The following is a 121,827-nucleotide window of genomic DNA, read 5'->3' as shown; positions in this document are numbered from 1 at the left end:
CAGTTGTGAACAGATATCTTAGCTTGACTGTGGCTGTATTTTGTTGTTAATATAAAAATAAATATTGACAAGCATAACTTATCATTAAGTACAACAGCTAAAATCATCATTGTGTTGTAGAATAATAGATTATAAGCTACAACAGCTAAAATACTAATTGTGTTCTAGAATAACAGTTAATAACTACAACAGCTAAAATAATAATTGTGTCGAAGAATGACAGTTAATAACTACAACAGCTAAAATAATAATTGTGTCGAAGAATGACAGCTTATAACTACAACAGCTAAAATCATTTCTTGTGTTTGAATAACCTACAACTGCTAAAATCTCTTCACGGTAAAACTACCAAGCAATATCTAGCTTAAAAGAATACAAAAGAGGAAATTTAGTATTAAAGTGTGTAACTTGGTCACCTATAGCTTCCATCTGCATCATCTGAATCACTTCCAAAAGCTGTGGTTTCTGTAAAATCAGGAACATTTTTACCAGATTATGGCATCACTACTGAAAAAATTATGTGGTTTGAATAGTATAGAGTTGGAAAACCTCTTTTGTATTCCTTTAATATTGAATGTCATATATTACAAAGGTATAGGAAATAAACAAGTTAATTTGAATAAAACATCTGAAACGATTCTAATCCATAATGTCAGTATACAGATCTTTATTTACCTACCCACTAACATAGCATAGACTTTTTAAAATACTTAAAAAATAGCAATCTACAGGAATATAAATGCTACCTCTTAGAATGGTCATAAAATTTTAATTCCCAAACTTGTTATATATCTATATTGAAATTTGGTTGTAAAACTATGACCAATGGTTTCATTCAAAGCTTTCATTCAAATTAACTGCCCTACAAACTAGACATTATAACATAGTGTTTATATACAATATATACATAACAATATAAAAATATATCTATTTACATCTTATACAATATTATATCTACATGTAAGCTAATAATGTCTTCAATTCTCTAGGAAATAACCACAGACTTCAATAGAATCAATACCAATTATTCTAATTTTAATTTTTGGATTATTTATAGTTTGAATCTATTCAGATTAACTCCAATTTTATACATCTGAATATTAACTGAATTTTAGATGAAAAAAAAAACCAAAAGAACAGAATGACATATTCTGAACTCTCAAGTTTTCAAATGTCACATAAAATCGATTCTGAATTCTTATACCTCAGTTTCTATGAGATTGTTGACTATATAAACTAAACTCAGAATAACACCTGATAAATTATTATGACTCTTGACAAGTTAAGTAAGTGAGTAACTAAGTATGACTATGGACTAACTATATTTTGTTCCCTGATTATAATTTATTCACCCGATCCAGTAGCATTTTTACGTCTAGCTGCCAACATATCATAGAATGGATTATCATTAATACTTAATCTGAAACATGAAACAACAGTATATCAATACATAAGCATATATAAACTTTCAAAAATATGAAAATATCAAGTAACACAAAGCAGTCAAGTCAGTGTGTCAGCAGCAAATAGATATTTACAGGTGATTAAAATGAAATGTGGTTGTTAAGTTCATTGTGAACATTTTTGGGCTTGTAAAGATGTCCAACATTCAGGATTCAAAATTCCTATAGAAACATAAGAGGTCTACGTTTCTTCAAAAATTTTATATAAGTTTGAAAAATACAATACAAACAAATTTGATTGTGATTTCTTGTAAAATTGGACCCTGATCTTCAACAAAATATAGTTTGAGTACTCATTTTGAACATCTAGATCATGCTAGTTGGTTTGCTGTACCAGTTTGAATTCAATAGACAATTTGAAATTGGAGCAAGGTAAACACTTATATAAGCCATTAGAAAAGTTACTAGTTGGTTTGCTGTACCAGTTTGAATTCAATAGACAATTTGAAATTGGAGCAAGGTAAACACTTATATAAGCCATGAGAAATGTTACTAGTTGATGAACTGTACCAGCTTGAATTCAGCAGTAATTTGAAGTGACAGTACGGTCTTATATCAATCAGTATATAAGCCATGAGACTAAGTTACTTACTTGATACATTTAATCCATTCTTCTTTTTCAGCAGTATTACCAGCTGACATTCTATATACATTGTGTCGTCCTGTAATATTAATAGTCATTGGAATTAATTGAGTCATGACAAGCACTGTGTCTTGATTTAAAAATTAGGTTCAAAAGACTTAAAGCAGACTTGCTCTTAGCACAATATGCTAAGTCATCTTCGCTCATAATTCCAGTCGACCCAGATGTAAATGGATATGGATAATCTGGGATAGATCAATGCAAAGAGGTTTGGCCAAAGACCAACTGGTAGAATGGATCCTTAGGAATATGTTTTGGATTGATCTATACAAATTGCAATTGACTGTGGACTTTCAGCATTGACAAATCCATATCTAATATAAAAATAACACCAGCAAAGTTCAAATAATCCAAATAACATTGAAATACCAGCATAATGTAAATATAGAATAACCCATACATACCTTCAACAACTTTTCCATCACCATCTACTTTACAAGCTTTAATAATATCATTACCACCAGAATATAACTCAAAACAATTGGGTTTATGAGCTTTTTCTTGTGACACCTCTCTTACACATATATTCTCCAATGGGATAATACCTTTTGGTTCTTTATCCTGTAATTACAATATTGTACATTAGAATATAGTAAAATCTGTATCTCATTGAGGGGCAATAACTCTAACAGACACAAAATGTTGAAAATCAAACTCACTCAAATTTTGGCCTATGACATTTTTGTAAGTCATTGCAGTAACTGAGAATTGTGAAAATCACGCACATCTCTCGAATATTCAGAATGGTCAGTACATCAAATAATGGTATAAAAGCCTCTGATCGATTCAAGCTTTCATAATAAATCAAATCAGAAAAGGGAGACAACTTACCGTAGTATATTGAAAGTAATATAAACAGTTATCATTTAATATAAACCATCTTCTTTTCCAGTTTTTATATCGCCCTCCTGTAATAGATTAAACACATTGTCATTGATATCAATACCTTAGAGCAGGTGCCCCTTTTATATAACCACCTTATAAAGACTTTACAAGTAGACAAAATATACTGAAAACTTTAATACAAAAACTAAAATCTATGATCATTATATCACATTATTATATAATAATCAATAAAAAATATCACTGACCATAAAAAATAAAAATAAACCAAATTTTGTATTATCTAAGGGTAATTTGAACAAATTAAAACAACGAAAAAACCCATCAACAACTGAATATTAACGATAACTAATGAATGATAGAATGGGAGATTGTTAATGTATAATATATTGAAACAGAAATGGAACCTATTTCCTACAGAACCCAAAACAGCAGAAGCCAATACTGTACAACAGAGTTACAAAATAAAAACAATGTAAATAGTAAACAGGACAATTTACCAGTGGAGATATAACTTACTTAATTTAACAACGCCTAATCAGAGAAATAATAATAATCATATATTCTACTCATTACCTTAACTTGATTAGGGGGATATCAAACTCAACCTATAGATGGTGGACTTGTTTCTATATGTTAAAAGCAATATTCTTTGACAGCAAACATGCTATCATGAAAGTTCTGCTTGCACTCTGCAGCTTCACAGAAACCGTCAAAAATTGACCAATTCTTTTGCAAGAAATCATGGTTCTTTTTGATACAACATTAGTGACAACCAACCTTCTATGCACTAGGGGGTTTAGTTTTGTTTATCAAAAAATCTCAGGTAAAAGGACAATTTTAACAAGGTGAAAAAAGGTCAAACAAGAGTAACAAAGTGAACTAATTAGATTTTGCCCCATCAGAATAAATCTATTTTCAAACTCCTGGCTGTATATTATGAATGAAACACTTATAAAAAATTTATGCAAAGAAGAAGAGAAAATGACAGCAAGAAAAGTTTATCAGTAACATTAATCTAGCCACAGTAGAAGATATCAGACTTAGAAAGAAATATCAACAATAAAGAAAGAATTAAACTATTGTACTAACCTTGTTTCCACAGCCATCCTTCTTTAACAGGATTAAAGAAAGTGTGCATCAAATCATTACCATCATCTTCTGGTATTTTAAACGGTTCATTTTTAATACTTTCATACAAATTCTACAAAATACAACAGTTAAAAGATGAATAAAGTCAGATTGTGAACTAAAAATTCAAAAAAAATTCCTTTCAATGTGTTGCTATTGGTATCAAAAGAGTTTTTCAGCATATCTGTTTCAGACAATTCTTTAAGCCCTTTTCCAATATCCTATCCAAAATCTATCCTTCCTGTGACCTAAGAAATCTTGACCAGACTGATACCTTACTATTTAGTTCAATGGTATTTTCAATAGTGACTCCATAATCTACGGCACACTCCACACAAAAACCTATTATAGGAAATTGCTTACCCTATGTAACACCATACTTACAACAAAATTAATCTTAATATTTCTTGTGGAATTCAGCCATGGTCTTTTAAAGAAATACCTGAAGATCTGAGGTCAGTATTAAATCTATGTAACTTACCACAAGTAATTGTTCAGGTAAATCTCCACCATCATTAATACCTCTATTCATTGATATAAATCTCTCAGCTGTTGGTTTATCTTTCACACTGGGATTATGTAAACTTGTATTTAACATAATGATAGCAAATGATAATACATAACATGTATCTACAAATATAAAAATTCAGTAAGTCATTTTACGTGTGAAATTAAGAATCGAAATGCTAAATTATTGTAATTTATAAGGGCTTACCAAATACTAATGTAGATGGGCTGGGAGGTGGATTATCCTTGTAAATACGCAATCGTACAATGATCATTGATGGGATGATGGATAATTAGATAGATCAGAGAAAATCTGTGGTGCAGATGAATTGGGGAAATAGATGAGCCTTGTGTAAATCAACTGGTATCAAATCAAAAGATTTGGATCTTACTTTTTCTACACTTTTATTGTGAATAATCCTAAAAATTCTATCAAGTTTAAACTGTACCTGTATTAGTAAAAACATCTGAGTTCAATTCACAATATCTCTGGGCAAAACATTCCATCATTCTATCAATTTTCTGGGCTTCACCAGGCAATCGGAAACTCCACAGAAATTGTCTGAAATCAAAAATATCAATGTATATTTACGAGATGGATGTCAAATTCAACATCTCATTTATTGTAAGAAGATGTTTCCAGGTTAATTCAAAACTGCCTTGATATACGTCCAACTGTTCTGCATCTATTTGGGCAAACCTTGGACGGGCAACACTGTGTCCAGGGATCCATATTTATTCAGAGCTAGTAGCTAATTTACACCTAAAGCTTGATAATGAAGGTACAGAATATGCAAGTTTTGAAAGATGTCTAATCCAATTTTTATAATGTATAAGAATATAAGGAACCATTGTATATAACACTGATTGATATTAAACTAAAGTTACCTCAAGGCCTGCACCAATATCATACCACGGAACTCATGAAGATTAACAAACGCCTTCAATACATCCATATTAAAATCATTCCTGAAAATATATAAAGATTACGTGAGCAAAATATATAAATTTGTGGTTCTATTTAGCAGTGTCTTATAGAAAAAAAGCAATTAGAAGTTGTCTTATTCTACAGATACAGTTGTATTTATAATTGATTTATGTATCTATGAACTTCAGATTCAGATTCAGATTCAGATATGTTGCATTGTTTGTAGGTAAGAGTGGTTGTAACAACAACATATAATTGAAGTTACGAAAGCACAGGTCGTGTTCTTAGGGGTTGTGGATATTTGATTCTTGGAGACATCTTGTGTCTCACTTAAGAGATATGCTCACCCTTCAATAATACAGTGGTGTTAGTAGGAATTCTAGAGTAGGGGGGGCACAGTAGGGATCACAGAATTGTCAAGGGAGACCCACAGGCAATTTCTTTCTCTACATTATATAATAACAAATTTGAAAGTGGGGGTCAGAGTTCACATTGTTAATAACATAAATTTATTAAAAAATTCTACCTTATTTTTTTGGGGGATTTTGTTTGTTTATTATGTTAAGTTTCCTGGACCGATTCATTGAAAATGCTTTGTTTTAATGTGTACATGTACAATACATTGCATTGTTTGTTTGTTGAACAATGACAATTCTTTAAAGGTTAATTAAGTTAACCTTTCTTTAGGACAAACTTCCTCATTTAAACCATTTATACCCTCATTATTGTATTATAATAATAAATATTGTTGTCCTGGATACGCTAATTAATTTGTGTTTTGAGGCAGTTTTGTCTAAAATTGCAATGAACTTTATTATTATCAAAAATAACTGCAAAATACTCATAGAAATACAAACAGTGAGGCTTTGGTTCGTAAACCTTAAAAAGATTTTAGTTCCTAGCAAAAGGCTTTATAACAAAACATTACCCAGTCTTTTGGTTCCTACTGAACAAAATACTCTTCTCTGTAACCATAAGCAATTGGCATGTCATAACAATGGGCAACTCAAGTGAATATGCTTTTAGAAAACTTTTTTTTAAATGAGAACAACTGAAGACCTAGCTTGTTTACAATCAGACTACAGTTAGACAACATCACTAGTTATATCTTACCACATGTTAGCCATATGTTACTTCCTGTTTGTTCCTCCTGTCAAAATTCATTAGTGAATTGTTAATATTGTCTATAATATGTTTCAGAACCTATACTAGTATACTCTAACTGACAATGTTGTTTTACATATATTGTTAATACCACTGACAGACTCAAGCACTTGTTTTTTCCTTAAATATTATCATAGACCAAGCCTTGGGGTTTATAAATAAATGAAACCTCAGAAACAGCATAGAATAAATCCATTATATAGATTAAACTGTGATTTATTCAGTCTAACTTTACATGGTTTGAAGCCAAACATCACAATTTATTCATCTAATATCACATATTACCATTTATATCAATTCATATGAATCAGTATCAGTTTAAGATTATCAACTTTACCAATTGGTGGTCTCTCTGAACATACTTCTTCAACTGATGATAAATTTCGATACATTATTGGACCGAATTACCATAATCTTCTAAAGTTCACTATTACCCAATGTGATTCTATTTATTTATTAGGGAAAAAAACAGTTTATTACGCAATTCTCAATCCTACTCATGAGAAAATATCCTGGTCTTTAATCTGTATGTTTTTGTGGACTGTTTTTTATTCCGAACATGCAGAGTCTATTATAAAAATGTAATTCTCGTAACATTAACATTAATCTGTATTTCATCAATAAACAACTTATTAAATATAGACATTAGAATAAAAACATAGTTTAATTCTAATCTTTATTGATAAACTTTCACTGAGCTAAACTGACACTAATCTCTCTCAGTAGCTGGGAAAGTCTTAACTTAATCATCAAATTTTATGTTGTAAGCCCTTCCTACCCCCGCTAAATTAGATTTAAAACTTGTCTGAATTTGATCTAGGAATAATGGACAATAATGCTTGTTTGTCAACAAAATTTGAAAGCTAAAAGCTATGAGCTATGAGTTTCTTGAAACCTGAAAATTTTGTTTCTTGTATTATCATGAACCATTATTGCTCTATCATCAAATCCCTCTCAAATGGTAGTAAATAAGCTCAGTTGGTAGTAATTAGGGTAACCAGTACTTTCATAGACTAGGTGTTGACTTGTAAAACTTCCATGATTTTCTTGTGTTTCAAGTGAGTGTTCTAAGTCTTAAAAACTCTCAGAAACAGGGCATTGTAGAAACACTTAAAATCCATCAAGAATTGTGCCTTCTAGAGTGTTTACATATGAGCAAATGTGGACAGACCAGATAGATATTGTGGACAACAATATACGCTCCACATTTCATATGACTGTATAAAAACATTCAGAAACAGAGTACAGTGCTAATAACACTTATTGAAACACAGCTGTGCCAATCTGGAAGTTCTAACACTCATTTGACTAATTACTAATGAGATAATATGATATTTGTATGATTCAGCAGATAGAAGATATGACATGTGGTTCTATTCAGTGTTTGCCAACAATCCTCCTTTATCATATAACTCATTAAAACATTAATTACATTGATAACAACCTTTATTAAAGGGATATCATCATGTAAATTCATTAAACAATCTGATCAGCTGTTGAACATATTTCCAAGAATTACAGTGAAGGTTTGGGAAACTAGATTTTGTCATCAAATCTTACATTGACTGTAAATTAGAATGTGCAAATTGATGCCCAATCTACATAAAAAGTTCTGAAAGAGCCATGAATATCTGTAAGTTTCTATTAGCAGGTAAATCACATGACCGAATCCCTTAAAATATTCTTTATGAATTATATCAGATAAGATATTAGGCAAACTGACAGTCAAGTCTTTGAGGTACTTGAATTCAAAAGTACATGTACATATTATTGATAATAGATACAAAAAGAGCTAATGTTGTATCTACTGGGTTTGTCATTAGGTCTTTTCTTTCTTATTTCCTTAGCACTCTGTCACCAGCAACAAACAGCCTGATCTAAGTAAGCTATAGCTTAACAATCACAAGGTAAAAAGACTAAATACTGCATAATTCAGGAGCACCAGACTTTCATATAAATGACTGACAATCTCATTTTCAAGTGTTTAAAAAGAAAGAACTAATTTTTATAAAGATAACTACTAAGCATCACAAAGATCTTTTCTACCAGCTGGTCTTTGGTCAAACCTCTTAGCATTGATCTTTTCAGGAAGATCTGTACCCATCTACAGCTGGGTTTACAGGAATAACGTAGTTTAAGATCACCAGCCTTCCACACGCCGGCTGAGATTAGAACCCAAAACCATCAAACCAACTGTGCTACATAACCCCTGTTTACGTCACACAGCAACCTGTATAAACAATTCTTCATGGTATAGTTGTTTAATATAATAATAATGTAATATATTATTAATAATAAGTGAAGAATAATTATGTAAATATTAAAAGTTTGTGTTGATTATAACTAACAGGTGTTAGAGTAATATGATTTATTCATGCAAATCTAATAATCATGATTCATTACTTTTTTACAATCTGTAATAAATACATAACTGTTTTAACCATCTAGAGCAGATCAAATTTTTTTTTCGACTGTAGGCGAGTATAGATATCTATGCATATCAAGGAACCATCAAAACAACATATCTTTCCTTTTACTCATAACTTCATGACTTCTTCAGATATGATAAGTGATAATTCAACAAACATTATTTCCTATTACAACTTTTACAGTATATCATTCTGTTTAACACAATTTCTAAACTCTACTGTGTTAAGTTATGGTCACAGAGCAACACATAATCATTCTTTCTGGAACGCCTCATGCCACTCTGCATCTGAGTTTTTAAACTCTTCATTCCTTTCATAAAATCAAAATAGCTATATGTTTATGTGTGTATGTTTGCAATTTTCATAGCATACTTCAAATAACTCAAAATATTTGTAGAAATGTTTGTATGAGCCAAATATGTGCCAAAGAGAGCATAGAAAAATAAAGATATGTATTACTATAAAGATATGAATGGAATAACTCTGAGTTAAGAAATATGATCTGTAAGTTTCACCAATATTTATTATTATAGAATAATTGTATAAACTATATTATGGTAATTGTAGAGTTCCTATTTCATCCCAGTTTAAATGATGGTAATGTATGTCAAACACATGTTAGGTTAAATATACCCTTCTTAATTTCACAATGTTCCTGTTTTTCTAAAATCAGTAGGGATATTTTTGCGCTTTATGTGAATAAAAATGTGAGCCTTGTTCCTGTTAGTTTTGTATTATAGCTCTCAAGGTCTTCCAGTTTTCCAACAGTTATCATATAATCTAACCAAACCAAACCAACCAATACCATTCGACTACCAATCAACAAGAATTACCATGATCAGAACGAGTTTGGTAGAATGAAGGAGATCGAGTAACTCACGCCACACCATCCAGGGCCAAGTTTCACTGCCATGTCATTCGATTCGACCAGATTTTAAGAAGTATCAACAACCAAACCAACTACACAGAATCATCCAATTTGAACCAATCCAACTACCAACCAACCAACCTTAACCATCAAGCTATCAGTGTCCCTGATACACAAAAAATGTTTAGAAACCTTACTTTTAAAGCATATTGAGTTCTGTATAGTTGGATATCAATTGCTTATATCCTTGAATCCATCTTGATATAAACCAAATTAACATAACAATGAGAAAAATATCAGAAAAACAACAGAGCTTCCTTATAATCAATTCCAAAAAGACTTGAAGTAAAATCAACAATGGAAATTAGATGTGAAGAAATCATTGTAGGAAATCTAAAGAATTATTCTTGACCTTCAGCTTTCAAACTGTTTTCGATTAAGACTATCCAAATGAAGGAAGTCATTGGCGGCATAATTTCCTGTTAATTATTAGAAAGATAGAATCATCAAGATCACCTTCCCACAGATCTGAGTCTAAGACTCTTTTATTTAAGCCTTACTTTTTTAATACCTGATCTATATCTTTGACATACAATGAATGTTCTTTTAAGCTTCTTTTCTGTTAAAAATCATCTATAGAAATCATCTATTCAAAAATATTCACCACCTTCCCATAATACCAGTCTTAGACTCTTTCATTTTAGCTACCTCATTTAGTGACATTCAATACTGATCTACATCTTGGCTAAGGAAACACATGATTTCAATAGATGATAGACGGTTGCAAATTGTCACTCCATTTCATGATATTACAACATAGATATTTGATCTATATCATTATTATAATTATAATCATGGCTGCTTCTAACTGGTTCTTTAATGGCATACTTTCCTGCTTAAGATCAAGCTATTCAGACCACCTATTTCATGAAATCATGACAGTCGTGTAATCTGAAATGTTCATGGCATCAGAGAGAATTATCTAAGAATTTCTCAAAGAAAATTTCCCATGATCTACGAAGATGCTATGAGACAAGGATACTAACAGCGGGAGATGTTTTTATTTTATTCATTATGTTAGTCTAGCAGTAAATTTACCATGAAATTAAACTGATACTAAGCATCCTTTTTTTTCTAATTTCTCAATTGACAATTTCAGCTCTATTTTTTCTAGATTTGATCTAATCTTGGGCTTTTTTCCTTATTAACTGTTATAAAAGTGTGTCTAGCTAAGTGAAAGGGATAGTTATTTTAAGAGGCAATCTGATTGATGCAAAGGATAACTACAATTCATCGATACTCATACAAAGACTAGGAAAACTCTTAACAATCCCTTTAACTGACCAGACCAACATTGTACCAGATTAAAAGTGTAAATGTTACCACTACAGCTACTTTGTTTACACAATAACTAGAGACTGTGAGGTTTTAGATCATAACACTAACCATTCAAAATCCACAAATAAACAACAATTTACTGAATTCCCCAAATTCTGAGCTTTTGTAGGAAATGATGTGGCCAAGACCAGCCAATTGGGTCAACCTTTGTAAAGATATGAATTTCAAAGAAAATACTGTTTCTTGCTACCCATATCTCTTGAACCATTTGATTAAATGGTTGGGGGTAACATTTGTTAATTTCAGACATTCAAAATGAGGCATATCAACTTTACTCGTATAGAACATGTTGTACCTCTCAGAAAATATGTATATCCACTAATTTGAAAACATGATACTGAAAGTTCATCATGGTTCTGACCAATTGGTAATTCTTTCAGTCTAAATGACTTTCTTAATGAGCTATATCATGCTTGCTCTGCAAGGCTATCATTTAACTTAATTGCGTCTGTTATGGATCTTAATATCCTTGTGTGGAATGTATGGGTATGAATGCTTTCCAATGGCTAACACTCACGAAAGAAATTGAAGTGAACGACAGAAAAACACAGACTGAGTGATGTCGTTAAAATGAAGCAATAAATTGGTTAAAAGACTTACTTTTCTCCTAGGTAATCCCCAATGGCTGTTTTATTAAGACCTTCACCTTGAAATAGGAATTGTGCCACATCCTCAGGTATATTTTGTAATAAACCATGTTCAAGCAGATACTGGATTCCCTGAAATATACAAAATATACACATTTAAATCATATATCAAATTTGGTGCAAATCTGTTTGCTATGTGTCCAATAATTTGGAATTTAACTGAAACATCATAATTTTTCTACAGTAAGTGCTCAATGAATTTGTTTGTGGGAGTCAGTTTGCTGTTTCCAGCACCTTTGCAATCTGTCCCCTAAGCCCTTGAAAGCCTTGAAGATAAAAATACACCCATGGGTAGAGCTACAAAAGCAGATCTTTGTTCATACTATTTGTAGTATATCAATATACATTCAGGAATTAGTTTATAATCAATGAAACAACATAAACTGAAGTAGGTTTATCCACCATTATTGGCAGTTATCTCCTACAAATCCAACAGCTTTAATAAGATACAATTTAATCTCAGTTTATCATGTTATAGATTATTCTCAATGTGCTGGCCTGATATTAAAGGCCAAGGTCATTCTTTAGTACCATCATAACAGTCTGAAGATCTTCTGGGAGAGGAAACTTTCCAATAAAAACAACATCATCTTAAACCCACTGGGAAACTGTTTATTTTCTACTCTTATATCCAACTGTGTACCACACACAATTCCTAATAGAAATTGGCTCTATAAAAAAGGATTACTTTTCAAGTACCAGCAACATAGACCCTCACCTAACCTTTCAATTAACTACATAATAAAGAACTATCAGAAGCTGTATACAGAACTATCAGAGGCCATATATAGAACTAGCAGAAATGAAATGAATGGAGTTTTACATCCTACTTTTCTGCACCTTGCGAGCTAATGAAGATGGGCAACGCCATGCAGAGTGCAATGAGGTAAATTTTGCCATGACAGCGGCATTTGCCTTTTCGATTTCCAACTGATGAAGGATCTTTAACGTGCTCAGCCTGTAGCACACATAGTCTCAGACTACTAGTAATCGACCCACAGCCAGATACTAGGCATGATAATTTCAAACTATAAGCAATGAACACCTATGGCTATCTAATTAGGAAGAGCTTATTTTATTTCAACCAGATGTACCAAATCATGTACTCATTAAAATCCGACTTACAAGATACGACATAAAATCTGCAAATTTGCACCATTGTCAAATGAAAAGGTCATTCAGAAAACAAACCTATGATTTGAGACAGAAGATGTGAGGGACAACTGTCTCTCAAGAATTTTTTGATCTGATCTGTTTTGTTCAAAGATCAATAAAAACTTGAGATCAATTGACAGCTTTTGTCATATATAAACTTCATGTACCACAGAAAACATAGGAAATTTTACATCTGATATTTACATGTAAGGACTGATATTGTCTGTTATTTGGTATAAACTGTTTTAGTACAGTTAATTAGACCAGTAAAGTAGACCTATGTTATAAAGTAAGTAAATAGAGAATATAATGATGATGAATGAGAAGAGGTTGGTTGTTGATCATTAGTTAGTCTACAGTACCTACCATATATTGCTACCCACGTCATAACTTAATTACTACACTTCTACCAGGTTCAATACGATCAAACTTATTATCTTTTAATCATAACAGCATACAGGTTTAATGCAGGACAATTTTGATAAAAAACAAATCTAAAAATTTTCATTTGTCATTTCACTTCACTTGCTATCCATGATCTGATTAAATAGTTATAAATCTCCTGTTCAGGGCGACATGATATCAAACCAATCCAATGCTCTGTTCAATAAAAGATTTCTTTTCTATATGAGAGGAATTTAGGATATTCATTATTAAAATATTACTATAATTGATATCTTGAGACTCAAAATCTAACTGAACACGATTCAAAAAGGAATTTTGTCAGATCAAGGAATACAATTGTAGTAGACTGAACAAAAAACACAAATCATAACATCAAGAGCTGTACATAGAGCAGATTGGATGTAAGATGGAGTGAGCCAAAGTGACTCAAATACATACTCATATTTCAAAAGAAATGACACGCCTTATTATCAACATGGTTGTTTCAAAACCTTTAAATTGCACTGTTTTTATCATAAATCTGTACTTTGCAACTTAAGCCAGTACTTTTATGAGAAAATGTTCTCTTCACCATCTTATACTAAAATTTGCAGGAACTGTATCTTTAAGCCATATGGAAGTGTTATAGGGTAAAGTAATAAGCATATAATTAGCAGAGTCAATGTTTATCTTCTACTAATAAAAACAACCTATCAATATACACTCCACCTGGAACTTCAAGAGCCCATAACTACTGTTATTAGCCACACAATAATTAAAGAGACCATATTTACTGTTATTTTCCACATAATAAATCAACTAATGAAGTTTGAAAACCATGTGTAAAGTTGATGTATAACAGCAAACCGTTCAAATGACCTGCATTAACCCACATCTTGTAGACAAACAATTTTACACTACATCAACACAACAGAAGGCTTTGGTGCATTTCTAGATCACAGATAAAAAGCTTCTTCTTTCTGTCAATATTCCTGACATGAAAAGGAGTTTTACTTCCAACTGCTATGAACCTGATGGATGGTTTCATATTTGAAATTTAGCAGATGATTTCCTTTCATAACCATGAACTATTTTCTGCAGAAAACTATCAATCCTGGATCTTATTATCAGCAACATTATCAGTCCCATAATTGTAAACAATAGGTTAAAAAACACTGATAGGTTGATATTTCTGCAGTGGTGATATTTACTGTCAGATTTTTAAGAAGTTAACTACATGCAAGAGGCAAAAGTTTCTGATTTCATTCTTGTAGTTCAATGGAATTGCATCCTTTCAAGCTTTGAAGTGTTACCATGAGACTGGTTTAGAAGACAAAACCATAACAACTTTCAACCCAGGGCAGTCTAGTTACATTCAGTTCAATCTTATCTCCTTTTTAGATGTACTAAACATCACCTTTATATAGTGTTTAATGGAGCATCTGATATTATCATCAGTTATAAATAATAAACATAACAATTTAACATATAAACAACCAGATATCAACACCTGTATTCTAACCTTTTATATTGGATACTCTTCACAAGATCAGGGCAATCAGAGCACTTGAAAAGTCATCTCTTTGATCAACTATGTACCGTGATATCCCCCAAAATTATAGTTTATATAAATATACAGGAGCTTTTTTTAAATGAGCCAAAAAAGACCTGAAGTGTATTTCAATTGGCCTGTAGTACATTCTTAATTTTGCTTCCCACCCCACCCCATTTTTGACCACTTACATCTAACTTCAATGCTTGTTTTACTCATATATCAGTTTTAATTACTACAGAGCTCATTCATTCTAATGCACAAAAATATAGATTTGATTTAATGACTACAATGTCAGATTCAAATACATCATACCAGGCAATTTGATCATGTAAAATATTTCATAGGTAAGCTTATCCTTTGATCAGAATAATTGTAAGTTTATAAGTTTAAATCATGCATATGTTCTACTGTCAAAAGAATACAAATCTTTTTTAAGAAATATAAAAGCAACCTGATGAATTGAACCAAATTTGGATCTGGTAGACAAAAAAGTTTCTTGAAAATCATGACAATACAATGAAACAAGGTCAGTTCCTTCCTAAATTCATAAACAAAATTTATTATAAAATTCACAGAACAGCTGAGCTCATTCAGTTTTTCTGCTGATTCAGATGTACTTAAGTTATTGAAAGCTTTGTGAAATATGTGTTTGAAATTTGTAATAGAGTCGCAGTGAGGGGTAAGAATAAACGATGCCATATGTTATATAATAGAAGACATGACCTACAGATGTATATTGTTTATGTCTCCGGTATAAAGACCTTGCTAGAGGAAATAGTCAGAAGTCATCATTCTTATATAATAAAGGTTAAATCAGAAATATTGCTGATCGCCATATTGAATACAGTTCTATCACTTCCTTCCTGTTCAAACTATTATCTTATGTAAAGCCAAAATAACGTTCAATGTATGGCTTCCTGTAATATATAATCTTTTAAACAAATTGGAAAAATCTCACAAGTGCAAAAAGCTATTTCATAGTCAATTTTGGCTTTTACACAATGAGTGAGATAAAAAAGAGAAGAACAGTTACAAAGTTTGTTTCCTTTTACAAAAATTCTTGTCATATTTGTAATAAACATGAACTATAAGATCTGTGAACATGTTAATATTTTGAAAAGGATTTCAAAAATATCTTGATCGACTATATCTCTTTATATCAATTCATTTTGATTTCCAGAGCAATATTTTTTTCAACTACCTTTCTACTACTAGGAAGATACAATAATGCTACAAGTATCAACATCTCACACAAAGAATGGCACCATAGTAAATGTACAGCCTTTAGATCTAGAAATATACCTGTACACAAGTTTCTTTTAAGAATGGGAGGTATTCTGTTGAAACGTCTTCAAGACAGTACATAGACCAGTCAAAGAAGTGCAGCCTTAAGTTGTATATGAAACATTTTTTATCTTTGTCTTTGAAGATGTGCTAAAAGAAACTAGGATATGTCAAGGATGACAGGGAAGAAAAATACCTGGGTTGCCAACATAATGATGAAGATGTTATGTCTATAGACTGTATGACAACTGGTACATTGTGTTTTATCATTCCTGTACCACACAGACTCACAATCTAGACTTAAAGGCATTGTCTACATCAAACAAAAACTTCAGGTAAAATTTGAGGAAAACAAAGTCTGAATTTTCTACAGTCTGACAACCAAAAATAGTTAGTTGTGGACAGATCTCGGCCAGATGTAAGTCAGAAATGGTTGAATTCTTGTTAGAAATGAGAAATACTATTCAATATATTTACTCAATAAGTCCAAATTAAAAATTAAATTAAAATTCAAGATTCCAGATCTTTAAGTCTGTCAAACAATCTCCCAAAGAAGGTTGATTTTCAGATCTGCATTTGTTGATAATAAAACTTGGGGTTATTTTCAGACATTCAGCTGATAATTATTTAAAATGCTAGTAACATGGGTTCAATGAGAGTCAGAAAGAAACTCCAAGCCAACAAGTCTTGAGAAAGCTATCAGAGACTGGGTAAGAGTACACCAGTTTCAGACAAAATTCTCTTAAAAGAAATGCACTTGTAGTTATATAAAGAAATATGATATAAGAGAAATAAGCTATGGTTGGTGGGAATATTAATAATATCAAAGAGCTAGAAGGTATATTATATCATACATAAATAACCTTGTATCTAATATCTAGTACATCTATAATCCCTGCCTTTCTTCCTTCCTGCTGTACAGACTGGAATTTTTTTAATCTCCACCCTCTATATTCAAACATTCTGATATAAAAATCTTTTAACAATTCTGATGATTGGACCCAAAAAAGAAATATTGATGAATATATATATATTTCTTGATTACTTATAACGTCATTTTCAGAGACTGATTAGGGCCCTGAATTAGAACTATCCAAATTCACATTACTTCAAAAATATCTTGTCTTTTCTACCATGTCTCAAAACAAAACAACTAGTATTTTTAACTTTCAAACACAGTTAAGTCTGGACACAAATGGATTTGAAGGCTCAAAGTTAAAAATTCCTAAACTAAAGCATGATTGATCTCCGAAAATAGCGAAACCTGGCCTTTAAAAGGAAATAAATATAGTATATCAGTGTTACCTAATTACACTATTAACATGTACTGTAATAAGTTTAATCTTATATTTGCCTGGTGCACTATAAATATAATACCTCAAGGGACATTTTTCATAATAACATTGTCATAATAATTCCATTCAGAACATGTTCATTAAACTGATACGTTGTTTTGGAACCACAAAATCTGGCCGAGATCAATATGGTTTAAAAACTGGCAGTGATTAAGAAATCCTGACGCAGTAATTTGACAAGAGGAGATCATAATAAAGCAATTTAAAATACTGAGAGAAGACTAATTACATGGTCTAGAATGGAAGGAAGTAAGATAACACAATAACACCACTGGAATAACAAATGTTAAAATAATAGAGGTGTTCTCACTTAGTAGTACTCAGGGTAATCAATGTAATAAGCGATGTAGTGGTCAAATTATCATCTCAGAGGGTTGAATAGAAATATTTTCAGATCAGCAAAAAACAATAGATTGAATTAAATCACCTACTGAAGAAACTAGATTTGAATTCAATCTGAATACATATTCATTCAATGAGCAGTTTTCTAGAAATGTGACTAAGGTAAACAGTGGTATAAAATCAGAGTAATAGGATACAGTAGTCTAATAATCATCCAACTATACTCTTATACTCTATACAATTTTCTGATTGTAAATGTTACAATAGATTGAATTAAATCACCTAATGAAGAAACTAGATTTGAATTCAATCAGAATACAGCTCCATTCAGTGAGCAGTTTTCAAGATGTGATTTGGGATTAAAGTCATATAGAAGTCTAGTGATATATCATAGTAAAGGACTGAACAATTTTAACTTCCATTAGCAACAATCTTCTAACATTAAAATACCAATCTAACCAAAAAAAAGTTACAACTGCTGAATAAATCTCAACATTTTCCAAACTTTGATCAAGATTAACAGAACCAGTAATAAATCTTGAAACCAACCAAAATCATTTCAGCAGATTATATCAAAGTCCTTTCAACTGAATTAGAGATGAACTCTCAGATTTTCATTCTGAGTAGAAACTGGGCAATACCATTATTTAGAGGAATATGTAGCTTTAAAATGAAGGAGATATAACTTGAATTAATTGATTGATTTAAGAATGATTGAAGTACTGTCCAGACTAATCCAATAAAAGATGAAGATCATTCAGACTAACCTCTATAGAACACTAATGAGCATCTTCACCAACAAAATCTATATTCTGCACAAATTTTGTGATTTAGTACTAGAGTCATTGCAAGGTCATGTTTTTTATCTTTGACCTAAACTTCATAAGTAACATAATCAGGTTATTTGATTAAATTGAATAATGATACCAGGATATGCCAATTTAGATCTCAATCTTTAATAAACTTCATAAGTAAAATAATCACTACCTAGTCAATTTGAATAATTATATGCCTATTTAGATCTTTATCCTTTACTTTATATGTAACGAGACAGTTAATTGGTCAATCTTATGGTTGGTTGGTAGATGACAAGTGAACGATCTCTTCCAGCTGATGCTGATATCACAAACTAGGTAGTTTTTTGGGTCAAACTCATGGAGTGGTATAGTCATGATGAGAACATTGGCTGTTGCAGCAAAGACTCATGAAACCTGTGCAGTGGCAAAGCTCTGACAAGACTGAAGACTAATTAGAGGTTTTAGTAATATTGTTCACCTATTTGACCCCAGGTGACCTTTAATTACCATCTGAGTACCATCTCTAGACTACCAGCTTGAAGTCATCAGGGTATCTTTTTCTATCTTTAACTTTCTCACTGATCATTATCAGGTTTTCAGCAACATTCTCTCAAAGTTAATATTTCAAACTGATACAACTCTTACTCAGTACCTTACTACGTGGTAGAACCATAAAATATAACTCTCCATACATACCATGTGAAAAGTCTAGCTTGTTTTGTCCTATTTATTTATCATGGCAACTATTTGGGAATGTAATTTTTTTTTATCAATTTAACTTGATAATGAATAATAATTAGCACAAAAATATTGAATTGAAAACTAGCTTGAGACATGATAATGCCAAGATCAAATGAAAAGTATAAAAAATTTCACCTGAACAAACATGTACTGACTAACCATGTATCTTGTAACCTTCCTTCAGTAATCTTATCTAATAATAACTATCCCACATGCTAATTACTATAATAGACATAGCATGATAAGATGGTACATCATAAGTTCTTATAGACAAGACAAGCCTTCCTGTATACTAAAAAAATCAACTAAATTTTGGTAAAATTTCAAGAAAAATCTCCTAAACATTGTTGGCTATTACCAAGTTCTTGACTCTTATATCCAGATTCAGGCTTGATAATCAATATCCATCAAAGCTGAGGACAGTTCTTTAATATGAAAAGTGCCATAACTGAAGTTTTTATCTTATGTCTAATTTCTAACATGTATAATTATATTACATAGTAACTGGTAGAACCAAGACAAAACCTTAAAAAAGTTGTATCAGTTGTGTGTTCTAAATCTCAAAACCTATCATAACATTTGTATAAAGTTGTATCATTAGCGTATATTGATATAGACAGCCAAGATTCTTAGTGATAAAATATTGACAGATGATGAAAGGGGTAAAATTTAATCAATCAATCCAGATTGACTAAGATTGACCTATGGTCACCTATTATAGGGTGGACCAGTAACTTGATCCAATTAATCACCTTTATTATTACTTTCTCTCATCTTATTAACTTATACTTTATCAAAGAGATACAGTCCTATTATTACTTGCCACGGTTGTTAAACATTATCAAAGAGATACAGTCCTATTATTACTTGCCACGGTTGTTAAACATTATCAAAGAGATACAGTCCTATTATTACTTGCCACGGTTGTTATACATTATCAAAGAGATACAGTCCTATTATTACTTGCCACGGTTGTTATACATAATCAAAGAGATACAGTCCTATTATTACTTGCCACGGTTGTTATACATTATCAAAGAGATACAGTCCTATTATTACTTGCCACGGTTGTTATACATAATCAAAGAGATACAGTCCTATTATTACTTGCCACGGTTGTTATACATTATCAAAGAGATACAGTCCTATTATTACTTGCCACGTTTGTTATACATTATCAAAGAGATACAGTCCTATTATTACTTGCCACGTTTGTTATACATTATCAAAGAGATACAGTCCTATTATTACTTGCCACGTTTGTTATACATTATCAAAGAGATACAGTCCTATTATTACTTGCCACGGTTGTTATACATAATCAAAGAGATACAGTCCTATTATTACTTGCCACGGTTGTTATACATTATCAAAGAGATACAGTCCTATTATTACTTGCCACGTTTGTTATACATTATCAAAGAGATACAGTCCTATTATTACTTGCCACGTTTGTTATACATTATCAAAGAGATACAGTCCTATTATTACTTGCCACGTTTGTTATACATTATCAAAGAGATACAGTCCTATTATTACTTGCCACGTTTGTTATACATTATCAAAGAGATACAGTCCTATTATTACTTGCCACGGTTGTTAAACATTATCAAAGAGATACAGTCCTATTATTACTTGCCATGGTTGTTAAACATTATCAAAGAGATACAGTCCTATTATTACTTGCTACGGTTGTTATACATTATCAAAGAGATACAGTCCTATTATTACTTGCTACGGTTGTTATACATTATCAAAGAGATACAGTCCTATTATTACTTGCCATGGTTGTTAAACATTATCAAAGAGATACAGTCCTATTATTACTTGCCACGTTTGTTATACATTATCAAAGAGATACAGTCCTATTATTACTTGCCACGGTTGTTATACATTATCAAAGAGATACAGTCCTATTATTACTTGCCATGGTTGTTATACATTATCAAAGAGATACAGTCCTATTATTACTTGCTACGGTTGTTATACATTATCAAAGAGATACAGTCCTATTATTACTTGCCACGTTTGTTATACATTATCAAAGAGATACAGTCCTATTATTACTTGCCATGGTTGTTATACATTATCAAAGTGATACAGTCCTATTATTACTTGCCACGGTTGTTATACTTTATCAAAGAGATACAGTCCTATTATTACATGCCACGGCTGTTAAAATCCAGTATATCAAAGGGATATATCCTATATTATTCACTATACCTGGAACCACTGTTGGAACCTGGAACCTTCAAGCTTTCTTTTACGACTTTAAAAAAGAAAATCAACATACAGTTTGTCTACGATATAAGGAAAACATACTGCTTAGTTGGCAAAAGGAACAACTGTTGGATTTTGAGACTTTTCCTGAAGTAAGGTTTTTTTTTTAAAAAAAGTCATGCTTATAACTAGAATGAAGCTCTGTCAGCTGGTAAAGAGGAAAATTAGACAACACTATCACTTTAACTCATCAAATATTAACATTCTTTCTTCCCTTCTTATTAACTTATACAAACAATATCATCTTGATAACATTCGCATCTACCCAAGATAACACAGAGACAATTTTCTTCAGATTAATATATAATGGACTGAACAACGACATACTCAAGAACTTGATTTTTGTGAATTGATAATTTATATGAAAGAAGTTCTCTTCTTGTGACCTTGGCCAGTGCTTCTATAACTCCCAACCAAAAAATGTGACATAAATTTTGATAATGCACAAGTTTATATTCAGATAGAAAATAGTCAAGCCTATCTTTAAATTCCAAAGATTTTGTGTCAGCTGCCAGGCAAATTTACTTTTATAATTGGACAATGTAATACAAATGTGATCAAGAAGCAGCTGATTTCTTATCCTTTCTTATACCAGTACATAAAGTAATCCATATATAGCTGAAAAGAAACCAGATCTAAATGCCTCTGGAAATTATTTAGCTCATGAGACAAAACTGTACATAGCAAAAGTAGAACTTGTAGTCTTGCAACATCTATACTAAACGTTTGGTGACTGCTTACAAATGGAATAAAAATCTGAGTAATGTTTTTGTCAATGGTAGATTAGATCCCCTTTCATTTACTCCCTGAAACAATTGCTTTGCATTTCTGAATTATTAGTTTATCTTGTAAATCTCTCCAGAAGTATGTAATTTCCTATCCTACTTGTGACCTAGGCAAGTGCATCTTTAAGAAAGTATCTCTTATACCAAAATTCTATTGCAAAACATTTTTGATTTGAGCTGTTTCATAATTTACAGAATCTAGTTTGATGTAAGTGGTTTAAAAACAAAATGTAATTGAAATTAAGAAAGCACAGGGGGAGTGGAAAATTCAGTAACATCAGTTAGGTTTGATCATTTGGTTTCAACTCGAATCAAAGGTGTTTATTATAAGAAATGAAAAGGTGGAATATTTTGATTATAGTATGTAAGTTGTAAGATCTTTACTCTATATAATAACAGATGGTATAGAATATAGCAGACATTAATTACATTACTAACTCTCTATACCTCATATACTACCATCTCTACTCTATATACCACATCATATATATACTCACTAAGTATATTTTGACATGTAAAATTCTCTAAATTATTTTACTACTGCCAAATTCTCATGTAGCTGTCTTATACATTACTTCCAGTGGCCATGAGAAACTGATTTTGCTTATATCTGCAGATTATTTGGCTCATTAAGAACTAAAAACATGGTAGTGTTGAGAGAAAACATACAACAGTGTCCAATTTATGACCTACTTTTTGCATAATAGTCAAGATAAGGATCTAGAGCTGACTGTGGACGGTCTAGGATATACAGAGTATGCATTGAGGGAAATTTTGCTTAAACAGCCTATTATCCTTATCATTTCCAGTTCCCTAATGGTGAGATCAGTTATATTGGCAGTGTGCATCACACATTTATTGCCCAATCTTAAATATCAATATCCATGCTTTTATCATGTCAGCCCCTTTAAGGAACCCATCAATCCTATTTCAGAGAATGTTAGAATACAAGCTGTATATACCTTTTTGGGATCCATATTGAATTTCTTCTTTCCGATTGAAATCTGCTTGGCTTTTGGGTCTGGTTTGCTGAAAAAAAAAAAAAACAATTCAATACCATGAACAGCATAGAAAAAAAAAACAACATTTAAACCTATCACCAATCTGAGACTAACTTTTTTCTTTTCACGTCTTGCGTGTCATGATTTTTGTAACTGTAAAATATTTTCATTCTTGGTTTCTCACTCCTATTCAGTGAGTTACTTATTTTCTTTGAGTCAATTCCTAAAATAGGACACTAACTTTCCCTCCGCCGCTTCTTAATTTTTCTTGTGAAATTATTTCAATTATTTAAGTACAAAATATCAAAGCCTGAATGTCAAGTCAGTATAATGCCATCTCTATAAAGTTGTTTTTCTGGGTCTTTTTTGTCTTCAGGAGATTCTGCAGGATTGACATTTCAAAAGAGCAACTTTTTCTGTTTGCTTACATAACCTTTGGCTAAAGAAACATCATAAATGATAAATTTGAATTAAAGCAGAATAAAATGTATCAATATCAAAGTGGGTTCAAAGTTAACAGAATTTCTTTAAGATTTCAACTATTACATCTTCAAGTTTTTATCACAGCAATTATAAAAGTAAATACGCAAGTTCAGAAGTTAAAATTAGCAGTAAGAAGTCTGTAAGAGCTATACTAACAAGAAGCCAATTTGGAGAAAAAATATCTCCAAGATAAATGAGACCATTTCCGTTCTTTTATCTTGAAGAGTTCAGAATATACGTCATAGCTCCAGATTAACGTTACAAAGTTTACTATAGAAAATTGGCTTATAATCTGCCTAAAATATCAAATGTTTAAAGAAATCTGATAAGAAGAACTCATCAAGTCGACTTGGAGAGTAAATTTAGATCTGATATAGGCCAGGTGATTCAATACTTAGATAAATTTCAGTACTAAAACTATAAAATAAAGTACCAATTAAATATTTTATTTCATCTTTTCTTTAAAAACTGTGTTGTAAGCCACAATTATGGACTGTTGCCATGACTTATAGTAGAAATTTGTCTAAAAAAAATCTCATCTCTTTCAAATTTTCCTATAATCCCATCAAAACTGCAATCTCTTTTGCGTTCACGAAAATTATCATGTGGGCACATAAAAAGAACCAGTATAAAAAGTCCTCTTAAATTAATCTAAGACTAGAGAAAGTGGTTGATTTGTAAATTTCAGAGGGTACAAATGTTCAAGAATGATAGTTTGCATAAATAAACCAAGTAGTAACGTCAACGATCCGAACTGCAAAACAAAATCAGAAATCCAAAACAACATTTTGACGATATATTGATAGCAGCAAATAAACTTTTCATATGAGCAAGGAAGTATATGAATCATAAGTGAGTCAATATTTCATAATGAAAAGTGGTATCAGGTGTCTGGGAGAGCAAGCATACCCTGCCTGACGCCACACCGGTCATAGCTGCTCAACATACAAAACAAATAGGAATGCAACAAAAAAAAGAAATGGTGACTTGACTGACGAATTTGTCTTCAGTTGGGTGACATAAACCAGTTTGAATCCCAAATTTTAACAATAGGAGGCTCAAAATGGTGCTATAGAAAAGAATTAAGACTACTGTTACATAAAATATTCATGATAGTACACCTATAATCTAGTAAGCTATCTCATTTATTCCATACCATGTTTTTTATAGTAGATAGTGTTTTTTATTGTCTCTTGCCTTTCATCACTACCTGGTACAACCAAGATACTCTTACTCTTCCCTTTCACACTTTTATTCTTCAGATGTTTCAATAGAAACATAAATAGGGTTAAATGTCATTGCCAAACAGTGTGGTCTAGTTTTCCACATGAATAGATTAGACAAAATACATGATCATATTACTGTATGTATAGAATGAAAATTTGATACAGGTATTTACAAACTGTATCAATTTTACCCTTTTGTACAAGGGTGAAAAAATTATATCCCCTAAATGGCTGAATATACCGGTACTTCTTTGTAAAGGTTTAATGGTCCACCTAAAAGCAGATAATCATTATTCCAGGGTAAGATTGTTCATTTCTTCAGAGGAGATGTTTCTCGTCTATGTATGTGCCCTTAGCATACTTATCATAAATAAATTTTACTTGCACCATTCTGATTTCCCTTTCAATATCTTTGGTTCTTGAAATTTAAGAACTGTACTTGATTATGAGGTCACTATTATTTGGAATGAACTGAATTTGCGATAGCTTCTAATAGAATAACATTGATATAAACTCACAAATATAAGATAGAAATCAGAATGGTGAAAATACTCATTAAAACATTTAAAAATCATCCTTGAATCCCTACAACAAGAACTAAAGACCACAGTTTGAAACCTCATTATCTTTATTAAGTAATGCAGATCAAAGGCTTAATGTCTTTCTGAATTGAACATTTAAAAAATATTTTTTATGTCGAGTGTTTTTTCTTATTATGGGGAGTTTTTATTATCTAGCTTGTGTTTTTGGTAAATTCATCATGACATTTTATAAGCATGGTATCACAAGTTAAAATCTTAGAATTGTTGTAATGGATACAAAATGCCATGAAGATAGAAATCTGAGAACAGCATACCACCCCTGGGAGAATTTACCAATATTGTTCAACCTATCTTATACCTCCTGACTTAATCCATTTATTTTACATGTTTACTATCAAAAATATTGATAATAGAAAATACCAGGAATCAATCTATGCCAATATATTTCTTTCAACTTATTGGATACTTTACAAAGTACCATACAAACCTTAGAGAGATTATAGAAAAGTTTTCTAAGTGTATCAGAGACTCTGACAGCAATGATTCCAATGTTAGTAAACAGGCATATGGTTTTTGCAATTCAACTTTAAAATGTGATTTATGACGTCATTATCTAACAAGCTGCTAATAATAGTTATTAAGAGCCATTGCGATAATGACGTCATAAAAGTTCAGTTTTAGTGGAATTGCAGTAACCGCAGATGTCTGACTGAAAATCAAAAAGGTGTATATTGCTATGTGTGTCCCCAATATACATAGTTTAAAAAACCTGTTAAGCTTATTGACATTTGTTGTAGATAACTTTTTTAGTTAAATAGTAACTATTACTACGAGAGACCTTTTTCATTAAAGCAAGGAAATTTTTAGCAAGAAATGAAAACACATTCAGATGACCATGATTGAATACCTCTCTTGCATAAACGAGAGCTTTAAGTGCTGTGCTAACCGATACTAGATCTGAATGCTGCAAGATTTGGACTAACATTACAAAAAGTCTTTTTCTTTAGAGCTATGCAAGGATATGTTAAGTGTTTGCAAGAAATAGACACCATAAGGTGACTAGGAGATTAAATGTTACTCGGTTCATTAATAATTACCTCATTTTTTATCCTATTCATTGTCTACTACACAACAAATAAATATCACTAATAAATCACAGCTAGTATTCCACACTTTATACATAGAGTACAGTCACTAATTATATTCCATAAATTGTGACAACACTTCAGGATTTTACTGTAAGTTGATTTCAGCAATATTCCACTACACTAATCCAGTATTTCCTTTAGACCTCGGAAATTCTAATCAAGAAACAGAGCTGGAGTTCAGAATTTCTACAGCAATAACCCAGTCTGTTGGGAAGTCAACTATAATTCTCCAAAAAAAGTACTGTATCAATTCTTTAAAAAACCTACGATGCTAATCCAGACAAGGGAATTCTGACAGAAACTTGCTCAGGTCTTCTAAAACGTTTATAAAAATTCTGAATATTGGCTTATCAATTTACCACAATAATCCACCAGATCTGTAGAGAAGTCTGAAAGCACCTGCCAATTTACCACAATAATCCAAGAAATGGACTGAGATCAGAGAAACTTAAGACAGAAATCCTTTTACTACTCCATTTCACCTTTACTATAAAGTCCAGTGTGGTATCCAAATAACAATATCAAGATTTATTACAATAGGTATTGATAAACTTTTAGTCCATTATACACTGTCTTTACCTCCTATTACAAAACTCTTTTACATATATTCACAATGGGTCTTATAATACCCACTATATAACATATCTCTCTCAGGTCCACGTTACACAGTCATATTTAAACTACATGGAATTCTTCATTGACAGAATGATAGTAAAAAGAAACTCTAACCCTGCCTGCCACTCTAGAAGCATAAATGTCAAGATAAAACACACATAAGTTCAACTTCTAGCTAGCAACCCACCATTGATAAAGTCAAGTGAAATGAAATCCTATACTCTCTATTATAAGCATGTTTTATACATACACTAACTACTGTAAATACTTTTATGGATTAACCTTTTCACTACTTCCATATACTTTATAGAGACTATATCTTAAATATCATCTATTTAATATTAATTCCAAGATTTTCATTAATTACTTTTAATCCAAATTCAAATCCCAATATTTTGAAAATAGAAGAAATCACTAGTAATTCAATAACTAACTTCCGTAAAACAATATAGAATTAAATATGGTACTTCATACACTAAGTAAGTCTTAATGGAATAAAGTCATCATTAAATGAATCATAAATATACATATTTCATCATAGATAATATCAAACTTCACTCATTGGCTGGTTACAAACTCTCTCAATATACTTCACTGTTCCTGCTACTCTAGACCATGTTACTATTTTTAGAATCAGCCAGGAGTGTCAGTTCATCATGTTAAAAGTGAGAAAAAGGTGATTCCTAGTTTTTTAGATCAAAGATATTACACCTGTGTTGAGATCTTTAATCTTACAAACAAATTTCATCTACACCTTCCTCAAGATGTTTAGTTCTCATAATAGTCCCAAGTCCAAAGTCAAATAAATCAATATCTAAATTATTATTTGATTCTAAACAACAACAGATGTGACACAATAAAGTCAGAATAAATAGAAGAAAATATCAAAACAACTTAATAGGTTCTTACCACTCTTAAATTGATGCTAACTGTTTATCAACTAGGTTTTAAATAAAAGAAAATTAAGTTGAATACTCTGTTTTTCACAATATACCATAATTATCACCTTCAAATGATATTCAACAATTTTCTATTTTAAAATTCGTTATATTAAATGTTTCAATAATATGAAAGAAAGAGAAACTAAGTACATAAGCATATGAGTCGAGCTCACAGAACTGGTAATAAAAGATAATGGAAACAACCCAAAATATCAAATCTTAGATTACATTTACTTGTTATAGATCATTTCACTTACAAGTGCTCAATACTACATTTTTGAGACTGACAAGTAACAACGTGTATCATATAATTCATCATGGCAAATCAAACCTAATTGAATAAAGGGTTCAAGAAAAGACTAATTAATATCCTAGAATTCCAAATCATTGAAAAAAGTTTACAGATCATCTTGTGACTTTAAATCAAGCACTCACTATGCATTAATTACTTAATCCGTTTATATTATCAAAGCAGTGCATAGAATCTATGTATTTAGAATTGTAATTTTCCATACTTTTTAAGGGAATTAAATAGCAATAAGTCTGAAACCTCTCTTAAAATAATAACCAACAGAACCAGAACTATAATACCTCCAGGCAATTATACAAACTACACAAATGTTCAAAGAGAATTAAACAGAAACTAAATCAGATTAAAAATATCACATTTCAATCGAACATTCAGATCAGCTCTTGCAGAAAAAGGGCAAACTGACCTTGTCTTTCATTATGTCAACATGATATTCCAATAATCATTTTGTAACGTTAATGGTTCTATTCAATAATATGAGTGAAGTGTGAAGTGTAAATGAAAAGACAAAATGTCAAAAGACAAGAAATGTCATTGCTTATTCAATAATTCTGTGGTCATGTAGGATTAACACTGTGTTTCTTGTCACCAGTACTATATTGTACAAAATACAATCTTTGGGCAAAGAATTCGATGACAATGGTTCATATACATTATTTTGTCCATTGAATAACCCTTTGATGAGGAAAAATTCCAAAAAGGAACAGTTATATGCAGTTTTGTAAAGGTAATCCATTCACTCCTAAATAATATATATTTTTTCAGGATGAGAGTTGACAGAAGAAGAATTGAAGAAATCAGGTTTTGTATGTCCTAGATTTTTGTAATGTAATTTGTAGTATCTAACATTTAATCCTTCTTAAATTTCAAAATCTTCTGGCAATGGTGACATCATGAATTTGTACATAATTATGGTTATTTGGCCAGCAGGAATTTACACTTTAAATGTACAAGAACTATTCTCATAAAACAATGGTGTACTAATCAAATGAAAGCATGTGTAAAGAACTTTATAATGTCAATGATGGTTGTCAAATATAACAGGGTCACTATTTCTAATCATGTCAGCAATTATGAAATATATAAATAAACTTACTTTTCATCTTCTATGTCCATAGCCTCCAATTCAGATGTCACCTCTTCAATCTCACGACGAAGTTCCTAGATAAATAGATAGAAAATTCCACGTTTAATTAACTCAATCTCAATTTCAATACTTTAGTAACAGAAAAATGCCCAATTAAGTCTAAATATTGAATATATTGTTTTCAAGTCAGACTAATATTAATGGTCAGACTTTGAATTCAATGAGTGTTCTTAATACAAAAGACAAAGGAAGATTCACATTGAAGTCTATCAAGATATGAAAATATTTAATATTGCTTTTCATGTCTTGTAGTTCATATGTCTCAGAATGAAAATTAAGGACAAAGGTAGCATACCTGAATCTCATCTATAAGCTGTTTCTTTTTATCTCTTATACTGTTTAGTAAGGTCCTTTCATTTGAAGGAAGATCTGAAAAAATAAGGAGAAAGAGATGAATTTTAGTTCATGAAAATTAACTACGGTACCAGCTATTGATTTAATATCCTTCTTGAATCCTCTTCATTCCTTAATTCTCTGGAAAGGAATAGGAAGAACGTTGACACTTGGTTAATTATCAAAAGCAAAAACAAAAGAAGTTTCTTTCCTAGATCTTAATAACATATTATCTCTAAGCTTATGCTCTCAACGTTTAATACTAGGCTGCCTATTGTCATTAACGATTAACGAGGAGTGGACATTGGCTGCACTATATGAGACTATCAGATCATCTGATAAGGGATAGTTTGTTCACCAAAAAAAGTAGAACTTTTGTATATGTTGAAATTTGAGGAAAAATGTGACTGAAAGTGTAGTCAACAACAATTTGAAGTTTAGGTTTACAATTAGATCAGGGGATTGTATTTTGCACCACTGGCTTTCAGTGCACTGAATTGATTGAATCAAAAAGAGAGCCTGTCCGCCTTGGTTTGGGAAAACTAAACTGGCGAATCTTGATTGAAGGGATATCAAAACGACATACTAATTAACTCTATGACATGCTATAATAGGTTACACAAGGTAACTATGTAGCACTTCCTATAAATCTGAAATGGGTGTTGTCATAACTTTTTGTTTTCATTTTGAAGGCCTAAATTTTTTTTCTATTTTGGCTGATAAATATTTCTGTGTACCTTCTTCATTGAAACCACCATCTTGATTAGTTTCCACCATGGTGGCACTCATTTCTCGCCAATCTACTAAATTGTTAAGATTGTTTTTGAATAGCTAGCGATCAAATTCTGTCTTCTCTCACCAACTTCCTCTTCTAGCAAAGTCAGCCATTATTAATTTCTCGCGAAATCTCGTTCAAACGAGAACAGGTGCATTGGTCAAAAAAAGTGAATAGATCTCAAGATGTTTTTGTCTCTTGTTTAATGAACAGATCTAAACAAAGCCAAAAACAGTATTAATATTCTTCGCAATTCAAGAAGTTGTCGATCAACAAAGCTCTGAATGATCTTGGAGCGGAGTGACGAATAAAGACACGCCTACTTTTACTCCACAATAATAATATGGGCTGACTAAGACTGGAAAGCAGAGTATGTTTGTTAGTCAGAAATTGGACTTTCCGACTTCTTATCATCACCGATTGATGTTGAAAGGTTATGGTTATATCTTTTAATGTCATGTATGTCTTATTCCTTACCTCCGTCCACTCTGTTGGCTTTCTCCATTCTTTGTATTTATATCTTGAGTTCTTGTAACAATGTATTTTGACAGGTCTTTGATTCCTTAAATGCCTAGTTTAGTTTAGCATTATATTCATAGAATTTTCAGATCCAGTTGTGCTTGTCCTCCCAATGATTTGCATACATTTTTTCAAATATCCTATTTCAATTGTTCACCTGTATGACATTGAATTTTGAATGTCAATGCTCTCTTGTAGACATTGCTTTGTATCACAGTCTTCACTGTGAAATCAGTTTCCAGTTTCTGCAATTGCACTTTTGGTGTTACGCAATATGTCCATCTACTCCAATTTTATACTTCCCAATTCTTACTACACAAATGTGAAGCGTACACAACAAGATTTTCTGTTTTTATGGCTAAAATAACGAAATTCTTCACAGTGGCTTCTTAGTTGAATGGCATTCAGTACATTTTTATCATAGGTTTAAAATGTCATGGTTAAAAATATATCTACAAACACATACAACACCTGTAAGCGTATTGTCTTCGTATTTTACAAGTCCCATGATGTCAGACATTTTGCATCAGTAGATCTTCTCAGAGTTGGTAAAATGTTTAGTTTTTTGTTGAATTTTCAATCCATCCACATAATATTTAAATATTTGAAACAGATTTAGATCTATAGTTTGTTGAACTTGATTTGATGTATTACAATTGAGTAACTATTCTGTATTGAGAGTTATCATACACTGTAGAATTGTAAGGTGAAACTTTTCATATGGCATGAGTTTTTTCTCGATAAGAATTCTTTGGCATTTTATTAAAAACACATGATTTATGTGCAGCTCTGTCTATCTTTTTGTGAATTTTACATTTGTCTGCAAAGGGGAAACTAACATGCCGTAGCCTTAGATCTTCATTCTTTTTTTTATTTCTATAATTTATTCTTTTCTTTTTAATTGAATATCACTTGAATTGAAGAACTATTATTTAAAGTGATATTATGGAGGTTTTCTAAACTTTTTATGTGTATTCGGGGCACTGATGGACTGCACCGTTCAAATTTTCAGTCAGACATCTGTGGGCCTTGCAATTCCTATAAAACTAAGCCCTTTATGGCATTGCTATTACAAGGGCCAAGATATTATTGATAAGGAGCCTAAGCAATATTGACCTCATATTGTTAAATGATTACAGGGATGACAATTATCTGATAGGCAATTGAAATGACCTCGATACACATAAGAAAGCTAAAAACATCTATCAGCTCCTTAAATTATTCTTAAGTTTGTAGATGAACATATGTTGCCTTTTTTGCTTGAATGTATTAAAGTTATATAATTTTTATTCAAACATTTTTGATGATTTTTTCAGGCCTTCTAATTTGAAGATAGTTGAAAATTTAGAGATAAAATGATAGAAGTATTAACCTAGCAATCATGATAATTTTATTGATAGCTGTGTCTGTTGTACTGACCTGCTCTCTAGTGGTGGCCATCTTGGGATGTATTCAATGCTTTGTTGGTAAAAAGGCAAGGGGTTTTTCGGTAAGTTCTAAGCTGTTGTAGCCTACATATTGTAAATGTGTCAATTATTACAATTTTAACGAACTGATTTCATTTGATTATTAGTTTACTAATCCTGAAACCAAGACAATATGTGGTTAGATTGTTAAGAGAAATGCAATGCAGCTATTTTAGTATATCAATGAAAATGTAACTTTAATTTTTCAGAATTTCCAAAATCCAGATGAAGAAGCTCCATCAACGTCAAGGGAAAATGCTGGATTTTCATTAGAGCCTTCTGATATAGCTTCAGCTGAATCACAAGATAGTGAATTGGCTTCAGTGTTAATAGAACCACTGCCTGATATCTTGTCTAAAACTGTCTCTACATCAGCTCTAAGACCTAGAATACGGTGTAATGATAAACTAAAACGAGATTCCTCTGTGAGACTGATCAGTAAGTTTTACATGATTTCTTTGCCAATGATTGCAAAGAATGATGAAAAATTAATCCGTTTAGCAAGGATGAAATCAACAGGAATAATTAATAACAGTACTTCCAGTATCATCTGAGGAAGCCATAATCTAGTACTCTTAATGGCTGAATTATGCATAGCTGTATTTGTGAAATTTGAAATATTAGAGTTACAACCTAATGACTTTTCAGTACCTAAAGATAAACTTTCATTTGATTTACCTTTTTAGCTGTTCATCATCCCTTTCCTAGAGTTCAGTTAACATATCTGAAAGAAATAGGTTCAACTTGGTTTGGCCAGGTAATTAATGTATTTAGTTAATATACTTTCATGCATGTTAAAGAGATCTTGCCTGATTAAATTCTTACTACCTTTGACTACCAGTATGACTTTGCAAAATAAAATTTCTGCTTCAAGTTCATTAAAATTTAATCATAAACAAATTTTCAATTGATTGGTTTGATTGATTGAAACTAAAGTGATGATATTGATTAAACGAAAATGCCACTCTATCTGTCATTTGCATTAATGAGATTTTCTTTCAGTGTAGTTTAACAGAAATTTGCTTTTCACTTTAAAAAGTGTTACAGGAAGCCAAATTTAAGCTCAATAATTGTAAAGTCCCTTTAAAACAGACATGTAGACTATATAGAAAGTAATGCTGAAATAACTGATAAAAACATAATGAGTATAGTCTTACTGAAGATATCTTGGCATATGTTCTAAGAGTAGGGCGTTATTAAGAATAATTAAATATTGATAAGAACCATGGTATATTGAAAGATATCTATTATATCTATTATTATTACAGGTAATTGAATCAGATGCCGAGAGAATTATAACAGGTGTATCAAGAAATAGAGTTATTGTGAAGGTTCTCAGTGATAACGCTACTAACGTTGAACAGAAGCAATTCCTGGAGGATGTGGCATCGTTTCGAGAATTAGATCATACTAATATTATCAGATTGTTAGGCCAGTGTACAGAAACTACACCATTGTTGATGATTCTGGAGTTTGCTCCCTTGGTATGTTTGAATTTTGCTTCATAATAATGTAAAAAGGTCACCTTGATGCATTTTGATCCAGCAAAATACTACTCATGTCAGTACGGAATCAGTATATTTGAATCAATTCTTTCCAGATGTGCCTTAAAAATATTGAAAGGACTTAAGTTGTAAATGTTCAACTGCATTAGAAAAAAAAAATTTGCTTCTGCTTGAAAATGCTGTTCGAGAAAACTGTTCATTTTTATTTCTATAATCTACTGCTTTCATTTAGAAGTATTGCTAATATTAATGACCTATTAATGAAAATTGTGTTTATTTCTAGGGTGATCTTAAAGCTTATTTAAGAAATCATAAAGTTGGTACACCATTATTTAATGAGAAGAATTTACAGTTGAAGTTTGCTTTAGATGTTGCTAGTGGTTTGGCTTGTTTACATAAACATAATTATATACACAAGTGAGTTATTTATAAGTCTAGTTTAGTGCATACATATATTATATATTCTTTAAAAATTAATGTGAAAATTTTATTTGATTTTGAGGTTGAATAAGTAATTTGTACACTTTGTGGATACAAAATTAAAATTTGATGTCCAAAGATCAGTTTTGAAGTTTAGAGCAATTTTCTTCACCAATTGTTGAAAGGCGAAGTTTTGGTGCTTCCTTCACAGTACGTTCTGGGTCGTCAACTTCAACTTTCTGAAAATATAAGGCTACTCAGTACTCATGTGACTGGTATATAGTTGGTGGACAGGAATTATAATTATATCCCTGTAAATTACATTGAAATTATTATATTCCAGTGATTTAGCTACTAGAACATGTTTAGTAACTGGAGATCAAACTGTTAAAATAGGTGATTATGGTATCTGTGAAGAGAGATATAAGGTATATCACTTTCTCTCTATATAAGATTTTTGACATAGTAGAGATATGACAGGCAAATTGAAAATAACTGGTCTGTGTCATACATTTAAATGATAGAAGCATATAATATTCAAAAATTATTCATAAGATAAAACAAGAAATGTTTATAAACTTGATAGAGATCTTTGTTGACTTGCAAATAACAATAAAAGATCTATATACAGCATTGTCATGCTATATATCATACTCACAATAATTGCTAAATGTCATTTAAAGACTTTAATGAAAGATCTAATGAGAGATATACATGTAATTCATTTTGTACTTATCATAGCAATGTCAAAATAGTGAATAAAAGTGAAAAATATAAACAAGACCTGATTAGAGTTAACCTAAATTTCATGAATGTAATGATTTATTGCAGACTGATTATTTTAACAATGGTCAAGAATTGTTACCATTAAGATGGATGGCACCAGAGACTTTGGAATTACAAGATATCACCTGGCAAATCACAGAAATTACACAAGCTAGTAATATCTGGTAAGGATTAATTTATGTCTTTTCAAAACTCTAATAATTTTGACTGGAAATGGTTAATTGAATTTCTTCAGCTTTCTAATTTCTAAAGCAAGAAATACAAAGAATGTTGAATTCAGTTGCATAGAAGTAGTTGAATTTGGTTGAAGAGCTGAAAAATATGTCATTGAAAACTGGATATAAAGATGAAATAGATTCAATGTGCTAATGGATATATTGTAATTAGTATCACATTCAGAGAGTTCATATAAGTACATAATAACATTTGTGTGAAACCTTTCATTGAGTTCACATACATGTAGCTATCTATTAACATTAATTTGAAACTCATTCAGAGTGTCTTCATAGTTAATGTTAAATTGAAACCTTTTTATTGATCCAAGTATACCCAATAACATATATACATGTATATAGTATTGCATTTGTGTATATTAATTATGAATTAATATAATTTGTAGGTCATATGGTGTATTATTATGGGAACTAATGACCTATGCTACTGTTCCCTATACAGCTCTACCTGATGAACAGGTTTTAGATGGTGTTATTAAACAGAAACTTATTAAGTTACAACCACCATCTGATACCAACATACCACATAAAGACAGAATGTAAGTAACAATGACTTGTATAATAGGTGGTGCTGTGGTGAATTAGACAGTAACTCTGGGATTCAATTCTTGCATAGGTTGAGATAGACCTTCCATATTTTTTATCCCAGTTCCTTTCAGTGAGTAATGTTGTCTCTTTTGTATACTATGAAGGATATGTTGTGGTTTGGAATAGGAGTCTGAAGTCTATTCCTTACAAAGGTTCAGATCCCTCCATATTTTTGAACCAAGTTTGTGTGTTATGAAGGATCTGTTTTAGAAATTTAAAGGTTTTTAAGATAGGACAAAAATCTCAAGTAAACCATGTGGAAAGACCAAAGCATTGATATCAGCAATGAATGCTGCTTTCCGTAAAATAAAATCTTGATTTGATTATTTTCTATAGACTATATATCTTATGATAATTTCAGATTTGAGGTGATGCAGTTTTGTTGGTTGAAACCTGAACAAAGACCCACAGTAGAGGAAGTACATGGGTTATTACAGAGACTGTACAAACAGAGTGTCTCTGTATCAGAGAACTCTGTAACTGATGATGAATTTGAAAAAAAGTGGGATAGTTTAATCCCTAAAGAAGTCCAAATACCAAAACAACATAATATTCCTGTCACCTCCATTGACTCGCATAAATTTGAATCCGATTTTACCTCATCCAATGAAAACCCAGCTTTAACTAAATCCGATGACAGTGTGAAAAGAGAGAAGTTATCAACCACTGTGAATGGTGGATTAGATTTCACTCCAGCCTTACGATCAGATAGTTCTACATCCACTCCATTTAAACCGATACGGAAACATCTGACTAGCACGCCTTTAAATAAAGACAAAAACTATGATAAAAATAGCATAGAGAACAAACATGACTCAATAGAAGCTATTATGAAATCTGAAGACGTCACGTCCATGAATGATTCAGCCATTGAAGACGATGCTTTTGAGAATAACAGCAAACCAGATGATAATAGACAAGCCGAGACATTAGCGACATCGGTCGAAACTGTGACCTCGGGAGTCGTGACTGGTGATTTCTCTTTAAGCGGCAAACATTCAGATCAGCTGGTCTTGTCAACGTCATTACCAGGCCCAGAAATCCAAAGTTATACCAAAGATGTTTCAAACAGCCAACAACCACAATATGAAAACACCACCACAAATAAAAACCAGCCAGAAACAACTTCATCTTTAAGTCGAGATGATCAATCCAGTTTAGAAACCACCAATGACCTCGTAAGTGTTGAGTCAGAGTTGCCCAATTCTACAAAGGATTCATTTGATATTGTGTCGGACCTTAGTACAGAGAATCTAATAAGTAGTGACAATCTGGAATCAACTCAAGAAACCACTAACCAGACTGAACAACCTGATATGTCTGATAATATAGATGCAGTGAACAGTCCTAGAAAATTGGAAGAAACATCCAACAAAGATGCTGTCAGTGATTCACCTGATGATATTGAAAGTATTACAAAACCACCCACGGATGAACAAGAATTCAAGGAAAGTAATAAGCTAGAAGAATCAGCACCTGAGATTATTATAGAAGGCAACTCCCAGCTGTCTACCCATGACTCTGTTTTTGATAACACCAACAAAAATAACTTTCTGGTTCCAGAGTTATTAAATCCCACATCAGCTGATATTGACTCTACACTCGGCGCTGATATTGATGAGTTTTTGAATGCATCATTCAATAACAGTCCATTAGATAAATCTGTTGATAAATCCTTAACAGATTTCTCTGAATTAGATGCGATTTTGAACAATAAGTTAGACTTAACAAACTCAATAGAGGAACAGAATGAAAGTAATGTGGAACATGAAGGGAGAATTTCTCCTCATGACAAGATGAAAACCCCTGAACAAAGGACAATTTCTCCCAACCTCACAGAAGACAGTGAGTGTAGCCAAGAAGGTAAGTTAGAAAATAATGAGTGCAATCCTCTCCCAATCCTGAGTGATAAAAGACTAGATATTTGTGACATAAAAAGTAGTACACCAGTGAATAATTATGGTAGATACTCTCGAAAGATTCGGCAGTACGATCTAAACGATGACAGTCGAGTAAATGGTACATGTAGTCCGGTAGTTAACGTGACCAGTGAAACAAGTAGTTCTCAATCAGACGATGACACTTCCTCTACGAGTGGCAGCTCCTATATTTGTGATTATAGTGTAAATGATATTGAAGAATGTGATCAGATTGAGAAAGTGAAAGTAGACAACAGTATCAATGACTACTTAGAAACAGGGTGCATACCGTTCAGTATGAATGATGAACAAATACAATTCGCTAGTGAACTCTACCTCTCAAAAGGAATGAATTCCCCGTCAATATTTGAACGGACCACATTGGAAACCATTCCAGAAGATGATTTACCGGCTTCCCCAAAACGTGTTGAGAGAAATGATGTGAAAAATGAGACTCACTTTGAAGATGTGTTCCCCTCTCAAGATAATTTTGATTTTGAGTGGGATGATTTTATGGGTGAATCGTTAGTAGGAAGACCTCGTAGTACGGACATGTCACCTAAACGAGCGTTAGATTTCAGTGATTGGATGGTGGAAGATGACAATATGAGTTTAAAGAGTAATAGTAGTGCTTTATCTTATTCTAAAAATATAAATGGTGTGCGAGGTAGTACCAGATCTGATTTTAACAGTGCTGATTCGTGTGACAATACAAGTAATTTGTCGTCTGTGTCTGACAGTGAGGTAAAACGAACACAACCACAAACTAAACCCCGATCTTATATATCTGAAATTATAGCTAATCGTAGTACAGGCTCTTTAACTTCTAACTTTAAAAATCACTATAATAGTAGCTTCTATTCTCTATATGATAATCTCGATCTAGATGACTCTACAACTGACGACTTTCTTCAAACAGATCTCAATATTTCCCATGAATCTCGTAATCTACAATCTGTGCATGTCTCAAACGGCAGTAAAAACAAAATGGCTGCCTATGGAACTAACCAGGTACGATCTTGATGTTTGATGTTTATTCGGTGTATATTCAGCATGCTGTATATTTTTGGTTGTTTGGTTTATTTTGTGTGTTTTGTTTGGTCATGCTGTGAACCCACCCCAGCTTTTGTTTAACACACTAATTTTCTTTTTGTTTACTGCTTTTTTAACATCACCTAAAAAAACTCACTTTTGACTTTACAAATATGAATGTGACAGTACTAGACTAAGCACTCTAACAAAAAAACAGAAGCAGAACTGTGAAATTCAGAGAAACTGAAGTCTCATTATTGTCTTTCACCAAAAAAGGACCACATCAAATGTGTTTTTCTGTCACTGGCACTGATATTTTTATATTTATCAAATGTTGGAAAAAGCAGTGAACTTAAATGTTGTAATTTAAACGCATGCTTAAGCCATTTGGATGGGAAATTTAAGTTATTTCATTAGTGGTAACTTTTCAATTAATTTGTTCATTTCATTTTTTTATGTTGTTCAGTTAATTTAAAATATTATTTTGATCTAAAATCCACAAAAATTTTGTGCATGACAGCTAGAAATTTATAAATTATAATGAGTATATAGATCTAGAAATAAATCAACCTATTAATGTTTGAATAAACCAAAAGAATTTCAATGTTTTAAACAATTAACATGCCTGGAATGCTTCTGTTAATCCTATGTTTTATTAACATGGAGGTATTGATGATAGTAATGTATATATTATATTCTATATTTTAGGTATTTGAGCCGACGATAATGACGACAGATTTAGATGAAGATTTGCCGCCATTCAATGATTTAATGACAGATATCAGTGGTAATACAACATCAACTATTATTCACAACTCACAACACAGTTTCTAATTCTAATGTAATCCAATTCCAAGTGTTTCAAAGTACGGAATAATTCCAAACAAAATACACATTTCTCATAACAATGTTCAATTATTTTAGTTTGAAGGTAAATACCAACAAACTAACCTGAACTGTATTTCAAAAATAAGTATTTCAAATTACGTTCAAAAGTTTTAGCTGAAATGTGAATATCAAGAACCTAACCTGTATTTCGAATACTAGTATTTTTTACAGAAAATATATCCTCATTTTCGAAAGTTAGGTTTGAAATAGGAGTGTGAACATAGTTTCGAACTAAAACTGTATTCTATATACTTGTATTACTTATCAAAAATTACCAAAATCAGCTATATATTATGATTTTCAAAGCTTTGAAAAAATGAAATACCAAAACCATAACAGTTGCTGATAAAAAAAGAAGAAATTTAGTTAAATTCGATCCCTCCATGGTCACATAATTTTTGTTTTGTTGAAATGTTCCATAATGTGCAATTACATAAGATATATGAATATACTTTATCTGAAGTTTTAAAACTCAATTAATTTGAGCTCATAATGTGGATATTCAATCCTCATCAGGGCATTGAGCTTTGGAAATGGGTTGCTTGAAAGTAGCCACATGTTTCACATTGAGTTTTGAATACAGCATATTTTATATATAACAAGTAATTTCTTATTTATGACCATTTCTATATTGTCTTATGAAGATTAATCATTTTATTCATCAAGTTTTGACTGTGTATTTGTTAGTAAAGAATATATTACATTAGGTTGTGTATTTATTTCATTTACAAATTGAATTATTTAGTATAAAATTTTGTGAAAAGCTCAATTTTCTTTTGATTTTTTGGCTCTCAATTTTTTTCATTTATTTTTCCTTTACATCAAATATACCCTACTATATTTATAAAATATTATATGTCTATTAGTTTATAAACCTAAGGATAGAGTTAGTGATTATTATCTCCCTCATTTATATGTCATAGTTAAAGTATATGAGCTTTTTTGTTTTAAACCAAATATATTCTATTTAGAACAAGTTATTCAGCTTAAGTTATTCGGTTATAAATACTAAAAATTGTTTTCATTATACATTGTTCTGTAACTGCCATAAGAATGAACTTATCTATGACATGGAATTATTATAATATAAATTTATATCTTTATCTGCCATATTAAGAAAGTATATGAGGTTATTGGTTTATAAGCTATATTATATTCTACGCTTTCATATTGAACATACTTTAAGTCATTAGCAATATATTAAAACTAATAAGAAATGTGATATTTATTATAAAGAGATTTTTATATTTAGATAGAGTCTATTTTTATAATGTAATGGTGATAGTTCTTTACATTTCATTATCTCAATCCATCTTCCCTAGGTCAAGGCAGAGGTACAGGGATGGTCAATGCTAGGCATACAGGCCGTGCTATGTTAGTTTGAGGGAAAGTGCTTTCCTAAAATTGAAGTTCAGGCACTAGGTCTTGTGCTACTTGTTTGATACAAGAACAAACATTTGGAGGGTGATTGTAGAGTGGTATAAATGATCTTGACTTTCCCTGCATTCAAATTTCTGCAAGATTAGGTGTCCAAAAGTAACCACTCTCCTTATAACCACAGGCCCGAACATACTTTCATTAACTTAAAGATTATAAAGCCTTGTCTATGGGGTAATGATCTCTTTGCTGTATTGTAATTATAACCTTTGAAAATGTGCAATAACCAATCAATTTTGATTATTTTATTTGGTGCTTACTTTGAAAGATTTTTTGGGTTGTCTCTGAGATGCCAAGTTATGTTCCATTACATATCTTTTTTCGGCATGGCATGTTATGGTACTGAAATTGTCTTTCACAATGACCGTTAATGCCAGTCTCCTTTTGTCAAGACATGTCCTAAATTATTTTTTATTTCAGTCAGTGTTGTCCTTCAGTTTAATTCTATAAGTGTTTTGAAACAATTGTAAAAGATATACAATCAACATTATAAATATATTTATCACAGGAGAATATAAATTACTGATTTTGATGGAAAAGAGAAAATATATTATATTTAGATATCCTTATTCATCTAGGTCAATCAAACTATCAATTCCATGGAGAAAAAAAAATTAAAGGATACTGGCGTAGATAAATACATTCCAAGTTAAAAATCTAATCTAATGTTCTGTAACAAGATAGCAGTTGGATTTATATTTCAAAAGTAATTAGTTAATAATTTTCTGAGGTGTTTCATTGATTATCATATGAATATATCCTTGAAACATCCATATACAAGCCTTGTAATATATACCTATACATCGAATGGGATTAATAATGCTTGTCTTCCAGTTCTGTAAGGAAAAATGAAAGTAGTCTATTAATTCCTATATTTAGTAACTTCTGTCTCTCTCATTCTCTGTATAAGGAAACTAATAATGTAAAGGACTATGACCGCTGTGTATATTATGTTAATTTGTAGTTATTTATTATGCTGTCTATATGGTGCTAGTTATTGACCTTAGTTTAATCATAATAGTCCATTTTCATCTTCCATAATATGTAATATACATTTTGTTCATATTCTAGGACAAAAATACCCAGGTTGTCATTCCTTCATTTGAAAATTTTAACCAACATCATACTATTTGGTCTCAATTATAATAGCATATTATTTCTTTATTTGTATATTCTATACCTCTGTTTACCAATACTTAGAATCGGAGACATGGTATATCATGACATTATAATGTAAGTCTTTAAACCTTTTTGAGTTGTGAATTGAAATTAAATATGAACATATCACACTGCTATAAATATTATTAAATAATTTGATTGTTATTATATACATTGTTTTTATTCAAGATTATTATCAAGATAGCAGCTTTTTTCCTTTGATCTCTGCTGTACAATAGCTTCTCATACTTTCATCAACTCTACTATCTCTTGCTTTTTGTAGTAAATTGAATTTTACTGATTATTTTTATGTTAATTGGAATTTAGCTTCTAAAAGAAATGCTACAAATGATTCAGCATGGATAAAAATAAGAGGCATGAACTCATTTCGAAGCTGAGAGAATTTCTGCTGTAATTTTGCACAGCAAAGTTATATTTTTATCATCACAAAGTCAATCTTAGACTGTCAGTAAGACTGTATTGAAGTGTAGAATTCCTTCAATTGACACACGCAAGACAGTAGGTGGCGATGGAGACCAAATCAATAGCATTCTTGCATTTACATGTTATTATGGCTGGATGGAGAAAATATAAGTCCTGATTAAATGAGGGAATTAAATATATAATAATAATTGTAATAAATATGCATGTATATCATTAATAAATAAAAACAAACATCCTAACATAATAATAAATAAACAGACAACAAGGCACTCTGATAAATTCAGGGCCAAATCCACAGAAATCTCAATGTCTTATTGTTCTTTTAAAATATCCAAATAATTAACTTGATTTTTAATTAAATTTATCAAAAATTCTATCTCAGATGCAATGAGGAAAAGGCCCAGCTTTTGAGTTACTGAAAACATATTTTACCAATGGAATGTCATATCAATAAGCATGAAAAAAGCTGTATTTTACATGCTGAGGTTTCAAAATGGGCAAAATTATCAGTATCTAAAGATACAAGCAGGAGTATGTTATTCAATAAAAGTGTAAAGGTGGGTTAAAAAATGTCACAGAGTTCATTTCAAGGTAAAGCACCATTTTTTACTGAGAAGAAATCCCAATATTAAAATTCCACTTAAACCAGCTGATAATTTGAACCACTTTCTTGATCCTAGTGTATACTGTACAGTTCTTTGATAAGTTATTCCAGATTGTTGTAAATCATCCACAGTAACAGACTGTGGTCGTATTTCTTGCAGGATTTCTACAGCTGTACGAATTCCAGCCTGTACAGCTCCACTCATATAACCACACCATTGTGTAGCTGATTCTGTTCCTGCAAAATGTATTCTGAAAGAAAAAACCGTATTTATAGTCAAGAAATATGTCTCCTAAACCTATAGAGATCTTCAATAAAAAATTGGGTTTAAAAAAAGTAAAATTCTATTTACTTTATTGTTTTAGGGTTTTGTGAATATTTTGATGAAAAAAAAGAATGAACATAACATAATACATACCTTTGAAATGGTTTTCTAACACCATCCACAAAATATCTCATATTTCCTGTTGCTAGGCAACAAACAGGTGCCCCTACTATATATGGTTCTTTATTCCAATCTTGTTCAGTATAATCAATAAAATCTAAACAACTTCCTCCCCAAAATACAGATAACTGATGTAACACAGACTTCTGTCTTTCTTCTGGCTAGTTTAAGTAAAATGAAAAAGAATTGATAAGGGAAATTTTCTACTATTAATACTATTTTGAAGCTTTTAACCGTCAAGACATAAGATGCAGAAAGCCTTAATTTTTCTTCTAATATAAGTGAATAAATAATTCTACTATATCAAAATATTTCTATTAGAGGAAATATAAAGTCAAGATATAGAAAACTATGGACACAGGCTGAAACAAGTCAGTTGTCTGAAGATTGCACCGTGTGAAACACTAGTAATGACATGTTTCAGGTTCTTTAATTAATATTTCTAACGTACTGTTTTATCCATGTATTGAACACATTGATAGCCTGATATAAACACCACTAGAGCTGGGTTATTATTATGAGTGGTAGCATCAAATACTAAACATATTGGCCCTGTTTCACAATCTGATATTATACTAGAACCACCATTACTGACAACTTCTCCTGAATAGCCCTGCTCTCTCCAAAACGCCTAGAAATATAATATAAGTCCAAGCATATGTCCACAAAAACAGAAACTTATATTCTAGTCAATAGATATATCAAATGAAATCTTTCAAGGACTCAAATATTTGATCATCACAAAGCCCTTGTCTGTATCGTTTGCAAAAAACCAGGATGTTTTAAATATTATTGTATGTCAATGGGTGTTTCAGATTCTATTTTCATTTACTTAACCATCAATTGTCTCAGGGAATACCATCCACTGTATAGACCATTCAAGCCAATCACAAATCATTCAGACCTACCTCTTTATATGTTATGATTATTTTCATCATGTTTCCTTTCTGGAAATGTCGGACTATTTCTAATTTAGAACTTGGTAACATTGGCTCAAATAGTATACTACCTACAAGAGATGAAAACTGACTTTCAACAAATTTTAAATGTACCAGGGAACATTTTTGGCGGATTTCACATATTCCCAATGTTCAGTTTGTTTAAAAAATAAAGCCTTAATATCTGTTTTAGAAAATTCCAAAGTTAAAGCCCCCAATTTAATCTATAAATCTTACCTAATGCTGGTGGAGGTAAAGCAATAATTAAATATTTAGAACTATACTTGTCGCCATTTTCAGTTCTGATAGTAACAATGTCACTTCTTGTGGCCTAAAGAAAAATGGAATGAACATTTGGGAAATTGATCCACACTATCAGTGTTCAATATGGGAAATTTTGTCATGACAGAGGTATAAGCCAACTCTGTTTTGATTACCAACACTGTAGGGATCTATTAACAATCTGCAGCACAAAGGGAGTATGGTTCTCAAGCAACTGATATACATAACAATAAGCTGTTAGTAATTCTTTAATCTGTTTTACCTGATGAACATGTGTAACAGGTTGATTTAACTTGACTTTATTCTTACCAATTTTATCTGCTATCTTTAAGGATACTTGTTGAGCACCTCCCTAAATTACAAAATGCAACAAGTAAAATGGGTTTAGAAATAAAGAATGACTTGTGTTTCAAAATACTCTTAAATATATTGTCTATATTTGGGAAATTAATATAACATTTTGGAAGCAGGAGCCTTAAACTTTCACTTTTCAAGAAATCTTAAAATCTTTTTCATGCAGTAGTTCAACAAATTTAAGAAATAAGCCATTCCAGTTCACAACCCCAGACACCTTTCAGCTTCACTCACCTGTATTTTAAATTCTTGAGCAGCATTTTCTGTACATTCTGTTAGGTTCTTAAGACCATCGGCAGAATCAAGATACAGTAAAAAGAACAAGAATGAAAATTGTGATGGTTCCATACCCAAAACACCTCTGTTGGCTGCATAAATAGTATCTCTGGCACCTTGAATAGACACAAAATAGAAATGAAATGAATAGAATTGGGAGTTTTGCACCCAACTTTTCTGCACCATATTCGACTACTGAAGACAGCAAATGCCATGCTGTGTGCAATGAGGTGGCAAAAAAGAACTGATTCAAAGTAAAAGATTACTAATGTGACAAGACTGTTTCACTATCGTTCTGTCCATTTCCAAAATAGTTCCAAATCCAAAGGAGTCTCACATTTTTTAATTGATTGAGCAATGCAGAGGGATGATGCCATATAGAGTGTCTCTGACAAGAAAGTCTCTGTGTACCTTTTGTCCATGTATTTTGTTGTATAAATGTATCCAAAGTAATGGAATCCCAATAAACAGCTTTAGGACAAGACCATGGGTCATGGATACTAACTTTTTTTCTCAGTTTTTCTACCTGAAATAAATAATTTTTTCATGCAACATCAGATATGTCTTTTTTTTCTTTAAGTCAATAGCTAATGATGTTTATTCATTGATACTTGTTTGACCTATAGGCCTATTGTCTTCCATTCTGTGATTGAATCTAAACCATATCTGTAAATAATATCATCAGCTGATATCTACAAATAATTACTACTCACCTTCCAAATATAGTTCTGTAGATCTAATAAGGCAAGTATTGACAGGGAAGGAATGTCTGATTGATAGGTTCTAGGCCGAACATCACCCAGCTGCATAAATTTAGTGCCATTTGTATATTGTTTGTATGTTTCTACACCCAATTCTTGTAGTAAATTCATTATATGGGTTTGAGACCTGAAATTACAAGAAAAATGTTATGAATTGACATATGAAAGACATGGTTTTAAAATGTATTACTGATGCTTTAAACATAAAATCAGTTGCCAACCTGAACATAGTTTTACGCAAGGACTTTCAAAGAAATGCCTAACTTTTAAGTATTCTTATCTCTTAATTCCCTTTTAAAGTTGTGATAAATGTAGATAATTCTTCCCTACTCTCCTAAGGAAACATTACAAAGCCCCAATTATGTTATTCTTACCTGCCGACCCATTGACCCCCCAAATCCCAGTGATCTTCTCCATTTGCTGCCTTCAATGGTACAGTTAATGTTCTTCCTCCGACACGATCTGAAAAAAAAAAACATATGCACAGTGACATTTTGGAAAGTTTATTATCACAATATCTAACAAATAATTAGTTTTTTTATCTAAGGCCTATCCACAGACTTGGCCTTTTGGTTGAGGTTGCTTTTGTTTTTTTGGATTAATCACTTAGCCTAGCCTAAGCTGCGTTTTTTAAGTGCATATACCCATCACTGGATTAATGATATTTTGGGGTCTTTTTGTCTGTCAATATTTGTTTAACAAACCATACGAGTAAAATTGGATCATACAGAATGAAACGTTTTCGGGTAGGCAGTTTGCATACACCAGACCAATAATGTCAAAAACCGCAAAAGTAACATACCTTTCGCTTCTATTATCAGAACATCTAAACTTGGGTCCCGTTTCAGTAGGTGGTGAGCAGCTGTCAAGCCCGATATCCCAGCCCCAACTATGATGACATCGTGGGGTTTAGGATTGTCCATTGCCTCAAGTTTTATTTTGGAGAAATTCACTCCAAAGTTCAACTCAAACAAAAGTTATCTCCCTTGTGAAGGGTTTGTCTTAATAGTACAATGTACTCAAATTGATTGTAAAGCTTGGCAACGATTACGCAATTGGCCGTTCTAATGCCTGACCATAATAGTTCCAAATGAACTTTGCTTTATTTATTTCGTTCTGAAATATACATAAGTACTTCCATTGAATAGATGAACATTTCGTTATTGGGAAATTAAAGGTACAACTCTACAAAGAACGGTACATTTGCGTTCTAGCAGTAGCCAAATCTCTTTCCTCATGTGCGGTGCATTGTGGTTACAAGGTATAACAACATGGCTGTCCTTATCAAGAACGTGAGGTCTTTGGCCAAATTAACAACTTTGTCACTTCGTACGACTGTTCCAAAGGTTGCCGCGTGTGCATTAGTGCATAAAAATAATGAAACTCAAAGACTCTTTTCAAATATCAGACCTTCGTTAACGTGTACACAGGTAATTCAGAGGACAACACAAATGTCCTTGAAACTTTTATGAATTCCCAAATAAATTTATGTAATTTTCCTTGCCTTGAGTTGGGTTTAGCTTATTTTTATTCTATGGTTAGGGTATCAAACTCTTACTCACAAAAGGAAGTGAAATCATCGAACATTACTGCATAGTCTCTAAGGGGGTGGCTTAATGGGTGAGTTCTGCAATTTTAGGGGGGGGGGGGGGAATTTTGAATGTGACATAATTGGCTTTCATACCATTGGATTGAGGGCAGACCTGCAACAAACGGAGCCTGTTCGCAATTCCCAATCAATTGCTACCCCTGGCCATCTGCGTAACTGTTTCAATTTCATGCAATTTACTGCATCTGTATAATTCTTACTTGCATGCTGTGATGACATTGATAAAATATTGGTTTACATATTTTGAAAATGTAAAAATAATGACAGAGGTAGAAGTAACTGATAAAGTTAATCTCTTCAAATACATTTATTTTTAGATTGTTACATCAGAGACAGTTGTTAGACCTTACTCTACTGATGATGCTAAAATTAAAGATATAGAATCTAGGGTGCTTGAAGTCATCAAAAAATATGACAAGATTAATGCAGAAAAGGTAATGCAAAATGATATATTTAATAGGCCAGCTTAATTTTTACTTTCAGAATCTGACTATAAGGCAATATGCTGGGGCTGTTGATACACTTACCTTCGAACTGGTCGAAAAAAGAGTTTTGTTGGTTCTTAAACTTTACGATAAAATTAACCCCGAAAAGGTAGACCATGTCTGTTCTATGTTCTTGTTTTCATTTTTAACTTTTAACTTTTAACTCTGTATATTTCAAATAGAGTCAATGCTATTTAGCTGCTATCTGAAGGTGATTACTAAATGGAGAATACTGTTTGACTATAGTAACTATTTGTCTTAATTTTTATATCTGTTGGATTAAATTAAGGGTTACCGAATTATTGATATAAGGAGATAAACAGGCAACTAAAAATTTTTCCTGTCTTTTTCAGTTAACACTTGATAGTCATTTTATGAATGATTTAGGTTTAGACAGTTTAGACCAAATAGAAGTTATCATGGCTATGGAAGATGAATTTGGTAAGTTAAACAATGCTTGATTGCCCTGGTTTCAAATTAAACATTGGTATGTTTTAAAAAATGAAAAGATTGGTCATTGATTGAGGATATTTTTACTTAAATTCAAGTCTCTTAGTGCAAGAAAATGTTCTTGATAGCTAAGCAATATCAGCTGAATTATTTTTCTGTTTAATTACAGACCTGAAACAAGAGCCAATGATACAAGTTCCTTCATTAACATACACTAGTTAATCATGTATGTGATATAAAGCGTTGTTTTCAATCTATTTCAGGTTTTGAAATCCCTGACGCCGACTCTGAAAGATTAATGCGACCTAAAGATATCATACAGTATGTTGCAGATAGAGATGATATATTTGAGTAGTTTATTTGGGTTGGTATGATTTCAAACTTATTGCTACAAAGCTCCTGCCTTTTTATTTCCTAAACAAGCTGATAGAGCTAACTTTCAAGACAAATTTATGGTTCCCCTAGCCACAATTCATTGAATAATTATCTCAAAATATGATATGATGATATTTGTGAACTTGTTTGTTAATCGTTGAAATATTTTGTCCAGATCATGTTTACTGTGAAATCATTCGTTTCTTTTCTTTCAGATTTTAGTTTGTTTTATACATTGAAGGAAATGTACAATCAATATTCAAGGTGCCAAGGACATTTTGAAGATTTAATGTGAAAACTTTGTGAATGTTTCATTTAAGTGTACAGTTGAATGAGATAAAGACTTCAGAAAAGGATGTTCTGTGTTATAATTTCACCTTAGCTGAACCTAGTACAAGTTTAGTATTATTAGCTTGAACTAATTCAAATTTGATCAGATATGTCTTGCATCAAAAGTGCTACATAATTCTTATTATTTGTTATTATGGTAATGGTTATAATAAAAATTAAGGTCATTAAATTAAACACTTTCACACACTTTTATTGTTCTGAGGTGCATCAGGTTCCTTACTCAAGATTCTATTAATCCACAAGAGTCCATAGTTAGAATTAACCATATGCAGTATGTAAATAATGAAATGAGTCAAAAGCATGCTTAAATCAGTAACATATTATGTATTATACATGACCAAAATAAATAGATATTTTCATCCCCACATCCTAGGCATTCCGCACAGCATTGTCTGCCTTCATAACGCAAGCGGCAACATACAAATAGTATGTAATTATATTCCATTTAATAATGACGTAAATGTAAAGGATTAAAATGTTAAAATAATGTTTGTCCTTGATGTGGCAAAGGATTGGCTTGGCAGAAGATGAATGAAGATGAGGACAACCCACGGAAACAATTGGAGTAAGGTCTCTGTCATGTCACACCTGTTTATAAGGTAGCAATGACGTGTTGACTGATGTACTGACTTGTGATGGAGAAACAATTAGAATATTGCTAGAAATGCAACTAAGGATTAGCTTGGCAGTAGATCTAAGAATCCTTTATCATTGTCCTGCTCAAAATTGAAGCAGATTATGTTGAGTTAATTCCCTTTAAATTGATTTAGAATGGCTTGATGATATCTTAAGAGACATTGTTATTGCACACCAACAAATCTTGGCTATGCAATATTCCCCGACAGACGATATTTTTCTTACTTTTAACAGGGCTCAACAATATGAAAACAAATTAAAAATTTATTTGACAGGCTATGCTCTGATATAAATCTTCCCTTCATTGCCAAAGAAAAATAGATAAATGTTAATATTTTTAATATTACATTAGAAGCATATTCTATACATACAAAAAGTTGCAATAATACAGTATAATTCATATATACTTGCTGATAAACTTCAAATCTTTCATTATAGTGATGAATTTGTTAGACATTGCAATTCAAATTTCCATTAGATATTCAGATATTAGATTTTACATTTACAAGCTTTTTGTCTGAAATGTTATAAACTATTCTCTAACACTAAACTTTGAGCCTTTTGATCAGTTGATGTGGAAGCCCAAACTGAAGAAAACTGAGGCCCTGTTTGATTGATATGAACTCTGATTTTTAAACATAAAAATGTCAGTGAATAAATTCCAATTCAACAGCCCTACTCTAATCAAATTTGAATCTGAGTTGAAATGAATCAAACAAGGCCTCAGTCCTAACTTATCCCTATAACAAATTGTACAAACCTCTAGATAGTAAATGTGAAATAAGATCATTAAAATTTTATAAGCAATGGAGAAAATTAAGGCGCCTGAAAAAAAAACCAAGATTAAGTTTTGTTTATTGCTGTTGCAAGGGCAGTTTGAAGTCTTAAACATTGTAACCCTTGCATTTGCACATCATTTACAAGTAATTATCTCCCTTTATCCCTTTAAGCTTTCTCAATATTCATTTTGGACAGTTGGGTTGAAATTGCAGTCTGAAGACAACATAATAACGGTTATCTCAAATATCATTTAAAAGGCAATATTTTTTTTAATCAATCTGAATCCCAAACAAATTAAGAATGGCCAAGGGTCAGAAAATGAAAATTACATCCTACTCTTCTGCACCATGTGGACTAATGGAGAAGGGCAAGTGTCTGGGCTATGTTCCTCAAAAAATCTTGCCATCAATTTTGTTGTAAGAATGATATTTCTCAACGTAAAATTCCACAAACCACAAATTCTTATATAAAATTTTTTGAGGAACAGAGTCCAGGTGTTAGACTCTTACTACCTTTTCAATAACAAGAAAGCTTAACATGTGATCAAGTTGATATAGGTCTATTTGTAATATTTCAAAGCTGAATACATAGATAATAAGAAACCTTATAAACACTTATATACAAATAATTTCTTAGAATATAGACAATTTATGTAACATGATATTAGGAAACAAATAGCAAAATAATTATTTCATATAAAATTTGAAGAAAAAAAAAGAAATAAGTAACCATAAGACAAGAAATGACCTTTTTCACTTCTTTTTAAGCATTACAATCAAGAAAATATTTTGTGCACATTCTGGGGCAATAAAATCCATAAATATGAGAAGCCCAATTTATTGTTAGATAGCAGATTATAGTACTTAACCACTACAAGACTTGATTTGTGTCAAATTCTATTCAAAGTACATAAATATTATTGACCTCTCTTGTCTATGTTTTGAATTTCTCCTGAACGTGCACAGATATCTTTGCTTGACTTTACATCTGGGCTTACAAACTGCAGATACCTTTTTCAAAGCCATAACTTAGTGTGTCAACTATGAATCATATCATTGATCACTGCATTCCATTCCATTTTGAAAGGAAAAGGAATAAGGCCAAGTCTCCATCATGTCTAACTTTGAGAGACCTTCATACCCTTCAGAAGATGAAAAAAAGCCCTATGAAGTTTATAATATGGAATTAGAAATGGCTTTTCCTTCAGTTGTTTGATGAATATATCGATTCATATTGATCATATTCCATCAAAGAGAATTGAACTTTCTCTGAAATTTTGCATAACTCCAAACAAGCCATAATTAAATGGTGATAATCTTGATTCTGATTAATAATGAAGTCATTTCTTGTTAACAGCTAATTATAATGAATATTCCCTGTAAATTGCTAATATAATACAAGAAAAATAATATAGCACATTAATATACAAATTCAAACTTTCTATATACTGCCAACAAGTGCAAAACAGAAACCAAAATAAATAGGGAAGCCAAATAAAGCCAACACTAGAATCTAATAAAAACAAAATATACCAAAATTCTCAAGAGGAAAAAGGGGTTAAAAATAAAAAATGAAGATTATGAAAAGAGTTTTTTATGACAACTGATTGATTCCTTGTTCCCTTTCACTTCTTATACTTGTATATATTTTCTGACCATGACCTTACATTATTCATTAAAGATATATAAAAAAAATTTGCAAGGAAAATCTTTGATTCAAAAAATGATTCAGGATATTCAGATTTGTGATAGATTTAAATAAAATTTACATAAAATAAACTATTTTGTTCATACACAGATTATTTGCTTCTTAATTTGCGTTTAGGGAAGTGGTTTAAACTTATAAAATAAAGAATAATATGTAGTAGATTCAAGACATTGAAAATAAATTGATTTTGTCATCAAATAAATTCCCTTTACACAGAAAAACACAAAAATTGAGAGCGACATTTTGAAAATATAACAAATGATAAAAATGTTAACAAAACTTATGTTGAAGTGAAAGTAATTTATCTCTTAATGCTTTCCAATATATTTTTTTTCATAACTTGATTTTTTTAAAATTTTATCTTTTCTTTATAACAAGGTAACTTGTATTGTCTTCCACCATACCAGGGTGGCGTCCTGTATCAAATAATTAACAAATTGAAAGTAATATAAAATAGAAAAAATCTAATTTTATAACTGATTACAATATCTTACAATTCTTCTTCTTTGGTGGTTTTGGTTTCGGACATAAAACTGCCCGAATAGCTTCATCAAAGACAAATTTTAGACCTTTCTGTGTCAGAGCAGAACATTCTAAGTACTTCACTGCACCAATTTCCTTTGCCATGGCCAGGCCTTGTGGGTACGTTATAGGTGCTAATTTCTTTTCTCGTAGTTTCTCAATCGTTTCTTTATCTTCTCTCAGATCAAGTTTGGTGCCGACTAATATTATAGGTGTCTGTGGACAATGATGACTTACTTCAGGAAACCACTGAAATGAAAAATTTTAGTTTGTATCATGGGCTGAATAGACTAGCAGTTCTAGAAAACACGAAAGTGCAAAAAATACTGCTATACATTAAATCTTTTTTTTCACATTGATCTATTATCTATTATCATTCTTCTTTGGAGGAGACCTTCGAGAAATAATGAATAATAGTAATTCTGTAACAAACTAAGTGAAGATCTTTAAATTGCATCTTCCACCAGAATGTGGAACAGACTGATTACAGGGAATAATATGAATGGAATAATGTCCTCTGCACCAGATTGTGAAAATAAAGACTGGCCATGCCATGTAGTGTGCAATGAGGAAATTTTCCCAGCCATGATAAATGACTTGTGAATGATATAACATGCTGACATACTAACCTTAGCTCGGACGTTTTCAAAACTGGCTGGACTGATAAGGGAGAAACAAATAAGGAACACATCCTGAAAAAAATCAAAATATATTAACATCATTCTTGGATAGTATATCATCTAAAATATCTGAACTACTAAAATAATATGTTAACCTTCGGCATCAGACAATAGGTTGCACATTGACTATTTTACCAATGTTTTAGATCCAAACAAGGGACTAAGATAATTATCAGTATGTTTAGGTGAGAATTCCCTTATTGTAAGATCTTTTAAACACTGCACAATAATTATTAAACTGTTGCACAATAATTTTCCTACCTACATACAGCAAGTAAGCTCCTCTAACCTATATTTCTTTTTTAGATGCCCCAAGATCTAATCACTCTCAGACTAACTAGCACAAGAAATTATAACTCATACCGCGTCTAAAAGCATCTCAGCCATTTTGAATTACTGTACATCACTGACCCTGTGAAGAATAAAACTTACTGTTTGTGGATAAGATAACGGTCTTAATCTATCATAATCTTCTTGTCCAGCAGTATCCCACAGTCCTAAATTAATCGGTTTACCATCTACCATAACATTAGCAGAATAATTGTCAAACCTAAAATTATAACATCAAACCTAATATTATAACACAGTTATCAAACCTAAAATTATAAAACAATTATCAAACCTAAAATTATAATACAATTATCAAACCTAAAATTATAACAAAATTATCAAACCTAATATTATAACACAATTATTAAACCTAAAATTATAACACAATTATCAAACCTAATATTATAACACAGTTATCAAACCTAAAATTATAACACAATTATCAAACCTAATATTATAACACAGTTATCAAACCTAATATTATAACATAATTATTAAACCTAAAATTATAACAGAATTATCAAACCTAATATTATAATACAATTATCAAACCTAAAAATATAACACAATTATCAAACCTAAAATTATAACACAATTATTAAACCTAATATTATAACACAATTATCAAACCTAAAATTATAACACAATTATCAAACCTAAAATTATAACACAATTATCAAACCTAAAATTATAACACAATTATTAAACCTAAAATAATAATATTGAAACCATAATGTTATGTATACCGTGTTCAATGGAAATGTTCTGAAACTTCTGACAATTGAAGCTTCTAATATATATGCACCCAATATAGTTTCTAAACATTATTTGAAACTATAAAAAATTTCATGCTTTAATAGAGGGGGTATGGAACTGGGATGGTGCAGGATCATTTTTTCGTACTTTTGGACTGACGTTATTTCTCACTGCATAATGAAACGTCAATTTTCATATTTTGGGAACAATATTATTCTTTCGATACAAGTTAGTTTAGTCAGAATTATTAAATTACAAATATTAAAGAATTTCATTTCTATTTTTGTATCTGCAAGCAAATTATGTATTACAATCAGCAATCAAAAATTAAGCTCCCAATCAGCTGACGGAAAGAATATTTACATATTACTTTGATTAGAAAATCTTAATTCTATAATTTGACTAGCTGAATATAATTATATTACTAAAGAAATAAACGAGTAAAAAAACATGACAGTCAATCATTAACTGTCAAAATATTGGTCTCATAAACTATAGCCCAGAGTCCTTAGATTATTCAACATTTAACCACCACTCTCAACCTACTCTTTATTTAATACTAAAGGTTAACAAAGTTTAATTAGAATCTCTCTAACGAGGTCAATTAATATCAAACTAATTATTAGAGGATTTCATATAATTATTAACATGCCAAAACACTTAGATGTATATGTTTTTAAGAGAGAAAAAAAACTTTATTTAATAAACATATAATTTAAGATTCTCTAGACGCTTTCTACCTGAAGTTCCTTGAACAACTCTCAGCATGGTTCTTTCCAGGTATTACTGCCCTTTTTCAACAGACTAACAACAGTTATTCTAAGGAAAATGCTTTAAAATCTTCAGACTTTCCATACTGCATTATTTATACCCATTTTCGACTTGCTTGAAAGGAATAGTGAGGGAAAGTTTTCAACTGTACATGAAGTTCAACTGCAATATTGCGAAAAGATGACTTATTTGAGAATAATCTTTCAACGGCATATTAGAAGCACAAGATATAGATAAAAAAAACAATTATATAGATATATACTTCTGGTATATTATATTCCTGATGACGGTGTGAAAACCACATTGAAACCATTGAAGTAATAAATATACCAGAAGTATCTATCTATAAAATTGTCTTATTTATTTGAGATCATTATGCATTTCCTTGCATTAATAATAAAGATTTTATGCAGCCTGATTCATGAAATAGGTCAAATGCACAATCTGCACATTGACTGATAGGTAAAATCCTTAGAAAAGTTTGAATCCAGAAATCAAATAAAGGTCACTAGCATAACAATATGAGCCCACTTGACATTACTCCAATTGAAATAGGATAATAAAGAGAGAGTCCCACTTATCCTTAAAATTGGAAAGCTAAAAAAGTGTTTGTGATATTCATTTTTTGTAATCAAAATTTCATCCACAAAAATTCAGACTAGTCAGCAATTTTTTCTTTATAAATTTGTATAAGCTCATCCAAAAGTACCTCATGAATGAAAAGCAAAAGTCAAATTGGTTGCTCCTATCGGACATGACTGGCAAACAAAGTGAAAAGTTTTGATTATAAAAACAGTGAATTATTATGCAAATTACACAAGATTTTAACACAAGATTTAGATGTTAATGACTACCATATTGTATGACTAAGAGGTAATCTTTCTTTAAAGAAATAAGAGTAGGTTTTCAATGATTCACATTCAAATTCATGAGAGAGGAAATATTAACAGTCTTCCCTTATATATTTATTTAATTCAATTGCTAGAGATCTTGCAATGGTTAACAGACTTTTTGAAGTTTCAAATTATCAAAATAGTATCTTGCCTCTACTGTAATTTCTACAGAGATTCAGAATTACTCCAAATCAAAGTCATAGTTATCTAATTTTCCATATCAAATTATATCAACTGTTTGTAGTCAGATGAAATATATTCATAATACTATCGTATTTCAACAGTTAATTCTATAGAGAATCAACATAACGTAACAAAAAAATAAAGTGATATACAATTTTTGATATCAAATGATTCTGCAAAAAATCTTGTAGAAGAAAAAAGAACTGTTTAAAATCAAGATGAATTATATTCAAAATAATATCTTATTTCTACGTTAAATTCCATTTCCAAAATAAGTTGTCCTGGTGAGGATTGTGTATCTGAAACACATGTTGGTTTGGATGAACTCTAGTCAATGATAGGGTATATTTGACTCAGATGTCTATAAAATATTTAACCTATATAAACATGACTTCCTATCTCCAAGTTATGTTGTTAATATTGATAGAGAACATGATATAAATATGTCTCCTACATGTTTCTTTTATCGCTTCTCCCTGGTCAAATCTTTATTTACGTTGTATTTACATATTTACATCGTATTTACATTTCAATTTGATATTTATTTGAACTGAAAGACCCAGTCAAGTTGAATTCTATGTCAAAAGAATTAATGCAACTATCAATTAATTAATTAAAGATTTAAATGACAAACAAAGTTTAAAGCCATTTTAAGTTGTCTTAAAGAGATTGTAAAGAGGTTTTTCTAAATTTATGTGTATCAGGGACACTGTTAGCATCAATTTGCCGCATTCCAATTTTAAATCAGTCGCCTGTGGTTTCTGCAATTCCACAAAAAATAAGTCGACATCACTAATTGCAAAATATGCTTGAATCACATTAGGCCCTTCGCAATTAGTGACTTCATAAAACACTTAGTTTTAGTGTAATTGCAGGAACCACAGACGTCTAAATGAAAATTCAAATGGGGCAAATTGAGTCTATCAGTGTACCTGATACACATAAAAACATTATAAACTTCTTTTAATGACTAAAAATAGTTGTACATAGTTCCAAGCATTAAGGTTTATCTAGTTTCCATTGAAAGCTGGTCACCTTGATCTGGTATTAAGAAGCCCTACATTTATTACTGTCATAACACACTTTATTCTTGAGAAACACATTATCGAATTCCTGTATTTTATATAATAGATGTTTGTTTGATGCTCATCAATTACTTTGCCAAATTGCATAAAACCAGATCCAATGTGTAAATATTTATTCAAAATTTATCTGTGTTTTCATTCAGAATTAATTTTCTCAGAATTTTTTCATCTTCTACAGATAACAAGATTTCTTAAGTTATTAACATGCTACAAAATCCTGTGTATTATTTATAGCATATTGCAAACTAATTACTGTAGTTCTTCCCTATAGCAATATAAAAGGGTAACATGAGTCTTCTGACACTTCAAACTGGTCCACCATGCCTTCTAAAGCTTCTCACCAAAGGAAAAGGGTGGAGCTATTGTCCTACATTACAAATGAGCTCTTCCAATCTTGCATATACAGTTTCGTATTGATACATAGAATGCATGTGTGGAGGAGTTCATTTGAAAGTTGAGGGGTATTTCTCCAATGAATGCAAAGCCACCATTGATGCCAGTTGCCAAAATCAGCTCATGTTCTGCTTTCTGGTGAAAATAGGATTTTATCTTTGAAAAGTAGGAATACAAAACCATTCAGTTGTTCGAAGTTTCTTTCAATGGAGGTTTCAATTATGTTTATTATGACTGATCAGACATGATGCCTTGAATTGTCAGTGGATCTCATCCCATCTTAATAAAGAATAAGTAATAATAAAAATAATACTTACACAGTAGGTATATATTCACCAGGAAAGGCATTGGTTGTATAACTGATTAATAAACATGTTTTACCCACAGCACTGAAATATACAACCAAATATTTTATATTAACAATAGGCATATTGAGTCTGATTTACGTAAAAACTGACCAGTAAGCCGTTGGTAAATGCATTACGTAGTAAATTTAGTGATCATTTTAACAACACAGAGACATACCCCTGCATTAATGAATTTCCCCTCTTAAAAAGCCTCACTGCCTCAAATGTCTCAAAATTTTACAAAATTTTCCTAGTGTATACAGGCCTTACTTGTTTAATATTAAGCAAAGTGCTTTAATTGTAATATTAGTATTTGACCTAAAATGTTTTCAGTGCAAGTCAGTTTTATTTGCTCAATGCCAAACAGTGAGCTTTCTTTGTATTTTTTATAAAATATTACTCTGGTTTCTATTCGATACTAGTACAGTGATTAATAATACACCTCATAACCTTATAATATTTACAATATCAAACCAGAACATATATCTTCTCAATACATATCAAATTCATTGTTTATGTCTGGTTACTGAAAACATTCTGTTCTCAAATCTTCCATCTGAATATATTGAACATTTTATTTACTACAAATATAGCTAACTGACTGAACAGTTGATTCTGTGTTTTGTTGTTTTGAAAACTGCACGTACATTTATTTATTTTCCTGATGATGGTGAGAGAAATGTTGAAAATAATAATAATTCTGGAAGAATTTATCGCTACTAATTGTTTTATTTACAAATACATTGTAAACTCTATAAATCAATGTAGATTCTCTGAAAAGAGACAGAGACAATTCCAGTTGTATTAGATGTTCCAGAAGAGTGAGCATGATCAGCATGTCTTGTTACAATGACATTGTAACCAAATTTTCTTTAGTTTATTTGATTTGATAGTTTTCAAAATTGAGTGCTTATCAAAACTAGAAAAGAAAAGATGAAGAACAGAAGAAGCTGTAATAAGATTAAATAAAAAATACATCTTGTATGTTTTAAATCGATTATAGGGCTATAAAACTTTAAATTATATTGAAAATTTGAAATTGTGTTCTACCAAAACAAGGGAACTGTGTATCTAAAATAAATTGTCCCTAATAATGTAGTAATTTGAATCTGTGTTTAAAAGATTCAAGTCAGTTTAGCAGAATTATGTTGCATGTATTTTTTTATTTTATGTGGCCTACATCATGTTTTTTTTTTTTTTCTAACAAAGGTTAGTCTGACTAGGATTATATATTTAAATTCTATCAGAGAATAAACAGGATGTACATAGATACCATCATCTTCATAATGTCAAGGTATTACGAAGACACTTTTCTTTGATGACTGAGGTTTGTAAATGCAGTGATCTTATTGGTTGAATGTTGGCATATATAGCCAATCAGAGCCCTCAAAACAATGTCTCTAAACCATAATAAACCATTATGTTTGAGGGTTCTAGCTATATAAGCTAGCGTACAATCCAATCAAATCGCTGTATTCTGTGATACGAGAAAATAAAACGTCAAGGTATAGCTGTGTTTATAATAGCTTGAGATTGTGAAGATGAGAAATAGATTGAAAGTATAATAGGAAAAGAAGACAGGATATTGTCACTTCCATCTTTAACCTTACACTTAATCTACCTACAAATTGCCTTGCTAGTCAAACAACAATAGAATATCTGTCTTCTGTCCTGATATTGTCAACATGTCACAATAGGATATGGGAGGGCTACAACAGATATGCATTGAGTACCGGTACTAGATCATAAAAATGTCACGTCATGAAACAAATGACTAATATTTATGCCTGAACTTTTTTGGCCACTGAGGCTTCGATTTTATTTGTCTTTATCCCCTATATGATTTAAATTGTTCTACTACAGGCCTAAAAATCTGAATCCCATTTCTGCCAAGACTCTAGTAAACATGGTAAACACTGCCTGCTCGAGTCTTGTTGTAATTAAATTTTAGTACCAGTACAGCAATCTCCTTGATTCCCAATTTTTTTTAGACCTGTCACATTTGAAAATAAACATACACTTTAGCAAGCAAGACATTGCCCCAGCTTGGACCAATTTCATGCAAACTGAATAAGTTGGACATATTGAAATACTAGTGGGTGTTTGTGTAAATCTCAGGATCTAGAAGACACTATGACATAGATATGTCACACAATATGACATTGATAGGATACACAGGAATTCTGCCTGAATGTTGTATATAATCTTAATATTCAGGTTGTGACTCTATGACATTGGAATAAATAAGCTTACTGTCACTATTTCAGTTATACATGTAATCTAAATAAGTATAAAATATCTTAATATTTGTTATTATATAGATAAAAAAATGAGAATACCAATAACTCCAGCGGGATTGATTGGAAGATTTTTATAACTTCTGATCATGTTAAAAGTCTACAAGTGGTCCATAAATCAATAGTCAAACTGGTACTATTATGAGAATACATGGTCTGATGAATACTATCAACTACTAATATTGGATAATATGGTACTAGAACGTGATGAAAATAGAGCAAGTATTTTAGTTTGGAAATGTTTCTATACAGCGCCTATAACTCTGATTCCAATAATTGAATGAGTTACATATATACAGTATAATGAAGAAAAGTGGATAACTTTCAAGGGCCATAACAGCATTAAATTTCAACTTAAGAGCGGCTTTTTTGATGATTTCATAAACTGAAAAGATTCTCTGTTTAAAGACAAACTTGTCTTTTCAAACAGGAATTTGTTCATCTCAAAATTGTTTCAGAATTAAATTTGGAGAAATTTATCAATCAAATCACTAACCCGGTACAAGCTCAAAATATATCTCCAGACTGTGGACTTAGTTAGCTAGTAGTTAAAGCACTCTAAAAGAGGCAAAAGTATTGAAATGAACTTTAAACAATGGTTCCATAAAACAAGGAGAACCTGTTAGCAATTGACCACAAGCTTAATGAGGAACTCAAAACTGATCTGTCTGCACAGGCACAGTATACAAAGACTGCACTCTTCAACTGCACAAAACATGGAATAAGTTTATAATAAATCACTTGTTATAGGGGTATAATTATTGTAATGGGCCTAATCATAATAACTTATCTACCAGTATATACAACCAACCAACTCTGTACTATTATAATATCATCTACTTTATACTAATCATATAGAAAATAAATAACAGATGAGAGGGAAGGGGGGAATTATTAGAAAATCCATAATTACAATAACACCTTCAAAACCAAAACATGTCAGTTTTAGAAGTTTTAGATTCATTCACGTTCTCTCTTACAAGATATAAGCTTAAAACTCATTATAACTTCAGCAAATTGTTACCAATTGTAAACCAAGTTACAGTAATCTTAAACTTTGAAGTAGTTTTAAAAATTATGTATTCTCAATATCTGTTCAGTTAAAGTTTTTCAATAAAATGCAGAAAGCAAATTTGAATTTCCCACCTCCTTCAGACCTGATAAAACAGCAAGAAAACCCAGTTTAAGGCAGAGCATGCTAGTAACACTATCACAAGTCTTTACGCCACTCCTCAGCTCAATTTCAGTCCCTAAATTTTAAATATCTTCTTCCAACCCACAATATCACTTCCTGTTTCAATATTAATTTTCAACAAAGTATTTTTTTGCAATAAACACCTTCCATTAAGCACTTTATCTATAAATGGAATCATTCCTTGTGTGACTTGATCCTATATTTTAAATGGGTTTATCAAATTTTTCAATCAGTATGCCAGTGAATTGAATTACTTTCTTTTATTAACAAACAAAACATTAAAAGCTTTATCATGATCAATGTTTGTTTAATATTAATAGACAATTACTGTACAGTCATCAAGTGTGTATGAGAATTTATATATTCAATTACCATTACTAATATGTAATGTACATAGCTTTCTTGCACTTTCTATTTATAGTACTAATGACTTCCTGATTTTACCATAAAAAACAACAAGAAAACAAGTAATAAACATCATCCAAACCAGGTCAGAGGAGTTGACAATTAATTTGTCAAGTCATTCAAATGCAACAATAAACCACTTCGAGGTCCTGTGTGACAGTTAGAAATTGCAAAAGAGTAGGTTAATGAGCACTGCTGTCCTTATGGAACACTAGATAAAACCATTTCTATGTCTGTATTTGTCAACTTGACCCCATAAATAAAATGAAATGAAGATGGATTGTGACAACGCCATGCTTTGTGCAAGACAATGACAATGACAATAATTAGCTTATTCTTTTTAAAAATTACACTGTAAAGACATAAGTTGTCAACACATAAGTTATCATGTACCATATAAGTTTTTCCCATCACAACATTTAGACATTAACCGCTTTTCCACTGAGAATTATCAAGTAAAGCTAGCTCTGAATTAACTTAAAGCCAGCTTTATTGCTGAACACTCTATGGTTATATGATGCTAACTGGTTCCCGAGCGACTTTAGCCTCAATCACAAAGTCGCACGTTATTGACAAATCGTGATGTAAAAGACTACTGTCCAATGGGAAACTATTACGCATGAGCAGATAAAAGTGAACAAAATATTTAATCAAAAAATAAGAAAAAATGCAATGTCCCTCCTATATATATGTTGTAACTGGGATATGCAAAATTATTTACGAAATAAAGTCCAAATGTTGGCTTTGTTTCTCTTAAGAAAAGGAAAAACCAGCACACCCCCTATTGACTAACGAGATAAATCTGATTATAGCATTTCCACTGAGTAAAGTGATAGTCGGCTTTAAACTAGCTTTCAGTTGGCCTCCGATTAATTGCCGAATGCTGAAGCCCAAGGTAGCTTTTTCCCCTCAGACAGTTACAATTTCAATCTTAGCTGAACTTGTCATATTGTCCTGATGAGGATCTTATATCCAAAACACATGTCAACAGATTACAGAAAATAAATATTTCTTATCAAATACTATGGACAAAGAGTCAACACTGGAAATAATTAAGGTTGAAATTTCAGGAAATAAATCTTGAAATTTGAATTTGATTATTATTTAGAGGTAGAAGTAACTTAAATTATTAAATTTCCAATACAATTAGTTCTATACAAGTACTGCCCATTATCAAACAAATCAATATCATAGTCTGGCATTAAATAACACAAACTTTAAAGGGAGAAGAATAGTATGTGCCAGATTCATAACAATGTGTTCAGCAAAAGATACACAAGTTTTTGTTTGTTAAAGGGATTGTAAAGAGGTCTTCTAAATTTTTTATGTGTATGACAGACACTGATGGTATCAATTTCTCCATTCAAATATTCAATCAGAATTCTGTGGTTCCTGCAGTTCACTAAAACTAAGTGTTTGATGAGGTCACTAATCGAAAAAATATGCTTTATGACATAGCAACTTTTGCAATTAGTGACGTCATCAAACACTTATTAGTTTCAGTGGAATTGCAGGAACCACAGACATCTGACTGAAAATTGGAATGGTACAAATTGATGCTATCAGTGTCCCCGATACAAAATTTTGAAAGCCTCTTTACAATCCTTCAATCCTTGTTTTATGAATTTTAATACTTTAAAAGTAAATTTTCCAAAAAGCATCTGAATTACATATCTATCTTAACTTTAAACTCATTATTACAATTATGATACATGTATTTCAAATATACCCTTTAAATTAGCTTACATAGCCACTTTAACTGATATACCTATTACAGGCATATCAATATACAGAAAGAAACAGGAAGGGGATTATATTTTTCATATCAATAAACCAATCTTTGTAGACTGATAGCTGGCTACACTTAAAACAAATCACTATTGTTTATTCTTCACATGATCTGTCAAAATAGATAAACAGAAAACCTTAATTAGTTCTTATCATTAACTAACATAAACTTTCAAATTTTTACGGCCGTTTATATTCATCATTCATAACTTCTGTTTACTCTCACACTTTTTCGTTTGATTTATGTCACTGACTCACTAGGCTAATGAGAATAGTGTAATATTACCCTACAATTCTGCTACCTCCTTATGTTTATATTCCAGCAGTAAACTGTATTTAAATGTTGATATCTGATGTTCACTGAAATTTCACTGTGGTAAAACTAAGCATTTTATGACCTCACTACTGCTGAAGTCCTTAGATATAACAGCAGCTTGTTATGAATGACTAGTTTTAGTGGAATTGAAAGAACCAGAGACATCTGACTGAAAATTAGAATGGTGCAAATTGATACTATCAGTGCCCCTGATACAAATAAATTATACAGAAAACTTCTTTACTATCCCTTTAAGTTATATCAGAAATTCAAAAGTGCCATGTTTGGCAATCATTAGTCTGGTTAGACATTAAAGAAAAACAGTCATAAAAGTAAATCACTTTTATTAATTAGAGAATTAACATCATAATTAGTTCAATCAAAGGAAAAAAATAAGCAGAGCCTATTACTGTACTAGACAATATTTGTATTTAATGACTTAATTATATTGATTTTAATTTGATAGTAATATTAGTATAGTTACATTCAGTGTTTCATATTGTTCAGGTTCATTAAGAGGAAGAAGCTCGATAAGTCTAGGTTTAACATTCTAAATATATCTTTTTTTCTATTATGTCAATCAATCTTTGTAATAACGTAGAAAAAAAGGTAATATATATAAGAAATTTAGTTCCTCCTTAACAACAATATCTTATAAACTTGGCAATAACACACTGTATTTCATTACCAACCTACTTCAAATATTGAATTTAATCCATTTCATTTCATTTGTAGTTTGAATTATTAGTTGAATAACATTGTTAGGGTTCATAAATTTTTCAACCGTAAAGGACTTTCTGAATGTATCTTTCTTTATTTCAGAAGTTTTATCTTAAAACATTAAAAGCTGATAATTAATCTAAGCTTACAACAATAAATGGGCAATAGCCTAGTATGATGATCTTTTGTCTTAGGCCAGTGCTTCCATAGGAAAATGTTAAGATCATGTGATAGCTGACCTAGGCCAGTAAAAGAAATTATCTTCCATAACACCTAATACTTGTGACCACTGTGACCTAGGCCAGTGCTTCTAAAAGAAATTATCTTCCATAACAACTAATACTTGTGACCTAGGCCAGTGCTTTTAACAGAAAGTATCTTCCATAAACCTAACACTTGGACTTATGCAGTGCTTCAATTTAAAGTGCACCTTCAATAACACCCTTGTGGTTCTTTGGGAGAATATCTTCCATAACAGCTTATACCAAGTACAATTCAATATAATATGGATCAGGGTTTCCTTCAATTCCTTCCTACAGAAAAGCAGGACAAAAAACTGCATTAATTTAATTTCTCAATTCCTTCCTTATATGTGTATTGAAATTTTAATTATTTGAGACTAATTTAGAAATAGGTCGAAGTATGAACAATGATAATTTCATTGCTTCTATGTTAACATCCTGTTAGTAATAGTTTATAGGTCAAACTACTTTACATATCTACTATCACCCCTCAATCAAATACTGACATTTATACTTCATTTAGTCATGCTTGTATGATTTCAATAAAAACAAACTACATCAATGTCCAGGGAAGAAAATCAACCTTAAGCAAAGAATTAAAATGTGGACTAGCCTAAAATTATTTCTTCAACTTGCCCCACCCTCACAACTGTCTTTAATAGCCTATTTTATCTTATATGGCAATTTAATCCAAGCTTGTTAATGTTTTTAAGCTGATTCAAGCTTATGCAAAAAAAATTTCTAATAAAAAATCTGTGCATACCACCTTTTTACTAAGAATAAATGTAATGCATGAAAGCTTATATTGTCAGGTATGGATATATAAAAATTTTAATTGAAAAGTGTCGGAATTGTCAACAATTGTCAAAGTCAACTCAATGAGAATATTTTTGGTCTATGGGCAAATAGTCAATGAACCAGTCAATTTATCTTTATATAAATAAGCTTACTTTTACATTAATAAAATATTTTCACTGTTAAATTAGTGTCCAATACATTGATGGTAGAGCAATCGTTCAATTTGGGTTTTGAAACAGATACTAATTATAAGGAGCTTTATACAACAAATAGTTTGATCTTCCACTGCCACTGCCTACATTATAGAAATTTCAGTCTAAAAGGCTATTTTTTTTATAAATAATAAAATTTCTCAATGTAAGCTTATATAAGATTGCAGGACATCTTTCTCCTTCAACTATACAATATGAAAACAGCTTAGCTATAGCTACTTTCAATTTAGATCTAGGACACCAATCGACCAAAATTGAATTTCTGTGTCTTAATATGCATCTCATTCATAGGCTTTCATCAACATTCTGCCACATAATTTCTTTCTGCAGTTTTGTATTCTTACTTGGGCTATTTCAATCAACTCGGAATTCATACAGAAAGCTTTAAACACAACTGTTATGAAGATTTAAAATAATGTTAGTTCTTGAGAATTGTTAAAGGAAGGTGTTAACCCATCCCATGCTTTTGTCGTTTTGTCTTGTAGATAACTGCACATTTGAAGGAAAGTATAAGTGATAACTTTTGTATTATCAATAATCAGTAGCCAAACTTATTCTCTGAGCAAATTAAAAAGTTTTCTGAATTTTTTCCATTATTTTTATGAGAATTGAAAAAGCATCTGCAGAATAATACTTAGTACTTTCAGTCTTAGAATGTATTTGCATTGATAAAAATATAACCATGAGAACACATAAACGTCTTCAAAATTTGTTTTTACAGAGGACAATTTTCAGCCCAAATTTTGTCATTCTTTTTAGGTTGAAATGTTTAGGAGAGAAACATGTTTTTTTTTTCAATGTAAACTTACAAAAAAACGCAAAGACTTTCTAAGAGTAACAGTACTATTTGGAGGCTGATATTCCATTTCTCTTTAAAAATATTGAAAAAATTCAAAAAACTTTTTACTTTGCTCAGACAGTAGTTAATTGTTACCCAGTGGAATACATTTGTTCCACTATTGAATAATAAGTATTGAATAGGAAGACCTACTTAGTCTTAGCCTTAAGAGCATGATGCACGATAGATTGACAAATAAAACATTGACCCTTTCCAACTTTGCATATAGTCTGATATATAGCAAATTGAGTTCAATACGGACTTAAATAAGTGTGTTCTGTTTCTGAATCCAGTTATTTTATGTACTGTAGTTGATATTATACATAGAAAAATAAATATTGTTTAAATCCAATAACTTCAATACTAAATGCTTATGTGAATGGAATGTGGAGTGGACTGTGTTGCAATGGTGATATGGAGGGCTAGTAGCCTAAAGAAGTTGTGCCTAAAGATTTAACAAATGTTATAACTGTCAAAAATAGGCATAAGTCAAGTGACAGCGAAAACATTATAAAGAGAACAGTGAAACATAGTCTAACAGGCTCATACCATGACCAGAAAACTCAAATATTCACTCATTCATTCATTTGAACAGGGCAGATCAGAATGTGTTTGGGTTGAGTCACAACACTTCCTTTCCTCTCAAATAAAATTGACTTACCCATCGCCTACAACTACACATTTAATGGCTTGCATTGTGTCGGTTGGCTTTTACCACCAGTTAATAAGTAATTTAGTTAATCCAGTTTACTGATTAGAGAAGTTAAAAATCCGTAACGAAAATGGCTACGTCTACTTATATTGGTAAAGCGGAGCAGGCTAAATTTAGCAATCTAAAAATAGATGATCCAGGATGGTGGCGCTGTATTCTTAAATAGAATGTCAGTCGCTTCTGTAATTAAAAACTATTTAAAGGTACATTACCGTTTAAGATTCCAACTTTGGAGGAATATGTCAATGTAATACATGTAGCTAGAAAGTATAAAAAAGAATTAATAGCAAAAAACTGAATCCGTCTACTCTAGTTTTAGAATAGTGGGTATCATAGTGAAAAGTATGAAAGACATAATGTAGTCTCTGATTAAATGTTCCTGGATAAGGCTTTGATAAAGAATTAGCCTTGCTACAAAGTAACAAGGCCAGATCAAGATATGATTGTATGGAAGCAGTAGACAGGATTTCATTTCCTATGTAGAATTTTTATTATAAATTGTATGCCTTTCCATAGAATGAAATATTAGTATACCGGTCTAGAACTTATTGTGAAAACTATTTTGAGGCAATTTCTTATAATAACACACGGGCTGGAGTAAAATGAAATATCTGTATGGAAAAATATAGCGATTTACTCTCATCAAATATAAAGTAAAAAATTTCATGGAAATGCCCCTTTAAATCATTTTGTTTACATGTTTATGTTTATGACATAAGCGACATTACTATATTCTGATGGCAGGTGTATGTCAACAGGTGCTTGCTCTGGATGCAAAATATAATGCTTATCGTACACCTAATAATCCTCAATTTAGTGAGTTTGTTCATTTTCAAGTATTCAGAAAGCAGGGTAAAATTAACATTGATTTGAGTGAAAATGGTTTCCCTTGGGCGTTGTCTACGTCGTTGAATAACTCGATTTTATGGTCTAGGGGACATAACTCCATTTAATCTAAATGCTACATACAACATTTAATTTCGTATTTTTTTTTTATTTCCTTATCAATTTAATATTATTCCAGGGACATTATATATTCGTAGAAGAAGTCAGTTATTGAGAGAAAATGCCAAGAAAGAGGTAAGTAATATTTATATATCATGAGCAGAATGCACATAAATAAAAACCTAAAAATAGGCCTTGTTACTTGGCTACTAATGTACTATTTTTATTGACTGGTATTATGCAAAGTTTCACAATATCCTGTTTGTCCTTTGAAATACATGCAATTTAATAAATAATATTATTGTGAAGTTGCCTAACTTATTTGATTATTCTATTTACAGTCAGATCCGTCAACCAGGAAAGAATATCTGAGGTTAAGAGCACAGTTACTCAACTCTAGATATGGAAGTCCAGCGTTTTCTGACCAGGGGTAAGGATATAATGACACTTATGACAGATAATTTTTGTTGCAATATATATTGATTTGATTTGATTACTTAAAGGACAGTTGCCAAGAAATTTCAGTACCGCAAAGGACAAGCCATGAAGCAATTGGTAATTATTTGATCAAGGAATGCAATTGTTTTCCTTATACTTATTTGAATATGAAGTTGCATACAGAGTTTTTAACCATTTCCATACTAATGGCTGCTCTTTCTGCCACAAGATAACAACAATATATTTCTATGCTGCCTGTGAAGCAGCCACTATCAAGTTACACATCACATAGGGACATATACTGAAGCTTTCATTGGTTGAAGCTCAGGAGATATGACTGTATGTTAAAAGAGTTATTCTAACGAGCTATAAAACCTGTTATTATTAGAGATCAACAGACAATGTTATACCAGCTTGAAGTTAAGATTATGGGTAATTCTTATTTCAGGAGTATAAAAAGTAGATCCTTTAGTCTAAGAAGTATTAGTAGGAATACAGCAGAGGTAGGATGATATAAAGCAATTGTAAAACAGTTTTCTAAAATTGGGTATGCGTATCTAGGGCACTGATAGCATCGATTTACTCCATTCACATTTTCAAACAGACACCGTCTTGCAACCCTATTAAAACTCAGAGTTTTATCATGCAATTTTTGACAATTTACTTTGTAATCATTAGTTTCTTCTATTCAGTTGTTGATTTGATTTGTTGATTGAAGTCTGGATATGAATATTACAGTTTTCTCCTTTGATCAGTTTGGACCATTTCTATTTTAGAGTTATGATTCTCTGGCACCATTTGGTCCAAGTGATGGAAGATCTCGTCATAGAAGACATACCAGTAGTGGATCATTGAAACACCTGTATGAAGGTCCAATGAAGAGAGTGTATGACAGTATTGAGGTTGTACCTACAAGTGCAGCTGAGGCTAGTAGGTAAGTCACTAGGCACTGAATTCATACAGGACATGCTCACTGGGCCTTGAGATTGATTGGTTGCCTACATCCTCCTACTTTATGTTCCTCTAGGGTCTCCTTAATCGTTCATTGCTCTTAAAACACCTGTGTTCAATAATTAATGTATTGAACTTATGCTAGCTAGGCTTTCAATTTTACCATCAATATTTTTGAACCATTCTTGTGTACTATTTCAGAGCAATGGCAGGAGGTAAAACAGTCTCAGAAAATTATGCTTTTGCCGGCATGCATCATATATTTGATCAACATTCAGCTGCAGGTAAAGTCTCTATTTTGAACACTATTTTATTGAATGGTACTTAAACAGAACAAAGTAAAAAAGAAAGCAAGGAACACCTGATGATATTCTGCAACTGAGCTTCTATGCTCAACACATTTCTCCAATTTTTTTTTATGGATTAAGGGTCTAAGTTACTAGATTTCTTCCAAGGGGTGTTTTTCACCAATTACTTAATGATAGCCTAAATTATAGATATCTTAGACTTTTTTAAATGAAAGTCCTACCCCTGGTTTCTAGTAACCATCCCTAGATTTTCCGTCTGAAAAGGGATAATAGCTAGCATAGAGCCCTATTGCCTCTGCATGTAAATATTTGGATGACAGTGTCCTTAAATAAATAAAGGCTGATGTTTATTATTCACCAAATTAACAGGTAATGTTACATGCAAAAAAAAACCATGCAGATATCATTGTTAATGGTGATTCCACTATAGTTATTTTCAATTGTAGTTATTTCCAGCATGATTTTTTTTTATATTAAGTGACAAGTGTAAAGTTTGCCAATGATGATAAAACAAGAGTAGCCTGTTCATCATTAGATGGTACCCTCTCAATCTGTCAAGTAATCCCTCCACCAGCTACTGTTATCTGTATGTTAAAAGGTCATAAGGCTGGAGTTACAGGTAAGCCTTCTTTTGTCCATCAAAAGGTGAACTTTTAATCAACGATTAGTCAATTACTAATGACCAAATCAAAACTAAGGACTTTTGTCTTCTTAAAATAAACAAAATTCATGATTATTTAATATTATGTTGTCATTAAGTTGTTGAAGCAAAAGTCTGTAGTCTGTGGCAGGTTTTATGAACAAATCAGGATGTTTCACTGTGTTATTGAACTCTTTATGTTATATTACAGATTTTGTATGGTCTCTATCTAATGATGTCCTGTTATCTGGAAGTAAAGATAGTACAGCTAGATTATGGGATGTGGCTGCTGGAACGTGTATGAGAGTTATACAAGATAGCAGTGGTGGAGAAATCAACTGTTGCATATTTCAACCTCTTAATAATAACATGTTTGTGGTATCCTTTTAAAACTGTAAAATGTGTAATTTCATACCCTATTCTAGTTAAGTTCAAGCTTGAGTGATACCAGGCCAACTCTCAAAGCATCATAAAGTATGTTTAGGGGTTTTTTTAGACATAAAAGGCAATTGAGCATAAAATTCATGAATTTGCTTGCTCAAAAAAACTGGACATACCACAATATATTGTTTCAATGAAGGGGAGCATAGTCATAGATTTTACAGTATAACTCTCTTTGCCCAGAGCTATCTAATTGATTGAAGAGTTGGCTCTCATAATTTACCCAAAATTACGCTGGTTAAGGTCAGTAAGCTATATAGAAATGAATTGGCATTATTAATGTTGGATTTTGATCAATGCTTTAGGTCAGTTAGTCAGTTAGTCAGATAGTCAGATAGCCATATTAACATTGTTAACTCTGTTTTGATCTTGAGTGTTTTCCTATATAATATATTAGATTGGTAATAGTAGAAGTATGGTACAGATGATGAATATGTCTACAGGAAAGGGATATAAGGTGGGTTGATTATAACAGCCGACAGATAATTTTGTTTTATTTTATATTTATTAACTCATGGAATAGAAAATTCAGTTTTAACCGCATTGAATAAATAAATGTTGAGATTTAAAAGTGTAAAATTGTCCGAGGACGTCATATTGATCTTACTACAGACTAAAATTCAAATAGTAATTTGTTAGCTGCTTATATATGATCTGTGTTTATATCAACTGTGACAGATGTGACAAGTTTCAGTCCCATACTAGTAAGTAATTATACACTTGTTGTAAGATACTCGACATGTACTATTTTGGAATTATTGGTTTTTGTATTTTATAGGGTGGAAGTAGTAAAATAAGTGGTCAAGTTTTATCCATGGCCTTTGATTCTACTGGTCGTATATTGTGGGCTGGTGATGATCGAGGTTCTATATTCTCATTCTTAGTAGACATCGCTTCTGGTAAATTAACTAAAGCTAGAAGGTATGTTATTTGCATTATATCTATCGTTTCTTATCCTAGTTTTATATACTGTTCCTTTTTGCATGTGAACGATCTGGAGGCAAGTTCTTCTTGGTAGTAAGTATACTATTTAGTAAAAAAGAACACCATGTGATCCACAATGGTTAACTTGAGACATTGAACCTCTGCACATCTACTTTTTGAACTCATTCTGTATATTAGATAATTATGTTTCATTAATACATAAAATGATCTGTTTTGTACAAGACATGTGCTAAACATATTTGGTTATTTGTTACAGAATAGTGGTATGTGATGGACAAGCTATTACCAGTATAACAGCTAGAGCATGGTTAAGTCGAGAAGCAAGAGATCCATTATTATTAGTTAATTGTTGTTTAAATTCACTTTGTTTATTCAAGTAAGTGTAATAAATAATCACCTGTGAATATACAAAGTATCAAAAGTAAAATCAAATTTTAATGTTATCACTTTGTATGATTTGGTTCAGCGTGAACTTATTGCTCACAGAATGAATTCAACCCTTTTTTTCCCCAACTTATTACTATTTCGCCAACTACATTCTAACAAAAACACAATATTAGGGTTTTTATAAAGTAGACCTACCATATTTCAATTGTTGATTATTTGTTGTTATAGTATTGTTGTATGATTTGGTTCAGCGTGAACTTATTGATCACAGACTGAATTCAACCCCCTTTTTTTTCAACTAATCAATTAGGCCTACCATATTTCAATTGTTTTATTTTATATAGGATTGTTGGAGATGACGGTGCATTACAACTAAAAAAGACTTTCCCTATAAAACAGAAATCATCTCATATTAAAAGTATATTTTGTCCATTGATGTCATTTAGAATGGGAGCCTGTGTCAGTAAGTATAACCATTCTCGTGAATTAAGTTGCCTTAATACAAATACCAGAGCCCTGGATGGCCATCTTGAATGCTCAAAGAAACATCTTAAGACTAGTGAGCTCATATAGAATGATATTAGACACAAGATTGAATATGTAGTGAAGCAATAAATGTAGAAAAGAAGCATCAAACACAAGTAAAACCATAAATGATACATATCATATATTTGGATGTACGGTGCACAGTTTTTTCACCATTTAAAGAAGGGTTGTGCATCATATGTGCACACTATTTTCACAATTATACAGTTTATTTATTGCTTTATTTCAGTATCAGGAAGTGAAGATATGTGTGTTTATTTTTTCGATGTAACAAAAGACAGTAAAACCTGTGTCAATAAATTATTAGGACATTCAGCACCTGTATTAGATGTCTGTTTTAATTGTGATGAAAGTTTATTAGCTTCCTGTGATGAACAAGGAATGGTTATAATTTGGAAGCGAGAGGGAAAACAAGCACAGTTATAATCATCTGAAACCACTTGTTGATTTGCAAGATAATCTCATAACTTACTAAAATATGATTTTTGGATAAAAACATCAAGCAAGTCACAAGCTATTTTCAACTATGGTTCTTTGTCCCAGATTTCAACTGGGAGTGGATGCCACTGATGTCAATCTTCAACAAAGCTCAGAGGCAGACTAATCTGATTTACTTACCTCGACGTGTACATTGCTCCAGCCAATTCTTGGTTTTCTAGTTTTTGACAATTTTCACGATGTTAAAAGCATTACCAAATATTCTACAATGTCCCTGTGCCCCACAAGGTACCACAAAACAGCTGAGCACTAGGATTTTCTCTTCTTCGTACAAGTCTGTAAGTTAAGCATATCCCTAGACTGCTTTATGTAATCTTTATCTTGTTATGTGATAACTTTTCAATTTATATATATATATACAATTTGTTACATACTACATTCCTAATAGAAACAATGAGGATGTGTTTCACTGTGATTTCATCCTCATCTATAATTTTATATCTAATATAAAAACTGAATAATTGTAATATAATTTGTTGTGATTTAATTTTATTGTTATCATTTATGTGTGAATATATGTTTTAAATAACACATTTTTTGTGAAATCCCATTTTCATGGATACAAATACATTTACAATTATATTTGATCATGGTTACTATACAGTGTGTTTTGTTGTTTCTATATACAAGAATAATACACAAGAAATTTTTGTTAACATTTACCATTACGGCCTAGTATTGCAGTACCAAAACCTGATAAACAATACAGGCTGGATGTCGACTATAGTCTCTATGGCATTAAGAATTCTATATCACATATATTATCAGAGTACATGTACATCCTCTCTGTTAATACATGGAAGCCAATTGCCATGATTTTCTGTGTGTCTGATATCAGTAGTGGATATTGGCAGTTGATTACTAACACATATACAGCATACTTAACTCATTAAAGTTTTCGGATTTGAGAAATTGAGAGTAAAAGCAGACTTTATTACGGGCTGAACGTAATATATCCGAAGGGGCAATGGGGTAAAGTAATGAAATTGGTCGATTGTCAACATTTTTTCTTGGGAGATGGGGGGAGGAGGGCATTGCTCCCTGAAGCTGCGGGCCTGACTGTGACATTCTGTTACAGCACCATGAGGATTTAATGGTCTATGCAATAGAACGTCATAGGCCTAATCTGTTTCGTTTTTTGGATTGACAAAAATATAAGTGGATAGGAACGCAAATAGAAGCTACAAGTTACCCCCATATATTCATCTCTTCTTTTTAATACTTTCAACGTATATCGAACACGAAACTTATCAATTATAAAATATATTTCCTCTTTTCACCTTTACAAGGTCATTAAAACTCATATGAGTCACGTGTTTAAACCACTATGATAAAATAAATGTGGACAAAAAACGAGGAAACTCGTGTAGTGACTTGAAGAGGATTATCTAGTTGAAAGTTGAATAACATGTTATTCATATCTATATTTGAAAGTGAAATAACGTATGAAATTCATATCTATATTTGAACAATGGAGAAATTAACAGTGGATGTAGTGGTGATAGGCGCTGGACTTTCTGGATTAGTTTCAGCTTACCATCTTCTAAAGACAGATCACAGATTGAAAGTGCTAGTGTTGGAGGCTAAAGGTACGTAAGGTGATCGATGATTCTTTTTGATTGCAGAATATAACAACCCAATCAAAAATTATAATTCCATTCGAAACATCATCTGCAACATCAGCATCAATATCAATTACTTCATATGCTTATTCTGTTGGAATATTAGCTGCTGTAATGTAGTATTGCTGCTAACTGTATATCGTTACATTTATAATATATCATTTCAAACAAAAAACATCATTACACATTTTTCTTAACTTTTCACTTCAATTTTCTATGATTAAGTTTATTTGGTTTATACTTGCAATGAAAATAAGATTTCTTCAAAATAATGGTTTAATGACGTTTTGCCAGACTAAAGCAACCTTTTGCTCTCATATCGACAGAATCTAGCAAATCAGGTGACGACCAGATCCTCAATTTACTAGGAGACTGATGGAGTTATTAACAGTAGCTTGAAAATCCATAAGTGTTAAGACCCACCGACCAGCCCCTCCCTCTGTTATATATATACATAAAGGTAATAATAGGCTTACAAGTCTTTAAACAGGACTGCAATGTAAAAATCGACTCTTAACTTTAATATTAATCGTGTAGATCGACTGATAAGTAAAATAAGGTGAATAAGCCTATCAAGTTGATTGTTTATAACCTGCTGAAATACACGTACACTGTCATAGATTACATCATCTGTTTCATCATCTCTAGACGATTAAAAACTCGTGACATAGGTGTAATATAGGCTTATTATGAAATTAATAAATCAAAATTGTAACATGAATACAAAGTGACGGACGTTTTATGGAGAAGGGACCCGACTCACCCCCTCCCCCTCCTTTCTTATAATTCAGTTTTAAATGCCTTCCCCCTTCCCCCTCCGTAAAATAATTCATAGAGACACCACTGTGACACACTTGTTTCATTGATGTGATATGCAATTGACTAGGCTTCAAGAAGATCGATTCAGATTCTTTTTAAGAGGTTATCAAAGATTTATATCGCAAGCTGTTGAAAAAGTAAGGTTGCCCGAATTCTTAATTCGCTTAATAAACATACTTCTCAGATAGAATTGGTGGAAGAACACAAACTGTACAGTTAAAGTCAGCCGATGGATCGATCGATTTTTGGGATGTTGGTGGAGAATGGGTGGGAAGGTAGGCTGTTAACCTTATGATCTTCTAAATTTAGAAATCGCAAATTCAGAGAACATGCATGAGTTGGTAGAGCAATGATGATGGTCAAACTATTCGTGATCAAGACTTCAGCTATAGATGATATTGCGAAAAAGTTACACGAGCCGTCTTGCAGTTAGAAGCAAACGGCGATTAGACATACAATAACTTCCAGAAACATCAAATCTTGAGAATTATTTCAGACCACAGATGTTTCTGCAAGATCTCTTAAAGACATTCAGACTGGACACCTTCATACCAACAGCGACCAATACTTACGTTCCAGTACCCACTGAACCACCATTATCCTGGAAAACTCGGGTTGATCTCAAAATGCTTTGTCTGAAGGTAAATTTTGTCAAATTGTCCAGCAGTTTGAATCTGTAGGGCTGTTTCGGAAATGAGTAGTTTGCTTGCAAATTTTTTGCTAAATTTGCGGAATCTTGGCGACATCGAAAGGTCACAAAAGATCAAAAGCGGAACGTTGTTGCTTCAGACGAGGATGAATATCCCCAGCCCACACTCCTTGGTCTTTACCAGTTGTTACTGATTTGCCACATCCTTTCATGAAAACTACATGTGCAAACTAGTGATGAATGATATAAGTTGAGCCAAGATGTATTCCTCGTTTCTTCCTGCGGTTATGATGAAATGTGGTATTCCTCTGATTATCTGTTTCCATAATAAAATCAATGGTTTATCTTCTTGTTATATTATAGTTGCGCAGATTAAAGAGTATTATTGATAGTATTGAGAGTTTGGTAGATTCTATACGAGCTATACAATGGGACGCTATCACCCTCGAGAACTATGTTAAAGAGAATCTCTGGACGGAAGGTGAGCATAATAGCAGGGCAGTCCAGTCTTAATTTCTTCAAGATCAATCTTATAAATGGACAGATCTACGGAGTTCCTCAAGTTACTCTCAAGATTTTACTACAGTTGCTAGTCATGCCGCATTATCTGCAGAAATTTTACGAAAAGGCGTATTTAAGCAGTTGAAGAAGCAGAAGCTGTTGCTCGACCTGTTACCCGTATCACTCTAATAGATTTTGTCTAAAGCTTAAACTGAATAACAGGAGCTGCGTATAATTGGATTAACAGGCAGCTACGATGTTAACCTAGACAAACTTAATTGTATTATGAAACATCATCTTATCTAAAGTCTTTAAATGGCATTTAGCAATTGTGAGTACGATATATAGACACAGCTTTATGGAACAAAAAATGGAACACATGTACCTGAGGACGACGGGGAAAACACGTCTAAACGTTGCATAAAACTTTAACCAGTGATTGTTGTTCCTTAAAGCTGTGTCTATATATGATCTAATCTAATCCAACCATCTGTTTCCCATCCACCAACAGGTGCAATGGCTGTAGTCGACACTGCATGTAGATGTATGTTTGGTTTATCGCCCAGTGAGATGAGTTTGTTATATTTTTTGATGTACATACAAGATGCTGGAGGGTTAGAAGTCTTTATACAACCTAACATGTATTCTGGTAAAGATTGTAGGGTTAAGGTAGGTTAAAGGTTCACCATTATCATGTATGAGAAAACTGGTTGTCCCAATCATTATGCTGTATGCAATTCAAAAATTCACCTTGAATAAATAAACTTCCCTGCAGTTGTACGTGTATACAGGTTATTCAGTTCACAGCACATGGTAAACCAAGGATTTGCTGTCCTTGTTTCATCTGAACTTCTCAGTGCCCATGTGGTAGCAGCGGTCAAAATTTAATTTATTTGTTCCAGGGTGGTATTCAGCAGTTAGCATCTAATATAGTGTATAAAATCGGTAGGAAAAATGTACTGTTACGTCAACCAGTGACGCATATTGTACAGGTAAGATGTGCTGGAAATGTTATTGCTCAGAGTTTCTATAAATCATTTGGTGTCAGGTAAGGACTTAAGGGATGTCTCACTGCTAATGGTCAATACTGCTCGCCCTATAATGGAGGCATAATTGTGTAAACTCTATCATTAAATTAAAGCGAATCGGTATGCTTTGCGAAAAATCGTCCGAGTTTCTATTTGTAGAATCCTGAGCGAGTGGTAGTGGTAACATCTAATAGAATGCAAGTTTTATGTCAAAGGGTAATCTTAGCCGTTCCTCCTCATCATATTGGTAGGTACAATATAAAAGTCCGACAAACATTTTATAAATGCTGACCAAAAATGATTATAATTATATTCAACTTCCTTTCCTATAAAAGCATATATTCGAACTTAAATCAACTTGGCTTGATTTGATTATGACAAAGAGACATATTAAAAGAGAGGAAATATCTGTCACCAATGCTCTCTTGGAATATACAGTTCACGCAGAACCATTACTAGATAGGGATGCCTGGAATGATGAAGCCTAAGAGATTATCATCCTCTGTTTCAGCTTCCATATCTTTCACTCCATCTCTACCACCGAACCAATTATCGTTGTTAAAAAGTGTACCTCTAGCTTTCTTAGTCAAATTTGCAGTTACATATGAAGAGGTAAAGCATTTATCTTCTGTTACTTGCTAACCCTCTGTTATTCAAGAACAGAAACTGCCGAAAATATGAAGAAGCGATTTGTGTTTCTTATTATACCTTCTTGGAACAAATCCTTAGAATGTGACTATTTTTTATAAACCAAATGTATTTCTTACCAGAGTATGAGTGTTTCTTTGCTGGGGTTTTGATAACACCCAATACATGTCAAAGTTTCAAACTAATGGGTAAACCACTGCAATTCCAAGAGATTCAAAGTAGGCCTTTTACTGAATAGTTCCGTTATTGTAGGCATTCTGGAGAAACGATACTGGTTCTAATCAGTTCGGATTTCAACGCGTTTTAGAAGATCCCGGTGCTGGATCAGTTGGTATAGTTTACGATGCAACTTCATCTGGTGGTAATCCTGCTCTAGCTGGCTTTTTATCATCCGTTTCTGATACAGATAGTGATGTAAGTTTGTAATGAATTCAAGTTTTAAGCTGATCAAGTCAGAATTATTTCATATGAATATTTTTTTCACAGTAGCCGATTGATTACCTCTCTACTTAGAATATCCTGTCCCTTTGTGCATTAACAATTTTGTATAAGTTTGATGAAAAACTTGAAAAGTCGTTGCACTATAGTACCATACCCGTAAAAATCAAAAAGTATAATGCAAATAGACAACCGCAATTTTTGATGAATTTAATTGCTTTAGACATTTGTTCGGACAGGAAATTGTTCTATGTCCAGGATGAAGCTCATAAGAAGAAGATATTATATTTATTAGAAGCCCTGTTGGGTGATTCTGTTAGAGATTTTGTTGATATTACACTAAAAGACTGGAGTAAGGAACCATATAATGGTGGATGTTTTCTCAAATCATTGATACCTGGTACCACAAGATATCTTAATCAAGATCTCAGAACAGCTTTTGATAGGTAAATAAACCATCTACTTAGGAATTTGAATAGGTGCGCATTATATTCGCAAATATACGGTATTGCAATTTTCAATTGAGAATTACATTTGATCTTCTATACTTGACTTCCAGATGACTCCCATACTCAGTGCATCCTCGCATAACGGGTTGAAGGTGCTGTTCAAAGATCAGGATGGATTTACTCAATTCAGAACCTCTGGTATTTCAACGGTGGCATTACCCCGTAGTTATATTCCAGAGAAAGGTTAATAATGGACCAGCTTATTGATTTCTGTTTGTTACTTTTGTAGGGTTCATTTTGCCGGAACTGAAACAGCAACGGTATGGTGTGGGTTTATGAATGGAGCTGTACAGTCTGGTTTCAGAGCTGCATCAGAGGTAGGCCAGAATATTAATTGCGTTTTTGTGGAGAAATATTTGATTGGTTTAGAAGGGTATGATAACATTAAAGATGAAATTTGTTTGTGCACATTTTCTCTGCCTTAAATAATGTTCACTTACATTAGCATGAGAAGCTATGTCAGAAATTTTGATATACTCTTAGCAATGCTCTTTTTACCTTTCAGATATTGAAACACTTGTGTCCGGAAGAAACTACAACAACAAATAACAATAGTGGTGGTCTGAATCTGGCTCTTAAATCTATGTCCTTAGCAATATTTGGTGCAGGGCTGCTGTCTGTAGCCTTCATGTTGATGAAATCAAATGCAGCCAATAAATCTAGTCCTATTCTCAAATTATTGGTTGAAAAATAGTATTTTTTGTTTGTTGTGTGATAGTGATATTATATGATTGTGAACTTAATTTAAAATCAAAAAATGTTTTCGTTACAGATTTATTTTATTTCTGTCTTGGGAAGATTCCAGAAAAGTCTCATAACTATATATAGCCCCAATTTCCTACAACATGATATTTGGATGAGATATCAGAATTGTGGAGTGCCTGATTTGTCAGACTAAATTATATGATGTACGAATATCTTTCATAAAGGAAGTCTCAAATTGAGCCATTCATGACCCTCAATCACCAATCAATCACGCTGATCTTCGTAACAAGGTACAGATTTATGATAAAACAATGTACAATTGTGCTGGAGGTAGAGAATTGATGAGCGAGATTTAAATACATTTTTAATAAACTCAAATACACAAGAGTAAAGGGATATATATAAATATGTTTTGGGTTTGTAGTTTACAGATATAGTTGTCCAAATATTTGATCTACCAGAAGTCAGTGATCAATTACAGCTATCTGATTTAGCTGTTACAGAAACTAGACTATATCATATGATAGACATTTTGAGGAAAGGTAACATAAATTATTGGAATAAAACAAATACTAAGTGATAAAGTCATTGTAGACAAACCACATTTCAGATTTTCATTTTGAAAAATTAATACTAGCATCTTTCATCAAATCAAACACATTACACTATTCAATTTTTATAAGTGATAATAGTCACTAAAATTTGTGCACTATCAGCTGTAGTTGATTAAAATTAGATTCTATTAGCCGATATAACAAATAATTAGAAGACAACATCCCTTCCATTCTTGCAATAACATTTTAACAATGACAAAGAATTCTACAATTGCACAATAAAGCTTATTCATCATATTTGAGAATAACATATTCTCTTATAGTTTATGTCTGCACCATTTTGATTCCTTTCTGGAATTCCAATGTCTGTTCTTCCAGAAAAAATTCTTACAGATTTCCTTTCATTTTGACCAACATTGAATGATACTCAATGTCCAACCTAAACTTGATATATTTGATAGAGGCTTGTGATCCTCAAATATTTGAGCTGTACTGGCAAATAGAGCCAATCAACAGCCCTGGCCGGATATATGTACCTATATACCTTGTATATTACACCAGGTATAGTCAGATAATTTACATTGCATAAGTTAGTAAATCATGGCAGTGTACAATGTTTGGTTTGACTAATTTACTTAATTTACAACAAGAATGATTTTGGCAATGATAACAAAATAACAATACAACTTAACAATTTTTTAAGTAGTCTAACCACTATCTTAAGTAGTTTTAAACGCAGTCACATGTTAATTAATGTCACAGCATAATTTTATGTAATACCATTCCTGGGTTTTATTTACACATTTTTAACCAATATAAAGAATTCATATCAATAATTCTTATTCAACTAATCATATCTTCCAAGCATTGAGATTATATTCAATGCTGTTATAATAAATTCATTGATAAATAAAGAAGCACACTGTTTAAAAGGTTTTCAGGGCAATAAATTAATAATCAATTTCTGGTCCATACAAAATGACAATCGCATCAAAATTCAACAAAATAAACAAAAATATAACAATGAAAATAATGCTATACAATTCTCACAGCCTTGTAATACAATTTATACATACAGACAGGTTCATTAAAAGCATTGTAAAGAGGTCTTCTATTATTCTTTTTTGTGTATCAGGGACACTGATAGTATCTGTGGTTCCTGCAATTCCACTAAAACTAAGTGATTGATGATGTTACTAATCACAAAATATGCTTTATCACATAACGCCCTTCACAGTTAGCTACGTCATCAATCCCTTAGTTTTAGTGGAATTGCAGGAATCAAAGAAGTCTGACTGAATATCGGAATGAGGCAAATTGGTGCTATCAGTGTTCTAAATGCACATAAAAAAATGTAGAAAATCTAATTACAATCCCTTTAAGGGCTGGACGTTACACCACAGTGCCTCTATACATGTGTCTTCTATAATACCCAATATAGATATAGGAATTCAAACCATTAGTATATTAGAGAAAAGATATAAAAGAAATCAGGAAAAATCAAAACCGTATCACGAACAGTTTGATACCCTTGTAGGCAATCTTAAGGAATAACCTTTTAAGAATTAGTCAACACAATATAGGCCTGTAGGCTTGCAGTTACATTTATGTCCAAATAAATCCAGTCATGTTTATGTTGTCCAACATCCTCAAAAGTATATAAATACCGTTGTCTGACAAGTGTATCTCAAATTTTACCCATCTTCATTCACATGAAAGTCCAATTTCATTTCCTCAAAATCAACATATTTTTTCCAGGTTTAATAGCGGTAAATATTGTGAGATTCACGATGCAATGTAGCCCAGCCCTATGTTCAATGGAATGTTACTGAGTAGAAATTTGTAATATTTCAATAGGCACTGATCGGTCATAATAGAATAAAGATAATTTAGGTGGTTCAACAATCGTATAAACTAACCCTTCTGAACCTGAAATAGTAAAAACAATATTTATTTGTAAGTTCAAGCTGCAACATATTCATGTCCTTCATGATCCAAAAGCATTAACAGACCACATTAAATACAGGAACACATGGTATACATGGTACTATAATATTAGTTGTTATATTCTTGTTAGACAGTCACTACATTTCATATGTTTAATGGTTTCAAAAGTGCTCTTGTATTTAATAACTAATAGTCCAACACACATCCAACAGAACTGTAATTTTGAATAAATAATGTAATATTACCTAATAAGATAAGAAAGCTATCCCTGGTATCCTCATTTCTAACTGTAGAAGCTAAATACACTATAGGTATCTGCCCTGTATCTGGGTGAGGTTTTAACAACATTTGTAAAACAGCTACTAATGATGGATTAATAGTTGAATCATATATCACATCTATAATATATATATTATAACATCATCTTAGATAATATCTCATATTATACATAAATCATGGAACAAATAATGTTTACAGTAGGCCTTGTAATATGTATTTAACATATGCATGCCTATAGCAGAAGAGCAAAAAATCTATTGACATTTTTGATTTTCTTTCATGGGATTCCTCTAATCATCACATGGACATTCACCAACAAATGAAAAACATGGCAGGTAACAGAAATGACACAAATGTTAAGGGTAGTCAATAAAAAAAAGGCAGTAACTCAAAAATTAAATTTCTAAAATAACAAGGCCATTGTTTATTTAAGTCATCTACTTGACATTCCTTAACCTTATTTATCCTGAGCATATATGTGGAAGTGTTTTCAAGATGGGATAACCAACTTAAATCTTAAATGTTTAAGATAGATTAAATATAGTCATTTAAAGAATCATCTTACCAGCAGCTAATATAACATCAGGTTTTAACTTTAACATCAAATCATTATCCACATTTTCCCAATCTAACTTGGCAATCCTCACTTTATCGTCTTTTTTATAAGTCCCATGCAACCCATTTTTATCAAGAATCCAATATTTATTGTTTAACTCCAAATCATTAGGATCTGACTGTATCTCATCTTCATCATTTTGATCAGGTAAAGTTTGAGACTGAGTGGGTGACATAATCATAGATTCCTCGTTACCTACAAGTTCTGCATACGATTCGGCATTGATGCTTAACTGTCGTCTGATTTTACGGATGATTTTTTTGTCTCTGTCTGACCCTTCTTGAAATCTAGGTATCTGTTGAGTTAAATTGGCCTCTATGTTTTTGGCAAGTAAGTACAATACTTGAGGGTGACAGTCACTAAATGTATACGAGTTCACATGACATTTGATACATGTTACTATTCCGGTCAGTCCTAATCCACTGCCTAGTTCTAATATATTCCTGTAATGAATAGAAATAATAAAGAGATTATCATTGTGTACGCAAGTAAGATATCTTTACTATACAACGCAATTGTTAAAACATATTTTTCTTCCCTTGGTGGTTAATATTGTTTAACAAAAGGGTGGATGGTCTATCATATTTTATATGCATGTAAAATAATGCTAATTTCAAAGAAATCAGGAAAATAAACAAGATAGATATTGTAAATTTAAAATTTCCCCTCTTTTAACTTAAAAGTTTTTAACTATGGAATTCAATGAGATCGTCTTTCAAAATAAATAATGATTTACCTGTTTTCAAACCGTTCTTTGTTTTCTAAAACAAATTCTGTGAGATGTTGAGCTGCCTAAAATAAAATAATCAGAATTTTTCAAAGGACTGGCTCAAACTTCTTACAAGATCTTACTATCATCTTTATTTTCAATCAAATTTCAGCACTTTTTATTAAAAGAATTTTGAGAAACAGAACTCTATTTACTTGAGCTCATTTCCGGCTGCCCACGTCTTTCAGATGAATCCTCTTCAGGACAACTTTACTGGAAATGGGGTTTAATTTTCAAAATTAGACAAATGAGTAAGTAAGCAACTAAAGGTACATAACTAGAAAGTAATCTGGATAAGTGCCTTATAATTATTTGTTTAAAAATTGAACCTACCTGCCATGTGCTAAGACCTGTAGTACCCTGACAAACTAAATTAACAGATTCTTGTAAAGACACCTCTCCACCATCAGGCTGTATAAATAAATAATTTAAGTTATTTCAACAATAAGACTGAATTCAGACTGAAAGCCATCTGATTAACAAATCAAGCCATTGGTGACAGACTAGTTTTTTCAATTAGTCTGTCCATTTAATACACGTTATTGTGTATTTATTAAACAGGTTGCCCATCGAGGTATTGTGTCTTTTTTTTTTGTCCCCATGGGCTGAATGTTAGACAGGACCATGTGTATTGGGCCTAATTCTGACCCATGTAAAATAAAGAGTTTATCATTATTATTATTATTACTAATATCCAATATACAGTGAATTCTGCCATCAGTAATACCTTAATTCATGACAGAGAATGAGTTTATCAAAAATTCTCATGTCTTACACATTAACTTTTTTAACAAAAGTTATCTGTAGATGCACTAAAATAAATAAATTACCAGAGAGTAAGTTTTATAACATAAAGTGTCATCTTCTTCTTCTGATTGTTGTAGTAAATCAGTATAGACTTCATATATCTCATCACATATATCAGCTTGATATTCTTCTAGCTAAAATACATACTGGTACATGTTAAAATAATTCTAAAATAGGACCCAATGAATGCATTAGAGATTGAGGTTTGTTGTTGCACCCTGTTAAATCTTCAATGAAGCAGACAATTTTTTTAAAAAAGAAATTTTTTGCACAGCCAGATGCTGTCTTTATTCTCATTTTGGGTCAGCTTTATGAAAAATATTAATGGGAACTTTGCATGCTAGACCTTTATATCTGGTACTCTTGACAACTACTGTTTATCATTTAATTCCTGCTCAGATGGGAACAAAATATCCTTGCTAAAATTTAGGTTTGTCTACCTTATGAATCAGTGTTTTCATAAAATATCTCCTATAACTTAATGATGGTGGATAGATCAAACAAATTGGATGTTGAACTGTAGCTCGCAAGACATTTCGTTGAATTTCTTGTGATGTAACCAAAGCAGACGCCTGTTCTTCCTGAAAAAAGATATAAATAGCCTACAAGAACTTGACAGAGTTATAGCAGTAGCAACTACCTTCTTTTACAAAAACTTCAAATGCCTTTTCTACTTCTATTTCTCTATAACTAGACCTACCAAAATCTTATAATGCTCCTGCAACGATTGCGTGGGTTTCCTAGCACTTGGGCTATGCGACTTACAGACTTCAGTTAATGAATAAGGGAGAAAAGCCTAAATCTGGTGCGGAGGATACTGTTATTCATTAAAATCATATTTTTGATCATTAAAACAGCAACAGTTACTCTTGGGATGTGTTTCCATATAACTATTTTGGGGATGCACCTGGTCTTATTAGACAGGTTCTACTGTAGGTTGATAATAACATAAACAAAGGAATCTCATATGAAGTTTCCTTCAACTTTAACCACATGATTTGTTTATTTAAAACTTACTTCCCATTTGATTTTTCTTACAGGAACCATTTCAAGGAACTGTGCAGAAAGATTCCGCAAAAGTTCCTCTGGATGAAAAGAATTTGATGCGGACACATCTTTTTTCATGGACGCAGCCATTTTTGTTAATATTATGTGTTGAGTTCTTTCATTGGTTGAGGTATTTTTTCAACCAATAAAATCCTTTCATTCATTCTAATTTGTCTCAACTTCCGGTTTATGGTTAAGTTTGCCTTGCGTTGTTAAAAGAATTGATCAGAAGCAACACAAATTCAACGTTTTATCTACATCGTATTACGAAACTGTAGTACTGCCTTCATCATGTGAGTATGCTATATGTCTGTTGAGGTAATTAATGGCATATAATTCAATACTTCTTTATTAATTTCGTGCCGACATTGGCCATCTTCATTCCTCACTTTTCACTTTTCCAATCAAATGATCAAATGACCAGTGCCTTAGTGGCAGCGACTGACAGTGAGGAAGACCCTCTATAATTTAGGACAAAGATGGAATAGGTGTTATGATTATTGTGCTCCAATGTCACTGAATCATGCTCCTAAGGCTCAGCAGTCCACTCTCAGGAATGGAGTTGTGGCCTTGAAATGGGATGGAGTAATATTCTTATTACTTTACAGTACCGGTATATCTAAGAATTTATTTAAGGGTAGATCATCATGTGCTTTGTAGTATACACTTACAGTGTGTACAATGTAAAATATTTTATGGGTATTAAACAATATTTCTATAGGATCTATTCTTTTAGTATGCTTATTAAACAACATTAGATTATATGGTGGAGAGTTAATGATTATTTGATAATCATAATAACAATAAATGATTCATGTTTATTAATGCTGAATGCTCATAGTTGTCTATATAGCCTACGATCAATCATATTCTATTTTGATAACAGAATTGATTTTCATGTAAAAAAAACACCAAACCCTAAGTACTAAAGAACCAAAGGCACAGGTCAATCAAAAGAGCCATATTCTACATTGAACAAACATTTTAGGATACCAGTAAAGAAATCTAGATCAGCACCAGAATCGTCTCAATTAGAAGAGTACAGAATCAGGTTTACTGTGAAACATTCAGACAACTTTCTTGTTCTGTGTTATTAGATTTGCCTTATCCATTTTGTTACATTTTTTTCTCTCAATAATTTAAATTGTTTGAATGTTATATTGTTGATAATTTAGTTTCGTTTTTTTGTTATTTATTCCAATTTAAAATGTTTATCTTGATCTTTATGAAATTGTGTGATATTATAGAAGGATGTGGCCCTCTTCAGAGGTTTGACAGAGGTCACCCTTTTCATATGAAGAGAAAGAGCTCACAGAAATTCAACCATCTGTCTTTGCGGAACCACCTTATAGTGAAGACATTTTCATGGCGAAAAGTCATTCAAGCTGATATAAGGTCAATTTGAACCTCATCATCTGGTTATTATTTTCATCTTAATCTACATAATTACAGAATTTCTTTTGAAAAATACTATTAGATTATGTTTTGTATATTTTGAATAAAGCTGGTTTTCTTTAACTGAAGATTAATTATGATTAACTGTGTGTTGAAATGTGTATATTGTATTATATTTTAGGGTTGAAGTCAGTAAGCAGGCAAAATCTGATTCAGAGTAAGATTTTAGTAGATATAATATATGACATATTTGATTTTCTTGAAAGTGCAAAAAACATTTGATTGAATCAACAGAGTGTCCATATTTATTATTTGATTAAGAAAAGACAACCCAATTTTTAATCATTTTTTTGTCTTTTGGATTGAAGATTAGAGTAAACTGTCGACGAGTTGACATGTAGAGTAGACGAATTGACTAAACACCAGACTCATTATTCAAATTAATTTTTAAAAAGTAAACATAAGTAAATAAAATAAAGAAAAGCTAAAATTTACAAGCATCATATAATTATATTCATTCAAATATACCGTGTATCACTTAGTGAAAGTCAAATATGTTACTGTAGTTCAGAAATCTGAAATATTTATTCAATTACCTTTTCTCTTCTACCCTTTTGGACTCTCCTAATATTCACATTTATTATACTGTTTAAAAGATTTGTTCCAACCATTAATGTGTCTTTTGGACGTATCAGAAGTATTATTCTAATCTCTTTTGAGCCTACTGAATTTATTATTTTGTAGTTAATTTGTATAGATAGTACCATCTTATCCGGAATACTAATAATATATCAACATATTTTATCTCTGTAGTTATCTTTCTATTTGATGTCTTTAAACTTACTGATTATGGATGGATAGGTTGTAATAATTCATTCTTATTCTTGTTCCATAAACAATAATAGTTATATACCTACCTATACAGGATACAGTCATCTTATATTGGCTCTATAAGTTTTTAAAATTAAAATTCAACTTTCCCTTTCCCTTCAATTGAAGAGTATGACGCAAAATTCCATTCATTTCATTTCCCTACAATTAAAGGAATCTAATTCTAAGGGAGCTAACTGTTGTATTGTATTTCTGAAAAGAAACACAGATAGCTTGAGCTAAGCCCTGTAAGCTGTTAAAGCAAATAGTAAGATAGACTGTATCCTTTAGATTATACTATTGGATAGCTTCTGAAGGGATATCATTTAGTCATTGTTAGACATTTAGTCATTGTTAGATGCCTAAGATAAAGACAGTTTTATTTGTTTGATACAGATTTGTACATACATATGTGTATTTTGGTACTTTGTGTGTAAGCTCAGAATATTACGTGCCATAAAATTGAATGTTACTAAATTCAAATATATATCTAAGACCACATAGAAAGAGGTTACAGTATTGAGTTTAAAAAAGTGTAAAATGGGTGTTGTTCATTGACAAAACATATGACCATTTCATGTGAAATTAGCTCTGATATTGTCATTTAAGTTGCAAAGTTAATTGTTCTTGTTTAGTATTATTAGGGTATAAACTGATTGCTTTATAAAATTTTTTTTTGTAGGACTGTAGGGGCTGGTAGTAAAGAACAACAGAAAAAGACTGGTAGTCCAGACAAACCTGAACGAGGAAGACCTAAACAGAAAAGAGCAGGTTCATCAAGTAGTGGTAGTAGCTCGTAAGTGCCCTTAGTAAATTTTAAAATAATAGAGGCATTCATTACCATTTGGTTGATGCCAGTTTTTTTATCCTCCTTCAATGTAGATTGTCATTAAAAATAGTTAAGATGGTTTTGCATAACAATAGTAAACTGAGGCTTTGCATGATAAAGGGCATTATGTGTTTAGTAGTCCTTGGATAAAGCATATTTTGCGATTAGTGACATCATAAAAGTGGAATTGCAGGAACCACAGACGTCTGATTGAAAATTAGAATAGTGCAAATTGATGCTATCAGTGTCCCTGATACACATAAACAAATTAGAAAACCTCTTTACAATCACTTGAATAGATTTTCTAAATACATGTATTAATAACATTTCTTCAATAATTATTCAGTCACAGATGGTAGATGGCTTAATGTCATTTTTTTTCTGAATCATCTTTTGATTTTGTAGGATTGTGCCTGATTCTTCTTTTATATCCATGACATATAGTGGAAGTTCTGAAAGCATGGATTTTTCTCCCAACAGAGATGGAGATTTTTCTTCTGACAGCTGGTCAAGTATGGAAGACGGTGAAAGTACTGATTATTCTTCAGATTTTTCCTCAGATAAGGATTTCAATGACAGTGATGGAAATGGTAGCAGATATTTCAGAAGATCCAGATCTCCATATTGGAGAAATTCCTTCTATTACAGATCCAGAACAAGAAGTCCTTACAGAAAATACTGTAATAGGAGCAGATATGGTCACTTTTACAGGGAACCAACATCAAGTGGATGGAGTTCAATTCCACGCTCTTCTGGACCAATTAACTGGTATAATGGTATTTCATTCTGTGAAAATTCCTATCGTTTTAGATCCAGAAGCCGTTCCAGATCTTCGTCAAGTGGAAGTAGTAGCTCTAGTACCAGTAGTTCTGGTAGCTCTGGGTCAAGAAGTTCAAGGTCGAGTAGCTCATCATCCAGTAACAGTTCACGCAGCAGAGAAAGGAAACGGAGACAAAAATCTGGGTTTGTAGCCATCTTTAAATTGTACCATGTACTGTGTTTGGTGAGGCCATAAAAAAAGAATGTGTTTCTTTGGCTTAACTTACAGAAAAGTAATGAACAATTATAAAGTATAACTATTTAAGTTTAAGTGAATCCTTTCAACCAACTGATCCTTGTCCAAACCTCTTGGCATTAATCTTTCCCGGATTATAGATTTTAGATGGGACATATTTTGTATAGATGTCATTAAATTTTGCTTATTTATTAATCTGTGTTGTATTTATTTTCAGCTCTCCTAAAAGAAGAAAGAGAAGCCCAACTCCTAAACCAAGTAAAGTTCACATTGGACATTTGACACGTAATGTAAATAAAGACCATATTGTAGAGATATTCTCTACCTATGGAGCTATTAGAAATGTTGAGATGATGATAGATAGGCTACATCCAAATTTCAATCGAGGATTTGCTTATGTTGAATATGAGAAAAGTGAAGATGCTGAAAAAGCCATCAAATTTATGGATGGAGGTAAGTGTTTTGATCTGCAAACAATGGAGGATGGATCAAAAACAGTTGGTTATAGAAGAAGTAAAGGAATCTAAGCTTCATTATCTTGGATTCTCTTAATCATCAGTCAAGTAACTTTGAAAAGCTGAAATCAATTAAAATTGGATATCCTCCATATGGTAATCTGCTATTAAATTATTGCTAAAAAAGCTGAATAACTTTTTGTAATTTGTATATATAAACCACAAGTAGTAACATTCCAAGCTACAATTGAAAAAAAGAAAAAAATTGACAAAAATTGAGTTTGGCAATACATTGGTTCTCCTTGTCCAACGATTCTTCTTTCTGTATTTCAGGTCAGATAGATGGTCAGGAAGTATCAGCAGCAGCTATATTACAACAGAGACCTCCACCTCGATACCCAATGAGAAGAAGTCCACCTCATCATCGCCGTGGTCCACCTCCAAGATGGCATAATTCACCTCCTAGATTTAGGAGAAGGTAATTAGGTTTTCTTTGGATTTGGTAGGGATTCTGATTCAGATGTGCTGTGAAGGATATTTATAGACCTATCATTAAATAGAAAGAGTAAGAATATATAAATCATGGTTATTGCTGTGAAATTTCCAGTTGGATAAGGATTACTGTATATTAACCAAACTCTTTCCATCATGGATATATTTGAGAAATCTTCAAAACTGACCTCATTTTGATTGGTAAATGTATTTAAGACCAAGATTCCAGCTGTAATGTTGCTTAAAGATTAGCTGTATATGCCGTATGTTTATTCAAACATGACTAGCTATTACCGTAGTTGTTGATTAAAATGCTCTATGATCAAGCATCAAGTAATAGTAGAATTTTAGTGGTTACGGTAAGGGAGTGAAGCCACTTTATAGAAAATTAGCTAACGATTGGATCAAAAGTAGGTTAGGTTCTAAGATCAATATTGATGTTTCAGATCACCACCACCAAGGAGACGTTCTCCTCCGCCAAGACGGAGAACCAGATCCAGATCTCCGGCAAGACGAAGAAGATACAGTCGCTCCAGTTCCAGTTCATCTCGTTGAGAGGTTTTTCACAAATTGCGTTTTATAGTCTGGAGTTCTTTGCATTAATCATGTAATCATGGAGGGATTTTAATGTACATAGATATATTCAATCATGGCATCATGTAAATTGAGAAAATAATAATAAATGTTTTTAAAATACATTTCTTCTTTTTTTGCGACACTTTGTCATACAAAAGCTGTGAATACAAGGTAGTGTTTGGTGTGGGATTATCGGTCCAGTAGAAAATTGATGTGAGCACACAATTGGCCCTTACTCTTTTCTACTGTTCAAATACTCTCGCACCGGACCTTGTCTATTTCCACCTTTATACTATCTTTAAGACTGCCTGGATCAGAAAGAAGAAAGGGCTTATTTTCTACAGACAGTCATGTCTGTCATTCATCCATTTTCATCAAATATGATAATAGGACTAATAGTCCTATTTTGCATGAACTGCATTGATATTATTGGTTTGTGAACTTTTGACTGCAATTAAGAAAGTGGTATTTCAGCTTTCTCCTGATTGAACACAATGCAAAGTCTTTAATCTACTCCTGAAGTGCTTCATGATATGATGTAGCAACAAATGTCCAGTTTGGAATCTTAGTGATTGAGTACACTCTTCAGGATGGACTTACAGCAATTTTACCTCCGGCAGGATGATACACAACAGCCAGAATAAAATATCCTGGTCTGTTCTCCTTCAATACAAGTTATAACTAACTGCACAGCTCATTCTCCGGGAACACCTGGTGGTGCTCTGTGTTTTATATGTTTACTTCTTAACAATCCACACAGTTTCTGACACTAACCATTTCTTCCAACAGATATTGCTGGTGTCAATACAAAACATAATTAAAAGTAATAGAATAATTTTATTAAAAGAGTTTATCATGATCGATGATAATGTTTGACACTAATGGCATTTAGTATACATGCTTCTTTTGGTCATTATGATATAAATAAACAAGGTATATATATACAGAGATACTAATCAGTCCAAACCATGCTGGTTCTTACCTAGCCTGTGATAGCTTACACTTTGGAAATTCATTGCAGGAGGATAGATACACCAAGCCCTTAACATGGTATTGCACTTGTCAATATTAACTATCAGAGGTTAGATATAGTATCAGCATGTTTTAGACTAAATTCTTATACACATTTAATTCATAAATAATATTATTTATCTCCTACTGTCAATCACAGATATTTATGCACACCCGGGGGGGGGGGAAATTTCTAAACATATACATGTGCAGTTCTTTCTATTTTAAAGTAGATAGTAATGGAAACTATACATGTTAGACATAAGCTTATATGGTGTTCATTATCACTTAACCTACTTCAAATTAATCATGCCAAAAAAATAAGCATGTACTGCCTGTTAATTTGAAGTAGAATAAATAGTAAATGAACTATACATGTCTGAGGTATATGGCATTGATTACTAGTTTAATTACTTTAAAGTTCCCAATTCATAGGTAGTTCGAAGTAGAACGAATATTAATTAGAACTATACATGCCAGATTCATGGTGCTCACCGATATTACACTACCTCAAGATGTAGTTAACTGCACATGGCTATGTTTTGAATAGTCTTGCATCCCAAAATGACCATAAATATCCTGGTTTAACTATATTGTCCTCGATCAGCTGTTTAACAACTCTCTAGACACAATTAACATGTAAATAAATAGATGCCTTTCAGTATTTCTGTACATAAAATAAATAAATATATAAAAGGTCCCGAGATTTTAGCTTTAATTTCACAGAACTCAGAATTCTGATTTGACCAATTTGTATCTCATATCATTGTATGGTGGAATTGCATTTGGTTATATGTTGAGAATTTGTAGACGGATATTACAACTAGTTGCACATTATGGATTACATGGTGAATTCAAAGAGACAGTAAGGTTGTTTTCTAAATTCTTCACGTGTATCAGGGTCATTGATAGCACCAATTTGCATCATTCCATTTTTCAGTCAAATGTCTGTGGTTCCTGCAAATCTACAAATCAGAAGTTGTGAATCGCGAAATATGCTTTATCACATAGGGCCATTTGCAATTAGTGAAGTCATCAAACACTTAGTTTTAGAAGAATTTCAGGAACCGCATACGTCTGACTGTGAATTGGAATGGTGCAAATTGATACTATCATTGTTCCCAATACACATAAAAAATTTAGGAAATCTCTTTACAATCCCTTTTACTCTTTTAATTACACATGAACATCTTTCACCATGGATAAGAACTATGAAAGAAATAAATACTGTAGTTAAAGAACGTATCTTCCACAGGACAATGCAGCATGATTACACATGAGATGAAATGATTATCGTCTATATGATTCTTATAATCGTTTGAGCACTTTCTTTTTCTCACGTTTTTTCTTGTCCATTAATTTTTTATCACCTGCATGTTTTTTAGCCATCGGCCCTTCACTGACACTTTCTTGAGGTAAATCGATTTCTTTTCCAATCCTATAAAAGAAGTTTAAACAATTGATATTACATGCATGTATTGACCAGGAACTCAACTCAAACATTAAACTGGTTTGATGTTCAAAATCCTGTCAGAAATGCGATCTTGTAATGGAAGCGTTTTTGTGCCCCCAGCATTAATCTTATAAAGTCAAATAGAAAGAGATTCTTACTTTTCTCTATTCGGCCAATAAGGGAAATTTTGGAGAATACTAGCCTACCTACGAGTCACAGGGCCTTGATTTATTGTCCTATTGGAACATTCAATTCTCCACAAGGATTGAGATATTCACTGGAAAAATCTCAGTACACATTTGTTGTCCCTTATTTTCGAAGTAGAAGTAGAAAGGTTTTTGAAAAAAGTTGAATAGTAGTCTTCCCATCCATAAAAGGGGGACAGGGGTGAAGCCCCCATGTTGGGGGGGTGAATGCCACTGGGAGGAAATTGATTTACTTTACTCACTTGATAGGTTGCTGTGCATGAATTTCTGTAAACATTTTAGCTCTTGAAGAATAATCATCATATTGTTCTAATAATAATTTTCCTGCCTCTTCATTTAATGCAGATTCAGGATTTGGTACGATTAATAAACATTTTATCGTCTGATCAAAATAAAATAATCAAATCAATAAATTAATTAATTTCATAAAAATTTTGTGATATAAGCTTAAACTTATTAAATCTGTATGATCAAGTGAATATGCATAAAGCAAATAAATTGTATTTTGAAATCCAAACCACTGAGAGTGTAATACAACCCTATCTTATATCTAACATGTGACCAGGATGTGCCTCATCTTCACAAGCTTCGTCAAGCTATTACGAACTGTGTCTTTTTTGTCTTAAATGCTACCAAATGAACAGAAAGTCTGTAATCCATAAGCCATAGTGTTTACAGTCTTTACGTCTGATTGCCTGTATTTGCTAATGCACAATCCAATCAAATTCCTGCATTAGGTGATAAAAGAAAGGTGATTTATGCAGTCAAGGTATTAGACACAATTCGTAATAGCTTGAAATAGTGAAGATGAATGTGCCTAATCATAAATTATCACTAAAAGAATTCACTCTGATAACCCTGTTAAACAGTCTGAATAGTAACAATACAGTATATTGATTATTATATCATAGATACTTACAAGGAGTATATGTTTTATTCCCAGTTCAGCTTTCCAATCTTTTTTCAATGTATTTACACATATTTCACCATTACTTGCAACATTTGGGTGAAATATTTTTGTGAGAAAATATGCTTTTGGAGGTTCTGAAGGAAAGTTTTTGCCAAGTACCAACTTCATTCGAAATAATCCACCAGCATATGGCGTGCCAGCTGTAATAAAAGAGAATTATCAAATATTGATTTAACTAAATAAATTGAATTTAAAAACTTAACAGGATGACTCAGTCTGTAGCTGGAGTGAGAAAGCAGTCTGTTCACAAGATAAAACAAATTCCTTTCAGTCTACAAGTCACTGATTTCGAGCTTAATTTCTTTCAAACTTTAGGAAATAACATTAGAGATAATTATGCTATTTGAAATATTAAAACAGAACCTAAAAAAACATGTTGTTACTCTTTTACAACAACTTGTTGTTAGAATTTTACCCTATGTGATCTTCAGACAACTGACCATTTTTCAGCCCGAAATACTAAGTTAAATTTAAACAAGACATACCAGGCCCAACTATAGATGCTTGAATATCAGTAATATCTTCTTCATTTAAAAATACTTTGATTCCTTCGGGGGGTGATTTTGTTAGTTCACCCAATTCTTTTGACACCAGTCGTATTGTCTGTGGTGAAAGATTTTCCACATTGGAAATCTATAAAAAAAATAAATGAAAAGTAAGCTTATAGGATTAAATTTCTCAAGAAAGTTAGATAAATTTTATGGAATAAGCTCAGGAAAAGTAAATAAGTATGTTCAATCCTTAAAGATAGTCAGAAAGACCTCTTAAAACAGGGCCAAGTCACTCCAATGATATCCACTGAATGACAGATGTGGTAAGAATTACCTTGTTTCAAAGAAGAACTGACTAAAAATCATTTGTAACATGTTACGGTATGGTATGTAAACTGTACTTATGGCAAATTTGATCTGGTACATTGGTTGTGATTAAATTTCTTGCTTTTTACGTAAAATCTGATGATATTTTTAGCTTAAATATAACTAAGATAACGAAGTCTTCGAGATATGAGATTTTCTGGTATTTGGGCAGGATAATTATGCTCTCTTGCTGCTCAGAACACTTTATGATTCCATTCATTTACTTCCAGCTAACCAGATTCAGAAATATCGTTTGTAGCCAATAATCCAATAATGAATTTATAAGGAGCTTTGACTTTTTAGATTTAGGAAGTTTGGTCATTAGGTTCAGCCTTTTTAGGCCTATAATAAGTCGTAATATTTCCTTGCTTTCGTAAAGGGAAGCCTACACCTTTTTAAAAGATCAAGGGCAAGAAAGAATAAACAAATCCAAACATTCATATGGTCATAGCCCCCCCTCATCAAATCCTCAGTAGGTCTATTTTCCATTTTCAGTAATTCATGAAGAGAACTTTGTGATGATGACAAATCATGCAAATTTTTGACAAAAATATCAAATTCTATGGCGATAATAAACCCGAGGTTTGAAAAATATAAAGTCTGAATTGAACTAAAGAAGTTCAGCATAAATTAAGATACTCACACTCGACATTTTTGACGAAATGGGAAATTTATTTCGACAAAATATCTGTTTACTGTCCCCTCACAGCTTCTTTCACTGCTAACGCTAACACTTCATTTCACCTTTCAGCCAATCAGAAACTGTAATATAATTTTATAAAAAATATTCAAAAATTTAAATATAGATTTGAAATAATTACATAGTTTGTGATAATAATAAATGAGTTATAATGAAAAATAAATGTTTATAATATATTATTTAGAAACTTTCATCTTTGAAATCGGTTCACGCACTATCATGTTACTGCGAGATAAAAACAGAAACAAAAATGGCCGACAGTACAGAAAATAAAACTGAGGGGGAAGAAACGGTATATTTACCTATATAAACAGATAAACTGAACAATCTTATTTCTTTTTTTTCACAAAACAAATGTCTTACTGACAAGTTGGCAATAGTTTGAGAGCGATTAAACTAAGTATATTTTCCGGAGATGGTTCATATCAATGGCATCTATAACAGGTTGTAGGTGATGGTATCTGTGATTTACAAACTACCGACTCATTAAATACTTTTTTTTTTTAATCAAATTAGAAATCATTTTATTGTGCAAAAAGGTTTTCTAGAATGTTGATGTGTATCAGAGTCACTATGGTAGCAAATTGTACCATTCCAATATTCAATCAGATGTCTAGTTCCTACCTGCTATTCACATGTACCGTTCCAATTTTCAATCAGATGTCTGCGGTTCCTGCCTGCTATTCACTAATCGTCTTAATGTCAATGACTAAAACTATAACTTCGTGAAGGGCCCTATAAAGCATATTTTGCGATAAGTGACATCATCAAACACTTAATTTATTGAATTGGCAGGATCCACAGACGTCAGATTTAAAATTGGATTGGTGCTAATTGATGCTGTATATACCGGTATCTCTGATAAGCTAACACATGAAAAATTTAGATAACCTCCTTACATTCCCTTAATTTATTGAGTAGTGGTGTTTTATATAGTATCAGTACGTCATGCATGACCATATTGTTTGATTGAATGATCAAGTATAACATTCTTCCTATCTAATATTAATAATGTCACCATTAGTTTTAATATAATATGTTGTTTCATGGCCCCTTATTTCAGTTTTTAAATACAAAACCAGAAGAAAATACTGATGAATTATCGGAAATTAAGAGAGATTTAGAAGGATGGAGAGAAGCTCTAATACCACTAAATAGTTTACTAGAATGGGAAAAACCATATTATCCAGCTATCATTGTTGGTACAACAACTTTTCTCTTTCTGTAAGTGTTTCTAAAATAAATTGTAATCCAACCTTAGGTATTACTTATGTTTTGAAATTGTCCCTATTCATTCTTTTGGCATTTTCTGTAGAGCTTATGTAGGAAGTCTCTTTTACAAATTTAGTAATTTCAAAAAGTGATATTTTTCTGTGATTTGCCAGTGTATGTTTACTTGATTTCTAAAGGCAATGTTCATTTTCATCTTTAATTTAGAAGTTAGAAGTAGATAGAACATTAAATAAATAAGAACAATATTATGGATACACTACTCCTTTCTTCAGGTTTTGTAACATTTCACTTCACATACAGGAATCTTCATCAATTATCAAGCATAATTATACATTCATTATTTTTATTCTAATTTTATTTCCAGTTTGGTGTGGTACATTCAACCATCAGTTTTAACAACATTGTCCCTTCTAGGATTATTAATTAGTGCAATAGATTTGCTGATCCCCATGGTTGGACCAAAATTGTTTGCAACTGATAGTTGGTAAGAATCAGATTTCTAGATATTTCATTTTATATTATTTACTCTTACCTTAATACTCAATATACCGTACTATGAGTATAGTATGCACATGTCTAAAACCATCTTCACGAATTCCATCTAATACCTGGACATCATTATGTGACTAGTGTCACACTAGTTTGTAAATGCAGCAATTTGATTGGATTGTATGACAGAGCCTTCCACAGAAAGACTGTAAACAAATATGGCTTGACTTGGTGATGATCTTCTACAATATACTTTAGTCTTTTGTCTGATAGTTATACATCTGCCCAGATAATATATGGAATAAGCAAATTTAGAAAATGTTGAGCAGTTTGGTTTTGTGAATTGTTACAATTTTTACTGAGGACTTTGAACCAAAAAAAAGGGTTATTTAAAAGAAATATTTAATACTGGCCAAGTTATGTTTGATGATTATAATGTTTGTTTCTACAGGACAGTGTTCCATGAACAACAGTTTCAACAGATCTGTGAGAGAATTATCAATGCTAGAAACCATTTTATTGATTTTAAGAATACCATGTGTCAACTGAAAGCTGAAAAGCCTAAAGTAGTAAGTAATTTTAATGCCTTTTAGGTTGCTAGGAAATATTGATTAAGATGAACATGCAACATTCTGGTAGTTGCTAAGTTCAGTTGATGTTGAGGTTGATTGTCGTCTGCAAGACACTTCAGCCCACAAGATAAGTATTGAATTCCCCTTCAAGGCAAGAAGTAGGAATTTAAAAAACTGTTATGCAGCTTTATTACAGTGAACTTGCATCATGAATCGGAGAGTTTGCAATAGAGCAAACTGTACTTTACTTGTCATCTAACAGTTTCCTCTTAATACTTTGTTCTTTAAACATAGATATTATAAATATTAGCAATATATATAATTATTTTTCAGTATTTCTTTGTTGTAATGGGTATTTTAGTAATTCAAGCCTGGATAGGAAGTTTAGTAAACAATCTTCTGCTCACCTATCTACTAGGTAATACCAGATTTTCATTAGTTACATTTAATACTGAATGACAAGAGCTCGTCCTCATGGAGCTCATGTTGTTAACACGTGTATCATATTAGCATGTATTAAATATTAAATTCTCTATATCAGCTGGCTTGAAAATTAGGGATATATTTCTATACATTGGAACCCTTTTTAACCGCACAATTCCGTTCCCAAAAATTCGTTCGGCTCTTATTTCCAAACAGTTGAAACATGCTATGTATTCTAAGGTGGCAAACTGCTCAAAGTGCTAAAGTTAATCATTCAAAGATTAGCTGCAGGGAAGTGGAGAATAAGATGTGCTGAATTTTGCCGATGATAAGCCATCTAGATTATAAGACAAAGCATATTCTTAAATTGTAATTTTAGAGTATTTATTTAACCTTAAAATTATGTCAGATTCTTGATGATTATTTTGTTATTTATACTCTCTTTCAGTGAACTTGGTATTTCTTCTTCCTGGATTGAGACGTCATGATATTGTTAAGAAGAACATTGCTGTCGTTCGTGTCGTCTTGAGTCGACTGATTTTCGGCAAAAAGAAGAAGAATTGAACATCTAATTTGTTATTAACCAAGTTTTTTCTTTTTTGTTTCAAACTTCTGGTTGATATACGAATAGTTGATCTCTTGGTGTTCAGGTGTGGCAAGTTTACGTCTCTATTCTACTGCCTAAAAGCCAAAAATGAGTTCTGACGCTCATTCTTACAAAAATCTTCAACACCAAGGCAGAAAAACCAAAGAAACTATTTGTTGATGACCAAGAATTAAGTGGAATGTTTTGAGTTTAGTTCGTAGTAAAATCTGATTTATGTATTAAGGGAATCCATACATAAAACTATCTAGTCTCAAGTAACTAGGCTATTGTAACGTGTGTTCATCAGTTAATACTAATCATTGTTTTAAATGATATTTATTGTGAAATTTTTCCTGTACTAAACAACATGCATAAAAAAGACTAATGAATATTAGATCTTTATATTTGTGTAGTCATAAGATTATTGTCCCAGCATTACTAACATATTGTTGAATTATTTTTATCTTCTTGCGACTTTTTGTGATAACCCTCCCAACTCTCTGTTCATTGCTATAGCTGCTTAAAGCTATCATAGACTTAATCCTGTAATATAATAGCTTGATCAACAAAGTTATTACTCTATTTGCATAGTGAGTTTTGTTATAAACTTTTTTTGTATGAAAATGATAAAAATTATGTTTTAGAATTGAATTGTTTCAAAATTTGATAATTTGTACTAAATTTGATATATTTTGTTTTTACATAATTGACAAAAGGAGACTTTCTATTGATGGTCTGTGTGAATTTCTCTAAATGATTTAGCCATTAGGTTTTATGAAAACTTATTCCAAATTTAGATAAATTAATATCCAGTTCATTATATTATCTAACGGTGTTTAAGGAACATGGTTCTTGTTCTGCAAGTTATTGGATATCAACTAGCAGAAATCCATTAAGATTTTGAGCTTTAATTTATGATTAAAAAATCCGAGCTTCCATGAAGACAACTTTTTGTAAAGTTTTTAACTTTCTTAGTTCCTTATCTTAAATCCTTATTTTTTTCGTTCACTTCTTTGTGCCATAATGCATGATCTTATTTTTCCATTATTTTGCGTGATGTGATAAGCCAGACAAGGTTGTGAAGTTTTATTTTTGGATGCAAATGATCCAAAGTGAAAAGAGTAATAATTATGTACAAATTTGAGCATGAGAAAACGTAATGGCTTTATTTCAATATCTAATTCTTTTGCATCAAAGAAATGAAATATGTCCCCCAACCACTAAAACTGTTGTTTGTCTATTTATGGAAACAGGTGTGGAATTGAAAGAAAAGCACAAATTTCAAGGTTTACCCATTATTGGCTAGTTCATTGAAAGCAAAAATATGTTACTGTCCCTCTATTTGAAAAAAAAATACCTGAAACCTTATTCTCGAAAACTTAAGATGATTTTAGTGTTCCAGTCATTTGATTAGTCAATCACTAAAATCAATATTAAGCCAAAATTAATTGTTCTATAAGATCACTCTATTTGTTAAAATCATGATTATACTCTACTTAAGTTTTCCAGAATAAGGCCCCATGATAAATATGAAATTCCTCATGCATTTATTTTTCACCTACTGCTAATTGCTCCAAGCTGTATTTTAATTGCTCAATGTCCCATTTCTTTTTATTATTACTATGAACCTTTCTGTAAGAAGCTAAAGCTCTACAATAAATTTGTTCTTCTGTTGTCATGATTTTATGAAGAGTTGTGGGCTCCCTGTGGTGTTGGGCAGGTTTGAACACCCTAACCTAATTCTCAAGATAATGGGATTGCTATCTGAAATGTAATGCAAGATGTGATTGAAATTGGTTCAACATTAACCTAGGAATTAGTTGTAGATACTTGGTCATCTTCACAATGTCAAATCATTACAAACTTAGTCTTATACCTGGACTGCAAGACACCTTTCTTATATCATGCAGGTTTGTAAAAGCAGCGATTACAGCCCAAGTGCTGTAAACAATGAGGGTACTGAATGGTTGTCGTACAATCAAATTGCAGCATATTGTGATAAAAATTCATGGCTATTGCAGTCAAGATACAAGATGAAGTTTGAAGAAGATGCTGCTGGATGGACCTGCTACTTAGTTGTAATTTGGGTAATCAAAATGAACAGATGTTTTGAGAAGATTCTTGGATTAAATGAAGTTTCTGGGCATACAGGTTTCAATTTACGGCAGGCATGAAATGGACACTGATACAAAATTTTATTTACTGGTTAATCCTTTAAAATCAATTTGCCTGGTTTCTGAAAAGATTTACTCAAGCAAACGAGATGTAAAGAGGACTGGTAATAAGTTTCTGTGTAGGTTGTTTTGACATTTTTTTTTGATGCCAATAACAATATATCAATATACTTGACAGGTCATACACCAAGGGAAATGCACTAATATACCACAATAAAAAGTGAAATGTTTTATTCATACATTTTACAATAACTTCATATTTCATTCATTTAAAATAAATTCTCTTAACTTTTCACCGTGTGGGGACAATACTACTACTCCATTACCAAGTTTACTACAGATAAAAAAATACTACAAATAAACAGCTACAAATATCCAATACTGACCAAGTTACAAAGAGCAGGACTTATCATTTTTACTATTTCAAATAAAAAATTTGCTATCTGATGTCTAATGCTCTAAAAAAAAACTAAGCCAAATTGAATGTACTGACCTAGAAAGAGAGCTACTTGTTTAATATCTATGCTGATAACTGTGGACCTGTGCAAATGGACCCACTTTTCTTTATCTTAGATCTCAGCATCAAAGGTATGCATTATTATCTGTGAAATGATTAGGGTTAACTATTAAAAGTGCTCTTTAAAATGAGTTCAAATGGTATTAAACAATCTGGCTCTGAAAATATATATGAAGTTCTGAGTATTTCAAATGAATAAACTAACAGGTCATGTGAGTTCGCTCATTTCTAATTAGTTTTGGGATGGACAAAATTTTGTACAGGTGTACATAAAATGTATGACTAAAACATTGAAACATAATAATTTTACAATAAGTTATGTACAAGTATAGAATAACCTCTTCTAGTGACTTTATAATACAAATAATCCAGTCAGCACTGGACAAACTAAAATCAATGTCTTTCGTTTAAAAACTTAACCAATCAGCTCTGACAGTCTAAAAGCTGGGAATGAAAGTCTCTAGAAATAAAAATACAAAATGATTTTGTTCTACAAATGTTAATGAATTAAAATTGTTAAAATGACTTCCATTTTCTCACATTATATCTTACAAAAGGCTGATGGATGAGATGACAATGAGGATGGATAAATTACAGCACTGGTTTCAAAAATTCACAAGACATGGATAATCCAACATTAAGTACATGACAAGATAGTTCCTTATTTCAACACCAGTCCTTGAATGTTAATAATTTGATGTCTGCTGTCTTGCACCTCGTAAAATTTACTCTCCTACTAACTTCAGCATTAACTTGTATCCATCTGAAATTAGCACATTGAAATAAATGAAGTTAGGTGTATTAAATGAAGAAAGAATATATAATTATCACATAAGCAAATAAACGACTCACTAAATGCTTTGAATATCAACATTTTAAGTCTAAGATGACTGCCCTGAAGGGCAACCATTTGGAAAACAACAGATACATCTGTAGAAACGTCAAAATGTTTTCATAATAAAGACCAACCATGTTTTCTGATTTTGAAGCATCTCTTCATGTTCTTTCCATGTGAAACTGAATATCAGTTTTATTTTAAATTCTCTTGTCAAACTCACCTTGGCATTGTAGGCATCTAATTCAGCATCTAATTCTTCTGCTGTGACAGGTTTTTTACTCTGCCTACCCCCTCCTCTACCACCACGCCCTCTATTTCCACCTCTACCTCTGTTATTACCTCCCCCTCGGTTAGGTCGGCCACCACTCAAACTAATAATAAATAAATCAAGATTATTTTAACAATATAGAGTATAGAATCAGTATAGTAAAATATAGAGGGGCATCTCGAAGTTAATTTCAACCCTGACTGGCGAAAAACAGTCAACAACGGATGAGAATTCATTTATCATTCTAATGACTAAAACTTTGTATACAAATACAGTCATATACCGTATACAATAGTGTTTACAAATGAGATGAAAAGCAAATAAATATCTTGTATCAGTGGTTCCTTGGAATCAACATAAATTATCTGTATGCGATAAGTTTTCATCATTTACAAGATACTTTATTCTATAGAAAGTAGATTTGCACAGTGATTAATTTAAGTTCCAAACATTTGTTTAGCAAGCTATTTTACTAAAATCAAAATCACAATTTGAATTGTTATTTTAACCCAACATCTGAACTTGTATCAGTGGTTCCTTGAGAATCAACATTGAGTTCAGAAGTTGATAGTTTACATCATATACAAGTATCAGAGTCAATATTTCCAACAAATACCAACTAAGTTACCTTCTAGGTCTCTGCATTTTCATGGGAGATTCTTCAACTGCGGCTCCAACCAACTGGATGCTCATTGCACGTCCTAAAAGTGAAGAACAGTCTTAAAATGATTCATATTTATTTCGTATATCTAAAATTTATCTTTTATATTCTAAAAGCACTTGTTAAAACTAAATGAGATCTTGGAACTTTTTCACTTATCAACTTTTATTGTTGCATAATATGGCTAAGTTGCAAAAATTTAAGCTTGAACTGGTACAAATGTTCATTTTCTTCTTTAATACCGGTATTTTAATATTTTCATATTTTTGCTTCCTACAAACCATTATCTCTATATGAATGACTAACAGATGTCTTAACTTAGAATCTTACCATCTAAAGGCACTTGATTGTATTGTTTCATAGCTTTAACAGCATCTGATCTTCGTTCATATATAACTTCTGCTGTACCCAAGGATCTTCCTGATCTGTCATAATGAACAGCTGCTTTCTTCATTGTACCAAATTCAGCAAAGAGTTCCTAAAAAAAAGTATACACCTTAATAAAAATTTACACAATAATTTTTTTTCAAGTTCTCCTGGGGGTTGTACAATCCTCAAAAAAAAAAAAAAAAAATTGAGAATAAAAAGGGTTCCTTTTTTTCAATTTACTGATTTCAAAACAGTACCAGTACATGCATTGTATACATATACATGAAAGCAGAACGTGTTTGATCATACTTAATGACACAACCTTGTAGGTTACACCAACTCAAGGGAACTGGTTGAAACTTACTGAAACATCTGAATCACTGACACCAAAGTCAAGATTTGAGACTAGTAGTTTCCCAGCACCTCCAGTTGAGATACCACCAGAAAGTCGTCCTCCAAAGCCACCAGATCGCTTGGCACCACCCTCGAACATATCATGTTTCCATTGATCTGGAGTGTCTTTTGACTGAAAAATAATAATTCATGATATTTGATCAAATAGTCTAGATATAATAATGGCAAAGGGCTATGGTGTTCAACCATTGAAACTCTCTCTATGCAACTATCAAATAGGCCTAATGCCTATGACAATGGAACCAGAATCAAGGAACCATAATCCTATCCAGATAATTTCTTTCTCCTTCATCTCTTTTGAAAGCAAAGTATGAAACCAAGACAGGAGACAGACTTTACTTTAATTCATTGATAGAGTAACACTCATCAGAATACATACTCTTGTAAATTGTTGAGATCGGCTTCTGCGTTGTACACCACCACGGTAAACACCACCTCCGCCACCACCACCTCGGTTTTGTTGACGACCGCGTCCGCCAGCTCCTCCACGTCCCCTAGATAACTGTCTCAATCGGCCACCAGAACCTCGCCCTCTTCCACCACCACCACCACGTTTAGATTTATTGGTCTTGATTATGTCGTCAAGACTCATGTCAATCTTATCACCCATTTTTGCTTTAATTTATTTAAACTGAAGAGACGCTAAAAAACAAAAACGTGATGCTAACTCAATGAGAAAAATGGCGGTTCTAATGAATTGTGGGTAGTCGGAAGTTGAACAAGGCACGAAGAAAATGATAATTTGGAATTAAAATTTCAAAAATGTAAAAATGTTTACACTCTTAGTTCGAAAATCGATACCAGAACCCACAGTTTGAATTTGATATTTTTTCTTTTTTTTTATTCTGAAATATTTTATTTAGAACTACTTAAGGTTATTTCGTCAAAGGGAAATAGGGATGTTTCGTTTGTTAGAGTTTTTGGTAGGTGTGATCTGACGACCTTGACCAAGCATTTAATGTGAGTTAATAAACATCATCGTTTTGCTTTTATGTCCCACTTCTTTACAGCATAATCTATTAATCTTAAATAGTTCTTGAATGGTCGAATTTCAGTGACAAAAAGACATAAACTTGAACTCCTAAGTATCGTTTTACTGTATGAATGAAAGTATCAACCGAGAAGTGCTCGCGTACAGTATCTTAACATTTACTTTATAGTAAAAGATTACAGTTCTATGAGTAAGGCGCTCTTTACTTCTTCAGTGGGTGCTGCGATTCCTTAGAAAATCGTGTTTGCACCAATTTGCATATGGTTTTAACAAAAATATTTTGTGTAACACGTATATACATTTATTATTGTGGTTTTATAGTTGATGAGTTAGTGTACGTTATGCTGGCTGTTTCATTTTGTCGTCTGCACGAGGTAGTTAAAGTTAATGAGTACCAGTCATCACTTGAGTATAATTAGGTGGCAGTTTCACCAGTTTCCTAGTTACTTGGTGATTTGTTTTTCTTCCGATAGCAACTTGTTAAATTTGTCAGTTATTTTGAAAAATCTCGTTTGTAATATAAATGCTGATGTTATGACTCTAGAAATTGTGTTTTCTTTATTAAAACAAATAGGATTTAGGGTAAGCTTTATATAATTGTAAATATTTTTAAACTGTAAATGTTGTTCTTGTCACTGTCTTAAAAGTTGCATATTCATATTTAATATGTAAATGTATATCATAATATATTTTGCTTTCCCTTTGCATAAAAAAAATCATAAATACTCCAGTAATTTCTACAGTATCTCTAGTATATTTACCTGTTATCTTATTTTTTTCATTCATCTTTTTACAGTTTTCCATATATATTGTTGTTAAGCAATTTTGGTATATAAATATGCAGGTCTGGGAGGCGAATTAAACTAACCGTTTGATCGCTACGGTACGAAACATCCCAGGAAATTAATTCAACACGGTCCGAATCATCTTCAAATAGACCGACCTTCAAAGCAGACAGATGAAACACTTCCGCATCTAACCTTGCGGAAAATGCTGGGCATACAATAACATTGGCTTAAATGATTTAATATTTTTGAGTTATGGTGGTTAAAAAGCCATTCGAGAATGACAATCAATTCAGGCACAATGGAACTAAATCAAGATCACAAACCAAGACATGTCGTGTATGCCAAGGTATGATTTATTTACATTTAATTTTCCATTTTAGCAACTGATTTTGAGTATTTTGACACTGACAACCAACCACTAAGTCTGACCTCAGTAGACAAGTTTATGCTACCTCTATATTCAGGCCAATTTTAGGATGGATTCTCTCGATATAGGCCTACTACATTGCCACATAGGGCCATATAGGCCTATGTATGGGAGTATAAATTGCAAGAAGAAGGGGCCTAATTTTTAAGAACCTGTAGATCTGATAGTTAAGCTTATTTATTCAATATTCCTATCATCGTAGTCTCTCAATCTAAACCCTATAGCATACTGAACTTGTAATTTATTTTATATAGGCCCTATCTATCTAGCCTAGTTCATATGTTAAACCAAACTATTTATTCCAAACCAGATGATTACTACATATGATTTGTTAAAGTAGAGTAGATGCATATAAGTTCAACATCTTAATCAGGAATTTATTTTCAATTATGGACAAATCATCTGAATTTTGGAACTGTCTAAAATTAAACAGTTTATTTTGAGAATAAGGCATAAAATGAATTCCTGAAAATTCATTTAGTTTGGTATCACCTGTTCCTCAAAATTCTCACTTGTGAATCTTTAAAAAATTTAAAGTGGGTTTAAGTATACAGTGTTTCTGTTTGTCAAGTTGAGAGTAGCCTATGAGATTGACCAGGAAATGAAATAAATGGAGTTTTACGTCCTACTTTTCTGCACAGATCAACCAGGAACCACAATTGTTGTGGCTGAATAATAGTTACAGTGTTTACAGTATGTATTTGTTTGATTTAATTGTTTTTGACTTTTAGTTTTGAAATGATTTGTGATTTCTTACATATAGATTTTTAATGCATTTTTATTTGTTTTTGAATCAATGCTTGGATATTTTGAGTTGCAATTTTTACGAAAAGTAAGGGGCATCTTCCTCTGTATGTACAACCACGAGTAATCTACAATAACCAAAAGTCTATAATATGAAAGTTTTCTTGTTGTGTGATTTTAGTCTTGAATATATGTAAATAGTCTTCAGAAGTACTAGAAATGTACGAAAATTGCATAATTCCTTTAAAAATTCTTCAAACTAGGAATTTTACTCACTATTTCTATATGTGTCTTTTCTATGTATCACAGAGTATCTTAACATGACATTCAAACATGGATATTTCTGGACACACATGGATTTGAAGGCTCAAATTTTGACGGTGAGCTGTGAAGACTATCACTAGTTGGCTTAGCTAAGAAATTCCTGTTTCTGAAACTAAAGTATGATTGGTCAAAAAATGGTGCACCTGTGCCTTTTAAGTAATGCTTAGATTTAAAGAAGTAAGTTCAGAATGGGGCTTAAAAATCTTTAATCGTGAAATGAAAATTATAACCTTTTACTCTACACCAATCGGTAATAGACTACAAAATGAAAGATTTCATGAGTGTTGCATCAAATGGCCTATTATAATTCTGCTTGACAAGGACAAAAAAACCATTGTATTTATCTGTAGCAAGTTTGAGTTAACTGTCAAAATTTTAACCATGTGCTGAATCATTATTATCTCTGAAGATTTTACTTCATCTTGCTATAATTACTATGTACTGACTGGTCATTTCCTGACATAAGAGATGTTATTAATTAATGGTTAACACTTTAGAGGTATTATTTCAATACCAGTATTAAGTATGTTTCTACTATACATTTGGATAATTGATATATTGCCCATCAACAAAAAAATAAAAACTATTAAAGTTTACCAAAGGCTTTAAGTCATAAACGTGACCTTATCGTTTCTACTTTGATTGATTTGAATAGAAAGATATAATTTAATAAATGCTTAAATATTTGATATTCCTAATACTTTGTTATATTCTCTGACATTATTTAGAAATAAACAAGTTTTGATTGGGCTTAGTATAAAAGTCAATATTCAGTGATAAATATCATTTAAATTTCTATAGGTGATTCACTTACTAAACATTAAAGGGACAGGTGCGCCATTTTGTTGGGACCAATCATACCTTAGTCTCAGAAACTGGATTTTTTTAGCTAAGCCAATCAGTAATGGTGTTTACAGCTCACCGTCGAAATTTGAGCATCAAATCCATGTGTGATCATCATTTAAAGATACTCTGTGATACATAGAAAATACATTTATAGAAATTGTGAGTAAAATTCCTCATTCGAAGTAATTGTAAAGGAAGTTTGCGATTTTCTTACATTTCATGTACTCCTGAAGACTATTATATATTCAATCCTCAAATCAACCCCCTGAAATGGCGCATATATGTCCCTTTAATTTGATCTGAATTTTATAAGTTGATGTTTAATGGTAGAAGACCCTAAGACAGTAAATGAAACTAATCCACTATAGTTGTATTTTTTATCAGACTAAGATTTGTGAAACCATTTGAAAAAATTGGCTGTATACACCATCTTTAAAATCAATAAATAATCTCCTTTATTCACCATTTATATGTCTGTATAATTTGATTTGGTCATTTCATTCTGTGCTCTAGTGTTCACCAGCCGTTTCATTGCTGCATTGATCAATAGTGTTCACCAATGAAATTGTCAAATAAGATGGATGAATTAAAATAGTTTCAGTTTGTTATTTAGATCCTCATTGATTAGTCTGCTTTCTTTAAAGCAATTTCCTTTTTTCTTGTATTATAAGAAAAGAATTTGGTGTTAAATGATGTCAGTCTGGAGGAGGTAGGGGGCAGACACATCAAAAAACATACTAATTTAAGATTATTAGCTTTTGAATGAATTCAAAATTGTTATAACTTTTATTTTTCATTTAATATTTATATATCGGGTGTCCCAAAAAAACCCTCCCACAGTACAACAGGTAATATCTCAGCTGTTGGTAAACTGATCTCTTTCAAAATTTGCACAGACTTCAAGAAGTCGTTGCCAAACCCTGAAAATATGAAAAACATGGAACAACCGTTTTTTCGATCATTTATTGGGACACCCTACAGATTTAAATCATTTAACGAACTTCACAAAGAATACTTTGGGGATGGGGATAATGCCTGTGCTTTCCTAGCACCGCTTAGCCACAATGTTACACCTATGATACAAACACTCAACACACCCAACACTTGTTCTACACCAAATTTGAAAGCCAGCGCTCATCATATAGACCATAAGTTGCATCCTATATTTGGTGAGATAGAAAGGGAAAAGGAAATTTCTGAAATTGGGTCCAGCTTTAAATGAATGAGTAAATGAGATAAAAAGATTTTAAATTGAAATAGACAAAGAGAGCTACAATTGTTTCTTGATAAAGATTCCCTGGCAAAATTGCTTACATTGCCTTCCTCATGTTATTGCCTGTCTTAAAACAGTCTTTGAAAATGCTTGATAGCTTTGGAAATATTAGTCACTCCATTTCATTTATCTCACAGACTTGTTGATTTATTTTACTGTGAATGATATATATCTATCTATATATTATATATCTGTTAATCATTAAATACAGGAGCTATATTGAGATATTAATTAATATTTTAATATGAATATGAATGTATATCAATTTATTGCATTGAGAACACTATTTTAGCAGTAAAAAAACTTGTTATGTAGTTTTATAAGTAATAAGTAAAATTGACAAATGTAACATTTGTAAGCGTATACAAAAAAGATTAAAGATCTATGTAAAATAATGTAGGGACAACAGCTTGCTATGTGACATGTGTAATGTATTGAAAGATAATTTATACCATTGTAACACATGGCAATAACGTACTTGATGAGAATAATCACACATTTATATCTTAATGTGTTAAGAGGTCATCTTGTACTGCTTACCCAATATCGACCGAAGTTTGGAATCAAAATTCTCAACCGAATTTAGAAATAAAAGTTTAGATTTTGATAGAGAATTTTTAGGTCTATAAACAGTTTGTGTAAGATTTATACCAAAGATATATAATATTTTTTAAATAAGACTTGGAAACTGATGTAGACATGGTTTTCAACTTAAGAGTTATTTGGTTAAGTGCTGATTTAATGGTGTCTGATTCAAGTCTTTTTGAAGTAAAACCTGTGCAGTGGCGGTGCCAGTGGGGGAGGGGGATCCCTTGCAAAATGGTTTGCACCCCCAATTGTGCACCCACTTCAAAAACAAACAAATTCAAATATATGATTTTTATACTTTTTTGTCCCAAAGTATGTCTCAGAATGCACTTAATTAGTTCAGAGAGAACCCGTTCAGACGCTTCTTAAGAGGCTTGTGACTATGACGCCTCTGCACTGTTGTTGAAATTGAGCCTCGACAGTTGTACCCCCATTTTGTCTGTCTGCCCCCTATTTGTACCTCCAGTGTTAGGAGGCTGGTGCTGCCACTGAATCTGTGATTTCAGTTAATAGCCAACATGAAGCTTAGTAACTAATTTTATTTAGGGAAGGTTTTTGGCCATATGAAGAAAAACAGTTGATATACACCAGTTCAGGGAGTTCGAAAATGTTCTACCCTACTGTCCTACCTGTCTTGATGACCCTGTCAAGGAACTCAAATTTGAATATTGACTCAAGCTTATTTTAAAGCTTATTAATTTTGAAGTAAGAGAATCAAACAATATCAAATACAGTCTAAGAAATAAATTTTAACATTTTAAAGTGGATTCTTTTATAATACTGTACATAAAGTTATTATTATCAACTCTATATCCTGCTAGTTGTTTAAATTCTGATAACCATGATGCAGAAATAATATATTTCCATACACTACACACAGCCTGAAAGCTACTAGTCAGTCAGCTTCTAATGGCAAAGGTAAATTAAGACAAAGTATTGCAAATGTCAACTCCATCAATCTAACAGTTTTCAAATATCACCGATCAATGCCTTAGAATAAATCAATGATTTTCTCTGATATCATTTGATTTCCAATATTTTTTCATTATACTCTTTTGAAAATTAGTTGTTATTTATATCTAAATAAGATTTTGCAATTATTATTTTAAAAGCTTATTAAATTACATCTTCACAATGTCAAGCTATTATGATCTTCTGTTTTATACCTTGACTGAAATAGCCACCTTTCTTGTATTTTGAAGATAGTAATTGTAGCAATTTTGTTAGATTGTATGTAAGCCTGTCTGTCAGTGGGGCTCTAATTGGCTATGTATTCACTGGAGTACAATACCATCAAATCGCTGTATTTCGTTGACACAAGAAAGGTGGCTATCGCAGTCAAGGTATAAGATGAAGTACGTAATACCTTGAAATTATGAAGATAGAATAGAATTCTGTTGTTAACCCAGATTATTTTGGACAATGGAAGATAGATCTAATAAAGATTTCAAAAGTTTAGCTTCAAAATTTTGACATTTGATGATTTAAATCAGGATCATTGTTAGTAAACTAGGGTATTTTCACATCTTACATTTTGAGATTCTTGGGATTGAAATACATAATGAAATGTCTGAAGACATGCCAAATTGACTGGATGAGAAGATTTCAGTGAACCTGCTGTCCTATATTGAGTCTAAACAGTGATTATAGTCTTTATATACAAACCTACTCTATTTTATCTCACAGTTTTTAAAGTCAATCTTGTTTCCTACACTGCAGGGATCAAATTGAGTTTATAATTGCCTAACACAATTTTGCACCGTGTTTGTTTTGTTTCACATGAATTTCACACGTTTCATGAAATGGGTCAAGCTAGATATTAATTATGTTGTCTAAAATTGAAATTTGCGAACATGTTTTTTGCTTGATAATAGTCTCTATCACTATCTGTTTCCATTTTCATATTGAAAATTTGATAGGAGCTGCCCTGCAGTCTAATAAAAACGAAAGTACTGAATATCAGAATTGGATTCTGAGAAGTTCAATGAGAAGCAGAATGTGAGCACAGACAACTTATTAAAATTCATTTAAAAAGGTTTTGTGAAAGGATTTCTGGCTTTTTACAGGCCTTTGTGAAAGCTATGTCATATAATGCCGTGAGTAGAATTTACAAGTTTTACAGAACTCTTACTGAAAATTGAAATGGTGTCCCTGATATACATAAGTTTACAAAAACCCTTAAAATCCCTTTTATAAACCTCAATTTGTGAAAAGACTTTTGCCAGGTGCAGGTAGACTTAGTTTTCTGTTTGTTAGTTTAAGGGATCTGTCAATTTCTAGTTGTAATTGATGTATAAATGAAAGAATTTGAGATGAAAGAAACACCCATAGTCTACATGCTTTGGTTCTGAAGATCTTGTCTACCAGCTGGTCCTTAGCCAATCCTCTTGACAATCATTATGGTCTACCCAGGTTTTCAGTGCTAGGTTGACTACAATAATTGGAAAAGACTTAGAATGTCACCTGATGTCTGTTGACTTATATGAAAACTAAGATTTTTGTATTTTGACATAACTGATCATATTGCTATTAAATAAAAACTTACAGTAAGACTAATCCAAGATTTTAATATTTTGACATAAGTGATCATTTTGCTATTTTAAGTGCTTTAGATATGATTTACTGGTACAAGTAGAACTGATTGATAACTTGCCTTTGCTCCTTTGATCAATTAGTAAGTAATTCTACTCTCCCAGGAGAATCTGAGTTCTCAAACAATTGTAGAATGGCAAGTGTTCGATGTCCTTTGTCTTGTCAAATACTCTTGATACATCTATTGTTAAATTATAAAGAAATTACTGTGTAATTATGAATGGTATATATGAAATATATATATATATGTTTGAAAATTTGTTGTAAGCCATGCATGATTGATGCCAAGTTCTCAGTTGTAGAGGGGCATCATGTACTGATGTCTCAAAGAAAGTGTTTAATTGATAAAAGGAATGAATGAAATCTGAGTTTAATATTGTTTTATACACCAGTTGTAGAGGGGCATCATGTACTGATATCTCAAAGAAAGTGTTTAATTGATAAAAGGAATGAATGAAATCTGAGTTTAATATTGTTTTATACACCAGGCATGATTGATACCAAGTTCTCTGTTGCAGAGTTGGATCATGTCATGCTCATGTATATAATAATTGTATTATTTCTGTAAAATTTCTGCTTGGAACTTACAAGCTCTGTTTGATTTGATTCTCTGTTGCAGAGTTGGATCATTTCATGCTCATGTATATAATTATTGTATTATTAGAGAGAAAGTGTTAAATTTCAGTTTGTAAAATTGTCTTACAAGCTCTGTTTGATTGATGCCAAGTTGTTAGTTTTAGAAAGACAATACTGATATGTAATAATTGTTTTATTAGATAGATAGAAAGTGTTTATTGATGAATGAGATGAATGTAATCTAAGTTGAAATATTATCTTACTGTATCATGATTGATAGTAGGATATCCTATATACAATAACAGGAAGAAACTTACTCACCATTTCTCTATTATCATTCTCTACTTTAAACAGCAGGGGCAATTCTGTTTTAATTTTAGTATTACTTATAAGATAATTATATAGGGGTCACTGGCGTGGCATGCTTGCCCTTTCTGAACACCTGAACACCTTCTGAACACCTGAACACCAGTTGTGTTTATATGATTAAGTTGGTTAAGGCACTGTCTTCTACATGCAATATAGGGGGAATTCAGGTTAAATTTAGTGTTACTGTGTGTGAAGTGAATTGAAGGCAGCAATATTCTATAATCACTCTCTATGTTACACAATGGAGGTTTGTTATTAATCTAGTATTACTAATAGATAATTATATTGGGGTCACTGACAAAGCATGCTAGCCTTTTCGGAACACCAAAGCTCACTGTGCTTGTAAGACGTAAGACTAAGTGAGTTAAGATACCATTTCTCTATAATCACTCTCTACTGTATACAATTGGGATAACATGCCTAGACTAACATGGCGGATCGACTATACCATCATGCACTCGATAGGACCTACAGAACAGGAGCGAAAGAGTGTGCACATACACTAACTAACCCACAACTTGGAAATTCTATTTCAATTTTCGTTCTTGACTAATTAGCTAAGTTATTACTGAAACTGAAATCAAACCCTGGTCAAACACTGGACAATACTGGACAGAAGATTTATAGTAATAAGCTTTTAGAGCGCTGATAACTAGGTATCATATTTTATTGTTATCAACACGTTAGTATCATTGCCAATTTTATTGGTAAAAGCTACTTTGTGTGAATTGAGAATTAACTGATTATATTTATATATATGTAAATTGAGATTTATTCAGTGAAGACAAGGCAATTTATGATCATTGTGGATCTTGTCAATTATTACACTTAAGTATATTGTATCTGTTACTTTGATATGACAATTGTTAATTATATGTTTGTTTCTTGCTACCACTTACGAGTAATATGTTGATTCAGAGAGTAAGGTGCTAGCTAGTGGTAAGAAGTAATTGGTTGATTCAGAGAGTAAGGTGTTGGCTAGTTGTAAGATGTAATTGGTTGATTCAGAGAGAAAGGTGCTGGCTAGTGGTAAGCAGTAATTAGTTGATTCAGAGAGTAAGGTATTGGCTAGTGGTAAGGAGTAATTGGTTGATTCAGAGAGTAAGATGCTGGCTAGTGGTAAGGAGTAATTGGTTGATTCAGAGAGTAAGGTGTTGGCTAGTGGTAAGGAGTAATTGGTTGATTCAGAGAGTAAGGTGCTGGCTAGTGGTAAGGAGTAATTGTTTGATTCAGAGAGTAAGGTATTGGCTAGTGGTAAGGAGTAATTGGTTGATTCAGAGAGTAAGGTGCTGGCTAGTGGTAAGGAGTAATTGGTTGATTCAGAGAGTAAGGTGTTGGCTAGTGGTAAGGAGTAATTGGTTGATTCAGAGAGTAAGGTGCTGGAAAGTGGTAAGGAGTAATTGGTTGATTCAGAGAGTAAGGTGTTGGCTAGTGGTAAGGAGTAATTGGTTGATTCAGAGAGTAAGGTGCTAGCAAGTGGTAAGGAGTAATTGGTTTATTCAGAGAGTAAGGTGCTAGCTAGTGGTAAGGAGTAATTGGTTGATTCAGAGAGTAAGATGCTAGCTAGTGGTAAGGAGTAATTGGTTGATTCAGAGAGTAAGGTGCTAGCTAGTGGTAAGAAGTAATTGGTTGATTCAGAGAGTAAGGTGCTGGCTAGTGGTAAGGAGTAATTGGTTGATTCAGAGAGTAAGATGCTTGTAAGAAGTGAAGGGTTATTGATTCGGTTAGTGCCCTCTGATTTTTTAAAAGGTTTCTTTGAAGCCTTGAATAAGCATGCACTTGAATAACTTAAAGGTTTTTTTATTATTCCAGTAGATTCTACCCTTTAAATTGGTAAATGTCAATGGTCCAGCTGATAGAAAGGATTTTTGAATTAAACATAAGCATAAGTCTTTGATCTTTTGGCATCACGTTTCTTTGTTTTCAAGGCGTTGTTAAAGAGACAGGTGCGCTTTTTTGGGGGTTGATTTTAGTCTTGAATATATGTAAATAGTCTTTTGAAGTACTAGAAATGTACGAAAATTGCATAATTCCTTTAAAAATTCTTCAAACTAGGAATTTTACTCACTATTTCTATATGTGTCTTTTCTATGTATCACAGAGTATCTTAAATTGACGAGTCGTCATTTACGTCATTCAAATGCAAATATTTCTGGATACACATGGATTTGAGGGCTCAAATTTTGACGGTGAGCTGTGAACACTATTACTGATTGGCTTAGCTGAAAAGTTCCTGTTTCTGAGATTAGTTGTTTGTAAAACCAGGGGCCTTATTCTCAAAAACATACTAACTGATAACTTGCTATTCAAAGCATTTTCACAAAACATATGATGACACAACTAATAAAATTTACAAATTCTGCTTAAAAATCTACATGTTGTCATTGTAAGCAGTGGCGGAGCCAAAAGGCAGAAGGGTCCCCCACCCCCCAGCGCAGCCCCAAAGGCATGTTTTTTGGGCAAAAATATCATAACATGGTTAGAAATTCGGGCAACCTCAGGTATTCACTCAGACGTAAACCTGGCTCTGCCACTGATTCTATGAATATAATTTGGATCTGATGATTCCATTTCACAAGAATAATGAACAAATTTAGATATAAGGACAAACGTAAGAAATATAATGATAAAAATCCATACAAGCAAGACAATTCTGTCTTAATAATAGATACATCAGTAGTTTAAAAAATTGTGTGAAACATACTGTGATATCAATGAAAGTTGTGAGAATTCTCATGAATATTTTATTGTGGCTAATAATTACTGTAAATCATTTCTTACAGGCTGTTACACTCTTCACTTTTCTTAAAGGGAATGTACAGAGGTGTTTTAAATTTTGTAAACTAAGTGTTCAATGAAGACACTAATTACAAAATTTGCTTTAATAAGGCCTTTTATGACTAGTGTCAAAATCAAACACTTAGTTTTATATAGTGGAATTGCAGATGTCTGATTGAAAATTGGAATGGTGCAAATTGATGCTATTAGTGTCCCGTATACAAATAACAAATTTGAAATACCTCATTACAATCCATTACTTTCAAAAACTTGACCGAGATAAAATCCAGATTTTAAAAAATACAGTAATCTATAAGTATAAGATAATTTATTTGTGATTGACCAATCAGATGACTGGAACACTAAAATCATTAATAATAAGAATAAAATCCCTGATACTTTTGTTACTAGAAATTGATAAAAAAGGGGCAGATTGGTACATGAATCACAGGCTAGTCATAAAAAGTCCCGATTTTTATTGAACTCCTGATAATTATTTGTCATTTGATGGTTTTCTGTGAAAGGTTTTTATGATTTGTGAAATGTGTGGTTGGCAACATCTAGAAATAGAAATTGTCAATGTCTAGAAATAAAAAGATTTCTCTTCTGATAGTTCATGAATTTTTGATATAAGAGGAAATAAAGAACCATAAGAGATTGGATGTTACATTTCAAATATTCCTGTATGTTTCACTGTTGAGTTATAAATCAAAAAACAGAAATTTTGATACTATTCTTGTGGTTTATTGAACACAACGTTTCATTAGCAATTAGCATCATCATCATCATCACCTTATGTAATGTGATTTCCAATCTAAATTATCGCTTAAGGAAAATTGAGTTAGAAACCATTTCAGTTTACCGTGATACAAAACTCCGGTGAGATATTTCGGCATTTTTCAATTCCATGCTATCACGAACTGTGTCTTAGACCTTGACATCATTATGTGACACAAAAGTTTTCAATTAAGTAATTTGATTGGATTGTAGGTTTGTTTATACAGCCAGTCCAAGTCCTTGACAGAAAGACTGAAGAAGAATGGCAGCATGTTTAGTTACCAGTCTTATCTGCCATATCATCATATATGCTGTTTCATTACTTCTTTAATAAGATTAGGCACTTGTGATTTTTGGGTATTTAGATCTTAAGCTAGGCATAGACGACAGATTTTTGTATGTTGAAAACATTAGACAATGTTCAAAAGAAACATTGCGTATGCCGCTTTGTCACAAGGTTCAAATATAATTATATTTCATGAGATATTAAAGATTAATATCAACATTTCAGTAAGACATTTGTCTTATTCTCTATAGTATATTTAAGAATTTAAGAACGTTAAATGAAGAAACTCTTTAAAGTAAGCAGTGTAACATTCTTTGTGACCAATCATACTTAAGTCTCGGAAAGGCGATTTCTTTTGCTAAGCCAATCAGTAATAGTGATCACAGCTCATCTGTCAAAACTTAAGCCTTCAAATCCACGTTTGTCCAGAATTATCTGTGTTTTAAGATACTTTATGATTTTTAGAAAGTCATATAGAAATGGTGAGTAAAATTCCTAGTTTGAGACCATTTAAATATTTTTAAGACTCAGATCAACCCCCCAAAATGGCGCATCATGTCCCTTTCATGGGTGAATTTTAAGTTTTAAGTCATCTGGGGATTTTCTTCTACATTACAATTACTTAGATTTATTCTTGTTGATTTTCCCTTGCTAAAATCTGACATAGAATTTGACACATTTAGTCCTGATGTAAATTAGGGCAATCCTCTAACTTCATTTGAATTGGCTGCAATTCAGTTGATGGACTCTAGGGAATGGCTGGTCTCAGAATAATGTCTGTTAAATTCTATTAGAGACATAGAATATGAATAATACATTTGGAGTAATTCATCACCTTTTAACAACAGTAATGTCATCAGTACATTAGATCAATAGTTATTTTCTCAAAACGTCTTTCTTTGTTTCA

At 31.8% G+C, this 121,827-nt stretch overlaps 12 protein-coding genes across 12 annotated transcripts; 6 read left to right on the top strand and 6 right to left on the bottom strand.

Annotated features, from left to right (window-relative positions):
* Positions 1–1,344: 1,344 nt before the first annotated feature.
* On the bottom strand, positions 1,345–23,715 carry LOTGIDRAFT_109918 (hypothetical protein; the record flags this gene model as incomplete). The annotated part of the gene is made up of 10 exons (XM_009047286.1): positions 1,345–1,420; positions 2,056–2,125; positions 2,511–2,667; positions 2,938–3,014; positions 4,042–4,153; positions 4,562–4,710; positions 5,037–5,149; positions 5,476–5,556; positions 11,975–12,093; positions 23,662–23,715. Coding segments are annotated over 10 exons (1,008 nt in total), but the record flags the coding sequence as incomplete, so codon positions are not given.
* LOTGIDRAFT_156661 (hypothetical protein) lies at positions 23,593–31,222 on the bottom strand (the record flags this gene model as incomplete). Its single annotated transcript, XM_009047285.1, has 4 exons — positions 23,593–23,728; positions 30,062–30,126; positions 30,408–30,481; positions 31,183–31,222. The coding sequence occupies 4 exons, from the start codon at positions 31,220–31,222 to the stop codon at positions 23,593–23,595; spliced, it is 315 nt and encodes a 104-aa protein (XP_009045533.1).
* A 1,898-nt stretch (positions 31,223–33,120) lies between these two features.
* LOTGIDRAFT_156660 (hypothetical protein) lies at positions 33,121–40,522 on the top strand (the record flags this gene model as incomplete). The annotated part of the gene is made up of 10 exons (XM_009047284.1): positions 33,121–33,228; positions 33,415–33,643; positions 33,892–33,962; positions 34,474–34,689; positions 34,994–35,127; positions 35,474–35,558; positions 35,962–36,080; positions 36,536–36,688; positions 37,099–39,667; positions 40,397–40,522. The coding sequence occupies 10 exons, from the start codon at positions 33,121–33,123 to the stop codon at positions 40,520–40,522; spliced, it is 3,810 nt and encodes a 1,269-aa protein (XP_009045532.1).
* A 3,674-nt stretch (positions 40,523–44,196) lies between these two features.
* On the bottom strand, positions 44,197–47,768 carry LOTGIDRAFT_109903 (hypothetical protein; the record flags this gene model as incomplete). The annotated part of the gene is made up of 9 exons (XM_009047283.1): positions 44,197–44,470; positions 44,638–44,825; positions 45,116–45,295; positions 45,573–45,689; positions 46,108–46,236; positions 46,473–46,630; positions 46,926–47,040; positions 47,228–47,402; positions 47,650–47,768. The coding sequence occupies 9 exons, from the start codon at positions 47,766–47,768 to the stop codon at positions 44,197–44,199; spliced, it is 1,455 nt and encodes a 484-aa protein (XP_009045531.1).
* Positions 47,769–49,252: 1,484 nt separating this feature from the next.
* LOTGIDRAFT_110237 (hypothetical protein) lies at positions 49,253–50,174 on the top strand (the record flags this gene model as incomplete). Its single annotated transcript, XM_009047282.1, has 3 exons — positions 49,253–49,318; positions 49,723–49,810; positions 50,083–50,174. Coding segments are annotated over 3 exons (246 nt in total), but the record flags the coding sequence as incomplete, so codon positions are not given.
* Positions 50,175–52,380: 2,206 nt separating this feature from the next.
* Positions 52,381–69,255, bottom strand: LOTGIDRAFT_230301 (hypothetical protein). The gene is made up of 5 exons (XM_009047281.1): positions 69,101–69,255; positions 59,599–59,670; positions 55,303–55,420; positions 54,820–54,882; positions 52,381–54,439 (listed from the first exon to the last, which is right to left on the bottom strand). The coding sequence occupies exons 1-5, from the start codon at positions 69,133–69,135 to the stop codon at positions 54,149–54,151; spliced, it is 579 nt and encodes a 192-aa protein (XP_009045529.1). The 5' UTR covers positions 69,136–69,255; the 3' UTR covers positions 52,381–54,148.
* Positions 69,256–69,888: 633 nt separating this feature from the next.
* Positions 69,889–75,178, top strand: LOTGIDRAFT_110393 (hypothetical protein; the record flags this gene model as incomplete). Its single annotated transcript, XM_009047280.1, has 13 exons — positions 69,889–69,967; positions 70,176–70,231; positions 70,438–70,526; positions 70,995–71,037; positions 71,311–71,468; positions 71,687–71,769; positions 72,272–72,412; positions 72,645–72,811; positions 73,272–73,331; positions 73,653–73,795; positions 74,076–74,195; positions 74,551–74,669; positions 74,982–75,178. The coding sequence occupies 13 exons, from the start codon at positions 69,889–69,891 to the stop codon at positions 75,176–75,178; spliced, it is 1,455 nt and encodes a 484-aa protein (XP_009045528.1).
* A 1,543-nt stretch (positions 75,179–76,721) lies between these two features.
* Positions 76,722–82,158, top strand: LOTGIDRAFT_156653 (hypothetical protein; the record flags this gene model as incomplete). The annotated part of the gene is made up of 12 exons (XM_009047279.1): positions 76,722–76,839; positions 77,876–77,966; positions 78,188–78,332; positions 78,704–78,821; positions 79,353–79,510; positions 79,744–79,833; positions 80,029–80,116; positions 80,381–80,481; positions 80,770–80,931; positions 81,214–81,401; positions 81,694–81,781; positions 81,970–82,158. 12 exons carry the CDS (start codon positions 76,722–76,724, stop codon positions 82,156–82,158), a joined length of 1,536 nt encoding a protein of 511 aa, XP_009045527.1.
* Positions 82,159–84,548: 2,390 nt separating this feature from the next.
* LOTGIDRAFT_156652 (hypothetical protein) lies at positions 84,549–88,278 on the bottom strand (the record flags this gene model as incomplete). Its single annotated transcript, XM_009047278.1, has 8 exons — positions 84,549–84,652; positions 84,916–85,068; positions 85,515–86,008; positions 86,302–86,357; positions 86,668–86,745; positions 87,165–87,275; positions 87,582–87,722; positions 88,159–88,278. 8 exons carry the CDS (start codon positions 88,276–88,278, stop codon positions 84,549–84,551), a joined length of 1,257 nt encoding a protein of 418 aa, XP_009045526.1.
* Positions 88,279–89,395: 1,117 nt separating this feature from the next.
* Positions 89,396–93,799, top strand: LOTGIDRAFT_156651 (hypothetical protein; the record flags this gene model as incomplete). Its single annotated transcript, XM_009047277.1, has 8 exons — positions 89,396–89,457; positions 89,765–89,800; positions 91,136–91,249; positions 91,688–91,872; positions 91,931–92,249; positions 92,515–92,750; positions 93,086–93,230; positions 93,691–93,799. 8 exons carry the CDS (start codon positions 89,396–89,398, stop codon positions 93,797–93,799), a joined length of 1,206 nt encoding a protein of 401 aa, XP_009045525.1.
* A 1,667-nt stretch (positions 93,800–95,466) lies between these two features.
* Positions 95,467–99,069, bottom strand: LOTGIDRAFT_230299 (hypothetical protein). Its single transcript, XM_009047276.1, has 5 exons — positions 98,961–99,069; positions 97,946–98,093; positions 97,410–97,600; positions 96,733–96,872; positions 95,467–96,269 (listed from the first exon to the last, which is right to left on the bottom strand). The coding sequence occupies exons 1-5, from the start codon at positions 98,967–98,969 to the stop codon at positions 96,140–96,142; spliced, it is 618 nt and encodes a 205-aa protein (XP_009045524.1). The 5' UTR covers positions 98,970–99,069; the 3' UTR covers positions 95,467–96,139.
* Positions 99,070–99,244: 175 nt separating this feature from the next.
* On the top strand, positions 99,245–107,351 carry LOTGIDRAFT_203419 (hypothetical protein). Its single transcript, XM_009047275.1, has 7 exons — positions 99,245–99,309; positions 100,081–100,241; positions 100,615–100,734; positions 101,191–101,308; positions 101,645–101,729; positions 102,183–103,994; positions 107,336–107,351. The coding sequence occupies exons 1-6, from the start codon at positions 99,268–99,270 to the stop codon at positions 102,296–102,298; spliced, it is 642 nt and encodes a 213-aa protein (XP_009045523.1). The 5' UTR covers positions 99,245–99,267; the 3' UTR covers positions 102,299–103,994; positions 107,336–107,351.
* Positions 107,352–121,827: the final 14,476 nt, after the last annotated feature.

The sequence above is a fragment of the Lottia gigantea genome (assembly GCF_000327385.1).
Source record: "Lottia gigantea unplaced genomic scaffold LOTGIsca_11, whole genome shotgun sequence".
NCBI classification, from domain to species: Eukaryota; Metazoa; Mollusca; class Gastropoda; family Lottiidae; genus Lottia; species Lottia gigantea.
Note: the sequence above shows the minus strand (reverse complement) of the source record. Positions and strands in the feature narration are given on the sequence as shown.

Bases quoted from the DNA above. Each gene is read 5' to 3' on its own strand.
- LOTGIDRAFT_203419 (XM_009047275.1), top strand. From the start codon at position 99,268: ATGGCCGACAGTACAGAAAATAAAACTGAGGGGGAAGAAACG. The intron at 99,310-100,080 runs GTATATTTACCT...CCCTTATTTCAG, and splicing joins AAACTGAGGGGGAAGAAACG to TTTTTAAATACAAAACCAGA. The intron at 100,242-100,614 runs GTAAGTGTTTCT...TTTTATTTCCAG, and splicing joins ACAACAACTTTTCTCTTTCT to TTTGGTGTGGTACATTCAAC.
- LOTGIDRAFT_230301 (XM_009047281.1), bottom strand. From the start codon at position 69,135: ATGCAAGCCATTAAATGTGTAGTTGTAGGCGATGG. The intron at 55,421-59,598 runs GTAAGTATTATT...TTATAATTTTAG, and splicing joins GGTGAATATATACCTACTGT to GTTTGACAATTATTCTGCTA. The intron at 54,883-55,302 runs GTAAGTTTTATT...GATTTTTTTCAG, and splicing joins CGTTATCTTATCCACAAACA to GATGTGTTCCTTATTTGTTT.
- LOTGIDRAFT_230299 (XM_009047276.1), bottom strand. The intron at 96,873-97,409 runs GTAAGTATCTAT...TATTTTGATCAG, and splicing joins GAATAAAACATATACTCCTT to ACGATAAAATGTTTATTAAT. The intron at 96,270-96,732 runs GTGAGTAAAGTA...CTTCTTTTATAG, and splicing joins CATGCACAGCAACCTATCAA to GATTGGAAAAGAAATCGATT.